The sequence below is a fragment of the Helianthus annuus genome, chromosome 17, assembly GCF_002127325.2.
Source record: "Helianthus annuus cultivar XRQ/B chromosome 17, HanXRQr2.0-SUNRISE, whole genome shotgun sequence".
Lineage (NCBI taxonomy): Eukaryota > Viridiplantae > Streptophyta > Magnoliopsida > Asterales > Asteraceae > Helianthus > Helianthus annuus.
In genome coordinates, this window is record NC_035449.2 from 1,358,722 (window position 1) to 1,502,900 (window position 144,179).

Here is a 144,179-nt window from a genome sequence, read left to right on the forward strand (position 1 = left end):
GATTGATGTTTCAAAACCAACATCGTTTAAGTAGCAGAAGCATAGTAATGTATCTCAAAATAATTATAAGTTCAGATAACGTTCATGATCCGTATCCCACAACGACCTGCTCCTCCCTGTGCAAGCTCCATATGTACCTAAGGTCCTGCAAGGCATGCAGCAAATAATCAACAAACTAGTTGAGCGAGTTCACAGAAAGTAAGTTCATGCATAGGTATAGCTAGTGGGGGCTTCCCATACTAGTGTGTACTAAAGGTGGGGGCTTCCCATGTTTATCCTGGCTAATGAGGGCTTCTCATTAACGGTACTTACTAGACTAACTTCCGACCATGTGTTCTTCTTTACCGAGAACAGGAAAAACGTACAGGATCACGTAGGCTTTACGTGACGTGCCCTTCCCCGAGGACAGTGGTACGCGTGGGGGCTACGTAGGCTTTACGCAGCGTGGCCTTCCGACCTGGAAGCCAGTGGATGGTATTGGGTTACGTAGGCTTTACGTAACGTGTCCTCCCGACCCGGGAGACATATGGCGAATATACTGGGTTACGTAGGCTTTACGTAACGTGTCCTGACTAACCTGAGGACGATGGTCTATAGTCTGGTATATGCGTAAGTACGAGTATCTCCTTTTACAATAACATATCCAACCCAATTCCCAACCCGGGAATCCCATGCCTTGGCTGTGTGAACTCACCTTGGTTTGCTCGGCAGATACACAAAGAATATAGTTAAGCTAGGAATGGTCAACCACGTCCTATCATGGTTATTATACAAGTCAGGTTCGTTTATATAGCACGTATATTGTATCACGTATAATCATGGCAAACACGTACATGTATTATCAATCCGATAAACAATCTAAGTGTTCGATCCAATCATTACCCGGCCCAATGACAATAAGCAGCCCAATCTCATAACAGTTAAACAAATAGCCAAGTGTCCGGCCCAATCAGTTGGGCCTGTAATAGTAAAAGTCCAATAGCAACAGTCCACAATTCAAATCATTGGGCCCGTGACAGTGAAGGCCCAAACAGTGTGCGTGTAAATGGTGGTCTCGAGTCGCAACCGGCGATCTCGAGTCGCAACCGAGGATTACGAGTCATATCAGGAGATTACGAGTCGCAACAGTAGGTTGCGAGTCGCAATGGCTGGTCTCGGTTCATCATGGTCCGGTTACGAGTCGCAACGGGACTCGCAACCGTGGTTACGGTTCATGCTGTTGTGGTCTCGAGTCGAGACGGTGAGGTTTCGACTCGCAATCTGAGTCGCAACCGTGTGTGTAACTGGTTTCCCTGAATTCATGCATAATAATAACATCTAATCCGTGATTACAGCAAACACTTTAGGCAGTTTCACAATTCGGATCAATCAACAGTTTTTAACAATTTCATAACATCTTCAAGCATGTTCATATCATCAGTTCATATATCCAACCTCAGTTCACAATAATTACATAAACATAACCCGTAATCTAATTATATAACCGAATTCTAGATCAACCATGCCTTGCCCTAAACATGTTTGCACATTAGAATCATCACAGCCGATTACAAGCACAAGTATAAAAACCGATCCAGGGTTTCAACAAGAACAATTAGAAACATACCATTCGGTTATCATGCATTCATACAACATATAACCAAATACAAAATATCATCAATCGATCCAACTAGCATGTGATCCAGTTACTAACAAAATCATATAAACACGTCATCATGAACATCATACTAACCGAGATGGGAAGAGAGGGATTCGGATTCAAAAGCTTCGAAGGGTGTTCGGCAGTCTTCGGTTCCGAGCCGAGAGAGAGAGCTTGGTGTTTGTGTGTGTTCTTGGTTGCCAAGATTGTGAAAACAAAAACCCTAATGAGATACATGTATGTATGGAAAGGAAGTGGGCCGAAACCCCACTTGGGCTATCTCATGGTCTCGAGTCCAATTGTATGGACCGAGTGGGTTGATGTGATTGAAATACTATTCGGTTCGATAACTTCAACACTTAATCACATAATTCACGTAACACGTATCATTCAATCAATCAATATAATCACATAATCACACTAGTTCAATGGTTACACGTAATGTACGAGACGGTAAAGTACGAGTTGTCACATGTAACATGTTATCAAGGCCAAGAAAGTGGATTAAACATGATTTAAAGTATGGACATTATGAGAAGTAAATATGTTTTAGTGTAAAAGAAACATGTGACAAGTAACAACAAGTATGTGTAACGTATAAGGACGTGTCAAACAAGTGTAAGTCTCGTAATCGAATAATCAAATGCTTTGCGTGTATGAAACGTTTAAGAATTACGAATACACGATCAATGTTTATGAGTTAAACTTATGTTTATGATAATTATGAACCATGTATCAAACTAACGTATGTATCAATGTGTAATCATGTATAAACGATGTAAATTTCATATAAAAGATTCATTTCATTACGATCAAAGTCTCGGATTTACAATAGCTTGAAACGAAATATGATTACAAAGGAAACGAGCTTCAAAAAATGGAAATACAAGACATGCTTTCTAAATAGGGAAAGTTACGAAAAACCAGGGCGTTACAATTATTTCCAAGGTTGATGGTACCGATGTTTAGATCACACCAGAATCACTATCCACCACCTTCAATCTAAACGACTTGACAGGTATGGAAACTTTGTACAAAAATGATCTTCAAAGCGAGTTCATAGAAAGGGAATATGATGCTCAACTAGTAGGAGCTACACTTTTTAAGCCACACTTCTCTCCAGATATGTAATTCTTTTTTCATACACTCTTAGTGTGCTTATTTGCAAAAAATCACCGCTTTTAAAGAAATTCCCTTAAAAACTCTGTATTTGGGATATGCTATTCTCATGAATACAAATTATAATCTATCCCAAACACTGTTTGTAGACATGGTGGTTAACATAAAAGCAATAAAAAGGATATTGTCAAGGCATTTCTTTTGTACCCAAGGCTATTAAGTTTTTACCTTCAAAAGGTATTAACAAAAGAAAATTTTTAACAGGGTTGTTAGATCATTTGAGACTATTGGTATTTGAGAAACATAGCTTAGGACATTTTGTACTAACTTTAATACTGAAGAAACTGAGATTTCTGAGATATACTAATACACGTTACAAAAACGTTAAAGCTTTTAGTATTTGCGACATTTTCGTGTTGTTTTTGTTTTTGTTTCAAACTTACGTTATGTTTTTTTTACCTATTGGCGAACACATTTTTTTATCACATCAAAGAAGCGTAATGCTCTAATATGATGTGAATGAGCCTTTTCTTCGTTAAAAAAATTAAGTAGCCTTACTATGTTCTAGCGTTTAATAAAAAAATCAATAACATCTAACTTATACATTAACTTATAGGTAAATAATGACTACCTGGAACGAAGAAGCTCATTTCTTTGAACAACCTGGAAAATGAGAAGTTCATCATCTATATATCATCATATTTCATCATATGATTCAAGATTCAAGTTCAAGTACTTGAGGGAGCACATGAACCTTTGGTTATCAACAATTAGTGGTTATAAGAACTTGAACTCATCACCATCTTCTCCACACTTCAACTCTTCTTCCCCTCTCTCCCATCTTCGGCCGAGCATAGTCCCCCCCCCCCCACGACCACCATTTTCGATCATCAATCATCCACTCCAAGGTTATCTCATGGTGCACAAGGGTGATTAAGAAGGTGTGGAACTCTTGGATCATCAAGGACCTCCTTTTCGTGTTGTTTTTGTTTTTGTTTCAAACTTACATTATGTTTTTTTTTACCTATTGGCGAACACATTTTTTTATCACATCAAAGAAGCGTAATGCTCTAATATGATGTGAATCAGCCTTTTCTTCGTTAAAAAAAATTAAGTAGCCTTACTATGTTCTAGCGTTTAATAAAAAAATCAATAACATCTAACTTATACATTAACTTATAGGTAAATAATGACTACCTGGAACGAAGAAGCTCATTTCTTTGAACAACTTGGAAAATGAGAAGTTCGATGAACTAACCGAGCGTACATCTAACATAAGGGAGAAAAAAACTAAATTATAGCTTGAAATAAACGCACTTCATACGCGTTATTGGACCCCACAAAATGTAAAAAACTAATATGCTTATTTATATTAGTCTTTGTTATTGTTGATTGTCAATTTTGTTATTATTCAGATTAACAATCAATGATATAATATGATACTTACGTTTATCTTTACTTATGAAGTGTACAATGTTTATCCATCTAACAAGTGAAACGCAGTTGGGGTATGTTTGTTACGTATAATAATTATACATTTGATCAATAAATACTTTTTTTTGTTACGTCTTATTGTGTAAGTCCCTGGCCGCGTCGGGGCAGGACTTCCATCTAGTTAGAGTTATTTTACAAAAATCAACGGTCCAGATCATAAATTTTTTGTATGTTTGGTGCATTTCTTGGTAGATTACACTACGCACCTGAGTGTTACATTTAGCGGCACGGATTAATCTACACCTTAAATTGTCTTTATCTTCTAGAAAAGAGGCAATGTATATAAAAAGAGGGTCATCGACATCAAGAGGTAATCTAAAAAAAAACTCTATACGTATACACTTTTATTTAGTCTCTTCGTTCATGGTTGAATTTAGAGTCAAAAGTGGTTTCCAAGGGCAAAGCATGTAAGCCCTTTAACGTGTTTGATACACATTCTAAGAGAGAAGATTAACTTGTTTGATCTAACATGAATACAATTTATTCTTTGCACTTCTTGCATTTGTACGTTAAAAAAAGTTTAAAAAAGTGTTGATGACAATTTCAAATATTAACCACATATGAGTCATATGACCATTATGATACATCTAAACGCGTTTAATACACATTCTAAGGGAAAAGTATTTTGTAAAGCACCATCGATAACTTTTTAAAGCAAAAGGATTCATGTTTTTGAGGATTTATTTTAAATGGAATCATGAAATTGGTTTTTGTTTAAGTGGTTATTAATATGATATAAATATAAGACCCAGTCTACACCTATAAATACGTTCAAATAGTTAAACAAATGTTACATCGGATTTTTATAAATGCACTAACATATTTTCTTCCCAACCTTACAAACAACATTTACTAATGCATACATTTCCACATCGTCATCATATTTTATATTCATATTTAATAATCATATAATTTCTATGATTAATTATTTTTTATTTTGGTATTCTTGAAACTAATAGAATGTATTTAAAATAAGAGTTATTGGATTTTAATAATCCTAAGTTTCACCTATTGGCCGATAATAATCACAGCTTTAAAAATTTCCTACAACGATCCCAACTTGCGAGAATTTGGCCTCCATTGATCCTTTCTAACATAGGTGCACTTAAATCAATTAAGGAGTCTACAAGTGCACTTGAATCTATTGAGAAGACCAAATTTTTATATGTTTGAAAAGGATCAATGGGGGCCAAACTTTTACAAGTTGAGATCGTTGGAGGGAATTTTTAAGTTAGGGTTATTATCAGCCAACATGTGAAACTTAGTATTATTAAAATTCAATAACCCTTAAAATAATAACTATTATTTTATAAAATAAAGAATTGTAAATATTAGACATTATAATGATTCAAAATATAAAACTAAACAAGATATACATTTTGTTAAAGCACCGTAAAAATTACATATATAAGACATTGAGACTATCACCAGTGTAAGATGCTAAATACATCTATAAATGCGTCCAAACAACTAAACAACTCTCACATCAGATTTTCATAAATACACTAAAAACACATTTTCTTTCTAACCTTACAAACAAATTTACTAATTCTTACATTTCTATATAGCCATCACATTTTACATTCATATTTAAGAACCAAATTTTCTATGATTACTTTTTCTTAATCTCGCTCTCTTAAAATTAATATAATATACTTAAAACAATAAAATTAACTTTATAAAATAAAGAAATGTAAATATTAAACAATATAACTGTAACACCCCAAAAACGGGTTTGAAAATCAAACCACGTTAATAAAGAAAATGAGTAAAATACCGTTAGTGGTAAAAATTAACCCGGTAAAATTAGGGTTTAAATAAATAAACTTGAAATTAATTAAAAGGAGGAAAAATACTTTGAGAAAAACAAAGTATGTAAAAGGCCCGAGTTAACGGGACTTAAAATAAAACGGGTTATGCCTTCTCGAACCCACTAAGTTAACTAGGAATAATTAACCTAGTTGGTAGCATGAGATCAAATGACTAATGGTGAGTTATGGCTTCAATTGGTCAAAATAAAACATGAGGGACCAATATTGCCAAGTGGGAAACTTGGTTTATTAAAAAAAATAAAACACAACACACACTTGGTGTGTGTGTGCGTGCGTGAAATCGTCCAGGAGAAGGAGCAAGAGCTCCAAACCCTAGCTCATCCAAGTTCATCAAATTGGAGGGCCAAACGACGCTTAAATTCACAACCGAACGCGGATTAACGATCACCAAGTCAAGGGGATCGTAAGGTATGTTGAATTTCTAACATTCGTGAAGTTGTAAAAATTTGATAATCATTCTAATCGCGAATTAGGCATGAATTAGAGAAGCTACGGCTAGATTTGTGATGTATACTTGCTTAGGAACGAAACCCTAAGTGAAAATCATACATAACATGCTATGAATTGAACGATTGAATGAATCCCCACACTAGGCTAAGTGGGTATTAGTCATAAGATGGAATTGATGATATGATTATGATTAGAATCATCATGCATGTTAAGTAATCGCGAAATACTTAAACAATTTGCAAGGTTGAGTATTTGATCATAAGTGATAGTGGTGAATTTTGATGTTAATCTTGGTAAAAATAACTAGTTATGAACTAGTTGTAAATGTGTAAAAATGTATGCACACTAGGTGTTTGTTAAAATGCCTAAATGAAAACTAAAGTGTTGAAATTAGAGTGAAAATGTGTATTTGAATAATATGGCAAGCTATATGAAATATGAAACAAGAAGAGTTCTAATCGTCATGTTGATTTGAACTAATGTTGTAAATCATGTGATCGAAAGTAGTTAACTTTAATAAGCTAAGTTAACTAATCATGAAGTCGAATAGTAGTTTCGACTTATGAAATAAGTGAGATGAAATTGTCGTGAATAATTATGACTAATCTAACCATCTTACAATTTACAATGATAGTTTGACGATTAGCAAGCTAGGTGAAAGCTTGGGAACGAAGCGGGTCAAACGAAGCAAGAATGACGGAAAAGCATAATTTGGAAGTAAGGTAAGTATGGCTTACACTAGTCTTATATTTTAGAATATTCTCTTATCGTATTAGTTACGAATAAGAAAAATACATAGTTGAGGTATGATGTTCCGGCGTGCAGACGTACGGAACAAGATAGTCGAGCATGACAAGAAACCATGTTGATGGTTTAAAAGGAGTTAAATCGGTAATTCGATCATTTTATGACAAATGGAAAATGAACTTTTAAATGGTTACCTTATAGGGTAAACCAAAACAAACAATGAGGGTAAAACGGTAAATTGGTCACTCGTTGACCATAACTATTGGTTTTAAAAGACACTTATGAAGTAAGCCTTAATAGGCCGAAAGTGTTAAGAAATGTGTGACACCCCAGGAAAACCAGTAAACAACACAACTAGCTTCCCCAGTAACCGCGTGCTAAATTTCGGGACGAAATTTCTTTCAAGTTGGGGATAATGTGACAACTCGAGTTTCTGAGATTCCATCTTCGTATTATTGCGCATTAATTGTTTAGATTGTTTGTTTACACGACTTGATTGTTTCACAACTGTACACGTTGTAATACGTTAAATTGTACTGTGATTGATATGTTATATCCTTAGTGTGTATTGTAAGTGTGTATATGATAAGAGGTTTGATTAATTGTTAATAAAATATGGAGCTCATGCCAAACACCCCCATTCGAAATCACCTCCCTCACGAAAACACCCAACTGTTTTCGTCCACTAAATGGGCTTTAGGCCCAGTAGTTAATCACGTATATGTATATTCGGATCACAACTTTTACGGGAAGTTTTATTCGACAAACCCTAGAGCATCTCTGTGTACGACGGCAACTCTCTTTCCATCCAACTCTCTCTACATCCGAAGCCAGATTCCTCGTGTTTTACCATACCTAGTTCGGTCGTGATTGATTATTTGTGAGCAAGTAATTTTGGCATAACCGAGCAAACCAAGGTGAGTTCACACAGCCAAGGCATGGGGTTCCCAGGGTGGGAATAGGATTAAATGATTTATTCGTTCATACTTAGTTAATCGAACATAATGATATGGTCCTCGGGAGAGGAAGAGTAAAGATAAGATACGGCTAGACTTGTATACCCATTTGAACTGATCTTCGCACACACGCCAGGGGTTGGCTGCGATATTATGACTAATCATTCGCACACATGCCTTGGGAAGGCCGCGAACTAAAGATACTAAAACTTCGCAAGTAATGCCAGGGTGGCCGCGATACAAATATACATAGTCTAGGATATTTGGGAGTATTTCCCCAAATCTTCGCATACATGCCGAGAGGCCCGCGATGGAAACTAATACGATACACGACTTAACGAACGAACATAATACTACTTATACTGTTACAATTACTGAACTGTACACTGTGAACTCGCTCAACTAGTTGTTGACTCTCTGCTGCATGCCTTGCAGGACCTTGGGTACATATGGAGCTTGCACAAGGAGGAGCAGGTCGTTGTGGGCATGGATCGTGAATGCTTATTAAACGTTTATGACATTACACACTAAATACTTGTGTTTGGGTTTTTACATTTATGCTTCCGCTACACTTGATTATGTTGGTTTTGAAAACACCTTTCGTATTGTTGAATAGCGATTACTACTTATTTACATGTTCAATATGATTGGTGGCTTGATCCTGGTTATGTCACGCCTCCAAGCGGTGGTACATCCGCGGGTGGATTTTTGGGGGTGTGACAAAATGAATTATAAGTAAAACGACCGCACGATATAAATCGGAGCGAGACATATAGTCAAGATGAAAATACATGTCATCTCGCTAATATAATCGGTCATTTAGACCAAACGGGTCAAAGGGTGAAGATACCACCTTTTGATAATAGCGACTAATGATTCTTGTCGAGTTATATGATTTCAGGAATAAACGTAGAAATGATATTTGCATCGCTATTATTTAGTGATTATTATAGCAAGGCATTAAAACTTGTCAATACATTGATCCGAGCCAGGTATGTGTAATAGAGTAATTATTCATTTAGAACGTAAGGTTCAATGAGCATTAAATGAAGTCTTAGATAGACAATGGGTCACTTAAATGGGTAAACCGAATGTTTTAAAAGAGGGTCGTGGCGTTTCGAAAAGCATAATGACTTTTCGAACAAGATCATAACTCAAAAGAAGAATTATGGGTCAAACATGCTCTCAAAAGACCTTGTCGTAATTGAAAGACTAAAAAGGACCAAAACGCCCTTGTTAGCTAATTCGAACAAACAACCTTTAAAGGTTGTTTGGAAACGAGATTTATGATTAGGTAAATACTTAGAATAAGTATAGAAGCTGAAAGAGGTATTATATTAGTTAAATGGCACTATTTGAGTTTTACCGTAAAATAACGATTCGAGAGGTAAAATTTGGTTTATATAGATCACCACATCAAACCCACCATAAATACAGTTGTGGTGGGAGATTATAGGATAAGAAATACGGTGATGGAATGCTAGAAGCAATCGAAAGCGATTTTAGGCTCGAAAGTACTTAAATACCCTTAACGGGTCAAAATAAGCATATGAGCGAAAACGGGTTTAAATTGTGTAATAAACCTGTGATTAGAACCTAAAATGGTAGATAACATTAATTTGAAGAAGTGTATGTGATATAGGGATCAAACAAATACGTTTGTTTGATAAAATGCATAAACGGGTTAAAATTTGGTAAAAAGGTAACGAGTCGAAGGCTTAGAAGTCTCAAAATTTATTATGTTGGATGTTGGATTTTAACTCCATATGATGGAGAATTAAATTACGGACGCGTAGGAAAAAGAATCGGGTAAAACGGACCAATAACGAAGAAGTTATGGCCGTTTCCGTGAAATCGGGTTGAGCTGGGTATGTACAGCAACTGATTAAGCATCAGTCTGTGAAAAAGGGGGCCTAGCGTCACGCGACGCCCCTTGGCGTCACGCGACGCCCCCTGTTTCGAAAATAAAATTGTTTTGTTGTTGTTTGACCCGTGTAACTTGTTTATACTTATTATTTAACTATCAAAACTAACTTTTAAGTTGGTTTTGATCATAGGTGATTGCCAAAAGTGCCCGGATGAAGATCAAGCTCAATGAGGAACCGAACACGATAACACACAAGCTTCCGCGCGACGTTTCGTCGTATCTTTAAACGATGAATTCAATTATATTAAGTCGTATAGTTTTGAAATGTTGTAAACATGTTGGAATGTTAGTATGAAAAGTTTTTGTAAAGTCACATTTAGCATTAAAATGTGTATTTATTTAATAAAATCTTGATATATAAGACGGGCGTTACAATAACGATATAAAATCTGAAATAAACATGATATGCATGTTAAAAGCATACATAGTAGGGATGAACATTTGATACTGGGTACCCGTACCGAATTTCTTCGGTACCGATACCCACTTTTTGGCATTTTCGGTACCGATACTTTCGGTACGCTATCGGTAAAATACCGAATTTTACCTTTAAATACCTGTACCATACCGGTCCCGTATCGAAAATTTCAGTACTGATACCGGTACCCGATTTTGATGAATTTCGGTACCGTTACCGGTTCGGCATGGTACCGGTTTCACACTCATCCCTAATACCTAGAATTCATTATTGCATTTGAAACAACCACGAAGAAAAAACACAACTTTAAACCTACATGGGCCCACCACATCGCCAAAAACATTGCACCTCCAAACTTGCGCTACGTCAAGACTGGCCGATGTGGTGGCTTGGGAGCCTTAACCACGCCGAGCACATCACCCCATATAGAGGCGTGGGGGTGGCGTAGGGCGGGGAATTCTTCACTGGCTTGGGGATTCTTTTGGGAGGCGATATGGCGCGCAATGAGTGGGGGGTTGTGTTTGGAGATTGTTTATTGGTGGATTATTTATTTTTTATTTTATTTTTTTAAAGAATACAACAAACAGTTGGGGCCTTTCTACGCCCCCTCTCACACCGCGTTTTTTGGGGTTTGACGATGTGGTTGTCACGTATCACTCCACGCCCTCCCTTAAACCCTTCCACACCGTGTAGTCTAAGAGCTTGGTTGCTCTAGTACGAAATCGCTATGATTTCAATCGTTTTTCTTCCCTCTTAAAAAAAGAAGATAAAATCGGTGCGTTTATACTTTTGAGATCCATATAGGTTTTTGTTACAACATTCCTAATATAAAAAAGGAACTGATACTATCAATTATCATGATAGTTAAACATACTACGTTTAAAGAAAAGTAAAGGGACAAAAACTAAAAGTATCGTAGCTTACACGCATTTAAAGCCACATATGTTGTTATATAGCCTTCGATGTTGGGCTAAAGGCTCGACAGTTATGCCGGACACAACAAACGTCAAGCTATCATTTTTGTTTCGAGGGCTGCATAAGTGACGACCGATTGATAAAATAAATTGATGAAGAGAACCAGTTTCAATAGTTATGTCTACAATAATAATTACCCTATATATTAATAATTAGAAGGAATGAATATTATTTTTAAAATATTTAATATATAATAAATCATTAGATACAGTTTTATTATAGTTTTATTATTTTTATATTATAAAATTGTTATTTTCTTTACTTTTTAAGTTTGATAAGTTTGGTGTCAACCAGTACTCGTATCGAAAATACCGTTTCGTTATCGGTACATGAAGGTAAAAACCAGCACCAGCCTGGTACATAAAACGCCAAAAGTCGGTACCGGATTGAGTTTGATAGTCTTTTAGTTCGAGAAGTTTGGTACTGCTACCCAGTACCATTTGTTCATCCCTGATCACAGGTACCGTACGAACAACAACGGTATCGTACAATTTTTTTTTAGTTTCAGGGGTAGGGATGAGCTCAGTGCCAACTGATACCCCGGTTACGGTATCGGTATATGAAGGTAAAAATCGGTAGCGAACCGGTACCAGGAACGCCAAAAGTCAGTACCGAACTGGTACTTAGGATCTTTCGGTTCAGGAAATTCGGTACCGGTATCCATTACTATTTGCTCATCTCTGACTACGGATTTCTACCGAACATCATACCATACAATTTTTTTAGTTGATTTTCTTTCGGTTATTTTTTAGTGTTTTTTTCTACATTTTCTTTTTATTCTTGTCAGGGATTCCGCGTGCAACGCGCTTGTAGTGATTTCAAACACATATAAACACAAACTAAATAACAAAAGAAGTTCGACGCAACGTGACAACAGTTTAAAAACTAGTTCTCTTTTAAATTGACAGTAGAAAAAATATCATATTTACACAATATAATACCATCATCACTATTTCTTTACTAGACCAGTAGCCATCAATAAAACTAAAATATAAAATAACTGTAACAAAATACTTTAATCCCACTCTACTCCACTAATCTCCGATGACTCGCCGTAATAATTGCCGATACCAGACGCCGCCCACAACCTTTCATTAAACGAATCCTGCAAATCCTCAGGTACAAACGTTGTCCGACAAAGTGGACAAGTCTTCTGACTATGATCCATCCACCGGTCCAAACAACACCGGTGAAATATATGCCGGCAATTCATCAACTGCCGGACCTCATCACCGGAATCAAACTCATACAAACACACAGCACAACTCTCCGGCGGATCTTCCACCTCTGAATACTTCACAACCGGAAGAAGCTCACGGATGAGTAAAGTAGACACTGTTTGGAAATTGTTAAACACTTCCGGTCGGGTCGGGTCGGGTGACAAATCGGGTTCTGTAAAATATCCTACACCCATGAACCGGAAAATGGACGAAATGAGTTTGCGAATGAAACCCAAAACTGTTAGAATATGAATCAGAAGTTTTGGGAGAAAAACCTCTGTGTACCCAATTGGAAACCCCATATTTTTTAATGTTCGATCGAATTGTTGGAGATGAAATGATGAATTTACAATCGAATTTATAGGAAATTGAAGAAAGAGGTGGAAGTGAGGAAAGGTAAAGTGGAAGGGGTTTAGTGAAAATATGGAGGATGTTGTGTACTATGATTGGTCAATTGCCACGTTGTTTGAAAGGATTGATTACACGTTGTGGTTAAGAAAAATAATGCTTTTATCATAGGGCATTATTCGACACGTGTCATCCTAGTCAGTATGGGGCGTTATTGTAAAAGTGGTGTAGTGGGAATAATGTTTCTTCCAATCATTAAACACAAAAAAAACAAAGATAGTGCTCATTGGTTAGTCAAACAGTTGACCACTCCTCATTGGCCACCCTTTATCTCTTAAGCGTTATAATTAAAACGCTTGTATGCAAATTTTCAAAAAGTAACGCCCCAAAACGCCTAGTGTAGTGGGGGAGGGGGCGTTTTAGGGCTTTTTTTATCATTTTTTTTAAAAATAACGTCCCACTACGGGTGGTCTTATAATATAGGAAAAATCAGTTTAATTTGTCTCATGTCTTCGTGTGACATAAGTTGATTTTCAATCATCGCCAAAGTTAAAATAGAGACCGAGAGAGTAAAACGTAGACAATATTACCTTTATATCGTAGGAATAGAGATTTTGCTTACAATGAAACACACAGCTTGATAGTAGTTTTATATCAAGTCTTGGACCTAAGACACATAACACTTAATAATCAAGACAAAGGCTGATTAACCGTCCACCGTTTTTAACATTATTTTCACGAAATTAGTAAAATAACGTTAAAACTAATACAATTTCATGTAAGATGCGTATCTCATGTAATTTCCAAATTTTTGTGTAGCGGGTTGTTGTACATCATGCCTTTTAAAGTTCTACACGTATGTAATTTCCATATCAAAACATATATAAAGCTTACTTGTCTCTAAATATTGGATAAATGATGGTAGAAACCTATAGAAAATATATAAAAAAAACTATATAATCAGGTACGAAAAGCGATGCGCTTGGCTCTTTGTGCCTCGGTTTTAGAGGCAAGGTTTTAGATTTTGTCGCTTTTGTGCACTTCTCGGTCTTTTAAAACCAAGGTTCCATCATTCGCTTATCCATAAGATATATTGCCATTAGCGATGTGCAGGTAATATCCGTCAGTTAAATAACTGTCAGTAATATGTCCATTGGTAATTATAATGTTACCCACGCTTGATTTCCTCATAAAATTTCACCGATAAATTACTGACGAATCCTACTTCGGCCAGGAATTCTTCCGTTGAGGATTTGAAGAAGGTTTTGTGATTTTTAGTGAATTGAAAGGCAAACATAAATAGTTAGCAAAAATAAGGATATCACATGGATTCATTGCACCTAGAGAATATAGTACCGTCACACTGTGAGTTGCATAGTTACAAAAAAAAAAAAAAAAAGTCCTTTTTTGATCAAATCCAAAACTGGCTGTGACTCGACATCATGCTACCTGCAGTAAACTTTTACTATTTGTACCCCATGCAATTATTAATGTACATACTTTTTTTCTAAACCGTGAAATTAATGTATATGTTACTACACTCTCTCCAATTCGGAGAGCCTCATATTGCCCCACTCCGGCCAGAGTATGTTGTCTTAACCGAGCCCACGTTAGCTTCAGAGTTTGGTTTTTTTTGGGCGTTTCATTGAGAAACCATACCGCCGGCTGCCACTTGACTGTCGTTGTGCCACCACGAGAGCAGAACACTCTGTCATAACACACGGTGGGACGAAAGCCCGGCTGGACTCTAGAATCGAACTCACAACCTGGCACAAAGCCTAGTTCAAATCCTTCATTGCCTATACCCACCCCAAAATGACACAAGTGAGAATTGAATTTGAGTCTCTATTAGAAAACCCAAACCTCCTATCACTAGGCCATAAGTGGGGGATATTCATGTACATCCATGCCATTAAATGCATTTGCATTCCATCTTCTGTCTTCGGGTTCTACCAGCCCCAAACCAAACCTGACGGCCACTACCCATGGGACCGGTGGAGGCGTACTCGCTAGGGTAGTAGCACCTACCCAAGGCCAAATCGGGTGGTGGACCGGTTGTCATAATTTACTTATTCACACGTTGATGAGTCAATTGTTGCACAATAAATGCAATTGGTCTCAGTAACAGTACAAAATTTCACATGGTGGACAGGTGACAATATGTACGGTTTGGATAACTGCACAAAACGTACCAGACTTTTTAGTTGATATATTTTTAAAATTTTGTTAAAAAGAAAAACAATAGTTGTTGGGCCAAAGCAAAAGCAAAAAAGAAAAAAAGAGAAAGGGTTATCCGGTGGCCTAAGAGAGGGCCATGGTGGTGACAATTTGCAACCTAAAGTGGTGGTTCTTCTTTTGGGATTTCCATGTATTACATTAATATTATTATCTTCTATTTATCTACGAGTAAACTATAATTTGTGTCCCTGAAGAATGTTGACGGTGTCAGGTCGAGTCTCCAGAACGATTTTTTGTTGTCTGGATCCTCAGGCATGCAAAAACGCTTCATATTGAGTCCCCATTACAAACTTAGTTGTATGATTAGAAAAATCAAATCAAATGTGATAATACTTACTTCTCAAAAATCAATTACGTAATGTTTGTTATGTTTCGTCACGTTTAAAACATGTGTTTCTAAACGGTTTCGATTAGTATGGTGAAGTATACAACATGACAATGAAGTTTGTTCCTGCTTTAAGAGCACTCGACAAAGCAACTAACATTCAAAAGTATTTCATATCTTTTTTCCTTATAAGAAAACAAAATTCTAAATGTGATATTAAAAGTAAAAATAATATTGACTACACATCATAACCGCGTTTCCCATGTAAAGCTAAAGCCCCACCGTTTGGACATGCATAAATATCCGCATGATTGGGTGAGAGATGTGTTATGTGATGTTCTTAAGTGGGGCGGGATCTTTGCCAAAAAGGAGGCTCCAGTAAATTTCCTGACTGACCCCTTAGAGGGGAGGTCCACTTTACGCCCGGCGGACATCCTTGTGTTTGGATGGGAAGGGGGGAAACACGCTTGTGTAGATCTAACTGGAGTCTCCGCCCTTGTCGGGCTCAAGGACAAGGGCTTTGTCGTAGGGCAAGCGGTGCTCAAGGCAGAGGCGAGCAAAGTGGCAAAACATGAGAAAGTCTGCCTGGAGAATCAACATGTGTTTGTCCCGTTTGCGTTTGATACCTTTGGTGGTCTCGCTCCTGACGCTGTGCGACTTTTGAATCGGGTTCAAAAAGTCGTTAATAGTAATTCTTCGTCGCTAAAGGTTTCAAACTTTGTATTTAGTAGAATTGGTTTTTCTATTCAAAAGGGGGTGGCGGCGCAACTTGTTGCCCGACTACCTGCCATTGCTTTGTAATTGCCCTTTTTCGTGTGGAATGATAACGGTATTGTTCTAAAAAAAATTATCAGTTATTTTAGATTATTTAGTTATGTAATTATGTTTTATGTATATGTATAATTATTTTGTATATATTTGGTGCTATAATATGTAAAATAATTTAGATTATTTAGTTATTTTATAGTTATAAACAATAATATTTAGTATGTTATTTTATTATATAAGGGATATTGTATTTATATAAGCTTGCGAGCATAGCCAAGACTCGAATATTAATGAGCTCTAATTTAAATTTGAGTATGACTTAAACTAGTTAAAAATCGATTCAATTCGAACTTTTAATGAGTTGAACTCAAATAGAGCACCAACAATGTAGCTTGTTTACATGTTTGTTACCGTTTCCTTTAAATTAAAACCATTTAGGTCTCTTTCATGTAAATTTGACATCAAGTTACAAGTCTTATTTTGCATACATGCGTAAACCGTGATTTTTTTTTATTTAGTTAATATAGTTATATTGGTATTGACGAGAGAAGGTCTGCTTTTTTAGAACGACTATCTCGCAGACCATCAACGTCTACATCAACCATCTGATGGATAGCACGTTTCCAAAGTAACATTAAACTCAACCTCTTTGGTGAGAGAGGTAAAATAGCACACCTTGACATAAAGGAGTGTGTTGTAATTTGCTCTTATAAAAACGAGAACTATAAACCAAGTTAACTACTTCAATAAATAGAAGTAAATTATTTTAAGAAAATATTAACGACTTTAAACTGTTGTTTTTATTGTTTCACTTAATCAGGACGATGCGACGTTCTTAACGGTATGCCTTCTTGTGATGTGATTTTCCTTGATTGCAACAAATTCCTGCTTTCTTCTAAAGCAACTTCCAATAGCTAACTTGTAAAAAGTTAAAGACATCTTTCAAGTTAGATATTTTAAACGGTTACAAATGTGTCACCTTAGTTTAACTATTAAAATAGTATTTTATATAACCGAATTGCTCTTCTAGTTAACAGAATTAAATATAAAATGACCAAATTGTCATTCTCGTTAACAGAAAAAATGGATAAAGTTAACCCAGTGGACTAAAATGGCAACGGTGAAACCTTTTTGGACCCATATGCGAAAAATGAAACCTTTGGACTAAACTGACAAAATGGTCCAAACCACAGGAACTAAAATGACATTTAACTTTAAAATAAATTATATATAAGAATTATTTTCTATTTTAGTCCCTAAGGGCATTATGGTCAATTAACCCAAACTTAAAAGAAAAAAAACAAACCAAGTTAGCTAGTTGGATGAAAAGCGTTAAAAAATGCAAATCTCAAGGCTAGATTTGTTATAAATTAGATTTTAGAATATACTAGTTAAAAAGGATAAACCTCAGGGACGTAAACGAAGATTTACTCTTTAACTTATGAAAGTTAGAGCTCGAGCTCGGCTCCGTTCAAGTTTTGTTCCTAAAACTCGAGCTTAGCTCGTAGGTAGTTTTCAAGCTCTTATTATCCATTAATTAAGTTAAATTAACTATAATTGTTATTTCATATAATTTAATACTTTTCCAAAATTTGATATATAGTAATTATTAACTCAATACTTAAATATATATTTAATATATTAATTAAAAATTATACAATTAACGGGCTCATTTAGGCTTGCGAGCCGGTTTGAGCTCCATAAGTGAATCTCGAACTCGGTTACTAAACAAGCTTAACTTTAGGCTCCGGCTTGAGCTTGTTTAAACTTGACTCGTTTGCACCCCTAAAGAGAGGTGTGTGAGGGGGTGAATTTTGGGCGTTTGTTATGTTTGAATATCTGGACGCATCCCATTCAGATAGACCGCAATTGAGGAGTGCGCGCAACGCCACGTCTTGGATTGCAAATGTCTAGCTCACTAGCTCAGCTCTTTGAATTTTCAGACGAACATTAAAGGTGCTTTTAAAAGAGAAAATAAGTACAAAGGAAAAATTAGAATACAACTCACATTAAGAATATGAATATAATTCTTTTATTCTTTAAATTTCAAATAAAGAAATTTGACATTTTTCTGATCATGAGTGATTTTAAGCAATTTATGTATGGTATCTATAATATATTTTCTTTATTTAATACGTATAATATATATCTATAACCTATTATATTATATATGAGCTTAATGGGCTTGATTTATGAGATTATTGAAGTGATTGGGCTTATTGGAAAAGCCTTTTTTTAATGTGTATTACAAAGCTTTGAATCAACCTTATTTCGCCTTAAAAGCCCAGAAAAGTTTAAAGTGAACAAACATGAAACTACATTCAAGAAATTAGAATACATATATTTTTAATTTAAATTTAAGGTAGTAAAAGAGCATGTTTTGCCTTTCCTTTTTCAACAAGACGATTACGAATTTATTAATTTATATATTATTTACTTTAATTTATCTATTAATATTAATATTAGCTGTTGAGAATTCTTTTTTTTAATAACTAGTAGAGTTTTCTTGTATTACACACGTCTTTTTCGATAAAAAGAAATTCACACGCACTTGCAAATAGATATGTGCGTGTATCCCATACCATTTTCATTGTATACTTTAACTATTTGGGTATATTGTTCCAAACTTTTTTTTTAAACCAAAACCGAATTCATATCACACAGTAAGTCTCACTTTTGTAGAAAATATATAATAACATATCACACAAATTTGAAGGGTGAAAAAAGGGCAAACGCCTATGGAAAATTATTTGTGTTAAACATAAAGTAAGAGATTGTTTGTTTAACTCTTAATGGTTCAGACCTCTTACTGGTTCAGCATTTAATGGTTTAGACTGTTTGTTTCGAGAGCAGATGTCTGAATGGTTCAGACATTTGCCTCTAAATGGTTAAGCATTATACAAAGTCTAAATGGTTAAGACCTCTACTCTGAATTGGTCAGACATTTGCATCTGAATTGTTAAGCTTTATACGGGCTCTTAATGGTTCAGACCTCTTACTGGTTCAACACTTAATAATTCAGACCTCTTACTGATTCAGCACTTAACCATTCAGAAATTGTCAAACAGCCAAAAACATTATGGAAGCAGAAAGTATTTCTTTTTTAATGCTTTAAGAATCAATCCTTCAAATTTATTAATTTATCTAAAACATATCCATAAACATTCAATGATGTTTAATACTACCTACTTTTAAATTTATTCCTTCATCGTTTTCTATGGCTACGAAGGAGAGAAGAGAGACATGTGGGGAAGTTTAAATAAAAAATTAAAAAGGAGTTAAGAGTGAAAATAGTAAACAGAAAGTGACGTGTGTATGTGTGAATGAAGGTAAGATTCTTGAAAAAAAAAAAGTTTAATGTCATGAGAACGACTCAACGATAAGTTGGAAACTAGGTTTTAAATAGAAACTACTATAAATATGTATCGCTTAAATAACCGAGTTTTTTCTAAGAAATAATGGTTTTGAATGCGTTAAAATAGTCGAGTTATTTTTTAAATAATGGTACTGTAAAGGCACCTTGGTTAACCGAATTCCTATCAACCAATTGTTTTTTATCGATTTAAATCACTTGGTTTTTTTTTGTCAAATAACACTTTTATTTTTTTCCTTTCAGTTAAAATAGAGTGTTTCTTTGGTATCGTTAGCTATACGGGTGTCGAAATTATGGCGGTACCCAAGCCAATCGAATCGAATCGATTCGTACCGAACAATTGTTTTCAATTGATGTAAATCGTGTGTTTGTATTTGTTTTGGTTATATCATGATGTTATCTATCTATTTTTCTCTTTCTATTGTTATACATGTGACTATAACCTAGTTTAATGTATATGAAGAAACAAATATCGGAATAGGTTTTGAATGAGTGTTTGGCTTCAAAGAAATCTCCTCTAATTATCGTTGACTTCAAACACATTGAGAAACATGGATCAACGACCTTTGCAAAACAGACATCGTCAGCCTCGTCACAGGAAAAGGGTTCTGCCTGTGACTATCATCCAATGTGAAAATATGTACCGACTCCAGGAAAAGGGTTCTGCCTGTGACTATCATCCGATGTGAAAATATGTACCGACTCCTTAAGAGTGAATAAAGATGTAAAGACCGTAATTGTAAGTTTAGGGTATGTGAGAGTGCATGAGAATGCGTTCACCTTACCAGATGTTACTTATGGAGAAAGAGAATTAGGGTTTCCATCTTCCTCACCTCCACGAGATAGCGACGTCTCCTTTTCAAAATGGTTAGAGATACCTTTCATTTTTTTTCGTCAAGACACGTTAGCATAACTAACTTTTTAATCAAATACGACTCGGGTTAACCAGATCAGATAGAGAATTAAAGTTATTCTAGAATTAATCGAAGTCATACCTCGTAATTTAAAATTGTATTCGATTTGTGGATAAGTTTAAAAATAAATATGTGCTTGAAAAAAAATATAAATATAGTAGAGTAGCATAAAACACACCCATCACAATAATTTCTACTATAGTTTTGTAACATACAACTTCTCAATCCAAACACAGTGTTTGTTTTGCCCATTGAAGTTAATTTCACTTAAGCAAGTTTAAGTGTTTAACAATAAAGTTCTCTCGTTTTTCTTAATGGCGGTATATCTAGACTTAGTAGCATGCCTTTTCATAGCTCACGTATATACCTATACCTCAGACAAAATTACAAGCATCTATTATTAGTTTGACCCTTGAGGATGGTGCCAAAGCGTTCCAGGAAGAAACTGACTGGCTCGTAAAACCCCCTGACTTGCTTTTCACGAGGAATTCGCTGACAATAAGATTTAAATCTGGATCTCCCTCTTTGGGAGAGACACGAAGTGCCGTTGAACGAGAAGAACTTTAGTATAAGACCGGCCAATATCAAATTGACTATGATGTTAGATATTTTTTTTCAAAACCATGTCCTTAAGTTAAAACAAATACAATTTGTTAATTTCATAATATAAAATGGGAGTTAATTTCTTTATAAAATAAGCCACAATCAAATCATTGAATGGAAGTGTCATAAATAAACTATTTGGCAGAGTGAGTCAGCCACAAGATTTAATAAAAAGAAACTAGATCAAAAGTATTATTGATAGCCCTACATGAGATTTGGAACCATAATTAAACAATTAAAGGGGCTAATATATTAGTCCTTCCAAAATCTATACTAAATTATAATACATGAGGGGAGGATTCTCAAAAGTTAAGAACTTCTTCCCCCATTATTTATAAATAAACCCTTAGAATGAGGGTAAAGTGGTCTTTTAAACCATAATTATTTTTTAGTCCCTTAATCTATTACATTTAAATCCTTGACATTTAACATAATTATGGGTAATTAGTTACACTCTCCCCCCCTCTTTAATTCTTTAATGTATTCCTGTGATATCTTACAACCCGTAATGTTTTAAAAAAATCCGAAGGTACCATGACGATCGGCACATTTTTTAGACGTTTCGATAGTTGTCTTTTTTTAGTTTCGCTGTGCGTTCATAAAGTACAAATAGCCGATGCGTAAATGTACAATTGATTAAAGCCAACATTTGTTTTTTACCCAAGCCAGCTTTGACCATTACCTAGCTACCGTGCATTAACATTTGTTTTTTACCCAAGTTTTTTATTTTGAACGACATTAATAAACTAAAATATTCCCTAATTTTACTTGTACAGAGTCAGTTTGTTGTGGCATGTTTAATATAGTAAGTATAGATAAAACTCACAACAAACTTCCTATTAAACATGCCACAACAAACTAAACAGGATATGTGCATCTTATTTTAAAAACTTAAAACTCACAACAAAATTCCTAAATAAATGGATGATCAATCTAAAACTAAACCCTAATGGACTACTATAAATACATAGCAAACACTCACAATTCTACATTTCTGTTGCTAAACAGATTTAAAATATGGAGCCAGTTCTGAATTCACTTGATGCGAAAAAACAAGCATGCGATATTGAAAAATCTAAGGTCGGTTCTATGATAAGTTTTGTTATATCGCAATAATGAATAATTGTTTTCTTTTATTTACTTTTATGTGAATACTAACTTATTTGATTTTTCAAATTCAACACACCAATTTAAACACCCCAGTTGTCGAACAAGCTTTTGTTAGTTTTTAAGTAATATTTTCGCTTATAATCTTTTATAATAACAAGTTCGTTATGTTATTGTTTGGTGTTTTATTGTAGGATAATGGTGATAATAGTGTTGAAATGATTTCTTATGGTGCAATGTTCAGTCCATCCAAGTCTAAGCTTCAACGTCAATTTAGTGAAGAGGTAATTTTAAAATTTATTTAATCTTTTTTAAATTTATTTAATCATTTTTTAACCTTTTTATTAAATTTTTGTTTTTTAAGGATCGAAAGTATGAGAATCAAAAGAAAAGATCTAAGAGACTCTCTGAATGGAAATGGGTCGAGGTTATAAATTTAGATGACTTTGAGGACGATGAGAAAGAAGATGAATTAGATGATACTGCTGATTCGAGCACAAACAAGAAAAACGGATAAAAAAAGAGATTTTAGATGAAATATATCAAGTGTTTTTATGTTTTTTTCATTTTCAGTTGTTTTTGTTTGATATAGACTATCTCATGAATAATAAAGTTTATTTTATATTTGAAGTTCATGTTTTGTGTTATTTTATTGCACTTATAATTTACATCTCGATTGAACTAATATACTTTAGTACTTAATCATGTTCGTGTTATATAATTTACATGTTCGTACTTGATCATTTCCAAAGAGATAAATTCGATTACCAAGAATGGCCAAAACATGAAAACTACCTCTTGGTTTGGAGTAAATTCAAGATTGTATTTACAAAGCACACTAAAGTTATTCAATTTAACAGTCATGTTCCACGAGGATTTCGTATATATCCATTAGTGCCTTCTATAAAAAAAACTGTTGGACGACACGACATATGAAAAAATAATTATATAATATTATAGATTTTTCGAATAATTTTTATTTCTTATATAAAAAGATAAAGTTAATAAAGATATAAACTTTTACATCCTATTTTTTTATAAAAATATGATTTTTTTTAAATATTTATAAAAATGAAATTTAACATTAGCTAAAGGTGTTTAAAACGTACCTACAAGTCACCTACTATTTTTTACTTTTTACTTTTTCAAAAACGAAAATTTTAAAATTAAAGTTTATTGGATGAGTATGATGTGGATATTTAAAAATGTTATGGACTTTAAACAATAAAATTATAGACTTTATCATTTCACCAACAAAATAAACTTACTTTATAACGATAGCAATTTATTTTTTATTTTTGTCATTTGTTTAGTATTTTTTATTAACAAACGAATCTTTACATGTTTAAAACAGTTTTTCTATACTTTATTTATTATTAATTTTTATAACAAAACAAAACTTTGATATTTAGTAGATAGAAGATAAACTATGTTCCAAAATTTTAGGAATTATTTAATACTAATTTACGGATTAGTAGATAGATAGTAAACTATATCCCAAAATTTTAAGAATTATTTAATACTAATTTACAATATTTAGTAGATAAATATTAAACTATGTCCCAAAATTTTAGGAATTATAAGTCAACTAATAAAAAATAATTATTTCAGTTATTCTTGGATATTAATATAATAATTTGCATTTTTTAATTAAAAAGTAATAAATTAATAAACTTTAAAGCTAAACTAAAAAACTGAACTTACTATGATATAAAGTTAATAAAAAAATAATTATTTTATAAACATTTTTATAACAAGTAATATAAATAAAATACTCCAGAAATTTACAATCTTTACTAGATAAATTCTAAACTGGGTTCCAAATTTTTAGGAATTATAAGTTCAACTATATTGTTATAGATAATATTAGTCAGTTCTAAAATAATTATTTACCAACTTGACTAGATACATAGTAGTAGATTGTGTTGCATATTTTTAGGGATTATTAGTTAAAAGTAGACTCATATAGATAAGATTAGTTAGGAACTAAAAATTTGAACTTAGTATGATAAAAAGTTAATAAAGATATAAACTCTTATCATCCTATTTTTTATAAAAACAGTTTATGAAATCTTATAAAAATATAAATTTTTTATATTTGTAAAAACCCGAAATTTAACAATTTAAGTTAAAGCTCTAAAACGTACTTACGAGTCAAATACTATTTTTTGTTTTTATAAAAACGAAAATTTTAAACTTAAAGTGTATTGGATGAGTACTATGTGGATATTTATAAAAAGTTATGAACTTTAAAGAATAAAATTATATTTTATAGTTTAACCAATAAAATAAACAAACTTTACAATTATAACAACTTATCTTTTATTTTTTGTCTTTTGATTATTAATTTTTATACAAAAAAAAAATATTTTTTGTCTTTTGGTTATTATTTTTTATAAAAGAACAAAACTTTTACATATGTGTAAACTTATGACATATATCCACCACAATAATGTTATCATAAATATTATACGAATAAGAAAACTAACAGAAACGAGTGTTGCAATGTAAAGTGTCGCCACCGCCGCATCGCGCGGGCACCCTACTAGTATAAAAAAATAAATACATGATACATCACATGTCCACCATGACATGAAAGACATGTTGGCATGATTCATGGCCTTTTACTCCTGTATTCATTTATTATTCACTACATGTAATGTAACCATCATAAAGTAATTGGTTTTGAATTAGATGATGGTAGTGTTTTTCTAAATGTATTAGTACTTTACCAAGGTTTATTTGAACTTGGTTTTCGACTTTATTATATAAACTATATATGATATGATTTTAGTGGCATGTTATTAAAATACACCAGATTGATCAAAAATAATATTACTAATATTGAAAGTTGTCAAAAATATGTCAAGTGCAAGTGCTTACAAATATATTACCAAGTATAATAGTGTTCTTTTGTGGACCAACCATCATCAAGTATTTCTATGTAGACTAGTTTTAAATCAAAACTCATTGTCAAGATGATCTATATAATAATTTCTAAGAGCACAAATAAATATTTTTGGTGGAGTCGTAGGAATACTGGAAAATAGACAGAAGAAGTTTTGTTGATCTAACCTTGTACCCTAGAATAAGATGAAAATCATAATGGATTTATCTTGTATTGTCCTTAGTATTACTAACTTAATTATAAAATAGGTGAGATCCTAAAGAGTTTACATTTAAACGCAGTTTGGTGACTTTGGGATAATGTGACGTTTGGATGACACACTTTTTACTACACACTTGCAACGCCATGACTGACTTTGTACTTTTGACTTGGTGCCTAAGGTTAATTCGGTATGGACTTGGATGGTGCCAAATAAAATCGTCATTACAAATGCACTTGTTACTGAAGTGAACTATGTCGGTGCTGAACATAATTGGCTCAACTCATCAATTGGTACTAAAAGCGAGTTTGGTATGAACCTTGTTGACGGCAACGATTCTGTTTATTCCAAATGATTGGGCGATGGCTAGGGGTGTTCAAAAAACTCGTGGCTCGCAGCTCGCTCGAAACTCGCTCGAAAAAAGCTCGAAGAAAGCTCGGCTCGAAATTGGCTCGGTTTTTAACGAGCCAGCTCGGCTCGGCTCGGTTTGTAAACGAGCCGAGCTCGAGTTTGGTCTGGCTCGGCTCGTGAGCTCGCGAGCTGGCTCGATAAGGTTTACATCCTTCATTTTTTGTCCCACATCGCTTGGAAAACAAGAACTAAGGGAGTATTTCCCCTATAAAAGAAGGTAAACACAATGTATAAAGTGAATTAACTATTTAAACTTGCATATTTAGCCATATGGTTAAATTAAATGGCAATTATGGCCCTTAGTCTATGAAGAAATTCATTTTTAAGGGCTTTTTAAGTAGAAATTTGTGCGGTTTTTTGTTAGTTCGAGCTAGATCGAGCCGAGCCGAGCTAGCTCGAATTCTTATCGAGTCGAGCTCGAGCCTCAAATCTCAGCTCGATTTGAAATTCGAGCTCGAGCCGAGCCAGCTCGAATCGAGTTCGAGCCGAGCTCGAGCTGGGTCTAGCTCGGCTCGACTCGGCTCGTTTACAGCCCTAGCGATGGCTATGGAGAAGAGTCGCGACTATTACATTATAGATGGTTCAAACTTCAAAGGTTGTGTTGGCTCGATTCATGAAAGTTAGTTACGGTGGTTTAAAAAAGAACTTTTGTGATGGTTCGGCTCATGTGCCTTTGATGGGTTGTGACTAGGGATGAGTTTGGTATCGACACCTGTACAAAAAATAGCGATCCTAAAAATTGACAAAGCTGGGTACCGGTATCAAAAATGCTCGGTATAGTATTTGAAGAAAAAAACTGATAAAATACTGGTACCATATCAAATCAAAAGTACCGATCCTGAAAACATAAAAAAACTGACTACCGAATTGGAACCAAATTTTTTTAGTACGGTAACATTAGATACTAGTACCGAAATGCTCATCTTTTGTTGTGAGTCTGTTGGAACCATTACCAAATTCCATATACATCGAATCATATATTTATAAAACACTTCAAAACCAAGAATCTTTTCTCATTTCTGTACAGACTGTAAATAAATATTTGTAATTATTAAGTAACAACTAAGCAAGTTTTAACTTTGCATTGTTTCATAGAAAGGTAGTTGGTATCATTATTCCTAAGAACATGCAAGGTCTTACCTTTATGCCAATTATGTCCTTCACTATTTTGAAACGGTGCTTTTTGTTTTACCTATGTGCCATATTTTTTATTTTTCTTATCCGGGTTTAGTATTATGTTAATTTTATTAAGTTTTATTCTGATAAAATATTGAGTGAAGTATTAAGTATATTTTTGATCCAAGTAATAACTGATATAAATTATAAAAAGATGTGTTCCAAACATGGTTTGTTTAATAACAACATTTAATATATAGTCAAATAAAAATATAAATTATGATATATTTAAAGATATAATAAGGATGTGATTTAATCATTGGGGGTTTAGTGTCGGTTTGGGATCCGGATGAAATTGGTTAACTTTGTTACCATAGGGCTGATGTAATTGTCTTTGTGTTTCTGTCGTTTTTTGTTTTTCCTATTTTGTTTACTAGTTTCTAGCTGGCTCTTTATATATATATATATATAGGCTAGGAGTTGGCTAGAAAGTCCAAATTTCCTAAAAAGTGTAGAAAGTCATAAAACACCAAATTGTCAACCATAAAACACACCAAAAACCCACAAATAACAAAATGAAGACTAATAAAACATCATATATGTGGGTTGTGTTTTGTGTTTTGGATGATAATGCTCTGATTATCGAATAACAAATATTATTGTGTTTTATGTTGATTAGCATGTTGTGTTTTATATTCATAGTTCTACGATTGTGTGTTTTAAGTTTTTATGAACTATTATGGTTTGAATATGGTGTTTTAGTAATTTTCACTCTGTTATTTGTGGGTTTTAGGTGTGTTTTATGGCTGAAATTAGAGTGTTTTATAACTTTTTACACTTTTTAGGAAATTTGGACTTTCTAGCCGAACCCCACCCTATATATATATAGGATCCTATAAAAAAGGCATAAAGTGTGAGAAGGGTAAGAAAGAATCTCAGCCATTAGATCTTTTGATCTAATGGTTGAGATCAATATGGACCAAATTGTAAAGTATTTTCATTAATTTGGACTGATTTGAAATATCTAGGGATAATATAGTCTTTTAAACCCACTAGAAATTAGGTAATGCACATGTAACTTCCCCCCGTCTTTTTTTAAACGTCAATAACTTTTTATACGTAACTTTTAAAAAAAATTACACAATAATAACGAGCGTTTTTTTATCTTTAATATGAGTACCATATTGCTATACTTATATAGAGAAAAAAATATGTTTCGATCAGATGTTTAATCAATGAATGGTGTTATATACTTGCTGAATGGTGTTATATACTTGTTGAATGGTTTATATATACTTACTGAATGGTGTTATATGCTTGTTGAATGGTGTTATATACTTGCTGAATGGTGTTATATACTTACTGAATGGTGTTATATACTTGCTGAATGCTGAATGGTGTTATATATTTGCTGAATGGTGTTATATACTTACTGAATGGTGTTATATACTTGCTGAATGGTGTTATATAATTCCTATAATTAAGGTGGCGGTTATGGGAAGTTTTTAATTAATTGAATTAATGATAAAATTACTTGTTTACCCTTTTCAATTAATTTAGATCTAACGACTGAGATTATTTCTTACATTTCTCACACTTTTGGTCTTTTTTACAATAATCTTACCCTATATATATATATATATAAAGTGATTTGCCGTTCAAAAAAAAATCATAACCTATCACTAGTATGAGTTGAAATTTTGTTTCATTATGTTATTATTAATAATTGGGTAAATTGCATTTGACGTTCTTTAAGTTTAAGCAAAATTTTAGGTGTGTTATTCTTTAACAAACGAAATTACAACGTATGTTTTTTATTTTATTTTTTACAAGAGATCTCCCTTATATTCTAATTTCTTTACAGCGGATGTCCTTTATTTTTGTAACCTTTTTAGGGACAAAAGACATCGTCTGTAAAGAAATCATAACATAAAGGACATCCGTTGTAATTTCGTTAGGTAAATGACAATTTTAAATTTTGCTAAAATCAAAGGACGTAAAATGCTATTTACCCTTAATAATTTAAGTTAAACATTTTCTTTTTCATGTTAAGTTATGTTATGTATACCTTAAATTGATTAACTAAACAAAAGAAAGGGAAAACTACCAAGAAACAACATTGCTCTTATAAGAACGCCCGTTATGGGCTAACGCCGATGTCCAGGTGGACTCTGGCGGGCGTGGTGGGGAGCCAAACACCGGCGGAGGAGGCGGGGAAAGAAGTATGGGAGGGGGAGGCGAGGTTGGGCTCATGGCGTGAAGGAGAAGGGATTGGTGGGGGCCATGCCCATCAAGCAATCAGGGTTTTTTTTATAGGTCTTTTTATAGCAATAACGCGTAGTGACAGTTACTTTATAATGTAGCAATAACGTGTAGTGAACGAGCGCGAAACCACAACTGATCGTCTAAGTTTATACATTATTTAGTAATCTTTTATCATAATTTATATATACAAAACAAACTTTTTAAAATAAAATATTTAGGCCCAAGGGCGATCACCCACCCTGCTCCTTCTCCCAGCTAATCCATTTAATGTGTTTAAACAATTATATAAGTCGAGCACTGCAACTGAAGTTTGGGCATGTGATCCTTTATTAAAGGAGCTACAATAGATGTTCGACCTCGATTAAGCTTGACTTTGTTCAAGTAATTTGCGGGCCGATCCTGAGTAGCTAATGAGCGGCTCGACTCGTTTACACCCTTGCTTTTTTTAATACTATTCATTTTGTTCATTGTTTCTTATAAACCGGTACCTAAATTTTTGTTTTATAAAATTAACCACGAAGGTCATCTAACGAGGGAGAGAGAGTAGTGGGGTGCGGATGTGGTAGCGAGAAAGAAAGAGTGTATTAGCTAAGACTAGCCACTATGGTGACCAAATTGCACAACCGGTTGCCATGTAGAGAGTAGGACAAAATTGAAGGAAATTATTTTAATCAAATAATTGAAATAAGTGGACGATTAGGTTGGTGTGGCAACCAATGGTTGCAACCAACAACCAACATAATATTTAATTCTTTATTTTTTTATTATTTAACTTCTGTTTCTTTATAATATTTAATTCTTTTTCCTTTTTTTATTATTTAACTTCTATTTCTTTATATAATAAAATATCAGTTTAGGTTGGGTCGGGTTGGGTTGTGAATGTGGGTGAAAAATTGGATTGGGTTGGGTTGTGTAGGTGGAAGAGAAAGAAATTAGTATTTTAATAAAAGATTGGGTTGGGTTGGGTTATGATAGTGGATAGTCTAAGAGAGATGCAGTAGCAGAATCAAGATCAAGTATCATGTCAGAATGACTAGAATCAAAGAAAAATGAGGTGCAGAAGCATGGCGTGGGGAGCGGGAACATGAGTACATCACGCCTCACCTGCGTGACAAGCGGGGTGCAAAAGACATATAACCTATTGCCTTAGCGAAAGTCTTCTAGTGTTTTGTAGAACTATCACAACCAAAATATACAAAGTTGAAGTTTTAACCACCGCTACTAATTTAGATGCCGGTAAAATTGAAAAGGGTTGTTAGAGCATTCACATCCAAATAACCAAATTATGTGTGTAGTGTTTTTAAAATATAAAGAGTATGAAAAGTGGTTGTGAGTGGAGGGGAGAGAAAATGTTACTGTTCATCTGTATATTTGGGGGGACACTATTCACCTCCTATAATTTTTTAATATATTTTGAAAGTGGTTGTGAGTGGAAGAGAGAGAAAAGATAATGATAAAGGTATAAAAAATATTATTTAATTGAAAAGAAGAGAGAAAAGTTGTGTTTTTTAGTGTAATTTAGGGTAAAAATATGGTGGATTGAATGTGAATGCTCTTAGAAATTTGAAAACAATGAGATACCTTTTTGGCTTTTTGTCACTTAAAGTCATTGATTGATTTTACCATATTCAAACGAAATAAAAACAAATTCGTACACTGCTCTTTTGCCCCCCTTCCCTTGCTCTTCTCACGACCCCTACCCTATGACCTTGCATCACTAACCACTGAACCATTCAAACCACAATAGTAGTAAACTAGTAACCGTTATAAAAGAGTCAAACAAAGTTTTGAATCTCATAAAAAGGTTAGTTCATATCAAATTCGATCTAGCCGGTATTATTGTTGTTGTCTTGATGACAACATGTATGTTAACTATGACCTGTCAGTCTCACACACACAATAACACCACCACAACACACAGTTTCTTGTATCAACCGCCATTAACAAACAAGATTTCTTTATGTGACGAATCTGTACAACTTTGATACCAAATTAACCTAAAAGACAACAAAAAAGAACCACCCACCCCCTCTTTTCATTCATATGGCAGCTACTGCCTCAACTCACCACCCCAAAAAGAAACCCTCCTCAACCATCCGCTTCCGTCGCCGCCGTATCAAAGAAACCACCATCTCCTCCTCCGCCACCACCACCACCACCCCTCACCACCACAACCCTTCTGCCGTTTCACCGGAAAACACCTCCTGGTGCTGCCCTCCCGCCGTCTCTTCCTACAAACCCTCAATCCCACCACCACCGTCATCTCCGTCGCCGGAATCTTTTTCCGCCGAAAAGCACCCACCTTTACACTTACCGGAGAATCTTAAACAACCCCAGATAACACCCACAACCACAATGTCTACCACCACCTTCCACGGCGGCGCTGGTACCTATCAAGAACCGTTGAACACATCTTCTTTTACCCAATTTAACTCCGCCCTCAACGCCGGTCTGTTGAACTTGAACCCGATTTCGTCACCACCCCCGACCCGATCCAGCCCTACCCTTTTCGAAATGATGGCTAACGAACCCGATTCCAAGATCCCCAACACTGTTACAATTCCAACCCCTAAAAGAAATAGTAACAGTAATAACGGTCATTTGATCCCACCTGTTGATAAGCAGTCTTTGATGCAACAAAGATTGTTGGATATTTTGTCGTGTGGGAGCCCCGGGAGCTTGTTTAATGACCCGAATTCGAGTGATGTGAAGCTCACTTTGAGCTCTAAAGATGGGTTGAGTGTTTGTATGAATGTTCATAGGCAGATCTTGGTGGCTCATAGTCGTTTTTTCGCGGATAAGTTGGTCGATATCCGACGGAAAGTGGGGCAGCAAGGGCAGCAGTTGAGAGGTTTGATTGATAATAGTAATCCCTACATTGTTGAGATTGCTGACTGTGATGACATTGAGGTTTATATCGAGTCGATTCGGTTGATGTATTGTAAAGATTTGAGGAGGAAGCTCATGAAGGATGATGTTCCTAGGGTTCTTGGTATCCTAAAGGTAATCAGTTTTACTAAAATTGAATTATGTGATTAGCGCATTTAATCGAATTTGTTTATTACATATTTATCTGTTTATTTGGCCAAATATTCAGCTTGTTGCATATAAAATAGAGCTAAATTATTTATGTACCTTTAACCTTAGTATAATTAGTGTTGAATCATCGTAAAACATCGTTATTATAAGGAAAATTGGTTTTTAATAAACCAGCCTTTGTCCCGTTGGTAAATAATAATCTTACCTACGTAATTGGTATACAATAATCCTACCTATCAACATGTTGGTACTCAATGAACTTCCGTTAATTTTTTTTAACTGAAGTTAATTTTTAAGTTTTATTTATTACACAAAAAGTCCCTGTAGTTGTAATTTACTAGTTTTAACTATTTTATAAAACAAAAAAACCTCAAGGGACTGTAATTTACTAGTTTTAAAATAGTTAAAACTAGTAAATTACAACTACAGGGACTGTTTGTGTAATAAATAAAACTTAAAAACTAACTTCAGTTAAAAAAAATTAACGGAAGTTCATTGAGTACCAACATGTTGATAAGTAGGATTATTGTATACCAATTACGTAAGTAAGATTATTATTTACCAACGGGACAAAGGTTGGCTTATTAAAAACCAATTTTCCTTAACCTTATTATAATTAGTGTTGAATCATCGTAAAACATCGTTATTATAATTAGTATTGAATTATCGTTATTATAATTAGTGTTGAATTATCGTAAAACATCGTTATTATAATTAGTGTTGAATTATCGTAAAATATTGTTATTATAATTAGCGTTGAATTATTGTAAAACATCGAATGGGTCATTAATCTGTATTGTAACATAGGTGTCAGCCGCAATCGGGTTTGATGCGGGGGTTTTATCGTGTTTGGAGTACTTAGAAGCTGCTCCATGGGCAGAGGATGATGAAGAAAAGGTTTCATCTTTATTATCTGAGCTACAACTAGAAGGGGTGAGTGTGGGTGAAGTTTTGAAACGGGTTTCAGTTGATGTTACACGCGAGAGTGAAGATGAGAATAGTAATAATAACAATCAAGAAATACTTCTTAAGCTTTTACATGTAGTTCTCGAAGGAAAAGATGAAAAGGCAAGACGGGATATGAAAGTTTTGGTCTCGAAAATGCTTCACGAGAATGCATCAAGAAACGATTTAAAAAAAGAATCTTTGTATTCGGCCTGTGACAAATGTTTGCATTTGTTACAACGCCATTTCTTGAAAGCTTCTAAAGGAGACTTGCAGGATGTGGATCAAATCACACGACAATCCGGTAACTTACATTGGCTTCTTGATATTTTAATCGATAGACAAATTTCCGAGGATTTCTTGAAATTATGGGCGTCACAAACCGAGTTGTCTGAGGTGCATTCTAAAGTGCCTGCGATTCATCGATACGAAATTAGTAGAGTTACAGCAAGATTATTTGTTGGTATTGGAAAAGGTCAACTATTGGCTTCAAAAGAGTCAAGATGCTTGCTTTTACAAACATGGTTGGTCCCTTTTTATGATGATTTCACTTGGATGAGAAGAGGGTCAAGGGGGTTAGACCGTAATTTAATCGAAGAAGGGTTGAGTAATACTATTTTGACTTTGCCTCTCGCTTGGCAACAAGAAATCTTGATGTCTTGGTTTGACCGGTTTTTGAACTCGGGTGATGATTGCCCGAATATACAAAAAGGGTTTGAAATTTGGTGGAAACGCGCGTTTTGGAGAAATCCCGAAGTGCAAAGAGAGTTTCGTGTTACAAATGCAAATGGCGGAAACTCATGAGATTCGGGTATGCTAGCTTGCCTCTGTTTCTTGATCACAGTTGGTTTGTTTTTGTTTTTTTTTTTTTTCATATAGTTTAGGTAAAATGAAACTTGCATTTGCTCGCTCAAGTTTATATTGGAGACATGATTTCATGAATAAAAGAAGTCATTTGGTCAAAGTCAAACCTGTTTTACAGGCATGCTCACTCACTTAGCATTTTCTTTTCTTTTTTTGTAGTTCCTGATAGTTTTTTACTTTTTTTTTTCTTCATGATATGTGGACTAGAATTGTTTGGGTTCATAGTAGTAAATCACACTTTATTTGAGGGTAAAAATGGCGTTTGATAATTGATATGCATATTAATAAGTTAAAAACATCATGTGGGTTTTTATTCTATTTGGAAAAAGTTACATTTGGAATTTTGGATTGTTTCATTTTGTCTCAAAATATTATGTGGGATAATGTATCTAAATTCATTTGTTTGTATCCTACCTTAAAAAAATGTACATATACACACCATATGTGATTTTTTTTAAACCTTGATGGCCTAACTTATTGAATGTGTCCTTTGCTTTAAAAGGTGTGAGCCGTTTCGGAAAGCTTAAATGTGAGGATAGAGTGCTTCACGGTTTTTCTACTTATCGTATTTTAACTTTTTAAATTTTTAAACACTAACAAGATTAAAATATTTAACTAAAAATATACAAAAAAACTTGAGTTAAATGCCATTTTAGTCCCTATGATTTGGTCCATTTTGACAGTTTAGTCCAAAGGTTTTATTATTCGCTTGTGGGTCCAAAAAGGTTTCCCTCTTGCCATTTTAGTCCACTGGATTAACTTCATCCATTATTTCTGTTAACGAGAAGGGCAATTCGGTCATTTTATATGGCTGAATCGCCCTTCTAGTTAACAAAATTACATTTAAAATGACCGAATTCCCTTCTTGTTAACAGAAAAAATGGATGAAGTTAACCCAGTGGACTAAAATGGCAATGGTGAAATCTTTTTGGACTCACAGACGAAAAATGAAACCTTTGGACTAAACTGGCAAAATGACCCAAACCACAGGGACTAAAATGACATTTAACTAAAAAAAACTTTATGTAAAACCAAAAAAGGTATATGTAAAATCAAAAGAAACCTAAGTCTCAAGTATTACCCATGTATAAGCAGCTATGCATAAAATACAAGTAATCTGTACATATTAACAAAATTGGTTTGGGTCATTTTAGAATCCAAAGTGGCAATTTTTACATATCATAAGAATTAATCGTTTTGTGCCGTATTCTTTCTTAACAAGTCATGTGGGAAAAAATGACGCTTAAATGAAACGGGTTGAAATTCATCTAAAATATAATTTTAAAGGCATACAAACTCTTAAATAGCTTCTTTAATCCTACGATACAAAATGGTTATAGAACATTTGATGGGTTAACTATGGTTAACAAGAGTCGTTTTGACATTGAAGTCTAATGGGTCAACATTAAAATAAAAATATACAAGCAGGTATTAGTGACTCAGTAATATGACATGTAACTTGAAACAGATACGAAAGTCATATAACAGAACCAAATATAACATGTCATATATACCTTTATTAATGATTAAAATATCAAATTTATTCATTTTAATTAACTTTATTAAAAACAATCCAAAATATACCATTGATCAAACCACTGTACATGTACTTATCTAGCTGAGGTAAATGAGCGAACATAAGTTGTGCATACTCTAGTTCGCGCGATTTTGACATGTCACTGAAGGGAAACAATTTGCTAAACGTAAATGTTTATAGAAGATGGCTAACGTTTATAGAATTATGGGTGACCTCATGCAATTCTAAGAAACCATTGATCCATGACCTTTTGGGTTTTGCTCGGTTTATTTATTATTAACTTTGATAGGTAAAGTCGTAAAGATGGTCATGTTAAGATGTCTTCTATTGTTAAATGCTGATATTCGAAACAATGCAATGACATTCATAAAAATAGTGAAGTTGTCATAAACTAAAAGATCTTTTGCAAAATGAACAGTATGAAATTTTAATTTTTGTAAAAATGTATATCATATCTCATAAATTTCTATATAAAAAAATATGTTACTCTTACTTTTGGATGATGAATAGCAAAAGTTGGACACATGCAAGAATATCATTTACATTTTGTTTGCTGAGATTATTATTTTTAATTGACCTTACAATTAAGTGATTCTTAATATCAGTTTTGACCAATTAGTAGGCCTTAAAAAGAGCAAGACGAACTTGAATATGAACGCACATGAAAAATTAAACGAATGTACTTACATGTTCGTCTTTATTCATTAAAAAATGGACATGTTCATGTTTGTTTAATATATTGTAAACAAACACAAATGAAAAATCACAAAGAAACGGGTTGTGACTTATGGGCTGTTAAGTGAAAAATCATTTTTATTAAACTAGGCTTACTGGCTTAGCTTGGGCTAAAGTGCTAAACAAAGGTTCTAAAATATGAAAAGTAAATATGTTCTAAAGTAATATTAGTAATAAATATATTTAAGTGATTTTTATAATCATATGTATTGAAAACTCATAATATATCATAATAAATCAATACGAAAAAACATAAATGTTACATCTTTGCATATCATTTAACCACGAGTGAATCCAAAGGCAAAGGGCACCCATTTGAGTGTGATTCCGACAAATTGAAATTGGTGGGCCCGTTTATGTTAATTTTGTAGACCATTCTCACTTTTAAAATTTTATAATGAATAAACTATTTTTTTAGAATGCTATCCTTTTCTCAATCATTTAAAAGAAATATTTTGCAAAATAACGTGACGTTCACAATTTGCAGCGAATTATATAGGTTTTTAAAAAGGGGTTCTAGAGAAATTATTAAGAATGAGAATACGTATTCTTATGATTTTCAAACTTTGTAAATGTTTGATAGAAATAAGATGCAAAAGAACTCATATCTAATGAAAAAAATTGAGAAAACAAACATCTTGAAAAAGTAATCTAATAATAATGGGTATTCGGGTGCCAGCGTTTTAATTATTCTTTTCTAGAGTTTACCATTGAAACAGAAAAACATTCCTGACAAGTAACATTTCGGAAGGACACGATAGCAGATGATATCAAATCAATACATTGAAACTGGATTTCTTAATATACTATAATAAAGTTTCTAAAGCTTCAAATTAAAAAACGTTGTTGATGAAACACTGGTTAACACTAGGTTATCCCAGCTGGTTGTATCGTGATGTATTCTCTACTCGTCGTTAAGCTGGATCTCCTGCAAAACAGAACACCAGTGAAAATCCTATGGGTTTCTATTTTTTGAAATCGAACCAATCAATGCATATAACCCATGAAAACGCTTATCGGCTTTTTTTTTTTTTTTAATTGAACGATCTACTGCTTTGTTGAAGGAAAGATAAAACCAAATCAAAATCAAATGTGAAATATGTGATACAAAAGTGTTAAGTGTTCATTTTGTTTCTTGAACTTAGCCAACACATAACTTAAAAAATGTAGCAAATGTAAAATAACAACTTAATAAGTGGTATTTATATTAATATAAAGTAAAAACGAAAATCAAAACTCTAAGTCTGATCAATTTAACTGATATATAATAAATAAAATAATAACTCTAAGAAATACACATTAAACAACTTATCACTCAATTTACTTTATTGTTAGATGTGAAAAAAGCATTTGTACAGGAACTCCGACATCATAGGCAGACACACAGTACGTAGCCTACTAGGGTTGGGTATTGGGCTGTGATACTTAACCCATATTACTTTTGTTTAAATACTTCTCATCTTCTTTCTTCTCTTTTGTCGGAGAGAGTTTAGACAACCATGTCTGACTGCCGGAAAATTGCCTTTTTTTTTCTTTCTTAACATCTTCTTCATCTTAAGAATCAAAGTTAAAGGGGTGTGACTACAAAATTTTAAGGAGCGCGAAAGAGATTTTTGTCTAAAAATTACATTTAATTTTTTTTTCAAGGGGAGCGCCCGCCACCCTAGCTCATAGTCTAGGTCCGCCCCTGAGGTTGAGCCAAATTTGTGTGTGTGGTCACAAGGAGAATCCCCCCCACCTATTCCTCTCCTTGTGGCGAGTCATCAGTGTTTTGTTTTGTAGGAGATCCAGTTTTACGGCGAGTGGAGAAAAAGATTGAAACATACATCACGATACAACCAGCTGAATTAACCTAATGTTAACCAATGTTTCATCAGATGTAGTTTAGTGTATTTATGTGGTTAAGAACACTCATCCAATGAGCAATTTGTAACTGTAAATGATATACATGATGGTTCCAAATATACTCACTAACCTTATATATATCGAATAACTTTATCTTTTTTAACAACAATCTAGTCATATCTCTAATTTTACATCATTGTTCATTACTTAACTTGAACCCCTGATCTCATAATTAAAAGAGTATTTTATATATTTTATACGGTCAGACCAATATTTTTTTTAATGAACATATATTTGGGAAATAAAAAAAATAAAATCAATAAATGCACTTTAGTTTCTTGGGTTCATCATTTATGTTGTTTAAGTTTGACTAGTAAAAATACGGAAAGTCAAAGTATTGGTAGTTGCAAGGGCAAGTAAGTTAATTTCCAAAAGAACCAAGGCCAAAATCGTCAAACAAAGAAATAATGACGTGGTGATTGGCGAATACAACCTATACATAGGGGGTGTTTGGGTTAGCTTATTTTGGAGCAACTTATGACTTATTAACTTATAAAAGTTAATAAGTTGTTTTTTGAGTGTTTGGGTTAGCTTATTTTAAAGGATTTTGTGTGTGTAAGAAGTCATTTTTGAGAAGCCAGAAATTCTGACTTCTCACTTATGACTTATATAAGTTAATAAGTCATTTTGAGAAGGAATGCCAAACACCCACATACACACATCCAGAATACTCTATATATATGTAGCTGAGCGAGATAAGCCTAATTTTGTTCCCACCTCATCAGCCGTTCGATTATTCGATCCTTTACCTCTATTGTGCGCCACTTATCATCACTTTTGCTTTTTCAAAGCTGTCGTAGCTCTTCAAACTCATTTGATCGGTGCAATTTGATTTTCCCTCAGGTATCCGAAACCCTACTTTCTATATGTATATGTATATGTGTGTATATATATTTGTGTTTATGTTCTGTGGTTGAAATTCGAATTGATTTGGTGTTAGATCTGTTTAATTAATAGATCTGTTATGGAAGTTATTTGCTTCAAATAACTGATATTAGTGTTCAATAATTGTGGAATTTAATCTCAGTAGGTGTTATTAAAAAGATATTGTTAACCTAAGTTGAAGATACAACTACCTGTTACTATTTGAAGCTTACTTTTTCTAGTGGTCTGGTCAACAGTGTTTTGGAACCTGTTTTGACTTGTAGGCAAGTTTCAAAGGGTTATAGAAGTTGATAAAGGGCCAAAGGGGGATTTGGATATCGGATTTGAAACGGTTACTTGCTATGGATTCAAACGGGTTGAAACCGCCTGTTTCGGAATCTGATAAGGTGAAGAACTTCACCTTGTTTTGATAAGGCTTGTTTATGTTGATAGTTTTGGCTTGAAAAGTTTAATTATGATTCGGTTTTGGTTTCTGTGAACTGCAGATGGAAGCCTCGGCCAAACATTTACCTATCAAGAAAAGGAGGATCGTATTCATGGATTCGTCGCCATCGCTTAACAACGCTTCGTCCTCACAAGGGACTGAAAGCGTTGCTGCGCAAGATGCTAATGCGAAAGCAGACGTGAATTGCCTGCCTGCTGCATCGTTGACGGTTGCTGACTTGCATCAAAGTGAGAGTAATGATAGTAAACTGGATGTACACAAGTGTGTGACGTATAGTAGGAAACGTAATGAGCGTGAAGATATAAGTGGCACGTCTGTAGCTCTTGGTGCTTTAGAGGTTAAAGCAAATAGTGTGAAGTTGGAGAATAAGTCTGCTAATGAAACTGCTATCAACATGTTAACAGCCGCTTCTCGAGATGTTGCCTCCTCTACGGTGGTTAATTCCACCCCGGATGAATCCACGTTGGATGATTCATGCCCACATGCCTCTTCTGAATCAGAATGTACCGAGAGGTCTCTAGTAACAAGTAATACACAAAAGTCTGCTGCTTTGGATGAAAGATTAAATTGGGATTTGAACACTGTAATGGCATGGGATGAACAACTAGAATGTGACCACAACATGAGCGGTTGTAAGCAAGGAACAGAAAGTGGAAGCGTTTCTCAAAACATAGGAAATGAAACTTTACCTGTTGAGTTGAAGGGTTTAATTATTAAAACTGAGGGATCAGAGCTGGAAGAGTGTAAACCGGTCTTTAATGATGTCGGAAAGTTGTCGTCTTCTGTTATTAATAGTGCTCCTTTTATTGCCGTCTCTAAAGTAAGTTCCTTACGCAATCAGCATGCTGATAGTTCTACTCCTGATGCTGTTCCTAGTGCGCTCACATTGGAGTACCCAATGTCCGAAATTTCTGCAAAGCATGTGGATGGTATGGCCACGGGTACTGATTTTACATTTATGCCCTCAGGTTTTGGTCATGGTATAGACATACGTGATAATGTTGTTTTATCTAAAAATGCGAGTTCTGGGGATAATGTTAATCATACTATCGTTGGTGTACGCACAACTGAGAATGATAAACTTAATCTATCACTTGTTACTACTCCCTCTCTTGAAAATAGAGTTCATCAGATGGGAAGTATGGTTAATGAAGATGATAAGGCTAATGTCAAAAGGTTAATTACTAGCAATAGGATTGCCATGGAGAATTTGAGTAGCAAGGGGACTGAAAGTTCATATAATGTACTTGTTTCATCTAAAAGTGTTGATTCTGTGAGTTGTGGTAATAGTACTATGACAGCTACACAAACGACCGAGATTGAGAAACTTAATTTATCACTTGTCACTGCAGCCACTACAGAAATTGTAGCTCATCAAAGAAGTGGTACTATCTTTGATGATGAAGATGATAAAACTAAGGTCAAAAGAGTAATTACTAGCAAAGGGATCATTACGGAGAACCCACCTGCTGCAGTTTCTTCAATGCATGATGTTGTTTGTTCTGATGCTGAAGTTCCACCTCAATCTGGAAAATCACACACCAACTTTACCAATGATATTATAAGTAATAACAAAGAGCTTCGTAATGACGAGAGTTTACCAAGTGACATTCAAGCAGGAAGTGAGGTTGATAATACGGATGAAGTCTCGTATGGTTATGAGGAGTCTCAATTTGAAGATGGAGAATTGTTGGAATCAAGCATACAAACACGGGAAGGGAATGGTGGGGAGAATAGAGAAATTAAACATGGTACCGATCACAAGGGTGCTTTTAGTACCCCTGAAAATGGTTCCTTAAAGTCCACTGATGTCGGGTCCCAAAAGGGAACAGATGAAATTTCTAGTGTATTGTGGCCTGAAAAACTTGACGGCAGTGACCAAATATCTGGTTCTGAACCAAGTGTGATAGAAAAGTATACGACAGAAGTTAACATGAAGGATGATAGCCAATCAGATCAATGGAAAATGAATGTATCAGGATCAGATCTCTTGCCCGAGAATCAGAGCTTCTCTAGTAATATTACTAAAATAAATGATTTCAGCAGTATAAAATCTTCCTCGGGGATAACTGAAGATTTTGAAACAAAGGTTGAACTACCAAAATTCTATAGAAGAGAACCACCAACACGGGATGCATTTCTTAGTAGGAGTAGATTTCGTATGCAAGGGAGGTAATGCAACTTGCTATAAATTAATATTTATCATGTTTAAGGCAGTTTATGGTTTAATAGTTTATCATTAATATCAAAGTAACGATTGTTGTGTGTGCAGTTCCAGCAACGCTGATGAATCAGCTTCCAGGTCTGTTAGGGACTCGGGTGTCATAAGGTCTCTTGGACGTGGTAAATACACACGTGGAGGTGGAACGTGGGATAGATCCCCACCTTTTCGTGGTCCTTCCTTTCGTCGTTCTTTACCTGAAGATGATATTTTGACAGACAAATCCGGTGTCGATCCAAATGTTACACGCGGATCTTTCAGAAGGCGATTAATAGTAAACTCTGAAGAAGATGAGTTCCGTGCACGTTTGGGGCTGAGACCAACTGGTGACACTGGTCATAATCGATTTGTGAATGTGGGAAGGGGAAGATCGTTGAGATATGGTTCAAGACTTAACGATGTGGGACCCAGGGAACGATACTATGGACATCCTACAAATGATGAACCGTCAATGGACTATTCACATTCTTTTGCCGCTAGACAGCGGTGCTTTTCTCCCACACGTCACCATTCTGGGTCAACGTCTCCTCCAAGAGCCCGAACTCGTTCTCCAATTGGTGATGGTTTTAGAGGCCGTAGTAGATCTCCTATTTTGAGAGCTGATACTAGAATGCGAAGGGAACCCATATATCGACATGGTTTTGAATCAGATCATGTTGGTGGATATAATCTGGAACAATCTGTAAACAATAACCCTCCTCCTGGTTCAAGATTTGTAAAGTACAAACAACGACCTTCTGTTTTTGACAGGAGATCACCACCACCAGCAACTGGAGAAAGACTTGGTTTCTATGAATCTTCAAGAAAAACAAAACAGAACGAAAACTACAGCTCCTCGCGATTTACCGAGCTTCATGCAGGTGGGAGAGATGACGATGTAATGGATCATGGGTATAGGCGTGGCGGGTTTGTTAGGCCTTATGACATGGGTAGGCCCATTAAACATATACAGTATAACGAGGAAGAAGGTTACGGTCCTCCTCCGGTCTATGATTCCCGTGATAAGGAAGCTTTGGAATTCCATGGCCGAGGGAACCCGAAACTGTACCGTGATCTTCCAAGGAGGGCTAGAGAAGATAGAGACAAGTGGTGACCAATTACTTACCAAGATGGCTTACAAAAGGTAAGGCTGGTGTATTAATGAAAGGAAGATAATATCTTGCAGTTGTGAGGTTTTATCTCTTGCACATATATCTCTATGCTATTAGTTCCCTTCAAATTACCGAGGTTGGAAACCGGGTGATGACTTGACACTCGGCTTGTTTCCCGACAACCATCGCTAATCAAGTTATATGTTGTCGACGACTCTCATGTCAGGACGAATGAAGAAATGAAACAGTCCATATTCATGTTCATTTTCAAGGTTTGATTTTGAGGACGGTCAATGACGATGCATCTTTTAAAAAAGACCAGTTTAGTAGTTATTCACTTATTCGGATGGTCCATGAAACAGAAGTGGCAATAGTGCCAATACACATTGTGGCCCAAATCTTGAAAGGGGTGGGTTTGTCTCATTTTAGTTTGGCTTGTGCTTTAGTTTCCTTTTAGTTTGTTTCATTGTATCTTGCTTATAATATAAAGCTACTAGTGGGTCAAGAATAATGGTAGCATTTCGAACAAGATGCACATACCACCAACGAAACCATGGACCAGTCTATAACAAGTGATGTCAACTCTTTTTAACAAATGGAAATGTACCATCAACACATGGCCCTAGTGAATGTGTTTACTTTTCGTAATTATCCTAAAATACAACTTGAAATGATTAAAATTAATATATGAATAAGTTATGAGAGAGAAAAATAGTGAATTGGCATATACATCCACTTTATTTATCCCATTTAAAACTATAGGTGTATGTCGCATTATGTTTATATCTACATATGGAATAACGTTAAATACATAACTTTTTTAAGTAGAGAAATACGATGATCGTAATCGTACATAGTGATTGATAGATATACTGAGTTATTATGAGAGTGAGGTAATAAGTTAACCATCTTATGCATCATAGAAAAAAAAAAAAAGAGATACAAGTGTTTATACGGTTCTATGTGTGTGTAGAGAGAGATAAAGCACCCACGTGTGTGTAATATATATTTATATATACACACGTGAATTATAGGGAGAAATTCCTTGTGAGTTGCAGAAACTATGAAAACCTAATGGATGGACATAATGTTGCCACGTGTTACACTTTTTTCGCTACAACATTTTTATTGACGTCTGCAACATTTTTGACACACTTTTCGTAACAGTGGAGAGAGGAGAGAGAATATGTTACATTTTTCAGCGGTTCACATTTTTTTGTAACTCATCTGTAACATATTTTTATTATGTTTTGACAGCTGTTTTTTAAATAATATAAAGTGTGAATTTTAGAAATTATAATTTACGAAGTTATTATTTTGTAATGTGCGTAAAAGTATGTTACATTTTTTACAGCGAGATTTTTATGTAACAATTCAGTTGTCACATTTTTTTGTGTCAGATGTGAGAGGAGAGAGAAAGGCGTAACACTTTACACTTTTGTCAGACTATAACATTTGTCAAAAAAGTATGAAAAAGTAACATTTTTGTACCTTTCTAATATCCACCATTGATCAAATGAGATGGATGGTGGAGATGAAGTTTTCTGGTTTCTTTAACAAATGTGAGTTTTTGATTTATCCTTTTCTTATATATATATATATATAGAGAGAGAGAGAAAGAGGGTCCTTTAATACATAGCTAATTTTGAGTTAAGAATTGTGAGAATGAGATAGTCACGAATACCAAATATTTTAATGTGATACACAAAACAATTTTTTAACTACCACTCTTTTTTCTCCCCTACTACTTGTGATTGATTCTCTTATATGCTTACGTACAAGTGTTTATGTGATCAAAGTTTTTAATGACTTAAAACTGATTTTATATATGTGTGTACGTGTCGCACGCGTGTGAGAAAGATTCATGTAAATATAGCGTTAAAGATGATAAAAACTATAAATCACAAAAGTAATAGCTTGTAAAAAGAGTGCATAAGTTACAATGTGATAGCTTATAAAAAGAGTAAACTGCTCGAATACTCTTTGTGTTTGTCCTAAATTTCACTTTTAGTCTCCCTTGTTCTAAAATTACATGTTTGTTCCACCTGGTTTACAAGCAGGTAACGCTAGTGATCCTTGGAACAGATAGATGTTAGTTTTTCGAGATAAATAGGGTATTACTTTAATGTGTAGAGTATTTGTTGGAATGTTTTTTTGGCGGAAAAATCTACGGGCGTGTCGCAGAAGGAATAAAAGAGCAAGGAGCTTAGGGAGCGACCATGGGACGAATCAACCGGTGGGTTGTTGTCTTTGTTGGTGGTTGATATTAGCGGGGGCATATCAAGGAGGAGTGTGACATGGTGGTAAAACAACGATCAAAGGGGGGTTTAATCCGTTTTAGTATTAAGATGGTGCAGATGTGAAGAAACAAGTCCAGATTAGGATTAAGGGGATATCAAAGGGTTAATTCTAATCGTAGTTGAAGTGGGTTCAAGGTAATTCTAAAGGGTTGAAGATAATATATGGTTTATTTATTGGGTCTAGATATATATTAGTATATTATTTAACTGAATATATTTATCTAGTTAAGGTTTAATAATTATTTAATCCGTGTTTGAGTCATAGTAGGTTTGGGTTTAGCTTACTATAAATGGATGGTTAAGGTTATTGTAATTGGCGTGTTTTGGTTTAATAATAGAAAGAGTCGACCAGGTTGTTCAATCTCGTGTTTGTGTATTTGATCAAGGGCTAGATTTTCAAACAAACTAGGTAAATTGGTATATATTCTAAGAGTATGTGATGTGGTTTATGTGAAAGGGGCATGGAAACATGCCACGTTGGATAGCTAGGGCATAAACACCGTTACGACCCTTGGGTGAAAGGGGCAATGCCCTTTTTGCGGTGGTCGAAGCCACAACATTGCCTAACACTAACATGACCTGTTTAGAAGCATGTTAACACGAAAAGAATTGTTAACAAACATGTTTAGGGACATGATAAAAATCACATATAAATTGTCAAAAGTTCATAAAAGTCTTAACTAGTACATAATCCTTGACATATTATTTGTCAGCAAATTTAAATAAAAATCCATAAAAGTCAAATCATAACATCCATTACAAATATAAACACGTCACTAACATGTGTGTTTGTTTAGATACGAAATATACCGTCTCATAAACCCGCTTAAAACACGAAACCTCCTAAGTCCAAAACTTATCCTAGTTGGCCCCACGCGGGTGAAAGTGGGCCGGGTTGTAGATCGAGAGGTTATGTGTTCGACCCTGTGAGCGGATACCATTATTACGATCTCATCAATCAATCAAGTTCCAAGTGTAACTAACAGGTGCGTTTTAAATTATCGCTAATTAGGGCTTTTGATTAGTGATTTGTTTGCATCCAATCTCTCTCTCTCTCTCTCACGTAGGTTTTCAGTCTTATTGCATTGCTAATTTCGTGATCTGAATATTCGATTTATGATATGTTGAATACTTCTTTTAATACGGTTTTTTTTCACTTATTTTTAATTAATCAGTGATGAAAAAGATGGATTTGGTGTCTGGTTACAAGGTAATTATGTAGCTTCTTCAGTGTATTTATGAAATTACAGCTTCCAATGAGCTTACTTATTATACTTGATGTGCAGGGAATGGTTGGCCTTGTATTTGGAAACGAGAATAATTCAACTTCAAATGAAGATAGGTTTCTTGCTTTCTTCCTTTCTTTTTTCACTTGTTACTTTAACAAGTTTTTTTTTTTTTTTTTTTTTTTTTTTTTTTTTTTTTTTTTTTTTTTTTTTAATTAAGGAAGATATTTCATTCCAATCATTAGGGCAAATTACATAAGGATAGTAGGTAGACGAGCAACAAACTGTGCCGCCATCCCCTTCTGAATAGAAATAACATAATTATGCATTGCAAATACTATTGTGCACTTTAGATCGTTTCGCATTGCAGACTTAGGTTTGGATGTCTTTAGGATAATTATGTATTTACGTGAACAATCCTAGTTATAGTCTAACACGTTAGGTTAGCTATATATACCGCGTATTGGGTAGGGATTTGTAATCAAGTTTTTGAGTAGTTTTCTTGATCTAATAATCATAGTTATTAAAGCCGCTAAGCGCACTTAAGGCGCATAGGCCTCGCCTGAGGCCTAGGCGCAAAGCGCAAAAAAAGCGAGGGCCTGAGAAAAATTAAGCGCATGATGAAAAAAAGTTAAACGATATTATGTATTAGAAAAAGAATACTATTCTTCAAATAAAATAAACAAAATCTATTATATAAAACGATATATCATCTATTTAGAACCAAAAGTTCTAAAAATATTAGTGTATTAGTGTAGAAGAGTAGTTTTCCTTGGATAAAAGTAGAAATTTGGCTAGAATCTTGTCGGAATTTAGAGAATTTGGCCGGAAACTCTCCGGAATCTAGGAAACTCTCCGGAATCTAGGAATCTCGCCGGAATCTACGCCTGAACCATCACCTAGAAAATTAAAGCGCAGTTTCCTCGACCTAAAGCGCAACTACCTCGCCTCGCCTGAAAAATGGGCCTAGGCGCAAGAGGCGATGGCTTTTAACAACTATGCTAATAATATTGTGGGAATTAGCCATAATTTTATGTTCGTTTGAGTATCGATTGGGACTTGACATTATCTGCTTTTTCTAGCGTATCAGATACTTGGAACCCCTGTTCTTCCAGTCTGAACAAATTAAGTTATATGCAATAGTGTATATATTGAATATTTGAATGCACTAAATACATGAATTTCTTGACAACACAGATGACAGATCTGTTATGTTATAGACTATAGTACAGCTGATTTAATTACTATTTAGTTAAGTATTTATCTTCCATGGCTAATGTACTTTTATGTATGTCAATGGTAGTTATGTTGAACGCCTGCTTGATTGTATAAGTAACGGTAAGCTGCCTGAAGATAGAAGAAATGCTATGGCTGAGCTCCAGTCCGTTGTTGCAGAAAGTCATGCTGCTCAGCTGGCTTTTGGAGAAATGGGTGTGTACAGGTTCGTCGTATAGTCAAACATCAGCCTTTTATTTGTCCATAACACAGTTTTTCTCCTCTATTGCAGGTTTTCCTGTACTATTGGGCGTTCTAAGGGAACGTGACGACGATGTTGAAATGGTTTGAATGCTTCTGTTAACAGCTTTTGTGTTTTTGGTGGTTATCTATCTAGCTGTTTATCCGAACCCCTAGCCCAGTTGGTCCCATGTGGTGGGGTTGGGCCGGTTCCTCCTTGGAGGTCACCGGTTCGATCCACGGCTGCGGCGTTATGGGGGGAGGACGTCCCAATGATGGATCGTTCCTACCGAGGCATGGTGCGGTCCTGAGGGCAACCCGGTTTTCATCCAGCTATCACCCCAGCGAGTCTCTCGTGTGGGGGCAGTATGGTTTCCGGGCGAAGGTCAGTCAGAGCGGCAGCCGGGGCCCGATAGAACATCGCGTCTGCGAAAGCTGGGCTGACGGGTAACCATCCTAGACGGGGACCCGGTGACCAATGGTCCATGTACATATTGAAAGTCACCCTTCAAAAAAAAATCTATCTAGCTGTTTTTATGCCACATTTCCAGTTAATAATGCTATATGTTCATTGATGATTGTCGAAGGTTCGAGGGGCTCTAGAGACTCTTGTGAGTGCGTTAACACCAATTGCTCATCCAAAATTGCATGCAAATGAGGTTCAACCAGCTCTGATGAACGCTGATCTTCTATCAAGAGAAGGGCAAAGCATTTCTCTTCTTTTAGGTCTGCTGGTACGACTTCTGTATCTCGATCCTGTTATACCTTAAACAATAAGATCTCAAGTTTGTTACCCTATAATTATATTATGAGTTAATTACTGTTTTCGCCCCTGTGGTTTGTTAAAAATCACTATTTCAGTCCATTAGTTTAAAAATTGCGATTTCAGTCTCCGTGGTTTCACTTTCGTAACCATTTCAGTCCCTGTGGTTTCACTTTCGTAACCATTTCAATCCATGTATTCTGTTAGTACAGGGACTGAAATGGTTACGAGATGGACTGAAATGGTTACGAAAGTGAAACCACAGGGACTGAAATTGCAATTTTTAAACTAATGGTCTGAAATAGTGATTTTTGACAAACCACAGGGATGAAAACAGTAATTAACTCTTATATTATTGATAGTTGAATATTCTTACAGGAAGAGGACGACTTCTACATAAGATATTACACGCTTCAACTTTTAACTGCCCTTTTAACGAACTCTCCAAATAGGTAGGTGTCTGTTATCTAATAATTTTTTTTTCATTGCTACTGTTTGGTTCGAAGTATATCTTGACGTCTTCTAAAGGTTACAGGAAGCCATTCTTGCCATCCCGCGTGGCATAACGCGGCTTATGGATATGCTGATGGATCGGGAGGTATGAAACCGGTATACTCATTGAAATAATTAAATTTGTGTAATGTGTGATGTTTCTTCGCTCTTATTAACAGTGTTGATTTTCATGTAGGTTATAAGGAATGAAGCCTTGTTACTTCTAACCTACTTGACCCGTGAAGCAGAGGTGATTTTACATTTTTACCCTATTTAAAAAAAGTAGGGCTGCAAACGAACCAAACGATCGGCAAACAGTTCATGAACCGTTTGGCGGGAAGTTCGTTTGTGTTCGTTTGTTTACTAAACAAACGAACACGAACAAGAAATTTCATTCGTTTAGTTAAATGAACAAACATGAACAGAGGCCATGTTCGTTCGTTTATGTTCGTGAACGTTCGGTAACGTGTTCGTTTGTGTTCAATACTTCATTAGTGTTTCTAGTTTTTATATTTATTTAAATACTTCAAAATTCCGACAAATTAAATATCTAAAAAGTGTCGGTGTATTATATATTTTGTTCATGAACAATTGTTTGTGTTCGTTTGTTTCCATTTGTGTTCATGAACATTAGTTTGTGCTTATTTGTGTTCGTCAATGTTCGTTGCCTAAAATTAACAAACAAACACAAACGAACACAAACAAGTTCATTTCCTTAACAAACGAACACGAACATAAAATCTTGTTCGATAAGTGTTCGTGAACGGTTCGCAAACACATATATTTCTTAACAAACGAACACGAACACGGTCTTGTTCGTGTTCGTTTGGTTCGTTTGCAGCCCTACTATTTACTATCATAAAGTTAATTTCTTCTGTTTTCCGCCATAATTTTCTATGTTTCCTTCTCAGGAAATCCAAAAAATCTTGGTTTTCGAGGGTGCGTTTGAGAAGATTTTCAGTATCATTAAAGAGGAAGGAGGTTCAGAAGGTGGCGTTGTTGTGCAGGTGATTTTATACAGTTGTTTTCGGTCAACGTGTCACTGTAAAAATTCTGAAATGTTTCGATATTTTTGACCTCACAGGACTGTCTTGAATTGTTAAATAATCTCCTCCGTAATAATTCATCCAACCAGGTTTACGTTTCTCCCTTTTGATCATTTATTATAGTGAAGCTTTACTTTCATTCTGTTGCTTTTTACCACTTTATAGATATTGTATAGGTGTTATTGAGAGAGACTATAGGCTTTGACTCGTTGATATCGATTTTGAAGCTTCGAGGAACAACATACAGCTTTACTCAACAAAAGGTTAATAACTAAGGCAAAAGATCAAATACAAATAATCTTAACATACTAAATATACAAATTGAAGGAAAACTCAAAAAGACAAGGTGGCATTTTTGTAATTACCACCAACTATCAAAGTTACTATACAAATGTGAACTCAACCAAAAATACCTAAAAAAACACGATTTTTTTTATATTTTTTATAAAAAAATCGCTACATTTTGTTAGCAAAAAAGAATTTTTTTTTTTTTTTTTTTTGCTGCTACTAAAAGTAGCGATTTTCTAATAAAAAATGTTAAAAAAATAAAATTAAATAATTTTGTGTGTGTGTGTGTTTTTTTTTTTAGGTTTTTCGGGGGTTTAGTTTTTAGCATTTAGCTTTTTGGGGGGGGGGGGGGGGGGTAGGTTTTTTAGGTATATTTGTAGAGTAACTTTGATAGTTATTGATAATTACAAAAATGCCACCTTGTCTTTTTGAGTTTTCCTTCAATTTGTATGTTTAGTATGTTAAGATTATTATTTATTTGTACAAGAACTTTCCCCTAATAACTAATTATCTACTTTTTACCTCTATAATCATTCTTTCACAGTATCTAACCGCTTTCTTTATCTTTGTATCAAACTGATGCATGTAGACAATTAATCTACTAAGCGTCTTGGAAACAATTCGTTTGCTTCTGAATGGAGATAGCAACACTAATATATTGACAAACAAAACAATTCTTGTTCAGGTTAGTTTCTGTACGTAAATGATCGTTATGCTTCATCTTCACTGACATTTTCTCTATAATTGTAGAGAAAAGTTTTGGACTATCTACTAATGCTAGGAGTTGAAAGTCAATGGGCCCCTGTTTCCGTACGTTGTTTGGTAAGTTACGACTTACGTTCACATTTATTACAATTAATTAACAATTATTAAGAAAAGTATAACAATTTCTAACGAGAATTTATTACTCGTATAACATGATCAGGTCTTTCATTGCATAGGTGATTTGATTTCTGGGCATCGTCAAAGTCTTGACGCACTTGCGAGTAAATCTCTCGGTGACGGGTCAGAGGTTGAGCCTGCGCTTAATTCAATATTAAGAATTATTCTAAGGACTTCAAGCATGCAAGAGTTTATTGCAGCTGACTATGTTTTTAAAAGCTTTTGTGAGGTTAGTGTTGTATACGTTTTCTCATTTAGGAGTTTTTCATTGTTTTTATGTCGTAACCGAAGCTCACTTGCTATAATTTGCTTCACCAGCATAATAGTGACGGTCAAAAGATGTTAGCGTCTACTTTAATCCCTCATCCTATGTCAATTACCAATGCTCGTTTCGAGGAAGACGTGAACATGTCGTTTGGAAGGTATATCTTTTTCCATTGCACGGAAGAACACATGCTCCCCCCCCCCCCCCACGCACACACACACACACACACTAAATCTTTCTTAAACTTGTTATGTTGCAGCATGCTATTGCATGGGCTTGCCATGAGCGAACATGACGGCGACCTTGAGGTAATGTCACTATTTTAATTTACATTTTCTTAAGTTGTATATTATGTTACAGAGCACAAGTATTATACGGTTTGTGTTATGCAGATTAGTAGCAGGGCTGCTAGTATTCTTTCTCATGTAATGAAGGATAATATTCAGTGCAAAGAAAAGGTATATGAGTTCATGCTTTATATTTAGCATTCCTTTCCTTCTCTTTACATTATTCATAGGAGTAAAATGCCGTTTTCGTCCCTAAGGTTTGGCCAGTTTTGCGACTTTCGTCCAAAAGTTTGTTTTTCCGCATCTGGATCCAAAAGGTTTGAAATCTTGCCATTTTCATCCAGCCCGTTAAATCCATCCATTTTTCTCTATTAAGTCAGGGATATTTCCGGTTTTTTTTTTTGTTGTTAACTTAAAGGGCAATTCGAGCCTTTTCACTTTATGTACAAGCATGTAGCATAATGTACAAGTATTCAAAATACCCTTACTAAACAAAAACAAATAGGTAAAAAGACAAAAATACCCCTGACTTAACGAAGCAAACTGGATGGAGTTAATAAGCCCGATGAAAATGGCAAGATTTCAAAACTTTTGGATCCAGATGCGTAAAAACAAACCTTTGGACGGAAGTCACAAAATTGACCAAACCTCAGGGATGAAAATGGCATTTTACTCCATAATATTTACTTTGGTTTCTCACTTTTATGCAGGTTTTACAAATCAAACTTGAGTCATCAATGCCATCATTAGAATCCGCAGAACCGTTATTACACCGTATGGTAAAATACTTGGCTCTTGCGTCTTCCAGAAAAGGTAAAGAAGAAAAATCAACTACTCCAAGAAGCTCGTATTTTCAACCGATAATCTTGAAACTGCTCGTCACATGGCTCTATGATTGCCCAAAAGCAGTACAATCTTTCCTCGATTCACGCCCTCATTTAACCTATTTAATTGAGTTGGTATCAGACAATGAGTCAACCGTGTGTGCAAGGGGTTTAGCAGCGGTTGTGTTAGGGGAATGCGTTATTTATAATAAAATCGTTGAGTCGGGAAAAGATGCTTTTGCAATAGTCGATACCATAAGTCAAAAAGTCGGGCTTACGTCTTATTTTTTGAGGCTTGATGAGATGCAAAAAAGCTTTTTGTTTTCATCTGAAAAGTCAACGCAGCCTCAACCACGTAAACCGTTGACCAGATCAAATGCTAATAGTATGGCGGAGATGGAAGATATTGATGATAATGAATTAACTGATAATCGTAACGATGACCATCCAATGCTTGCTTCGATGTTTGACTCCCAATTTGTCAACTTTATAAAGAGTCTGGAAGGTGGTATTAGAGATAGTATTGTGCAAATATATAGTCATCCGAAGAGCAATGTCTCGGTTGTGCCTGCAGAATTGGAACAGAAAAAAGATGAAAATGATCGCGATTATATTAAGCGACTCAAATTATTTGTTGAGAAGCAGTGCTCTGAGATACAGGTAAATTTAGGCCCGTAAACGAACCGAAAGTTCATGAACTGTTCATGAACTTGTTCGACGGGAAGTTCGTTTATGTTCGTTTATTTAATAAACGAACGAACACGAACAAAAATTTGTTCGTTTAATTAAATGAACTAACATGAACACACCTTGTGTTCGTTCATTTATGTTCGTGAACATTCTTTTATGTTCGTTCATTTATGTTCGTGAACGTTCGTTTATTTACGTTCGTTTATGTTCGTAAATTTTATTAGATACATAAATAGTTATATTTATATAAATATTAGGTTTTCTAACTAGTTATATAAAATTAACTAATTAGTATATCTATGAACCCTTATTTACATGTGTTTTCGGATGAAATGTAATATATTAGACTTGTTTCTTCAATCAAGTTAATTTATGTTTATTCAAATATGTTCAGTAAATTTTTTTTTTTGTGTTCGTTTATGTCCGTGAAATGTTCGTTTAGGCTTTAAACGAACGAACATAAACGAACACGAACATGCCCGATTTCTTAATGAACGAACACGAACAAAAAAATGTGTTCGATTATATGTTCGTGTTCGGTTAAAATTAAATGAACGAACACGAACATGCCTATATTCGTGTTCGTTCGGTTCGTTTACAGGCCTAGGTAAATTGCATATTTATTTGTTGCCTCTTAGATTAAAGTTAATCGCTTTTTTTACGACAGGACCTTCTTAATAGAAACGCAACATTAGCCGAGGACCTAGCGAATACAGGTGGGGGTGGTTCAGCCGAAACTAAACCTAGATCGAACAATGGGTCAGAGAGGGTGCAAATAGAGACACTAAGAAGAGATCTTCAAGAAGTCTCTCAACGGTTAGAAATGTTTAAAACCGAGAATTCAAATATTCAAAACGAGGCGTTATCTTACAAAAACTTGGCTGAAAAAATGGAAACGGATCTGAAAAGTCTCTCGGATGCGTACAATAGCCTAGAACAAGCGAATTATAGTTTAGAAATGGAAGTAAGAGCGTTGAAGAGTGGTGGGGCCACCTTGGGTCCGGATATTGAGAAAATAAAAGCGGAAGCAAGAGAGGAAGCACAGAAAGAGAGTGAAGGAGAGCTCGGTGATTTGCTTGTTTGTCTTGGTCAAGAACAGAGTAAAGTAGAGAAGCTGAGTGCACGATTAGTGGAGTTGGGTGAAGATGTTGATGTTTTGCTTGAAGGTATCGGAGAAGATGAAACGGGATTACTGGATGACGACGATGATGAAGACTGATTGTTTCGTTATTTTAATTGAATTGTCATTTTTTTGTAACTTTGAATATACAGCGTTCGGATTACTTTTTGTACATTCTTTTATGTGAACGTGTATAGATTGTCGTTATGTAGACGCTTGAAAGATTTTGCCATCTTGTTTTACTGAAAAAACTGGGCTGAACTTTGCAAACGACGTCATAGTATTCTTAAGTTTCAGATTTTCCGGCAAAACAAACAAGTCGGACCATGTTCCTATGATGTTATTTAGAGAACTCTGATTCAGATGTTATATTTGCTTTTATGACAGCAACGGCTGCAAATGCGATCTCACCAAAACGGGTCGCACCAAAATAGGTTTACCAGTTACAATAGCTTTTATGACGGTTAGTGGCAACCAATCGCCAGTGGAGATAGCGCCTGTGATCATGGTGTCAGCGGTGGCAGGTGTAATTTCAAAAATATCGATGTAGAAGATTTATACACTACAACTTATTTAAACACAAACGCAAAACTGAAGTCGTGTTTGCTCGTACGCAGCATTTGGTTGGTGCAAATTCCAATATCAGTACCCCAAATAAAAAGGATTTGACCAAGCAAAAGGACACTCATATCAGTATGAACAAGCAACAAAACTGTCCAGTCAAAAGAGTACTAAGTTTTAAACATGAGCAATCATAATACTACGAGACCATCTTCATGATTGAACCATAGGCTCGGGTCCTGATGACTCTGGCTGAGATTTATGCGATGGACGAACTGAATTAAAGAGTATGTCCTTGATAACCTAATAAATTTTATCAGCCATGTGTTAGATCAATAATAATATTCAGAAAACATAGTTAAAAAGCGTAATAACGTGAACCCACCTGTGACATTAAACCATGAACCTGCTCAACAGTGATCTTTGCACTATCCCGTGTAATTTTAGCAAGTTGTGATTCTTCCTGCAATGAATGAAAAATGACACAAAGCTCTTGTTGTTAATAAGTTTAAGGTAAATCTTATTAAACTTCTAGAAGATCGTAATTATGTTGCCACTAACCTCTTTCTTTCTTTGGGTAGGTGCTATGAGAGGTCCGAACCGTGAATGGGACAACTGACCTTCAGCTTGTTCCAGTTTTTCAGCTACATGACAAAACAAAAAAAAAAAAAAAAAAAACATATTATAGTTTCAAAATACATCTACTCATGTCAAATGTAATCAGAATACATCCATGGTTTTAAAAAACGGTTGAGGCGTGCGCCTCGAGGCGCGCCTCAAGGCGAAACGGCCAAAAAACGATTCTGAGGCGCGCCTCAGGGGGTTTCTACTGTTTGTGCGCCTCAGAGGGGCTGAGGCACTAAAAAGGCTGCGCCTCAGGTGCGCCTCAGGGGTTTTAGATATTTGTTTTTGAGGTTTTTGCGTTTGTGTTAATTTCAAGCAATTTATGTCTTTTTTATGTGTGTTTTTTATTATTTTGATGAATTTGATGATGAATTTAGTTAGTATTACTATTTTTATAAGATATATAATATTTATATTTATTTTTTAAATCCGCCTCGGGCTTACGCCTCGGTTCGCCTCAAGGCTTACGCCTCGAAACTCGTTTCCGTTTTTTTAAACCTTGAATACATCTAATAAGTAATTGCAATAAATCGATATACCAAGATCTGATATTTGTCCTGCAACATAGTCACCATTCCCAAGCAAAGGAGAAGACGAAAGGGTATTAACCCAATACTTATTCCACAGAAGATCCAACAAGTGACAATCAAGAGATGACTTGAAATAAGTAACATCCAACGAGTAATACTGTTCACCAAAAATGCAAAGAATTTAATAAACTAGTCAACACTAGAGGAGGATCAAAACATAAGGAACTGTTACACTTTACAGTTGCAAAACATTCTCAGCAAAAGGGTATAAGTAGTTAAGTACTGACCTGTTTGCAATGAACACCGAAGTCTTCAATCTTGTTCAGAGGAATAGTTTGATACTCCGACACAGGCTCATCCGACGGCTTATATCCTTCAGGGTACGTCCTAAACGCGCCGATCTCAACTTTTCCAGCGGAAACTGTTCTTGTTGGGTCTATAACAACAGCCAGGAAAGGCTCCTGGTACTGCTGGTTCAGCATTTGAGTAGAAACATCAATGCCAGACAACCAGCATCCGTAACCAGGATGCGAATGGTACCACCCAACAACGTTTTCCAATCTCCCTGCCTATATCACAGTATCACAACAAGATTAACAGCATAGAACCGTAAGAGTGTCTTACATGTTAACAGCATAGAACCATAAGAGTGTCCAACATTGTGTAATCGAACTAGTTTTCCGCGACTTAAATACACATAATCATATAATCAACTTCAAATCACAACGCCAAAAGATCACTCTATGTCTAGACTATAGAACTATGCAGTTAACGCGGAAAAATATCGGTTATCGGTCAAGGACTGATATCTGAGATATCGTTTATCGCGGTGAGATATCGGTAATTTATAATATCATGCATAAAAATATATATATTCATATCTAGAAGTCTAGAACCTATATAATATTAATAGCAAAATAAAGAAGTGTTCATCAAGATCAACCAAGGCACCCGATTCTTCATTTGTTCATCATAATTTAAAACACTAAAATCCGATTGAAGCACATGAGCTTGGGAGGGACGATTAGGGTTCAGCAGACATCATCAGTTGTCGTGTTAAGTGTTCGAAGTGTGATAAAGGTTTATAATATGGGCCAAAAAAAGCATAAAAGAACTGGGAAAGAACTGGGCTTTGTATTTTGTTGGCAGCCCATAAAGAAAAACATAAAAATCTGGCCTACCAATTTTCTCACCGATATGACCGAGATGAGAATATCAAAATATCGGTGATATCTCGGTAAATATCGCCGATATTCTCGCTACCGAGATTTCTACCGATATTCTGAACCGATATTATGTGCCAAGACCGATAACCGATGTAGCACCGCTATATCACCGAGAGAGCATCGATATTAACTGCCCAGGTCTAGAAACACACATGTATCAAAACTAATGAGAGGAAAATAATCTAAAATATAAGAAACACCAATTACATTTACAACATCCAATTCATAAGTCTCAGTTGCAAAACACTAAAAACTATATCTATAATCTTTCAGTATTAGACAACAACTCATCAAAGCAATCTATTGAAGATCAGATCCATCAAAACAAGATCAGGTGAGTTGCATTGATACATTCAAACTCACCATTACAAATGTCACACACTCACAATATTTTAGGCATTTAGGGTTAGGGTTAGGGTTTCTAATTTCTAAAAATTAACAAAAAGAATACCAAAATTGAACAAGAAATCAACCTGTTTATTAGTCTGAGAATACTCAACCATATACTCATACGCATCCGCCTGAGCATTAACCCTAGTTTCGGTACCTTCAACCGGAAGGGCAAAAGCGTCCATAACAATAATCGCATCTCCGTCAGTCTTCCCCTGCATAAGGCCCATGACTTCGATGGTTCCACCGGAGCGAGCATGAACCACCATCTTGAGTAAAGCTAGGGCTGAGATTTTGACCCGTTTGAAGTAGTGAGGGTTGTTGAGCCATGGTTTCTCTTGCTGGAACTTGGCCTGAGCGGCCTCGTCGTAGTAGAAGATGGCGTCTGATTCGGAAGACTGAGGAGCCTCCATTGTTACGATGTTGTTTTCAAGCTCCCATGTCTGTTGCGCCATGGCCGCCGATGAGGAGAACGAGTAGGGATCCATTGTTGGTGAAGAAACGTTTGCAACCCTTTGTTGTTTTTGTGTTTTATTATAGTGTGTTTTGTTAACTAGTGGGCTTCATCTTTGCGGCGGAATTTTGGTTGATATCGTTTCGGTTTATTAGTAATACCATGATACTGGCACTAGGCATAACAATTGACATTTGTTTTACATCGAATAAAAACCCTAAAAACAAATGTATGTACCAATATTGTTGTTGTTCGTTGATATTGGTTTGGTTCCTTACGCTATCGACATGGTATTTGCACTGGATATAGTTTACAATACCAAAAAATAAATTGTTGCGGATATGACTTCGTGTTCAACAAATTTTATACTAGCACATCGAGAAAAAAATAGCTTACAATACTAGCTTACAATACCAAAAATAAATTGTTGCGAATACGACTTCGTGTTCAACGAATTTTATACTGGTACGTTGAGAAAAAAACAACAAAAACGATGTCCAACGAGTTTTGTACCAATGTTGAACCCCCGTGTTGCAGATGTCGGACCGTAAAACCGTGTTAAGTAGTAAGCAAACGACGACCAAAACTGTAACACCTCGAAAATTTACGTCCAATAATGTATTGACACGTGTCATAGACTTTGCATATGCGAAAACATACTTTAGAGGGACTAAAGTTGACAAACAGTGAAAACTATGGAACGTAAGGGTCCAAAGTGTCAACAATGGATAAATAGACTCCATAATAACCCTACATAATGTTTATAACCCTAAACGGATGGATCATGGATCATACGAAGCGGAAAATGCACGAAAGTGAGGAATTACAAACTATAGGGGCTAAAAGTGTCAACATGTTGAATTTATACCTCTCAGTGAACTTTTGGCAGACCCGAAGCTTTGTAATGCTAAAATATACTCACTAGAATATGTGGTAAAAATTTCATGAAGTTTCGTTATCGTATGAGAAAGTTATGGCCAAAACCGTACTTGAGGGGTTAAAAGCGTCAACGTCGAATTTCATGACTTTTCGGGTGAGCGCAAAGTTAACCGAGGACATTACCATGTTGGTAAATGTCCCAAGGTTCCTAAAAACCAAGTTTGAGGGTTTACGAGTCAAGATAAATAGCCAAAATCTCGTTCGCGAAGGATAGGGACCAAAACTGCAACATTTGAAGAATGTTGGACCTGCAGACCCCTAGGCGGCCCGCCTGGGCTGCCTTAAGCGGGCCGCATGGCCTGCCCAGTATCAGAAAATCGCGAATTTTGCATTTTGGGTCAGTTTTGTGAGTTGAGAACAGCTGGTTTCACCTCCCAAATGCACCAATTGGATTACATGCAAGGTAGGACACCTGGGGCTCTCTCATAACCTCTGAAACACCCTTAAATTCAGATCAAAAGCTTCACAATTGAGTTCTTGAGTAGAAAACAAGAACACTTGAAACTTCAAAAATTCACAAGAGGTAATCTGGAGCTTTCTGGGCAGCAAGGCACCTTCATAGTGATAACTAAGCTTCATTAGGACTCTTGTAAGCATCCATAACTTCCTCTAATTCGTTCTAGCTTTGATCATTAGCCAAAAGTCAATCCGTTGTTCATATAGTTTGACTTTCCGATTAAACGAGTTGGGCTCTGTCATTTCTCAAATTGAAACCACTTATAAGTTGGTATTTATGTGGGAAACAAACCCTCAAAAGGGTATTCTCTGATTCCCACTCTAAGCATGCTATTTGTCGAGTCAAAGATGTTCTTAAAAAGTCAACAGGAAGTGTTTTTGCAAATATAGCATAAATGGTAATGTAGATGACATGCAATCAGTTTGATCATCAAAAAAATAAATTATAATGAATATAAGAATGTGTTTTATCATAATCAACTCGACAATCTTTAGTATAAACTCGGATCGGAACCGAAAGTCTTATAAAACGACTTTTTCGTTGATTCTCGATTCGGATCCGTGCATGCATGTTTGAGATCTGTATTAGAGTATATTTTTGACCAATTTTATTTAAGTTTAACTCTCTGGAATTTTTACAACTTGAGTCTATGCTTAACCGATTCATATGCATGTTTCCGATTATGCTTAAAAGTTGACTATTTTGCCCTTTTTGATATAAAACGTGATTTTGGGAAAAGTGAAAGAGTAGAAATCTTTACTAATGATTTATAAACTTGCACCGAAAATTTGAGACCAGTTGGAGGTCCAGATTTTGAGTTATGGCCAATATCGTAAAACTATATCTTTATGTTACATAAACGGCGCATGTCGCGTATAACCTATTTGAGGCCACTTTTTGATATAAAACTTTTTACCCACTGATGTTATATAATATTTTGGGATTTTTGAAGATTTTTATTTAATTTTTGGCTGATCGTATCATAGGTCTATACGTTGATTCGGTTAGTGCCGGTTTTGACCGTTTAAGCCATAAAATGAGTTTTATAAATCCTTTTGACCCCAAACCTTTTTCTACTGATGTATTTAGTATATTTTCATATAATAACAGTAAGTATAAGATTTTGATCTCAGATTTCCAGTTTTGACATCTTTAGCCCTTGTGAAATTACTAAAATACCCCTACGGTGCATAGTTTGACTTTAAATGATAAGTTTTGTATACGGGTCATACTCTACTGTTATAATATATCAAATGAAGTATAATTACTGTATAAATCAGACCCATAACGCAGATTTCCAATTTAACTCTTTTATAATCTTTTAAATGACCAAAATGCCCTTATAAGGCATAAATTGAGTTTAAATCTATTCGGGGCATAATAGAACATAACTTACTGATATTATATCATAATTAAAGCATATTATCTCAGGAAACTTGCATATGACTCTTTTGGTTACCCGTAACGCTCTTTTAGCATTCGGTTCGGTTTATGTAACTAGTTTGCATACATTGACCGAAACGGGTCAAACGTTATCATTTTTGTCTCAAAATCCAGAATGTGTTTAGTATACCCATATTATACAAGTATTCAAACTTGTCGGGTCTAAATCACATTCTATCCGGTCTTTCGCTTAATCGTGCGCTTGTACCGTATCGTCCTTAAAACTAACCGGTCTAAGTTTAGGCTTAATTAAAGACCCGTTAGTATTCTAATTGGTTATTTATACCATCGTTCCAGACTAGAGCCTTCCGGTAAATTGTACCTACGCTTACTTAAGTGAATACGGCTGAGTTATTATAATTCTTGCTATTTAAGACAGGAGCCAGCTCAGGTAAATACTCTTAACTTATTTTCCCTATTACGGGCTTGGGATACGGTAATATAAATACCGCATGGTCAGGTATGGGATTCGAAGACCAATGAGTCAGGAAATCCAAATAACCTGTTTTAATTCGTATTGCTTGACTGAAACATTGGGGGTTAATGCGACCGTGTCCTGGATATCCTTGACTCATTAAATGCAATGGCCACGACCTAAGCACGGGGTGTAGGCATACACCTGACAGATGCTTTATGCTTATTAATCAATTATACCCAATAAGGGATTCCCAATAAGGGAATAGTGGTGTGTCGGTTAATCTTAAACCGGCATAGGACCGGGCCCCGTATGTAGAGCAAGTTATGTAAAACTGATAACATGAGATATAGTTTGTCCCAAGTATAAATGATTAATCTTGCCTTGTGCATTTAATCAAGTGTCAAAATAGTTTTGTGCCTTGTGCGCCTAAACCAATTTTCATAAACTCTTTTCAAATGAGTCAGTTGAGTGTATTTACCAGTGAAAACTGACGTATTTTCCAAAGTCTAAGTGACAGGTACAAGTACGTAATAGGCTGGAAGCTGCTCAGGGCGTTAATAAGGAATCTTGCAAGTTCTAGGCGCCTAAAGTCTGTTGAACAACATTTAAGTTTTAAGATCCGCCTGTGGATCCTCTACTTTCCGTTGTAATACTTGATATTACTTTATATTCGGATTGTAATATATTTATCTTTTGCTTCCGCTGTGCATTATTATATTGTGTTGTTTGTCTATGACGATGCCAACTACGTCACCATACCCCCACCGGGCCCACCGGTGCCACGTGGAAATTCGGGGTGTGACAGGTTGGTATCAGAGCCAACATTGAGTGAATTAAATACTATCCTAATGTGTTTAATCTCAGTGACACAATTGCACATACTTGAGTCTAGACTTAACATAGGAATACCCTCATCTCTATTCGGAGAATTTTTGTTTTCAATTCTATATATTCTTGATGTGTCGTCAAGCAAAGAAGCTATAATGGAAATTCTCCCCATTAGAAGCCTAAGGAAGGCTGAGCTTCGTACCGCGACCAGGATTAACGTACGACCAAGGAGGGGACATTCAGAACAAAAATGAAGAAGAGACTCCTTTTACTGAAGATCGTTTTCTTAAAAGTCTTTATAACGATAATTATCTTCTGGTCCCTTTGAGGACAACATCATTTCTTTTAAGTTCGTTTTTGGGCAATTCTATATCTCTTTTGAAACCATTGGGATGTTTTATCTAAATTTCATTTATTCAACATATAAGAATATACTATATGAAATAAATTAAAGTAACATTCCTTTTTGCAAGATCTACCATTATTATAAAATGGCAAAATCTAAACAGGGACAAGACCTAGCTCAGGTGTCATTTAAGACAGAGCCAAGATGGTATCTCCATAATTAGATTCAGATCCATAAGTAACGTCTCAACTTAGGATTGATCTGCGTTATGTTAAAAAGAGAATCTTAGGGGTGAAACCTAGCCACGTATCGTCGCAGACATGGCCAAGATGGTAGAACCTGTCAAAAAGATTCCAAATTTATGTTAACATCTGAAAGTGTGTTAACATGCTGGGCAAATTGTGATGCAGTATAAATCACACAGGCCATCTTTGAAAAATTGGGATTTATTTAAAACTCCCTGTAAGTAAAACAGCCATCCATTAAGGATGAAGTGCCTACAGGTAGTAAATTTGAAAATTGGGATTTATTTAAAATTCCCTGTAAGTAAAATAGTCATCCCTTAAGGATGAAGTACCGCGGGCTATAATACATTGTCCGATTGCGACATCGACAGTTGTGATCTTTTGAGATCCCCCGCCCTAAGGGGGTGAGCTATGCTCAAAAGCCCTCTAGACGATAATCTGGTCGTCATGTCATTATTATGACCGCTGAATGACAATTGATTTAAATTAAAGTACTAATCATGTCGTTATGTCATTATTATGACCGCTGAATGACAGTTGATTAAGTGCTAATCCTGCCGTCATGTCATTGTTATGACCACTGAACGACAGTTGATTAAATTAATGGCACTGATCATGGCGTCATGTCATTACTGTGACCGTTGAACGTATCATCAGTGCAATGACTACATGTCTTAACATCTTACGAAATGTTAATTGATAGGCCCACGGGCCAGAAATTTTAATAAAGACAGTCGTAACCTACGACTCCCTGTCAGAAAAAGGTAATGAACTAAGTTCAAACCTCAAGGCTTTGATTCTCTGAAATCCTAGCTTATAATTTATAAATGTCCTTGTGACTAGGCCTTGGTGCCACCTTAATATCCGTAATGTTTTATAACTAGGATAAATTGTAATGCCTCGATTCTCAGAAATCATGAATTATAAATTAAACTTGTCTACTCGACTAGGCCATTTGTGCTATTACTAACTTATAAATTAGGATTCATGATAAAAATCCTGAATAAAATAAATATTATTCCTTTTCTGTTAAGTGTATGTATTAAAGGAGAATCTTAAAAGGTTTGACCTAGCTTGAATGTCATTGAAGACCTTGCTAAGATGGTAAACCTGTGTAGAAGAGATTCAGATCCTAATTAACACTTGAAAACGTGTTAACACTCCCGACAACAGTGATGCGATAAAATCACGCTTGTCATCTCTATATTAGGAACTTCCAAACCCCCTTAATTAGCCTATATGATCGATAGGAATCATGGCTAATAAACATCGAACATGATGTACGCATCTAAACATCCACCTGGGATGTATACCTACGGGCGAAGGCGCATACATGAACAAAATAGTTTTTATTTCATAACTTCTTGTCAAAACAACGAGTTATGAAATTCGCCAATCCAAAGGAATCATTGATTATGTTTTAAAACTTCCCTAGTGACAAGGCGTCTGTGCCATCAAAAAGTCCTTTGGAACAAGCCTTTATGCTTTATAAAGTGTCGGTACGACATTGACAGTCGTGATGTATGTCCCCTGTCTAATAAATATGAAGGATTATATTCCGTTCAAACTCCAAAGATGGTTTATCTAAAAACCTAGGCCAAGCATAACCAAATAAATTTAATACTATCTATTGGTCCATATGGTTGAGTTACACCATGACTATTTAATCGCCACGTTCGACAATTAGCTGTATAATTAATCAATTATTATTACATGGATAGTTAGCCTTCAAAGCTTTACCACGGCTGACTCTTCTGGGGCTCACAATCGTCTAGTTAGTCAGAATGACGTACATTGACTAGCCTTTGTGGCAAAATAAATTATCTTCCAAAGGATGACGGTTGTAGTCTTTGACTCTCTGTCCAAAGGTGAAGAACTATGTTCGAACCTTAAACTCTCTGATCCAATAAGATTGCAGCTTATATATTAATGCCTTAAGTGCCATGTTTTGTATGTCCTTTGTGACGAGGCCTTCGGGCCTATGATTATTAATGTCCGTCATGACAAGCCTTCCAACTATCTAAAGATTTTCGTTATGACAAGGATAGTTGTGACATTGTGATCCCCAGTTAAAAGGTAATGGACTCGGTCCAAACCATAAACACAATTGATGGTCCTTTTTGACCTAGGCTAAATATAATTGACATACTTTCTAGTAGCATACTATAAGGAAGTTATAAACCTAACAGCCATTATGGTTTGGTAATACCATGACTTTGTAAATCATCCATTACGATGATTCCATAATAACTTGCGACTAAGCATATGTTATTTTTGGTGTTAGTACCAAAGCTCCAGAATGGAGGTTTCCGACGAAGCACACAGCAGTACAGCGGCTAAAAACAAGGATGCAAATATAAATATAAATGTTAATGGCACTACTCTTCGGGCCTTGATTAGCGCAGCAATTAGTGAAGTTGTGGATAAGGTCCTTGAGAACAAAAAGGAACCGAGTGTCACTCACTCAAAGATCTATACGGAAACGCATACATCAGCTCGTAAGGAGAGCTCCGTTCACTCTTCAGATAAAAAGAGCGAACCTCAGGAGTTAGTACTCTATGATAAGCCTCGTTCAACTGAGGGCGGGTGCACCTACAAATATTTTGTCTCATGCAAACCCAGAGATTTCAATGGCGAAAAAGGAGCAATTGATGCTATGGAATGGCTTGAGGAAATGGAAACGGTTGTGGACATCAGCGATTGTGCTGACAAGGACGTAGTAAAATTTGTTTCACAATCTTTTAAGGGAGAGGCTCTTGTATGGTGGAGGGCCATGATGCAGTCCACGGGGAAAATTCCCCTATACCTTATGGGATGGTCCAAGTTTGTGGACCTTATCAAAGTGAACTACTGTCCACAACACGAAGTGGAAAAGGTGGAGACAGATTTTCTGAATCTCACAATGAAAAACCTAAATTGTCAGCAATATGTTACCGACTTCAACTCCCTATCTAGACTGGTACCCTACTTAATTACCCCGGAACCAAAACGCATTGCGCGTTTCATCGGTGGTTTGGCACCAGAAATAAAAGGGGATGTTAAGGCTTCAAGGCCAATCAACTACAGATCAGCTGTAGATCTATCCTTGTCTCTCACTCTAGATATAGTGAGACAAAAGTCGTTCATGAATGAAACTAATGACAAAAGACAAAGGGAGGAGGATAACTCTCAGAATCCTAAGAAGAGCAAATCCAAGCTCAACAATAACCAACAGGATTCCAACAAAAAGCCTACATGCAAAACCTGCAAAAGAAGACATTGGGGGCCGTGTCGATTAAACCAAAAGATAAAGCAATGTGGCATCTGTAAAAGAGCTGGCCACCAGTCCCACGAATGTAGGGACATGAAGGATGCAAACTGTTTCAGCTGTGGTGAAAAGGGGCACATCAGTACTAATTGCCCTAAGGCTGCCAAGAAAGGAGCAGCTAGGTCTGGAAAGGATAAGAAAGGAACCGCCTGGACTACCGGTTGAATACCTGAGACAGTGCACATCGATAATAGCATTAGGTACGTCCTTTACCATTTAGCATTGATAGTGACTGCCAAGTATTTTTACATTAATGCAAGGGATAATAAACCTTTAGCAAACCATAAGCTTAGCAAACTATGGATTACACTCATAAGGACTCCGTATATTAAATATGAGGTATAATTTACCAATGGAATCTTTAATGACCTCTCTTCCATCCTCAGAGATAATCCTTTCATAAGAATCTGGAGTACTCTTCCCCAGAAAGAGTACGACAATATATATTATTTATTTTATTTTATTATTTTTCTCATTGTTTTCTATCGTCTGCGAATGCCAAACTATGTTTGATAAGAGTACCATATGAGGATTTGCGTATCCTAGTGTGTCCCATAGATTGCTTCCATGCCTGATCAGTATGGAGGTTTAATGCATGGGATCCCCGAAGATATCCCAATGATCATATTGTACTAAAGTCGACTAGTAGTATTCAAAGAAGATATCCAATATAAAAATGTCCTTATAAGTATCGCTACTTAAGACATCCTTGCAATGGTAAAGGGAATGTGTCATTTATCTGACACCGGCAGCGATAGATGAGCCAAAGCCTGAGAATACGGAGATCTCTGACATCTCTATGTGTCATAATTAGCTTTTTATAAGAATTACCATGTTTACCTTCTGAGAGGCAAGAGGATGTTAGGACAAACATCCCGCTTAGGGCTGCAGTTATTGTAAGAATCTTATATCTGTTATTACCGGCGAAATAGGAAGAACTAAGAGCCAAATCAATAAGTTTTGGATAAGGTTTCGTAAAGCCAAAATTCAAAGTTCTAAGAACTCCGATTTCTAGTAAATAAGGAAGACGGTTCATCTTGCTTATGCATTGATTACCGCAACCCTATTTAGGCAATATCTAGGAATCCCCAATTGCCGCCCAGGATCGTCGATTTATTCGACTGACTTAAAGGATTAGCTACCCCTTAAGGTTAGTTTTAAGCAGTGATTGGAATAACCATCTCACCTTAAGATTAGCTTGTCTATAATAGTTGTTATATAAGTATCAAGGCTGCTCCTTTGGGAGACCTTGTATAGATAAGATGTTAAACATCTATTGCTAGGCAGAGAATTGGTAGGTCCAATTATCAGGATCTAAAAGTTGCCTTGGAAACAACGAATAAGATCGAGAAATCCATAACCATCTATAAGTTGCCAGTAGTCGGCAGAGAATCAAGGATTCATGGAAATAGCAAACCTCCTAAGTTCTCGTTAAGAAATAAGGTTCAACAAAAGATATCACCCTGGAAAGGTGTGCCAATCTGTTAATTGTCAGGCTAGTAAGCTCTGAATATATGAAATCATTCGAAGTAATCGAATATATCAAGATCAAATAACTTATGAGCTAAAACCTATTTAAGGAGCTTGGTGGAGCTCGCAATGTATTACACCCTAAGGATTAAAGGATATGTTTCGCCAATAAGTCAAGAAGCACTATCACATAACGGTTGGCAGACAGACGGACAGAGTGAGCGTACCATCCAAACATTGGAAGACATGCTTCGAGCATGTGTGATTGATTTAGGTGGCAGTTGGGATAACCACCTACCCTTGATAGAGTTCTCCTATAAAAATAGCTACCATACTAGTATTAGGGCTGCGCCTTTTGAGGCCTTATACGGTAGGAAGTGTAGATCGCCTATATGTTGGGCGGAAGTTGGAGACGTCCAACTATCAGGACCAGAAATTGTTTTCGAGACGACGGTCAAGATCGTTCAGATTCGCGATCATTTGAAAGCTACCAGGGATGGGCAGAAAAGTTATGCGGATCCAAAGCGCAAAGATTTTCACTTCGATGTAGGTAATAAAGTGTTACTTAAGGTATCGCCCTGGGAGGGAGTGATGCGATTTGGTAAGAAAGGCAAGCTAAGCCCGAGGTACATAGGACCCTTCGAGACTGTTGAGCGTATCGGGTCAGTTGCTTATAAGTTAAACTTGCCTGAAGAACTTAGCGCTATACATAATGTGTTCCGCATCTGTAATCTGAAGAAGTGTTTCGCTGACGAATCACTGGTTATACCGCATACAGATATACACATAGATGAAAGTTTGAAGTCCGTGGAAAAACCATTGTCGATTGAGGATCGACAGGTGAAGAAGCTTCGAAGGAAGCATGTGCCTATAGCTAAGGTCAAATGGGATGCCGTAGAGGTCCCGAATATACGTGGGAAGTGGAATCCACGATGAAAAAAAATATCCTCATTTATTTCAGTAAATCTCGAGGTCGAGATTTCTTTTAAGGGGGTGAGGATGTAAATCCTCGAAAATTTACGTCCAATAATGTATTGACACGTGTCATAGACTTTGCATATGCGAAAACATACTTTAGAGGGACTAAAGTTGACAAACAGTGAAAACTATGGAACGTAAGGGTCCAAAGTGTCAACAATGGATAAATAGACTCCATAATAACCCTACATAATGTTTATAACCCTAAACGGATGGATCATGGATCATACGAAGCGGAAAATGCACGAAAGTGAGGAATTACAAACTATAGGGGCTAAAAGTGTCAACATGTTGAATTTATACCTCTGAGTGAACTTTTGGCAGACCCGAAGCTTTGTAATGCTAAAATATACTCACTAGAATATGTGGTAAAAATTTCATGAAGTTTCGTTATCGTATGAGAAAGTTATGGTCAAAACCGTACTTGAGGGGTTAAAAGCGTCAACGTCGAATTTCATGACTTTTCGGGTGAGCGCAAAGTTAACCGATGACATTACCATGTTGGTAAATGTCCCAAGGTTCCTAAAAACCAAGTTTGAGGGTTTACGAGTCAAGATAAATAGCCAAAATCTCGTTCGCGAAGGACAGGGACCAAAACTGCAACATTTGAAGAATGTTGGACCTGCAGACCCCCAGGCGGCCCGCCTGGGCTGCCTTAAGCGGGCCGCATGGCCTGCCCAGTATCAGAAAATCGCGAATTTTGCATTTTGGGTCAGTTTTGTGAGTTGAGAACAGCTGGTTTCACCTCCCAAATGCACCAATTGGATTACATGCAAGGTAGGACACCTGGGGCTCTCTCATAACCTCTGAAACACCCTTAAATTCAGATCAAAAGCTTCACAATTGAGTTCTTGAGTAGAAAACAAGAACACTTGAAACTTCAAAAATTCACAAGAGGTAATCTGGAGCTTTCTGGGCAGCAAGGCACCTTTATAGTGATAACTAAGCTTCATTAGGACTCTTGTAAGCATCCATAACTTCCTCTAATTCGTTCTAGCTTTGATCATTAGCCAAAAGTCAATCCGTTGTTCATATAGTTTGACTTTCCGATTAAACGAGTTGGGCTCTGTCATTTCTCAAATTGAAACCACTTATAAGTTGGTATTTATGTGGGAAACAAACCCTCAAAAGGGTATTCTCTGATTCCCACTCTAAGCATGCTATTTGTCGAGTCAAAGATGTTCTTAAAAAGTCAACAGGAAGTGTTTTTGCAAATATAGCATAAATGGTAATGTAGATGACATGCAATCAGTTTGATCATCAAAAAAATAAATTATAATGAATATAAGAATGTGTTTTATCATAATCAACTCGACAATCTTTAGTATAAACTCGGATCGGAACCGAAAGTCTTATAAAACGACTTTTTCGTTGATTCTCGATTCGGATCCGTGCATGCATGTTTGAGATCTGTATTAGAGTATATTTTTGACCAATTTTATTTAAGTTTAACTCTCTGGAGTTTTTACAACTTGAGTCTATGCTTAACCGATTCATATGCATGTTTCCGATTATGCTTAAAAGTTGACTATTTTGCCCTTTTTGATATAAAACGTGATTTTGGGAAAAGTGAAAGAGTAAAAATCTTTACTAATGATTTATAAACTTGCACCGAAAATTTGAGACCAGTTGGAGGTCCAGATTTTGAGTTATGGCCAATATCGTAAAACTATATCTTTATGTTACATAAACGGCGCATTTCGCGTATAACCTATTTGAGGCCACTTTTTGATATAAAACTTTTTACCCACTGATGTTATATAATATTTTGGGATTTTTGAAGATTTTTATTTAATTTTTGGCTGATCGTATCATAGGTCTATACGTTGATTCGGTTAGTGCCGGTTTTGACCGTTTAAGCCATAAAATGAGTTTTATAAATCCTTTTGACCCCAAACCTTTTTCTACTGATGTATTTAGTATATTTTCATATAATAACAGTAAGTATAAGATTTTGATCTCAGATTTCCAGTTTTGACATCTTTAGCCCTTGTGAAATTACTAAAATACCCCTACGGTGCATAGTTTGACTTTAAATGATAAGTTTTGTATACGGGTCATACTCTACTGTTATAATATATCAAATGAAGTATAATTACTGTATAAATCAGACCCGTAACGCAGATTTCCAATTTAACTCTTTTATAATCTTTTAAATGACCAAAATGCCCTTATAAGGCATAAATTGAGTTTAAATCTATTCGGGGCATAATAGAACATAACTTACTGATATTATATCATAATTAAAGCATATTATCTCAGGAAACTTGCATATGACTCTTTTGGTTACCCGTAACGCTCTTTTAGCGTTCGGTTCGGTTTATGTAACTAGTTTGCATAAATTGACCGAAACGGGTCAAACGTTATCATTTTTGTCTCAAAATCCAGAATGTGTTTAGTATACCCATATTATACAAGTATTCAAACTTGTCGGGTCTAAATCACATTCTATCTGGTCTTTCGCTTAATCGTGCGCTTGTACCGTATCGTCCTTAAAACTAACCGGTCTAAGTTTAGGCTTAATTAAAGACCCGTTAGTATTCTAATTGGTTATTGACTAGAGCCTTCCGGTAAATTGTACCTACGCTTACTTAAGTGAATACGGCTGAGTTATTATAATTCTTGCTATTTAAGACAGGAGCTAGCTCAGGTAAATACTCTTAACTTATTTTCCCTATTACGGGCTTGGGATACGGTAATATAAATACCGCATGGTCAGGTATGGGATTCGAAGACCAATGAGTCGGGAAATCCAAATAACCTGTTTTAATTCGTATTGCTTGACTGAAACATTGGGGGTTAATGCGACCGTGTCCTGGATATCCTTGACTCATTAAATGCAATGGCCACGACCTAAGCACGGGGTGTAGGCATACACCTGACAGATGCTTTATGCTTATTAATCAATTATACCCAATAAGGGATTCCCAATAAGGGAATAGTGGTGTGTCGGTTAATCTTGAACCGGCATAGGACCGGGCCCCGTATGTAGAGCAAGTTATGTAAAACTGATAACATGAGATATAGTTTGTCCCAAGTTTAAATGATTAATCTTGCCTTGTGCATTTAATCAAGTGTCAAAATAGTTTTGTGCCTTGTGCGCCTAAACCAATTTTCATAAACTCTTTTCAAATGAGTCAGTTGAGTGTATTTACCAGTGAAAACTGACGTATTTTCCAAAGTCTAAGTGACAGGTACAAGTACGTAATAGGCTGGAAGCTGCTCAGGGCGTTAATAAGGAATCTTGCAAGTTCTAGGCGCCTAAAGTCTGTTGAACAACATTTAAGTTTTAAGATCCGCATGTGGATCCTCTACTTTCCGTTGTAATACTTGATATTACTTTATATTCGGATTGTAATATATTTATCTTTTGCTTCCGCTGTGCATTATTATATTGTGTTGTTTGTCTATGACGATGCCAACTACGTCACCATACCCCCACCGGGCCCACCGGTGCCACGTGGAAATTCAGGGTGTGACAAAAACCGAAAAAATCGTAAAATAAAAATGTGAAATTATACCGTCATTTGATTTGTAAAAAACATAGGCAAAAGCAAACGCAAACTTATGTCGCAAATTGATGTAAAACACAGACAAACTCAGTACAAGGCAAAAGGATGAAAGACAAAAAAGAAAAAGAAAAAAAAAACACTACAAGACAAGAATCATAAAAGACAAAAATAAACCACTATTCATAAGGCTTCATCATTTGTTATTATATAAAACTAGAAGGGATCCTGCCGCGATGTGGCGGAGGCTTGAAGATGTGTTGCAAAATTTTGGTTCTTTTTTTTCCCACTCAATGTAACACGGTGGTAAAATATATATTAATGGATCCTTCTTTTTCCGACAATTTAGATTAAGGTAATTTATAAAGTATATTTACTGGCTGTCTACATCTTACCCTCCTCAGACCCTACCTTAGCTTTGCTATTGGTGGGATATAGTGAGTATGATGATGATGATGATGAATCATTAAGATAGTAAATCCGTTTTGGGTACAGATTATTGCACCATAAACCATTGTTGTCCATTTACGCTTGACGATACCCATGAGTTCCAGAATCAAGGTTTGTATGTGTTTTGTTAATAAACATGTGTATGTGGTTGTCAGCTCCCATGCAACTTCAAAGATTTTAAATATATGTAACCATTGTTAAATGTTTTTTCGATGGTAGACCACAAACACCAAAAACATCACAACAATAGCCACCACAACTGCTAACACCACAACCGTAAAAAACAAAACCACCACCATCTTCAAACAACACGGCCAACACCATCAACACAACCACCAAATTAAAGTCAGAAAAAGACGAAAAAAAGCTTAGATTCAAACGTCCTCATCGCCATAATCAACGAAGCTCGGTTCAGTACCGCTACGACTGCAAACGGAGTTGCCATGCCAAGTAGCGGCCATCAACATCACCGGCTAAAACACTCGCATGCAACAACATTCCAAAACACTTAGTCAACACAAAGACTAACAAACCGACAAATGGTAGTGCTGACAAGGCGCCGCCACAAAACATCGTGGCTCCGTCATAATTCCGCCTACGCTCCGTTACAGGAGATGGTGGCTAGGTGGGATGCCTTATTTTATATATGCAAATCAGCTTTAAAGCCAACAACAAACCCACAAAAGCAAAAAATATATAAATAAAACAACCATATCTAACACACACACATACAATAAAAGGTTTCAGAAATCACAGACCTGCCATAGCTAGACCACCGTAGGTGGTGGCCAACCGCCATGCAAATCGGTCCATCACACTCTCTATCTCCGTCTCATAATTTACACACACCTATGTGTATGTTTATTTGGGGTTAACATCAAACATTAAAAAGAGAGAGAGAGATAAGAGATATGAACTTAGAAAGAGAGTGAAGATCTGCATCTTAAAACCAAAGAGAGCCACAAATGTCAAGAACACACAATGTTCCACAAATCCGTCGTGGCTCCGCCACAGAGCCATCGTGGCTCCGTCATAGAGTCGCCATGGCTCCGACATAGTACGTGGTGTCCGACCACCATGCCAATCGGTCTACCACACTTTCTCGCTCTCTCTATCTCTCTCTCATCATCTCTATTCACACACACATATGTGTATGTGTGTGTTTGGGGTTTATTTTAGACGCAGAGAGATATGAAGTTAGAGAGAGAAAGAGATATTAGCAGTTTTGACACACAATCCAACTTAAAACTAAACACCACAACCGCCATGCGTGCTTAATTTGTAAGCATCAATGTTGATCGGGATGAGTTGTAGTAAGTTGATCCATTTGGAGGTTAGATATGGTCTAAAGGCAATGGATGTTAAAATTTTCTATTAGATTTTTAGAAATTATCAAAATACCTTAATGTTTGAATAAAGCAAAAAACAGATATAATAAACAAATGTTGGGCGACATGAAAGACCAAACTCAAACCATCCTCTCATCTTCTTCTTCTTCGCTAGTCTCCACCTATAGTAGGCCATCGACCATCTTCGGTAAGTTTGTTTTTTTTTCTGGAGTTTTTTTTACTGAAGTAGTGCCCTTTTCAAAAGTTTAATCAAAAGTAGTGCTCCTTTGGAAAACATTTCACAATTGATGCAAAAGCCAATATAAAAGGCGGTTTTTTTTTAAAGTTGTAGGCTTTGCAGGCTTTTGCAGGTTATACCAGGCTTTTTGCAGGACCAAGTGCAGACCAATCATTGGGCCAGGAACCATCAGCTGTTAAATCATTGACTTCCTGCAACAATTGCCATTACAAATGGCGATATTTTGAATGGGCCTGCACAATTGCCATTACAAATGGCGAAAACTTTAATCTCCCTGCACATAGCCATTTTGAATGGCGAAAACTTTTATATCTCTGCAACAATTTCCATCGTTCACCAAACATCATCATCATCATCATCGTCGTCGTCGTCTACCAGCTTCTCCGACGATCATCAAACGAACATCGATCACCACTTTCCGTCGTTCATCTTCCCCGTTGACCTCCGTTCATCATTCCGAACACCATCGTTCAGCTACCACCATTCTCACAACATCGTGTCTCCTCCATCTACGAACTCCGACAACACGCACCACCGAACACCACAACTCAAGGGCTACTACACATCGTCAGTTTATCACCATCACCGTACTTCGTTGAACCGAACAACATCACTCATCTCCAACCATCGGTAATCATCATCATCATCACTCTGACCATCATCATCTCACCGGACCTCCATAACCACCACACTTTACGACACCATCATCATCGATCGATACTCCATCACCATCGTTATTTTGCATCATCTCCTGGTTCACCTTTTCATTTGTCATCTTCTTTATCCGAAAAAGTTTTATCTTAAACCTTCAACTTTATCCGAAGTAGTTTTCGATCTCGAGTTTTATCCAAAACAATTTTCAAAGCAATCCGAAAAGGTTTTCGACATCTTCAATTTTCCATTAGTCACCATCTGCCATCATCTCCATTCACATTGTCACGATCACCACCTCCACTGCCTCCGTCATCTTCATCTGCGACTGCTTCCATCCACCATCGTCTAACCTGCAACATCATACTATCGTTATCTCCGTTGTTCACCATCACCACAACCTTTATTCTTCACCAAAATCCACCAAAGCAACCATTTGTAATGGCGAATTATTTGCATTAAAATTCGCCATTTGTAATGGCAATTGTGAAGAAATTCAAAAAATCGCCATTTGTAATGGTAATTGCTGCAGATTAACGGCTGATGGTTCTTGGCCCAATGATTGGTCTGCACTTGGTCCTGCAAAAAGCCTGGTATAACCTGCAAAAGCCTCCACAACCTATAACTTTCAAAAAAATCGCCATTTATATTGGCTTTTGTATCGATTGTGAAATGTTTTCCAAGGGAGCACTACTTTTGATTAAACTTTTGAAAAGGGCGCTACTTCAGTTAAAAACTCGTTTTTTCTGCTATATCCTGCTACAAAATTTGTTTTTCCGGCCATCTTTGGTAGGGATGAGCAAATAGTACCCGGTACCGGTACCCACTTTTGGGGATTTTCGGTTCCGGTACTTCCGGTACCGGTCGGTACCGAGCTCATCCCTAATCTTTGGTGTGCTTGATGAGGATGCCAAACGTTTAGGTATAAACACCTTCAATACGTTGTTTCAAATGGTTTTAGGAGAGATGCTCAATTTTTATGGAAGAACACCTTCAAACAATTCATGCGAGTGAATGAGTAAATGGGGAGAGGGGGGGGGGAGAGTGTGTGTGAGGGGCTGTTTGGCAACATCTGAATGGTTAAGTGCTAAACCAGTAAGAGGTTTGAACCATTAAGTGCTGAACCAGTAAGAGGTCTGAACCATTAAGAGCCTGTATAATGCTTAACCGTTCAGAGGCAAATGTCTGACCAATTCAGATTAGAGGTCTTAACCATTCAGACTCTATATAAATCTTAACCATTCAGAGGCAAATGTCTGAACCATTCAGACATCTGCTCGTGAAACAAACAGTCTGAATCATTAAGTGCTGAATCAGTAAGAAGTCTGAACCATTAAGAGCCTCATTAAGAGGTAAACAAACAACCCCTGAGTTTGGGATAGTTTTGGGTTTGTAAGAAGCGCATGTTATCATGATTTGGACATCTGTCTACATTGACTCGTTTTTTAGTCCCCCAATTAGAAAAGCTCCATAAGAGTTCGTAATTGTTTAAGTTGATTTTGAGGTTAGAAGTGTGAAGACCAATGTCTTTCGTCATTGTTTAAGTTGATTTTGAGGTTATTTGGCAATCCATACTTTTGGCTTGGGTTGTTGCACGATGGTATCATGATCAAATTACGAAGGTAGACAAATATCAAAACATCAAGATAAATTGTCCTTTCTTCTCAAAATTATAAAATATAATAAACCTTTTTTCTTTGATTGTTACCAATTATGGATCCAAACATATTTCATAGTATCAAAGTCAGTCAAAGCATTCTAGATACATTCAAGATCTAAGAATGATAAATAGAACTCCTAAAAATACATAAAATACGTGTACAACTTATGACAAATTTTCATAAGAGGCGGCGAAGACGAATGTAGGTAAGTTTATGTATTGATGGACTCTAAAATATCCAATATTTTACACTAAAAAATTAAATATTTTCATTAAAATTAACACTATGAAGCCATGGCCCTAAGGAAGATCGGCCAGTGTTTATGGTCCAATTTAATGTAAACTATCTATATATATTCTAAAGTTTAGTTATATGTTCTATTTTAAAACCAAAATTTATGGTTGTTTTAAATGCATCATCCTATAAAAATCCTATTAATTGCATTTAATTTATATTAAATAAATAAGAGATAAGATAAAAAATAAAATAAAATAATTATATATCAGTAATCATTAAAATTAATATCATCAATAACACATTATACTAAATAATATATTATAGATAAATGTAGATTAGTTTAAAGTTAACTTTGATCTTAATTTGTTTTAATCATTGGTTTAAAGATAATTATTCCAAACTTATGATTATTCTATAAAATGATCTTTGACAAGGTAACCATAAATTTAAATTTCGAAGTAACTAATATATTAAAAGTAGCTCAAATATAATTCGTAATAAAAACACATCAATATATTTTCAAAGAAAACATATAATAAAAAAAATAGGTAAAGGGATCCAAATGATATCAAATATTAAGAACTTATCCATGATATTAGTATCTTAATTTAATAGATTAAGATATAATTTAAACCGAAAGATCATAAGTATCATAAAAATATCATTAAATTAAAGTTAAAAAGTAAAGAAAAGAATTATTATTATAATATTAAAATAATAAAAATATATAAAAAACTATATATATTATTATACATATGAATTTGAAGGCTTCATGAACAGTAACAAAAATGTTGAATTTTTCTATTGTTATTATCGGAGGAAGCAATATTTGCAAAGAACAAAAAGATGGAAAGCGCCTTTAAAAGGCAGTTGGGGAAAGTGGGGCATCCCCACCCACACACAAACTATATGTGGGTTTTGCTCTAAGTAATATTAGTACATAATATGATTAATAATTAATTAGGTAATACTAATACATTGTGTTTTTTCGGAAATACTAATACATAATGTGATTTTAGTTTCCAATTATAACGAATCATCAAAAGATTATATACATCCTCATTATCTAATTAGGTACTTAACTAACATATATATACCAATAATGAAGGGACGGTATGGTAGGGATAGGGTGTCATCTTATTGAAAGAAAAAAAATAATAAAAATAAAAATAAATACCGGTACCCAAACTGATTTTGTTCGGTCGGGTTTGGTTTGATTCACTACGGTAGCAGCACAGTATCCATTATCAAATTTGAAACCATAAAAATGAATACAGGTAGTGATATCTAGCGATATCGGTTTTTTTTTGGTTCGGTACGGTATGTTAGCGGTACAATGTCAGTTTATTTTATTGAAAGCAAGAACAATAACAATAAAAATAAATATCAGTACCGATATAGATTGTTGTTTAGTCGGTTACAATTCGATTTGGTAAGATAGCAACATAGTATTTGTTTTCAATAAAATTTACATCGCCATGTTCAATAAAATAAACAAAGAACGCAAACGAACTGAACCAATATCAATCGAACAACACTGGTATCAATAACAATATTCATTTTCATTATTTTCGATTGATGTAAGATTTTCTTTTTGATTATTATAGTGAGTTCCTATACCACATTGAACCGAACTAATACCGATCAAATCCCGCCGCGATGCGCGGGGAAAATTCACTAGTTAAAATATTAAAATTACTATTTGTACCGATACCAAACAAGACCGTACCGGTATTTTCGATACCAGTACCGGTTGACACCAAGCTTATCCCACCCCGTGATACTAAAAAATCATTAAATTAAAGTTAAACAGTAAAAAAAGGAATTATTATTATAATATTAAAATAATAAAAGTATTAAAATAACTATATATATATATATATAATCTAATATATTATTAACAAGATTTTGGCTAAATTAATTAAATTATTATAAATAATAATAATAATAATTTACAAATAAAACAACACAATTTGCAACAAAGCAATGCATGAAACACCATATTAACATATAGTACAGTACATTAATGCTAGAACCTAATCTATACTATATTATAAAGCATTTCATAAGGATACCAACCAAATTTAAGTAATTACAATCTTTTATACTTATGGTACAACAACTTAATGATGTTAGTAAGGGGTGAAATGGTCTTTTTACATTAATATTAAAAAATAAAAAAAATAATTATCTATATCTATATCTATCTATCTATACTATATTATAAAGCATTTCATAAGGATACCAACCAAATTTAAGTAATTACAATCTTTTATACTTATGGTACAACAACTTAATGATGTTAGTAAGGGGTGAAATGGTCTTTCTACATTAATATTAAAAAATAAAAAAATAATTAATTGAGAATATAATCACAATTAATTATAATAATACAATAATAAGTTCGGTTCTTAAATGCAATTAATAAACGAAACCTATTGGGATAAACCGCAAAAGCACTCCAAAGGTCCAATTTCAATCAATATGTAATAAATTTGACCGATTAAGGAATCTCCTATCATTGCTATAAATTCACCATTTCACTCAACATTAACTCCTTTGTCTACTATTGTGCGAGTTAGAGTCGAAAAGAAAGAGATAAAAAAGAGATAAGTTGATATGAAATTTATTTATCTTGGTGGAAAGGTGTGTTCTTTTATACCCATTTCAACATTTATTCGAAAAAACTTTGGTTTGTTTCTTAAAATATTCAAATGGGATAACAGTTTTCTTTTACATAATCTATGAGTTTATATTGATGTTTTATTATGTTTTTGGTGATTTAGTGGTTTTTTTTTTTCAAATTATGATTTTATATTACATATAAAGTATACACACATGTTATTGGATACAAAAAGACAGACACTTCATACTTCATCAAGGTACCCTTGCATGACTATAGTATCTGGAACCATTTACCAATGTATTGTTTAATTGTTCATAAATTTATAGTCTTTTTCCTTTTTGCAGCTTCATGTATATGGAGGTGTAAAAGGGTGGGTACGAGAAAAGTTATTCATTTGGAGATAGACATTTATTTGGCCTATTGGTATTTCCTTTTTTAATTTCTACTTTACTATTTTTTTTAAACATATGATGCTTTTGTGTGATTTAATTGATACTATATATAGGCAATATAGATGCAGAGGAAATATTTGAGGAGGTATTGTTTGACAGGATTGGGCAGCAAACTTTAAGGGCTCGGATGTTTTCAACCCGCGCAGAAGATTTAAATTGATTGCGTTTATCTATACTATCGTATAAGCATTTCACAAGGGTTCCAACCAAATTTAAATAATTGCAACATATTATGCTTATAGTACAACAACTCAATGAAGTTAGTAAAGGGAATTAGTCTTTCTACATGAGTATAAATTGATAAATACAATTAAATTGATAACTTTATAAATTAAAGTATTGTTAAGTACTTGATAAAGAATTAAATCATTTGACTTAGTTGAACATCATCACCTTCCTCATATTTACATTGCTTTTCCATTTCAAGTTCTCCGTAACCGATTACTTGATTGAATTTTATAATTAAGTCATTATTATTTGGTTTAGTAATTGCTAAACATCATACAAATAAGGTTACAACCTTTTTTGCAATTTTATCAGATAGTTGATGAACATCATATGAAATAAAAATAAAAATAAATAATAATAATAATAATAATAATTAAATATAAAAAAACCTAATCAACGTTATTATGAATTTAATTATAACTATAAATGGTTTTATAACTTAAAAGATGCTAACCAATTAGAAACGAAAATTACTAAAATGTAATTTCATGGGGTATTATTATCTATAATACCTAATAATTGCAACAATAATGATTAAATAATGAACTTAATTACAGATGGTTTAAAACTCAAAGAATGCTCTTTGCATCTTACCTCAAGTCTCATGGAATAAGGTTCAAATGATAACCATTGCATAATTAGGAACCACTTTTTAGCCCTTGGATCGTATTTTGATGGTTGAGACCTTTAAGTGCAATATCTATATCTCTAAGATGAAGATAATGTATGGTAATGAAGATTTGGAGCAGCAAGAGGTAAAAACAGCCCGAATTTTTCCTTTTATAAATTCGATTCGATTCGTGAGTGTTAGTGTGTGTGTTTATATTGATTAGGGTTTCATCAAATGCAATGTGAGGGTTTCCAATCGGTGTTTATACAAATAATATAGAACCCAATTTTTATGTATGTGTATGTAGTGTGTAGTATGGGGTCTTGCTTACCTCATTCAAGGAATAACAATGAAAGACAGGGGTCATTGATTTCGAAAAACTCCGCCCCTGTGTTCGCCTTCTTCCTGATTTTAAGTTACGGTGAGTCAATTTCCCTTTTTCTGATTCTAATCGATTAAGAACTATACGTGATTAACCAACGAATTGTGGTAGATTTTATGTTTCTATTGCAGTATTTGGATTGAATTGACTGTTGCAATTTAATAATCATCAGTTATAGTTCGTTTTTTGAATATAGAGAAACACTGACTTATTTAAGGTGCTTGATTTGGGTGAATAGTAGCAATATAAACTGCATTTGTAATTTGGTGTGATATTCAATTCAATATTAGCAACCTAATCAAATTGTTCCCTAAACATAGAGTAAATGTGTTCACCAGCAAGGTAATAATATGTACTAATTTTCAATTATAAGAGACTTCTAATAAAGAAATATAGCTATTAGGTTATGTCAAGATAAGCATAGTTTATAAAGAATATGTTGCAGAATAAAGTTAATACAACATTTTAGTAATAAATAATAAACTGCTTTCTTATCTATAAAAGGGAACAAAACCTGCAATTTGACTTTTAGATGTCAAAACTGAATTTATATGTATATATGTATGTAGTATAATATATATATATTTAACATCTATTTTACACCATCTAAAACAATGAAAAAGAAAAAATAAAAATAAAAAAATTTGAAAACTGTGACGTCTTTTGAAGAGGGTTGAGAAACCACACGTCCATAGAATTGAAGTTTTGTGAGACCACATGTGGTGGGGCGCAAACCTCTCTCAAAGCGTCTTAAAAACGCGGGGGAACACTGTACCCTCGGGCGTTTTGGGCCTTTTTTGACTGGTAGTGCTACCACAAAGCGCCGAACGAGGAGTGGACTTTGGTCAAAATAACCATGGTCAAACGGCTAACTTTAAAAAAAAACCGGTTTTTGTTTTAAAAATCTATACTATATTCGCACTTTCGTACCGTGTCACGCACTATCTATATCAGTCGTCGTTCCAGGAAAAAACAATAACTATTATGCATGTCGTGTATCGCACGGATTCCCCTAGTTCTTTTTATAGTTTTGTAACATTGGAAAATATTAATTGCATAACAGTTTGATTCGTAGTCCAAATCTATATATAGTAGTTCCTTAAAATAGCAAACATATTGATACTATGAGAGGTGTAGGGTGGTTATCACTTGTAAAAATTCCATCACTCACAACATCCAATCAAGTTTCGCTATGTTATCAACCATTATTTCATCACTCACAACATTTTTTAGTGGAAATGATCATCACTTGTGATGGAATTCCATCACTCACAACTTTTTTATTTTTTATTTTTTTTAAATTATAAATTAACAATAAAACACTAAAATTATAAATTATAAATTACATTTAAATTAAAACATACTAGTTCAATATTTTAGACTACAATTAAAAAAAAACATACATAAAGAAACTCTACTCCTCTTCCGAATTAGGAAATTCCCAACCTAAAGAACCTACTAGTTCGATTAAATCGTACCTCAACCGAAAGTGAGTTTCTTCATCACGCAACTGTTGTTGGATATTTTCGGGAACGTGAACTTGTGTAGGAGGACCCGACACCCAATCTGGAGACGATTGGCTATCGCTATTGCTGTCCATCGGAAACGTCGAATCCGTAGGAAAATCCATTTGTGAAATGCTATAAAAATTGTAGAATGTGTGATATGTGTTTGTGTTTTGATGTGGGTGAAATGGTTAAAATTGTAAAGTATTTATAGATTGTTTATAGGGCTTTTTTTTAATAAAATAACATTCAAAAAAAGGGGTGCAACAGTCAAAAGAGGGATGAACGGTTGGATTTTTATTCTTTAACGCGTCAAATTTATGACGCAATAAAGGTTTCACTCGTGAAACATTTTTATAACGTGCAAACTTTGAGCCACCCCAGGTGGCCTGAGTCGTCCCCTCTTGACCATTATTTTGATTTTAACAATCAATGGTAACATTTAAAATTATTGTTTTACAGTATTCACTTGACTATTTTGTATATAACGTCTATACACATTGTCTTTATGCAATCAAGGTAACTGAAAACAATGAAGCTTCTACTTCTAATTCTCACCTCCTTCATTTTCTGCTTCTTCTTTCTCCTCCATGGCCTCAACCTTTACCGAACAAGAAGACTCCCTCCAGGGCCCCTCGGCTTCCCCATTATCGGAAGCCTCCTCGAACTTGGACCAAAACCACATGAATCCCTAGCCAAGCTCGCACACAAACATGGTCCATTCATGACCATCAAATTAGGAACCATCACGAGTGTGATAGCATCCACACCCGATGCCGCTAAAGATGTCCTCCAACGCAATGATGGCGCCTGCTCTGGTAGGACTATGCCAGATGTTGCCACCGCGTTGGATCACCCTGAAGCGGGTATCTTATGGATGCCACCAGACGAAACATGGCGGGCAATTAGAAAAGCACTCAACATTTATCTTACCAACCCAAAGAAACTTCATTCGAATATGGCCATTCGCCATAACGTGGTCCAAGGGGCGTTAGATTTCCTTCGGGAGTCCGCGCGAAAAAGGTCGGTAGTGGACGTTGGAAAGCTAGTATTTTCCGTCTCACTCAACCAAATGTCCAACACATTTATTTCACAAAATGTGATCAACTATAATGACTCAAATAGTGTTGAGAGATTTAAGATGGCCATGGATACGGTGAAAAAGACACACGGGAAGTTCAACATAACTGACATGTTTCCTTTGTTGAAACCGTTTGATCCACAGAACCTACGACGTCAAATGAAGATGGCTCACCACTTGTTTGACGACGTTGTAGAAGTTGCCTTACGCGAGAGACGAAAACATCGAGAGTTGAAGATGCAGAGGTATGGCGATATGTTAGATTCATTGCTCGACTACAGTCAAGAAAACAAAGACAAGTTTAGTCTCATACACGTCAAGTCTTTAATTGTGGTACATCCTGTTATGTTTTCTTTTGTTTTTTTTTTTTTTGATATATATTTGTTCATTCATACCACTAAATCTAACATATCTAAATTAAGGGAAATTGGCCAATAATAATCTCACCTAGAACTTGTTGGCCATTAATAATCCCACCTCAGAATATTGAATATTCCGCCCACCAGTCCCACCTTTCACCTATTTTTCCTACAATGGTCCCCCGTTAAAAAAACTTAAGGGAGTTAAGCTTTTTCCAAATTACAAACATAATATTTTAGGGCTTTTGATTAGAACGACGATACGAGTCTATTGATGTAAAACTTTCCTCGAAACGTTGCTCAAAACGATGAAAACGACGCTTCAATTCGGGTGTTTAAATTTCCAATTAACAATCAAGTCACTTGGAGCACCATTTCGAAGTACGTTTTACATCAATGGACTCGTATCATCGTTCTGATCAAAAGCCCTAAAAAATATGTTTGTAATTTGAAAAAAAGCTTAACTCCGTCAAGTTTTTTTAAGGGGGGACCATTGTAGGAAAAATATGTGAAAGGTGGGAATGGTGGGGGGAATATTCTGAGGTGGGATTATTAATGGCCAATTAGGTCAAAGTGGGATTATTACAGGCCAATTCCCCCTAAATTAAAGGATTCTTTCCTTGCGGGAGCAGACACGTCCCCAAGAACGACATCATGGGCAATGACTGAAATGTTGTTTAACCCTGATGTGTACTCTAGAGTTCGCAAAGAAGTTAGTGAAGTTGTTGGAGAAGATGGAAAAGTCCATGAAGCCAAAATCCTTGATCTACCGTATTTACATGCTGTAATCAAGGAAACAATGAGGCTTCACCCACCGATTCCCTTATTGGCACCTCACAAGACTATGAAAGAAGTAAAACTCGGCGACTTTATTATACCAACAAACACACAAATTCTTGTGAATGCATGGGCCGTTGCACGAGATCCAAATTACTGGGAAAATCCATCAGTGTTTATGCCAGGAAGGTTTTTGGGAAATAAGGTTGATTATAAGGGTCAACACTTTCAGTTTATACCATTTGGATCAGGTAGAAGGATGTGTCCAGGAACACCTTTGGCTCACAGGATGGTAAGTTTAATGGTGGCATCATTTGTGTATCATTTTGATTGGAATCTTCATCATAAAGTCGACATGGATGGCAATTTGGACCTTTCAACCCAATTTATCGCTACCCCTATTCATTGTTTAAATAGTTGTAGATGATTTTGTTTTGCTTTATGATAAACAAGACTCGCGAGTACTTATTCAAAATATATGTGTTTTGTTGAATGTCTAGTGATTGTTTTATGTAGTTTTATCTAATAACTATGTTGTTAGTTGTTACTTGTAGATATGTCATGATGTCTTGGATACCCTATGAATTGATAAATTAGCTATATCATCTACACAGTTCTTGAAATGTCATGCACATTGATTGTGTATGTGGAGCAGTCACCTAGATCTAATAATAGATATATTGAGTGCAACATATTTTGGACATGAAACAATATTATTTAATATGCTGTAACTAATAAATTCAGAAAAAAAAAAATAGAAACTTAAGACGTCGTAGCTTAGATTGATCAGTAAACTAGAATGCAATGTTAGAAAAATGGAGCATCTTTAAAGGGCAAGGGTTTAAGGAAGAGTATCTCTAAGATTGAGTATCTCTACTGTGATTGCAATGGTGTAGGCGACGTTAAGAATCAAGTGGTTCCGTAAGCAACAGAGGGATGGAGAGATAGATAGTGACGTATCCCATCCGATCCAAGTTGGTTGATAAGTTTCAAGTTGTTATTATGTTACGTGTAAAAATGGTGATCAAGCGTGTGAGCGAGAGATAAAAGAGAAAGAATCGAAAGAGGAAGAAAGTCTCAAAATCATTCGCTAACCATTATGTTCAAAGATACGTGTATATGTACATTTGGATTATTCACTAGAACCCCTATACTAATCATCATTTACAAGTAGCCCCCTCTACTTATTTGACACGTAACAATACTCCCCCATAAAGAGTTCTTGACCTCAAGAACTACAAAACGATCACCACTAGCCAGCCACGTATCCATATGAGAACCATTTCTCTTGCAGACCAGAAAGGAAAATAATAGATTTTGCAAATGTTCATGGTTGTTCTTTGAAGCTCTTTTGCAATCTTCATGATGTACTATACTCATATAAAAATCTCCTGACCAATTTAATCATTCTTAAACCCAAGTTCCTTTTAGTAATACCCACCAGCACCATAAAATCTAAAAACATCAGCCCATGTAAAACTAAGTACATGATCTTAGTAGCAACCAAGGCCACATTTTCTATTGTTGAACTACTGATACTTCGCCTAATTGCTCATTTGACCACTTTTAGGCAGTACACATGCTACAACCAAGACAATATCTAACCCCAAATAAGATACAGCCATGACATGCCTTTTGTTGAGTAAAGAATTGGGCATCAGCTCGTATATGACAAAACCCATAAAAAGTGGCAGCATTTAAGATCTAGCGAGAACACAAACCAAAGCATATCAGCAAGAAGAATGTTACCAAAGTGCATCAACAAAGAACATGCTGAGTAATCTCAGTTTAGCCTTCCATTTGTGCCACATATACCTCCTAGCCTTTCTTTTTGAACAACACCCACCCATGATCTTAATGAAAAACCATGATCTGGATTTCCATTTGTGCCACAAGTGCTTCAATGCTGACCCTTTATGTTTCCAACTGAGCCACACATATACCTTCCTTTTTAAACAATCAAGATTCAACAACCTAATGAAAATTAATTGTTTGGATTTCCATTTATGCCATGTATACATTTTTGCTAGCCATCTTTCTTGATCAAAAACCTCCCTGTTTATTTCACTGTTATCCATCTTAGGCACTTCAAAAATCTGATTATTATCCACTACTGACACAATTTCTTGCAGAACATCCAAACACTTCAATTTCACATCCTTATTTTCATATTTGCGTGAATCAATACTATCACACAATTTTTGAATACTCAAATCTTCATTTAAAAAGACCCTTTCATTTTCAAATTTCTCATTATCATTCTCAGATTCATCATGGATTTGAACCTTAATTTCTCCGGTAAACCTTTCAAGCTTTTCGTCAAACATCTTGTAGGCGGACTCATCAAACACCCTATCTTCATTACTAATTTCTTGAATCTTACCATCCTTAAAGGATTCATTACCTTTCATTATTTCATCAAGAAAATTCCTAGAATCAAAAACTAATTCCTTTATGTAGAATGAAGATTTAGGATCAAACGGAGAAAATGAATCTTGCAATTTATTAGCATCTATTTTCAAGGCTAAGAAAATAAAGTCTTTCACCTTATGATAACTATATTGATGCCATGTGATGAACACTTCTCTAATTCTTGGTTCTAGACCATCAATGAAAAGGTATATAGCATATACCTCACTCATATCTTCACAATTCTTAACCCTTTCAAACAAAGATTGAAATACACGACAGTAATCGAAAACAGTACCTTCTTGCCTTATTGACAAGATCTTTTCCAAAGCCATTTCCATGTTGATCCAATAATTTCTTGATTTCTGAACAGTATTGCGCATCACCAGAATTGATGGTTAAACCGTTTCTTTCCCTAATTTAATTGTTGCTGAAAAATTCCCAGTTTATTGCCTAATATTGATTGTTGCTGTAGAAATTTGTTGTTGCCCTAATTTCAAGAAATGAACCACTTGTTGAATCGATTGTTGCTTGCTGAAATATGCTATTATTGTTAAATGTCGATGCCCTAATTTTGATGTTGAAAGCGTGTCTGTTGGTTGTTGTTGCTGCCAAAATTGCCACTTCCTTGTTCAATTTGTTGCTAGCGATTGAAATTTTTTTGTTGCCCTAACCCCAGGTTAAGAGGAAAGATAGCTCTGATACCATTGTTACGTGTAAAAATGGTGATCAAGCGTGTGAGCGAGAGATAAAAGAGAAAGAATCGAAAGAGGAAGAAAGTCTCAAAATCATTCGCTAACCATTATGTTCAAAGATACGTGTATATGTACATTTGGATTATTCACTAGAACCCCTATACTAATCATCATTTACAAGTAGCCCCCTCTACTTATTTGACACGTAACATATTATATATAATTAGTGGGACTACCCGCGCTCCGCAGCAGGCAGTCAGTAAGTTTCGTAAGAATCAATCAATAAAAACTAAATAGGTTAAAAGTGTATATTATACAATGTTTAGGGGACGAAATCGAAAAAAATATTATTACCTTTTGCAGCTTGTGTAGCAGTTCAATAAAAAAACATATGGCAAAAATGTAAATAACGCTCAACTTTAGTCTAACTGTTAAACTAAACTTTGATAATAACTCATTACCTATACATAGGCATAATGTGAGACACTAATATAATATTCACGGTTTCCTTTTTGCATAATCCCTATTACAATTTTTAAATTTTAAAGAATGTGGTGTGTCGTTATCAGAATCACTCTTCCATATTAATTTTTTACATTAATTTTAATCTAAATATTAATTTTTAACTCCTACCATATATGACTATACATGTTAAAATTTTTATAATCTCGATTTGTATCTCTGTATCTATCTCTATTTCTTACCTAATAAATAAAAATCTTAGGGGACACATGTCACAATTCTATGCAACCTTAATTTTTGTTTTTTCTCTTTAACCGTATACTCATTTAACTTACTCGTGCATCCTTATCCGTTTCAAATTTACCCAATACCCTTTTCAATATGACATTCAATACATTCCTTATTTCGTTTTCATCAAATTCTATTTTTTATCACACATATTATGAGATTCTGATATAGTCGTGTAACAAAATACAATATCATGTGTTATGGGCTAGAGTGGGATTTTGGGCCTGGTTCATTGGTATGGGCTAGAAAGAAGAAGCCCGTTCATATTCACACTTGAAATTGAATAACATCGCCTCACTGAAACTAGGGTTTCTTTCACCATCTCCACCTTCACGACGATTGGCGAGAGAGAACTCTTCACAGGTTCGTTCCTAACTGAGATTGTTTGCTGTTTTGTTATGATTATGAGGTGCTCATGAATTTACTTGTTTTAGTTTTTTGATTCTGTCAGCCCTGTTTGATCAACAAGCTTTCAGCTTCACTTGATAGAATTCTGAATCGTTATCATCAACGCCAATCATGGTTAGTTTCGCTACAATTCGTCATCACAAATTTTAATTTCTTTTTTACACTTTTGAGATGCACATCACTGTGTTCATACTTTTAATTGAGTACAAAACTATGCTTTGAGTCTATGAATGCAGACATGGACTTAGTAATATTGCAAAGGGGCTATGCAGTTAATGCGGTAAAATATCGGATATCGGTCGAGGACCGATATTTGAGATATTGGTTATCTCGGTGAGATATTGGTGGGATATCGGTGATTTTAATACAATGTAGAATTTATATATATAGCAATTTAATACTAATAATTCAGTGATATATCGATTATATCGGTCAAATATCGGTGATATATCGGTTATATCGGTCAAATGTCGGTGATATATCGGTTATATCGGTCAAATATCGGTACCGATATTTTGACCGATATTTGAGACCAATATTTTACTAGGGTACCGATATGACCGATATAACCGATATATCACCGAGATTAACTGCATAGCAAAGGGGATTACAACCCAGAGAATTATAGCAGTTATTTTATAAGTTATGCAGTGACTTTATTTGGTCCTCATTTTTTTTTACTATTTGCTGTTAAAAGCCTCAAGGAGATTACATAGACCTTCATAGGAAGAGAAATGGATATCGCCCTGATCATTTCGAGAGGAAGCGGAAGAAGGAAGCTCGTGAAGTTCACAAGCGTTCTAAAGTTGCCCAAACGGTTGTCCCTTTTTCCATTACTCGAGCTTTTTTTTCGTTCATTTTTATGTGTTTCATGTGGTATTTTGTGTTTCGATTTGTGACCAAACATTTTTGTAGTTTAAGTTATGATTTTATTTGCTCCAGATCCACTTGTAAATTGTGGAACACTAAACAATTGATATATTTACGGTTCTTACAGGCTTTAGGAATCAAGGGTAAGATGTTTGCTAAGAAACGATATGCAGAGAAAGCTCAAATGAAGAAGACGTTAGTACCATGCTCAACTTTACCTATCTTTGTCCTTTTTTGTTCTTATTTTTCCAAACGATATTGAAGTTGCCAGTTTTCTTTTGCCAGAATGTTGTCGCTAGGGGTGCAAACGAGCCGAGCCGAGCCGAGCTCGAGCTCGAGCTCGATTAACTTATGAGAGCTCGGGCTCGAGCTCGGCTCGATTCGAGCTTTATTTTCAAAGCTCGAGCTCGGCTCGGGCTCGGCTCGTTTATTATCTATTAATTAGTATATTAAATAAAAATGATATAAATAATACACTTTTTAGGCTTGCGAGCTCGATAAGTAAAGCTCGGGCTCGGGCTCGTTTACTAAATATGCTTATTTTTAGGTTTGAGGTCGGCTTGTAAACAAGTTTAAATAAGCTTGGCTTGACTCGGCTCGTTTAGACTAAGGCTCGATAAGGCTCGACGAGCCTAACGAGCTTCACATGTGAGGCTCGAGCTCGGGCTCAATAAACAAACGAGCTTTGTTTTGAGGCTCAAGCTCGGCTCGGGCTTGATAAGGCTCGGCTCATTTTGAGCTTTTTTACGAGCCGATCTCGAGTAGCTCGCGAGCCGCTCGGCTCGTTTACACCCCTAGTTGTCGCTTTTAGTATGCCGCTTTTCATACTTTATTGAGTTAATTTATGGTCATGTATTTATGTTTGCATATTTTATAGTTGATATAGAGACTTATGTTTGTCACACGTGTGATTTAAATAGATTGGCTATGCATGAAGAATCGTCAAGCAGACGCAAGGTGGATGATGATGTTAATGACGGTGCTGTGCCTGCCTATCTTCTTGACCGTGATGCCACAACGCGCGCAAAGGTTTGTTGTTTTGATATTATGAACAAGAAGACTTGCTAGCGTAGAGGTTATCAAATCTGATTACGAACATATTTGTATGATTCTGTATGTATGAAGGTTCTTAGCAACACAGTAAAACAAAAAAGGAAGGAGAAAGCAGGGAAGTGGGATGTGCCTTTACCCAAGGTAAGCATATTACTCTTTAGTTAATATTTACATGACTGTTGCCTGTTACTAGTAGGGGTGCAAACGAGCCGAGCCGAGCCCGAGCTCGGCCAGGCTCGAGCTCGATTAACTTGTGAGAGCTCGGCTCAATTCGAGCTTTGTTTTCAAAGCTCGAGCTCGGCTCGTTTGTATTTTATCAAGCTCGAGCTCGGCTCGGGCTCGGCTCGTTTATTATCTATTAATTAGTATATTAAATAAAAATAATATAAATAATAGACTTTTTAGGCTTGCAAGCTCGATAAGTAAAGCTCGGGCTCGGGTTCGTTTACTAAATAAGCTTATTTATAGGTTCGAGGTCGGCTTGTAAACAAGTTTAAATAAGCTCGGCTCAACTCGGCTCGTTTACACTAAGGCTCGATAAGGCTCGACGAGCCTTACGAGCTTCACGAGCTTCACATGTGAGGCTCGAGCTCGGGCTCGATAAACAAACGAGCTTTGTTTTGAGGCTCAAGCTCGGTTCGGGCTCGATAAGGCTCGGCTCGTTTCGAGCTTTTTCTCGAGCCGATCTCGAGTAGCTCGCGAGCCGCTCGGCTAGTTTGCACCCCTACCTGTTAGCTGAATTTTGATTGATGCTCATGATTTAGGTTAGACCAGTGGCTGAAGATGAGATGTTTAAAGTAATCAGAACCGGTAAAAGGAAAAGTGAGTATCCCGCACGCTCATACACACTCTTTTTTTTGTTGCTATGATGTAAACTTAAAAACATGCGTTGATATTATTTGCAGCCAAACAGTGGAAGAGGATGATTACCAAAGTTACATTTGTAGGACAAGGTTTCACCAGGAAACCTCCAAAGTATGAGCGTTTTATTCGTCCAAGTGGTTTGCGGTTTACCAAAGCCCATGTGACACACCCTGAACTTAAATGCACTTTCAATCTCGAGATAATCGGCGTGAAGAAAAACCCTAACGGTACAATGTATACCTCTCTTGGCGTTATTACCAAGGGAACCATCATTGAGGTATGTGTATATATACGTTTCTTTCACATAACGTTTTGGGCTTTTTAATTGATTATGAAATTTTTAGGTGAATGTGAGTGAACTAGGACTTGTGACACCAGCTGGGAAAGTAGTATGGGGTAAGATCAGTATAAGTTTTTTTAATTATAATTAACCATGATTGTTTTGGATGCTTATTTGTATGGACGGACTTGGTTGGATGCAGGGAAATATGCTCAAGTGACGAATAATCCCGAGAATGATGGGTGCATCAATGCAGTTTTGCTTGTGTAGTACAATGCTTGGTTTACAGTATTTTCAAAAAGCTGTTTTAAATTTAATGTACTGTATGGAATTTTGTTGGTGATGGTAATGCTATGATTATTTACTCGTCTCGACTCTTGAAACAGTTTTGTGAATGCATTTTCTGTCAAATATCATATTTATACCACGGTGCCTCTCAGTGTGCCAAAATCTGAGATGTGAGGTTCCAACTCCTCATCCAAAAGAATATTCTGTCGGTGAACTATATATAGGTGCGTCGCAGTCAAAATGAAGATGCTAAACTGTGGAGCTACGTTGCAACGAATGCTTCAATCCAACAATGGAGGGGTGCAGAATATCATGAAGACTAGCGTTATGCATATATCTGTATGTAATCTTTTTTCATCCAGAAGTCCTCCACTCTTACAAGACCTTCCCAACCGTCGCAATCGCTTGCCAATGAAGCCTTATACACAATTCCGTGTGAAGAGATTGTATGGGGTTTCGAGTTTGGTTCACACACACATGAATCTCTGAGAGTGATGCTAAAGTGTCTGTTAGATGGTTGTGAGAAACATCCAACTGCTGTAGCATCACCAGTTAGACCGTTGTTATTCAACGTGACAAGCGTCTTGAGCTCTATTAGTGAGGAAGGTAGCCTTCCACCTCACCGAGTCGAAGATCAATGAGAGCTTGGAATTCAATATGTAAAGACGGAATGCCTCCTGGCTCAAATAACCCGGACATGTTCCGCAAAGCAGTTGTAAGACGGAAGATCAACTTTTTAAACTTAGTTGGGTTAAAAGGACAAGACGTGCAAGAATTTTAAACATAAATTTTAAAACATGTCAAAATTCGTTGCAAAGGACACTGCCTGATATATAGTATTAAGATAAAGGACCAAACTTGTAATTTTTCATATTATAAAACTTAACATATTTCTTATGTCTATTAGCATCAAGCAAGGTTTTAAAAACCGGTTTATATCGGCCGGTTGAACCGAATGCCGGAAGCTTGGCCAACACGAATCATACCAGTAAACTGAGGGAACGACAAAGAAGTTGTACTCCCGGTAAATTGGGTTTATATCGGTTTAAACCGGTATACATATAATACACTATCTTTTTTATTTGTATAAAAATTAAAAGAAATGATAAATGGTACGTAACAACAGGTATAACATAAGTTGACTCAAATGATGGGACGGGATGAAGATGTGACATTGAGGTGGTAAATTAGCAATGAGAGATGAGGGAAAAGGCCACAGGGTGTGGCTTAACGCCACCCCGCCACCTCAACATTTATGACGCCCCGGGACGCCAACCACCATCCCGTCGTTGTTAAGAGGGGGGAGCTATAGGCCTTCCACCATGGTGCTATAACGCCGGTTAAAGGGGAAAGAAGGTGGGGCCCACTCTTTTCAATCAATCAAATCTCCTTTTTTTTATTTTGTTTAATAGGGGCTTTAAACCATTGTATGCAAGTTAAATGGAGAGGCTTTAAAACCCCCCTATGTGAGGTGGCGTTGAGTGGCGCTGAGGTGGCGTGATAAAGCCCCTAGGGACTTTATACCACACCCTGTAGCCTAAGGGGCTGTTTGGTAACATATGAATGGTTAAGTGCTGAACCAATAAGAGGTCTGAACCATTAAGAGCCTGTATAATACTTAACCGATCAGAGACAAATGTCTGATCAATTCAGATTAGAGGTCTTAACCATTCAGACTCTGTGTAAATCTTAACCATTCAGAGGCAAATGTCTGAACCATTAAGACATCTGCTCATGAAACAAACAGTCTGAACCATTAAGTGCTGGAGCAGTAAAATGTCTGAACCATTAAAAGTCTCATTAAAAGGTAAACAAAACACCCCCTAACTATATTAGATAATGTGAAGTGTGAACACGAAACCAAGAGTATTTGAAAAGTCAATTTGAATTTTTAAAAGAGTATTTGAAAAGTCAATTTGAATTTTACAAGCTTTAGGGTCTGTTTGGTATGGGGTAATAGAATAGATGAGAGAATGGAATGGACGAGGTAATGGAATGGACAACGGAATGAAATGGATCATTCCATTCCATTGTGATGTTTGGTTACTCATATATGAATAGAATGAATCATTACTTTGTACAATTTGATAAACAAAAAAAAGATGAAGTAAACACAACTGTATTAAAGCGATAAAAATATAATTGACTCAATAATAATAATAATAATAATAATAATAATAATAATAATAATAATAATAATAATAATAATATATTAATGATAAAAAATTAATAATAGATTTTTCATATATATTAATATTAGTATGAATATTAATAAATATAAATATAAATACAAATAAAAGTATAATAATAATAATAATAATAATAATAATAATAATAATAATAACTTATTTCTTTCCATTCCTTGAAGGAATGGAAAAAAAACACCTACATACCAAGGAATGGAAATTGTTATATTTGGAAGGAGTTACATTCCCTTGGAATGCTCCATTCCATTACCAATGATAAGCAAACATGTTTATTTTCATTCCATCAGAATGATCCATTCCATTCCACCTTCCATTCCTTCATACCAAACGCTACCTTAAAGAGAATTAAAAAAAGTCTAAATTATCAATTTGAATTTTACAAGCTTTAAAGAGAATTAAAAAAGTCTAAATTAAATTGGGTCCACTACAAGCTACATGCCAAAAATACAGTCTTGTTGTAAAATTCTTTACGATCAACTTTGGAAAGAATAACTTTGATAAATACTCGGAAATAGTGTTGTGAACTTGTGATCAGTTTTGTCACACTTGGTTGACTTTTTAATACAAAGTACCGGAACTAAGAGCATTCACATTTAAAGAATCAAATTCTGTGTGGGGTGTTTTTAAAATATAAAAAGTATAAAAAGTGGTTGTGAGTGGAGGAGAGAGAAAATGTTGCTGTTCATCTGTATATTTGAGGGGACACTGTTCACCCCCTATAATTTTTTAATATATTTTGAAAGTGGTTGTGAGTGGAGGAGAGAGAAAACGTAATGATAAAGGTATAAAAAATATTATTTAATTGAAAGAGAGAGAGAAAATGTAGTGTTTTTTAGTGTAATTTAGGGTAAAAATATAGTGGAATGGATGTGAATGCTCTAATGAGAGAGTTACTCCATGCACCCGTATTAAATTAAGAGTTACTACATATGACTAAAATGAGGCTTGTTCTCGTTGACCCATAAATAGATATTTGTTTATAAACGTAATTACACCGGTGAGAATTCATAACACGAAATTCGTTGGGTTTGGGTTTAATCTAAAAGAGTTCATCACTTATGCCTATTAGAATTTCCGATACATGAGGTACAAGATGATCCGATTTTCCAATATATTCCTGGGGATGATGTTTTCTATCTTACTTTTTGCACTTGGTTGAGCCTCATTTGCGTATGCACATTTAATGTATATAAGGTGGGCTCTCCGGGAGCAAAAGTGAAAGTTCACTAATTTTAACGTTATTTTACTAATTTCATGAAAATAACGTTAAAAGCGGGGGATGGTTAATCATGTATCATGTGTGGCGTTGATAGCTGAAAAACAAGGGGGTACATGCACTAATCAGCCTTTGTCCCAATTGCAGAGTGTTATGTGCCTTATGTCCAAGGCTTGATGCAGAACTACTATCGAGTTGAGCGTATCATTGTAAGCAGCCTCTCTATTCTTACGCGGTGAGATAAGTCTGTTTACATCTTACCTTCTCAGACTCTACCTTAGCTTTACTATTCGTTTGATTTAGTGAGTATGATGATGATGATTTCTGCATTTAGTGTTTAAAAGAATTGTAAGAATTAGACAACTGGTACACGTTTTATTATTTGGAACTAAAGTTGTTAGATAATATGCAAATAAATTATCTATATATAACAATTTCAGTAGCTTCTTAGCTACAGTATATGTAGTACCCTCATTTTTAAATTTAATTACAAAACTACCATTCCCTTGCTTTCCATTTGTGTGGTGGTTTACTGATGTTGCGTGCTATTATTTTTAGAGAGAAGGGGATGGTGGGTGATGACTTATCATAGTATTTATAAAACTAAATATTTAATATCAAATAACTTTTAATTTTTTTAAAAGATCATATTGTTAATCAAATTAGTGGTATTTATCTCTTTTAAACTGTATCTATGACTTACGTATGTAAAGTTGAGTTTGTCTACGTTTTATACTAGGTCGTGATATAAGTTTGTATTAGTCTTTACATTCGTTTCATGTCACGTGATGCTATGAATTCACGTTTTTCTTTATGATTTTTCCCGATTTTGATCGTCGTTTGCTTTGCTTACTACTTATCATGTTTTACGACCCCGCAACGCGGGGTTTAAAGACTAGTTTATTATACAAAAATCAACAAGTTGTGTGGTTTGACCAACTGTTGATCATATATGGTCAAAGTCAGCATTATATATGGACCCATAACAACATTAACTGTTTACAATTAAATCATATTTTTGGGCTAAATAACATGATTCAAGAATTAGTCAATATTAGGCAGAGGGTATGTCACAGACTCACAGTGACAGTGCACTATTTCATGCTCACTCACTTGTAACATGCACAACTTTTATGGCACGTGAAACTAAAAAGCTTTTCTTACATGATCAGTAGCATATTGACATTCAACAACAGAGGAAAAAAACTCTACCTAGAAACTTTAAGTACTACATTCCATCAAACTATTTTTTATACACACTCCGTAATATTACACCATTTAAGTGCGCAATATGAGGGTTGAACCGTCATATACCAATACCATTTTCTGCCGATCATGATCTCTAAGTCTTAGGTATGACTTGCCACGGGAAAAGTGGTGGTGGTGTGTGGCAGCTTTAAGAACACGGAAGCCACAGAGTGATAAGCCGTGGCTACTATCCTCACCATGATCTGCCCTCTCTTCGGTATCAGCCTTCGACTTGTTAGACTTGCTCCGAGCTTGGTTCGCATGTTTAACAATCTTCAAATTAAATTCTTGAATCTAATGGATATGAATTTGATGTTGAGGTGGGTTTTATAGGCCAATATTTTGTGTTACACCGTACAAGAAGATCTTCAACATTTTTTATAATTTTATTGGTGGTTTGATAGGTGGGTGGGTAGCAATGCCAGCAATTTTTTTGAGCATAGTACAATTGTCTAAGCCAGGAGTACAACTATGTTATGCTGTGGTTTTTAATTCAGGTTTTGGTTACATGGTTTTGCATGGTTTTATTTTATGACAACTAATTTATTGTGTTGAATTCAAATCGGAATCAGGGACAAGTGGTCATGTAGACCATTTTTTTAATTAAAATGGAAGGATAAATTCATGGTTACGGTAGCACAACCAATGAACGAGGGGGCATGTTACTACTTGCTATATAACTAAACCCAGTGGTCTTTTATTTTTTACATGGTTGGAAATTGGAATTACAGTTTTATACATTATCTTTTATTACTTTTCTTAGTTGTAAATGTTATATAGCATAGCCACTACTAAAGAATAGTATGATATTGACACTAGTAGAAATTTATTATTCTTTTTTAAACGCAAACTTCATGAAATACCAACCCGAAAACCGGGTGGCCGAACCAACAAAAAGGAAGACAATTACATAATTACAAATTTACATCAGTTTTTCATGTCAGAGTTTTTAACTTCGATCTATTTCTTAACCATAAGAAACCAATAGACTTTATCTCGCTTATATTGTTCTCAATCCTAGCCGGTTTGTTTGAGAATCTCTGTTCGTTTCTGCATCTCCACAAACTCCAACAGCTAATCATAATGATGCCATGAAACACGTCTTTTTCCAAGAACTTATTTTTATGGGCAGGGGAAAGAGGATTTTTAAACCGCGCTAATAAATGTCGTTGCAACATATATTTTTGTTCAAGATTGCTACAAACTCCAACAGTTGATCATAATGATGCCATGAAATACGTCTTTTCTAGAAACTTATTTTTATGGGCAGTGAAAAAGAGTATTTTTTAACCGCGCTAGTCGCAATATATATTTTTGTTCATGATTGTTTACAGCACTAATGTGGGGGGTTGAGATCCTGTACAAACAGTGCTAATTATAAGAACCGTAAGAACAGATCTGAACCATTGTTAATTTAAATCAAGGGTTGATATTGATTATAAATAAAACTCTTATAATTAAAAATTACTACTAACAAATTAGGGGTAATTTTGTAAAATTGCTAGTCATTTGACCATTTTCTATTAAATACAAATTCCACCAAGGTTTTTTAAACTAAAATAACTTTTATATACTTCATTATTTTTTTTTAAAAATATATACCATAAAATCAAGTATTTTTTTATCTTTAATATGAGTACCATATTGCTATACCTTTTTGTATTTATAAAAGTGTTTTTTAAAAAAAGTTAACAAAAGGTGTTTTATATTTGTGCTAATAAGGTGCTGATTATGTGTTAATTACAAAATAATACAAACAAACACCAAAAGTAGATATAATCAGCACATCTGGTGTGCTGATAATGGAGAACGATTGAAGATGTTGTGCTAATGTCGTTTATGTTGATAATGGATAACGATTCGAGGACGATGTGCTGATAATGAAGAACGATTAATGATGTTGTGCTAATTATATAGTGTTGTGCTGATTATATTTTTTGTAATTATTTTTAATTAGTTATAAATAAATATGGTCAAAAAGTCTAAATTACCCCTAAACTAATTTTTTATTGATGGACACTTGTCAATTATGTATTGGTTCTTATGATTCTTACAAACTTAAGTGTTTGTATTTGATCCCATTCCCTAATGTGGGTGCTCTTCGCAACATTATCGTGCCTATTGTTAACAAACATTTTCTTTATTTTAAATACACTAACAAAGTTTGAATTTTTTTTTTTTCACGTCAAATGCTACTCATCACACCAATAATTCTTAAATACTCCTCGGTTTGAAAAACATTCAAACAAAATAATCTTGAACTTTGCATCTTTCATTTGTGCTAAAAATAGAAACCAACTCGAAACAAATGCATCATATCAATTACCAACCATTCAAACCAAACTAAATCCACCCTTAACAACCCCTCTCCAAAAATCTATTTTCCATCAACAATGCCACCAACGGACAACCAAGGATCCTTCCTCAACCGGATCAGCATCCGGCGAAACCAAGTCGCATACGAGCACGAAATCGAAGACGTCGAACAATTCCAAAAACACGTCACCGACCGCCTCTCCGAACTCTTCCACCCCCAAGAAGACACCACCACCAGCGACCCACCCGAAACAATATTATCCATCGCATGGTTTCGCAAACTCCTCGACGCATTCCTCTGCTGCGAAGCCGAATTCAAAGCGGTTGTAATCATGGGCCGTGACGCCAACAACTTCTCCAAATCCCCACTCGACCGCCTCATCCCCGAGCACCTTGATCGCTCCGTAAAAGCTCTCGACATATGCAACGCGATTATTCACGGAATCGATCTGCTACAACACTGGCGAAAACTCGCGCAAATCGCGGTCGACTCGCTTAACCAAAAACCAATCACGGAGGGACACGTCAGGAGGGCAAAAAAGGCATTAACCACATTGTTATCATCCATTTCAATAGACGACAAAGAAATCCACCATCACACAAACAAATCCACCTCATCATCAAATAATAACAACACAACACTAGGCAACATAAAATCTTTATCGTACCCTTTTGCAAGGACATGGTCAGCAGCTAAACAAATTCAGGCAATGTCAGCCAATCTCACATCGCCACGTGGCGGGGAACCCACCGGGTTAGTTGTACCGTTATATTTAATGAGCTCGGTATTAGTTTTTGTAATGTGGGCGATGGTGGCCGCGATACCATGCCAAGAACGGGCGGGTTTGGGGGCGCATTTGCAGCTATCGAAGCAGTTTACGTGGGCGCAACCGATGATCGGGTTGCAGGAGAAGATAGGGGAGCAGTGGAAGAAGAAGGAGAAGAAGGGGAGGAGTGGGTTGTTGTTGGAGACACAGAGGATGGAGAAGTTGGGGTTGAGTATGGTGGAGTTTGCGGAGCGGTTTGTGTTTCCGGTGGAGGGGGAGAAGGCGGAGGAGGTGGCGGCGATGGTGGCGGAGATGGAGGAGGTGTGTGGGAGAATGGAGGAGGGGCTGGTGGCGTTGGATATGCAGGTCAGAGAGGTGTTTAATCGGATCGTGAGGAGTAGAGCCGAGACACTTGACGTTCTTGACCAACTTAATAAAATGACCACACCGGTTCCGTATTGATTTATTTGTCTGTGTTCTCGGACATTTGATAAAATTGGAATGATACAGTGAAGATTAAAGATTAGTATAGCTTCTACGCAAGACGTGACATTTTTTTTTTTTTTTTTCTGTTGTTGATAATAATTGGTTGTTTAAGGTTTAATGACATGTACTAATCATGTGCTAAATCAAATAAAAAAAATTAATCAGATTAAGTGGAGCTGATTCATTGTATTTGAAATTGAATTCAAGTTTTTCACTTTTACTATTGGCCCATCTGATTCTTTTTTCTGGCCCAACAAATGTCAACCATTATTAGCGGGGTTTGAGGTTTGACTATGTCACTATGTTATTATAATCTTTAAGATGTGAGTTTTATGTGTTCTAATCTATGGAAAGAGAGAAAGATGTGACAAAAAGTGTTTGTTTAAAATATTGTAAACTGCTGTAAAACTAAAATTATAAAATATACATTTACAAATGATTTTTCAACTTCCTAAGACCATCAAACTTTCATTTTTTATTCAAAATTCACCCAACCATTTTACTCCTTCCAAATTTGAACTTCTGGTTGAACTCAACAGTGACTCCTTTTTTCTTTTTCTCTTGATGACAATTAAAATTAGTTTATTATTATAATTATTTTGAAATGTTTGATATTATAACATAAGATACTTTTAAAGTTTAACTATATTATTGCAACATGTTTAGTTTTATCTGTGTCGATACTATCGCATCATTCTTATTTTTATCTACGTCTTGGCATTAATTTTATTTTAAACCGAGCATTACAGATTTCGCGTCACATGAACACCCCTCCACAACACGCGGTGTTTCTTTTGTTTTCTCAAATTTCAAATATACCTTTGCAATGTGTTTTTATCTACGTTTTCGTATTCAAAAGCAACACAAATTTCGAATATACTTATGCGGCGTATATTTTATCTACTTTTTCAATTTTTCATATTCAAAACCAGATCATATTCGGAAAGGTACACGTATAACATCCCCACCGCAGCGAGTACGTAAACTCGGTAGCTTCTTATACGAATTGCCGTATATCCACATTCTTGTCTGCGATTACTTCGTGAACCGTCCAATTACGTCATTCATTGATGGTTACAACAAGGTTTAAAGGGATTCGTGATTGTTAACGATGGAGCCAGTTACAGCCGTGGAAACCCTCTCTATGGAGGGGAGGTGGGGTAGAGGTAGGCCCGGATTGACTTGGATGAGTGTATTAAGCAGGATTTATTAGGGTTGCACCTCTCTAAGGACATGATCCAGTATAAAAGTTCGTAGAGACGTAGGATTAATGTTCAATACTTTTAGGACACAATACATATGTGGTTTAGGTGTGTTGTAAGAACTTATATTCGCCACAGTTTAGGTAGAATGTACATGCAATTGTTTTTGTGTATCCAATTTTTATCATTTACTCTCTCACAACTTCTTTTGATATTGGTAGCTTTCTTTATATCTCACTTTCTTTTATTTGCATGTTGTGTGTTTTAGAGTGAGAGTCTTTCTAAAAGTAGTCTTTCTATCACTCAGAGGTAAGGTTTCCTTATATCCACACTCCTTAGACACTGTCAATAACTACACTTTTGTAGAATTTACTAGATATGATTGTTGTTGTTTATGATTGTTAACGATAAAGTTCACACCGACCTACATTTTAACCATAACTTAAAATTAAAAACAATAAATTAACTCAGGTATTTATAAAACACAATACCAAAATTACACTTATCAAATTTTTCAATTTATTCTGAATATTATCTAAAATTAAATAATACATGTTCAATCACTTATTTCAACTTTAATTTAATACAACAAATCGGTCATGTAATGTCATGCATCAAATATTTAAGTCATAGGACTACTACTCCTAACCCTCTATTTAGGTCAAAAAAACCCTCTATATGGTGTAGACTTTGCCATACACCAACCGTATACCGATATTGTACGCCTAATGTTGTGCCCGAACAAGGGGCGAGGCAAGAGGAGAATGAGGTGACATTCGGTGAGGAGTCAAGATGTCGTAATGAGGTGACATGCGGTGAGGAGTCAAGATGTCGTCTAGCCTTCTTGATGATGATCTTAGAGGTAGGTTGTTTAGCCAAAATTGTTTTCTGGTCTTGATCTCGAGGTTTCTGTTCTTTCGCACGAATTGTTTAATCCTCCATAGCGCGATTATCGTGGTCTCATCATCCATATTTGCAAAACAAACACGAAACCATCCTGGCTCAGAGCAATGAAAAGATTGACCTGGTGAGACGTTAAGCTTAATATCATTAATTATAGTTCGCCAGAACGTCATTTCTGCTTCAAAAGTAGGTTCTTTTAAAAATCGGCGCAAGTCCATCCAGAGAAACAAGCCCGCCTTGCTTTCCAAACTCCCGATCCCAACTTGGGCTAGTCCACGGTTAAACATATCATGCCTGTGGGCCAATCTGACTCTACTCTCAGAAATAAAGTTCTCAACAAACTCATTGTCCGAAAGCATAGAGGCGAGCATGTGTTGGGTTTGAGTCGAAACAAGCCCAAAGCTCGACATTTTACGAGCGATGCTCACAACATTATCATTGTACGAGTACACGATCCCAACTCTAAACCCGGGGAACCCCATGTCCTTGGAAAGACTATAAACCAAATGAATCAAGTCGCGGTTGCATTCAGGCTCTTCCTCTATCACCTCCGCAATGCTAACAAACTCGTCACCATCGGTTACCGTGCCAGCATAGATCTCGTCACACACGAGGTGGATGCTTTTATCATTAATGAATCTCACAACATCTTTTAACGTCTCCCGGTCTAGAAAAGTACCTAGCGGGTTCGATGGGTTCGTTACAAGCAAACCCTTGACCTTAATGTTGTCTAACTTCGCATTCGTGTACGCGCTTTCTAGAGCTTCTCTAGTGATCTTGAAGTTATTCGAGCTTTCGCAAACGACCGGCACTAGGTTGACTCCCGTTCGCCATCTCAAATCTCGGTCAAATCTGCAAAAGATAACAAAAATATAAATTAGACCCAAATAAAAAATAACAATCATTTTTTTTCAACTACTTTTTATTTTATTTTTTTTTACACGTAAATACCACCTAATCTTGTACTTAAAAAACGTAAAATGTTATATAAACACTTACGCTGGATAATAAGGGGTGGGAACTAAGAATGCTTCTCCAGGATTAGCCAAGCAGAAAGCCAAAGTTTCATGAGCACCGGTGGCGCCACCGCTCATAACAATCCGGTCGGGATCAAACTTGACACGGTTTCCACGAACCCGGTTCATGAAGTTAGCAACCGCGGTCCTGAAAGCGGGCAACCCATGATAGTCTTGAAAAATGGCAGTGTGTTTAAAACCGGATACACCTTGTGGTGTACAAATTGAGGCGCTCGGGTTCGCTTCTATCCATTCTTTGATCAAATCGAAGGAAAGCTGATTTTCGGCAAGACCCATTTGAATAACACCCTCGGGGTTGCGCTGAGGGTGGAAAGGATTGGCGTCGTAGGCCTTCCAACCGTCGAAATACGGAGAGTTTTCGCCGTGTCCGTTGTTGGTTGCTATCTTTGATAACATGTTGTTTGAGACTTCCATTGGTTATTGTTTTGGGTTGGTGAATGCTGCTGAATTGAGCAAGGAAGGAGATGAAGAAATGAATTGAGTTGAGTTGAGTTGAGAGTAGATGAAGTAGATGAGGGGTATATATAATGAGAGGTGAAGAAGAGAGGAAGGTTCGGTCTTGGTGACTAGTGGCTGCAGAAACTTTTGTTTTTGTTCTTGATTTTACTTCCACCTTTACGTAGTATACTATATTGTTTGAAAGTTTGACTCCATATTTCTGTCTTTGTATATATGGGGTATCTATGAAAATATGAATTTAGTGAAAACACATAAAACTAAATATATCATTATTTTATAAGTTTAAAAGCTTTAAAATAAAAATGATAAAATACCATGTTTAATTATCCCAGTTGTGTATTTCATATGATCTACAATATACACATATATACGTAAAGGATTCGGTTCAATTAAGATTCACGACGAGTTGTGAGAACTTCTACGTTTTGCGTGAGTTTGGTCACCATTTTCTTACACAAACGTAGATGAAAGCATTACAAAGATATATGAAAAAAAAAGAAAAAAATTGTTGAGCAAGTGATTATTCCTGGTGTAAATTTTTTTACGGAAGGATGACATCACCAATAAACTGTTTTTACATTAATGTAAATTTTTGCAGGCGACATTTTGAGATTTTTTTTTTTTGAAAAAACTTTTAGTAAAGCCTGGTTCCTCACACCTCAAGGTGGTTTTCATTTTACCTTTTCCCTATAGGTAAATAAATATAACTTAAATAAACATATGAAAATTTTAGTTTGATGGTTTTTTATATGTAAATATCATATGCATTAGTATGTGAAAAAAATATAAAATTATAAAAATGATATGAACCAATAGTAACAAAAAGAAAAAAAATAGAGAATTAAGGTTTAATTTGTATTCTCACGATAACTTAGAGTTATGATATAGATATGGCTTTTGATTTATAGTAAAGGAGTGTTAAAAATACATGCTTCTTGATAATTGATTGTGAACGATCTTAGTCGTAAAAGAAGCCACATGAGTTAAAATAAAAATAATGCATGACTTTTAAAGACATGCTTGATAATATGACTTTTTACTATTCTCCATTTTTAACATTAAAAATCAGTCTTGTATTTATGGTTATATAGTTATGTTAATTGAAATGATTTTATATACTTTAGTTTTATCATTGAAATACTCAGATATGTTCATCCCATGCGCGTAACATTTTTTTTAACTAATCACATATTTAGTCTCTATCCTTATACCCGTCTCGTTACTTGTCCAGAATGTTTCATGCTTCGATTTTACCCGTCAAGTTTGAGTTTTTTTGCCGCCCCTATGAAAACACACTCTCCTTCACATGAAAATGATACCATTCGTGTTCGAACAATCACTAACTCTTAATGTCATTTACTTCAAACAAGATTGAAAAATTATAATTGTATCATTAACGATATAAATCAGACATAAAACGTGGAAAATGGATATTCCAGTGTACTAGCAATATATAATATCATGTTTTTATTTTAAGTACAACGTTTTTTCGTAGGTTAAAATAATGTTGATATAAATTATGTTTCACATAAAAACAGATTTAATTTAGTTACATTTTTTATTAAAACTTTATGGCATGTCATGAAAATATGAATATGAATATTAACTTTTGTACGGTTAGGATGCGTGCTGTTTGTCATAAGGCGTGTTTGGACTCTTTTGGGGAGCATGCGGTTCATTGTAGAGAGCTCCCAGGGGTTAAATACCGACATGATCTGGTTAGTGATGTTCTTTTTAACATATTCAGACGCTTTGTGATTTCTGCTAAGACAGAAGCGCCTGTGAATTTCTTAACTGACCCATTAGAAGGAAGATCTACTCTTAAACTAGCCTACATTTTGATCTTCGGATGGATAGGAGGAAAACATGCGTGTGTGGATCTAACATGGGTTTCCCTTCTAGTGGACTTAGGGTGTAGTGTTTTCACGGTGGGTCATACTACTTTAAAGGCTGCTTCGGGCAAAGTGACCAAACACGAGAAAGCGTGCCTTGACAAACATCACGTGTTTATCCTATTTGCTTTTGATACTTTTGGTTTCCTTGCACCAGAGGCCGTGGACCTACTTAGTCGAGTTCAAAGGGTCATACATGGTAATGTTATGACCCCGCGATCTTTGTATGTAGTTTTTAAAAAACTTTGTTTTGCTATTTAAAAAAAAGATAGCAACATAACTTGTTGGCTGTTTACCTTCTATCTCGATGTAATTCCCTGTTGGAGTTATATTCAAAAAGTAGAAAAAAAAAAAGATCAATCAAATTCAACGGATATCTACTCAAATGTCTAGGTGTAATCCAACTTTCCATATATAAAACAAAAATAGTACTGCAATTCCATAACATTAAAATATTAAAAAATAATATGCTTTTCGTTGTAATAACCATACAAAGCAATATTAGTTTGAAGAACTTAACCATCAAAACTTAGATTTCGAAACACGTATTAGATGCGAGAAATACGTAGATAAGATACATTAACGTTTGCACATGGAACATTGAATTACATGTCAATTTCTTAACCATAACCTCTAGCAATCAATGACCTAGACACGTATCTACTAATTTAGCCAAAAACTAAAAAGAAAACACGTATATACCATTTTAAACATTAAAGCCAAAAGCTAAAAAGAAAACACGTATATACCATTTAAAACATTAAAAAAAACTTGCATGCCTATCATATTTTCGACCAATCTGATTCGGTGTATTATGTATCATTTAAAATTGTAAACATAATATATATTTTGTACCTAACCGTCTACTTTTAACAAATGTAAAACAAATAACTTATAATTAAGCTAAGCTCTCACTATTTTTACACCTTTAAAATCTTCTTTTCACACCCTACATCTATACAACTCATATAAGGTTATACGGGTCATATAGGAGAATGTTGCACAAAAACAATTGTCACATAATATTTTTTTATCTCCATGTGATGTACTGCAAAGTACATATGTTTATAGTGTATATTTTGGTCAGTTTTTAGTCGTTTAGAGTCTAGTTTAGGTTAGAATTTCGATACTGCTGACGTTAAGCTTTGATTTCAGGTCCCGTAGCTTAAAGTGATGAAAAACGAGTAAAACCGAGCAGTTTGGAAGAAAACCGGGATTCGTACGCGCGTCGGAGAAGCTGTAACTCGAATTGGAATAAAAAAATAATAAAAATCAAACAAGGAGGCGCCGCGTGACGCGACACCCCCTTGGCGTCACGCGAGGGCCTGGTCTCCGGGAAAAGTGTTGTTCAAGCTAGGGTTTTGAAGATTGATTTCCAAGAAACTTAACACAACTCTAATTACGAATCAAGAAACCCTAGGACGAATTTTGAAGGTGATTTTGAGTATTCTGGAGTGCTTTAGCTTGCGGGAATCAATCGGTTGAAGCTTGCATCGTGAAAGTGAAGATTGTTTGGGTTTTATCTCCCGATGTTCTTTAATTTCGTGTTTTCGATACTTTCCGATGAATTCTTGTTTTGAACTTATTTTGTCTATTTTGAACATCATGTTTCTTGGCTAAACCCTAGATACTACCTAGATTTGATGATGGTTTAATTTATGTTTGGATCTTTTAACGGTTTTTATTGATTGATTATGGATTGATTTCTGAAAGTAAAGTGTTCTAGATTTTCTGATTTGGTGCGTGTGCGTATTTACTTTTGATTGTGGATTGTTTACTGTTTCACATAGATTTTGGTGGATGTCTTTCACATAATAGATCTGTGTTGATTATTTGCATCCTTGCGGGTTCGGGTGATCTTTGGGTAAATCGGCCGATAGCCTTAGAAACAGTAACTAAAATACAATTAGAATTAAATATTCTGCTTAACTTGTCGCTGAGAGGCTCGAGTTAGTTATTAGGTCTCGGTGCAGTATATAACTAAATTAGATTTTGAGAGAAGTCGACGTTAGTTCCCTAATTGCATTTGTGTCTAGTAAACCAAATTAGAACCTAGAATTGCCTTAGATTGTCGCGCTGAGAGGTAGATAGTCGTATTAGGGCACTTTTAGAGTCGTTAGAGGACTGAGAGGAAGTCTAACAGTCGGTAGTCACAACAGCCTTCTAGGGTTTCCTAGGTTTCTTCCTGAGAAGGGTCGGGAAGTCTTAGCAACCTTAAGGTTTAGTATTTTACGATCCCGGCTCCATACAACAATAAAACCGTAGAAGTCCATTCATAGTTAAACTGGATTCAAGTCTAGGTAGTCCTTAATATCATCTGAATTAAAACCCTAGTCTTCGTTCGTGTCTTAGTTTAATTTCATTTTAATTACAATTTTAGGATTTTAGTAAAACTCCCCCTTAAAACACAACAATTGTTTAGTCATGTCAGTGTGTAGTCTAAATAGAGTCGTTAACGTAATTCATTAGAGTCCTTGTGGGTTCGACATCCGGACTTACTTTTCTGTGCTAGAGTCGACCGGTACACTTGCCGGTGAGTAGTTTAGTCAGGTTAAAGAGTCTAGATTTTTATTACTTGAGTCTTAATTTAGGGCAATTTTAGTTTATTTAGTTGAACTACTTTTTCCACATCAAGTTTTTGGCGCCGCTGCCGGGGACTCTTGGCAATTGCGTTAACTACTTTGTTTGGATTTCAACTGATATCATTACGTGCTTTTTGTGTGTTTGTGAGTCGTAGGAGTCCAAGTAATTTTAGTGTCTTTTTCGTATTTCTTTGAGTCTTTTGTTGGAGTTGACTTACTTGTATATTCTTGGTTTTGCAGTTCATGCCCCACACGCATTCGCAGGGACCAGTGAAGCCGCCAATTGACAAGTCTTCCTTCTCTACACCAAATCCTCAGGTTCGAAAACCCCCAACTTCATCTTCAGCCCTTTTTGACTCTACACTACACTCTAAACCACCGAACTACGACTTCACCCCGAAGTCATCTCCCCACAATTCCCCACCACCCTCCCGTCACCCTAGTCCGCCACCAGTTCACCAAATGGCCGATAACCAAACTGTCCACCAGCGTTCCACCGCGGGTTTTACCGCAAACTCACCCATCACCCTTCCCGAAATTGCCAATGATAAGTCTTGGCAAATTCCTTCATACATCATGACTGCCATTAACAACTCTTGTCAGTTTCATGGTCGTGATGATGAGGATGCGCCAGCACATATCAATCGCCTCACCCCCCTGTGTAGCACCTTCGGCATCGAAGGTGTTAATCTTGATGCCCGCTTTCTCAAAGTCTTTCCCTTTTCACTTGCTGGCCGCGCAGCCACATGGCTCGATTCGCAGCCACCAGGTACTTACACCACTTGGGCTGGACTTAGAGATGCCTTCCTTGCTAAGTATTCCCCACCTGCGAATGCCTCTCGCCTTCGAGATCAGATCCATTCCTTCATAATGGAGCCTGACGAACCTTATCACTTAGCTTGGGAGAGGTTTCAAACTTTACTCTCGCGTTGTTCCCAACATGGACTGTCGGATTGGGCCTTAGTAGAAAAATTTTATAATGGTCTTACCCCTGAGTGCAAAGCCCGATTCGACACATCCGCAGGAGGCCACCTTATGGGAAAGAAAACTATGGCTGACTGCAATGACCTCTTTGAGAGCTTCGCTCATGCTGATATAGATCATAGTGCTACCGACAGGAATTCCAATCCTGTGATCACTCCCTCATCTTCTTGAGGAGTGAACCAAGTCGTTTCAGACTCAAAGGTAGTATCTCAGCTTGAATATATCACCAAAGAGTTGCTAGAAATTAAGAAGAAGGTAGATAGATGCGAGGTTTGTAGAGGTGGACATGACACCATAGATTGCCCAACCCTTACCCTAGAGCAGGTCGAGTATATAGCAGGTCAAAATAGGGGTCCAACTAACCCGTTCAACAATAGTAACTCTAATTGGCGTGCTAACAATTATCGCTCCTCAGGTAACCCCCCTGGTTTTCCATCAGGTCAATATCAAAGCAGGGGGCCAGGTTTTTATTCTAGTGGGGGGTCGGGTCAACCAGGTCCATTTTCTAGTTCAGGTTCAGGGGGGCAGTTCAGAGGTGAAGGGTCAAACCAAGAGGTTCAACCTAAGAGTGAGGGGTCAGGTGGTAGTTTGTCTAGGATAGAGGACCTTCTTTCCAAATTATTGGTTAAGGATCAGGCTACCCAACGTACCTTAGAGGACCAAGCTACGCTTTTAAAGAATAATCATTCAAGTTTCTTAGACATTCAAAGGCAAGTTGGGGATATTGCACGCCAGTTGCAAGAACGACCTCCTGGTCAATTTTCGGGTAACACAAGGCCCAACCCATCTGGCTCTTTGAAGGCAATTTCGACCCGTAGTGGTAGGACCTTAGGAGAGATAGTGAGACCCGAGAGTGTTGAGATAGAAGATGAGGACCCCGTAGATGAGGAGATTGAAATGGAGGCGCCCGGTAAAGTGCAACCTAGGTTAATCCCAGAAAGTACCGCACACACCGGGGGTACTTCAAGTGAGAAGAGTTTAGGAAAGAGACCCGTTCAAGTTGTCCCCTCACCCAATGTTGATATTTCCCGTGCTCCGTTTCCTTCCCGACTTAAAAATCAAACTTATTCCAAAGAGTACGGGAAATTTTTAGAAATCTTTAAGCAGCTTAGAATCAACCTTCCTTTTATAGAAGCCCTTCAATCAATGCCGAAATATGCAAAATTTTTAAAAGATCTTCTAAAACGAAAGGATAGGTTAGGAGAGGTTTCTAAAATTCCCCTTAGTGGGGGATGTTCCGCCGTAGTGTTGAACAAGGTACCGGAAAAATTGACGGATCCGAGCCTTTTTACTATCCCGTGCTTGTTTGGGAGTGATACCGAGTGTAGGGCTCTAGCCGATCTAGGAGCGAGTATAAACTTAATGCCATATTCCTTGTATGAGAGGTTAGGTCTAGGAGAGTTGTCCCCTACACGTATGTCCTTGTCTCTAGCCGATAGATCCGTTAAGTATCCACGTGGCATTATCGAAAACCTTCTAGTCAAAGTGGATAAATTCGTCTTTCCCGTAGACTTTGTCGTTCTTGATATGGAAGCCGACGAAAAGGTTCCTATTATTCTAGGACGCCCCTTCTTGTGTACCGCCAAGGCCATCATTGATGTCTTTGACGGGAAAATCACACTTCAAGTCGGTGAGGAGAGAGTCACTTTCGAGATAGCACGCTCCATGGAACACCCTAGTGGTTCCGATGATCTTAGTAGTCCTTGTCATTCGGTCTATTTCATAGAATCATTTTTATCTTGTGTCGACCATTGTTTTGACTATATTAGTGGACCCGACCTAGTTGAGAGTAGGATAGATGAGGTAGTTGAGAAGGTAGAGGAGGTTGTTAGTGAGAGTGAGGAGGTAGAAGAGAGCGAGTGGGTCCCCGAAGCGCTAGGGTGTGTGAAATAGACTGTGCAAAAAGAAAAAAAAGTACCGAAACTTAAGTAATCTGTGGTTGGGGATAGCGACTCTACAGCCGGATTGCCTCTTGGTTAGGGAAAGCATCGTCTAGACTCGCTTATGAAAAAAAAGAGAAAAAAGTTGGAAAAAGAAAAAAATTTTGATTATAAACTCTCTTGGTTTTGATATAAGACGGTTGGGAATTGGTCAGATGATCGTTCTCTTAGTCCTATTAGCTTGAGGCGGGAGTAGGTAGACTGTAGGTTCTAGCGTGAGACCCTAGGTAGACTGACCGCACTTAAATTTAATTTACATGATAAGGGTTTAGGATTGGATTCGGGTTTAAAGTGGACAAATATATTCGCAATCGCAGCTAACGCAAGCTTTGGTTTTAATTAAGTATATCTATGTTTTTGGTCCGAGTGATTATTTGCCTATGATTCCGTTGCATAATTCTTTTTCGAGGACGAAAAAAGAGTAAGTGTGGGGATGTTTGATGTACTGCAAAGTACATATGTTTATTGTAACACCTCGAAAAAAATTCGTCCAATAATGTATTGACACGTGTCATAAGGTTCCGGTATGTGAAAACAAACTTTAGAGGGACTAAAGTTAACAAACGGTGAAAACTATGGAACGTAAGGGTCCAAAGTGTCAACAATGGATAAATAGACTCTATGATAGCCCTACATAATGTTTATAACCTTAAACGGATGGATCATGGATCATACGAAGCGGAAAGTGCACAAAAGTGAGGAATTACAAACTATAGGGGCCAAAAGTGTCAACATGTTGAATTTATACCTCTGAGTGAACTTTTGGCAGACCCGAAGCCTTGTAATGCTAAAATATACTCACTAGAATATGTGGTAAAAAATTTCGTGAAGTTTCGATAACGTATGAGAAAGTTATGGCCAAAACCGTACTTGAGGGGTTAAAAGCGTCAACGTCGAATTTCATGGCTTTTCGGTTGAGCGCAAAGTTATCCGAGGACATTACCATGTTGGTAAATGTCCCAAGGTTCTTAGAAACCAAGTTTGGGGGTTTACGAGTCAAAATAACTAGCCAAAACATCGCGTGCAAGGACAGGGACCAAAGCTGCCAAGTATGGAAATTGTTTGGCTGATCAGCAGTCCAGGCGACCCGCCTGGACAGGCCCAAGCGGGCCGCGAACCCCTATCAGATGCAGAATTCGCGAAAATGACCATTTTGGGTCCGAATTTGAAGTGCAATACAGCTGCTAACACCTCCCTTTTGCTCCAATAAGAGTGCTTGCATGCCTAGGCTACTGTGAGCTCTCTATATCCTCTGAATTCACCTTAAATTAGATCAAAAGCTCTCATTTTTGGGGCACTTGCATTGTGATCAAGAACACCAAACTTGCAAAACTCTCAAGGCAACTTCTGGAGCATTTCTGAACGACAAGGCAGCCTCTAAGTGTTAACTAAGCTTCATTAGGACCTTTGTAAGCTTTCATATCAGTTTATAATTCGTTCTTGCTTCGATTATTAGTTAAAAGTCAAACCGTTGTTCATATAGTTTGACTTTTCGATTAAACGAGTTTGGCTCTGTCATTTCTCAAATTGAAACCACTGGTATGTTGGTATTTATGTGGGAAACAAACCCTCAAAAGGGTATTCTCTGATTCCCACTCTAAGCATGCTATTTGTCGAGTCAAAGTTGTTTCTAAAAAGTCAACAGGAATCGTTTTTGCGAAATATGGCATAAGTGGTAATGTAGATGACATGCAATCAGTTTGATCATCATAAATAACTTATAATGAATATAAGAATGTGTTTTATCCTAATCGACTCGACAATCTTTAGTATAAATACGAATCGGAACCGAAAGTCTTGTAAAACGACTTTTTCGTAGACTATCGATTCGGATCCGTACATGCATGTTTGAGATCTGTATTGGAGCTTATTTTTGACCATTTTTATTTTAGTATAACTTTCTGGAATTTTTGATACTTGAGTCTATGCTTAGCCGATTCATTTGCATGTTTCCGAGTTATGCTTAAAGTTGACTATTTTGCCCTTTTTGATATAAAACGTGATTTTTAGAAAAGTGAAAGAGTAGAAATCTTTATTACTAATTTATAAACTTGCACCGAAAATTTGAGACCAGTTGGTGGTCCAGATTTTGAGTTATGGCCAATAGCGTAAAACTATATCTTAAAGTTACATAAACGGCGCATTTCGCGTATAACCTATTTCAGGCCACGTTTTGATACAAAACTTTTTACCCACTGATGTTATATAATATTTTGGGATTTTTGATGATTTTTATTTGATTTTTGGCTGAACGGATCATACGTCTCTAAGTCGATTCGGTTAATGCCGGTTTTGACCGTTTAAGCCATAAAATGAGTTTTATACATTCTTTTAACCCCAAACCTTTTTCTACTGATTTTATATGTTAAATAAATTATTTTGAGCATTCTGGAAATATAAAAATCTCAGCTTTCTTTTGAAAACCCGGAAACGGCTCTAGATCGCATTTTTAGCATTTTTAACGCACAGTAAGCGTTATACTCATTTTAAACATATAAGACTCATACCTACTGATGTATTTAGTATATTTTCATATAATAACAGTAAGTATAAGTATATGAACTCAGATTTCCAGTTTTAGCATTTTTAGCCCTTGTGAAATTACTAAAATACCCCTACGGTGCATAGTTTGATTTTAAATGTTAAGTTTGGTATATGGGTCATACCCTACTGTTATAACATGACAAATTAAGTATATTTACTGTATAAATCAGACCCGAGACTCAGATTTCCAAATTAACTCTTTTATAATCTTTTAAAAGACCAAAATGCCCTTCTAAGGCATAAATTGAGTTTAAAATTATTCGGGGCATAATAGAACATAACTTACTGATATTATATCATATTTAAAGCATATTATCTCAGGGAACTTGCATACGACCCATTTGGCTACCCGTAACGCCCTTTTTGCATTCGGTTCGGTTTACGTAACTAGTTTGCGTAAATTGACCGAAACGGGTCAAACATTATCATTTTTGTCTCAAAATCCAGAATGTATTTAGTATACCCATATTATACAAGTATACAAACTTGTCGGGTCTAAATCACATTCTATCCGGTCTTTCGCTTAATCGTGCGCTTGTACCGAATCGTCCTTAAAACTAACCGGTCTAAGCTAAAGCTTAAATAAAAGACCCGTTAGGAATCTAATAGGTTATTATAAACCTTTGTTCCAGATTAGGAGGCCCAGTAAAAGCTACCTACACTTACCAATTGTGATTCATACTTACTCAGGTAAATACATTTTGACTTATTTTCCCTATACGGGCTTGGGGTACGGTATTTAAAATACCGCTTGATCGAGCGCACAAATCCTGCACCCTTGGGTGTCCAGTATTGAATAGTTTGTGCGACTCGTTTAAACAGTCTTGTTTTACTTTAAGGGTTTGGGGGGTTATTGACCGTGTCCCGGATATCCTTGGCATTATCTTACGAGATGGCCACGACCAGAGCATGGGGTGTAGGCGTACACCCGACGTGTATAACTCTTTAATGTGGTGTGTCATTTAATCTTTAGCCCGAACAGCAGATCCCGGGCCACCAAATGTACGAGTAGCATGTAATTCGTTCACAAGTTTATATTGCATAATTATCCCAAGTTAATAAAAATATTTATGCCTTGTGCATTTAAATCAATTTTCAATCATTTTCAAAATGAGTCCGTTGATTTGTATTTACCAGTGTAAACTGACGTATTTTTCCAAAAGGTTAAGTGCAGGTACTATACGAACTAGGCTGGCTGTTTCCTAAGAGCGTCCACTATAGTCTCGCAAGCTCGGACGACAAATAAACTGTTGAACAATATATCTCATTTTTTTTATTGATCCGCCTGTGGATCCGTTTCAACTACTTGTGATATTTATTATTACATTTTAATTAAAGTTGAAATGAATCTATTTCTGCTTCCGCTGTGCATTATTATATTGTGTTGTTTGTCTATGACGATGCCAACCACGTCACTGTACCCCACACCGGGCCCACCGGTGACACGTGGAGATCGGGGTGTGACAGGTTGGTATCAGAGCCAACGCTGAGTGAATTAAACACTAGTCTTTTGTGTTTAATCTCAGTTACACAATTGCACATTCCTCGATTTTCGAGTCTAGACAAAGAACTTAGGAAATGTTCAAAATTTCGTTTATTTTTATTTTCATTTTCTAACTTCGTCTCATATATACATTTTTGTTGTGCAACTTGTTTGATTTTTGACAGGTTCAACATGCGCCACGAGTTCGAGGAAGGGGACGAGGAGGATTCGCCACCTCACATGACCACGAGGCAGGGCCTTCGCATAGGCGGACCCCATCGGCATCCCACAACACTGCTGCCCACGATCTTTGGAGATCATTTGCTGAACCAGCCAGGCACTCGGTATCACTGAGTACCTCACCATCCCTACCTCACTCCTTTGGGCCACATTCTGAAAATGGGCCCCATGACTCCCATGGATCTTTCATACCCCTACACCAGTCACCTCACCACTACCCAGCACCAGTTTATCAGGGCCTGTATAACCCTGATGCCTACTTGGATGAACCAGTAGGTCATAACCCACTAGGACCTGAAGACCACTTCTCTGGTGGCAACGAGATGGAGGTCGACGAGGACACCGATCCCTCCATGCCACCGTCCGGCACTCCCAACCATCCCATTGAGATATCGGATGGGTCACCATACAGGGGATCACCTTTCAATGGTGTTGACAGCTACGAGGAGAGGTTTAAGCAGCACGACTGGGTCTATACCCCCAGCTACCATAACTCCCCCATGCACCAGTCTTACCACGGTTCTCCCGTGCACTCTCAGCACCACTCCCAGCAGCAGCAGCCTCAGCAGCAGGACCCATCTGAGGCCTTCTAGCGCGACGTGGTCACTCCGTCGCCGCCACCACCACCGGTTTTGCCTCCTCCGCCTCAGAGGCCAAGGAGGAACGCGCGTATGTCTACGCGAGGAGGGATTCGCATTGGCACCCCTCGACATTCAGGTAGCGGCCGCTACTCGCTGCTCCACGAGGAGTCAGAGATGGGAGAATCTCAGCATCCCGTCTCAGAGGTTTCTTCTGAGCCTATTGCGCCACCGCCACCACAGAACTTTGGAGAGCCAATCCCTGCGTATGCTAGCGCAGCACAGTTCAACCCTTTCGAGCCGACTTTTCCCCCAGGTTATGACTATACAGGAGATCCCTACTGGTTAGCTTCAGGCTACAACCCTCTCAACCAGGAGAGTGCTTTTGGAGGTCCCTGGGCTACGGGACAATCAGCTTTTGGGTACTTACCGCAAGGGTACCAGCAGCCGCAGCCTCCACAGCCACCGCAGTATCAGCCACCGCCGCCGGCGCCGATGATGTCGCCACCGCAAGTCCAAGAAATCCTGCAAGGGATACACGACGTGCGACGGGAATTGCAACATGATCGCCGACACAACCGCGGTATGTTCAAGAAGATGGTTGACTTGATTAAGGGTAAGAGTAAGAAGGATTATTAAATCCTTTGGTTGTTAGCTCATTTACTCATGTCCCTGCGAGGACATTCATTCCTGTATTCTACCCCTGCGTGGGTATATTTCTCTTGTTCTACCCCTGCGTGGGTATGTTGTTTCTGTTAACCCCTGCGTGGGTTTTGTCTGTTTGTTTGTTTTGTTTGTTGTTATTTGGTTTAGCCCCTGCGTGGGCATGCTATTTAAGTTGAAAAGTCCCGTTTAGGGCAAAAGTTGTACTAGTTTACTTTAATTAAAATGGTTAATTTAAAATTTTTCTTCATTTTATTTATGTGCATGAATATAATATTCAAATAAATGGAAAATATCAATTTTTATTTGATTTGCCATTTAATAAGGATCTTAGTAAGGTAAAACCTAGCTTGAATGTCTTATTAACAGGCCTGGCCAATATGGTAAAACCTGGTTGAAAAGATTTAAAATCTCTGTTAACATCTGTAAACATGTTAACATTCTTGGTTAGCGTGATCTGTAAAATCACACATGCCACCCTTTTAATAAATTATCTAAGATTATATCTGTATACAAGTCTGATTGTGACTTGATACCTACGGGATTGTGACTATGTCATATAAAGCAAAAAGGCAGTTGTGGCTTATAACTCCCTGCCAAGTAAAGGATTATTTGTTTAACTATACAATTTTTAATCCTATAAAAATCTAAATTCATAATTTAGAAGTTGTCCGAAGTGACTAGGCCTATTGTGCCAATATATATATTTCATTCCATAATATAGTTGCTAATAAAAGCCCTGAATGAAATTAAATAAATTAACTATTATGGTTATTAATACCATGGTTAATAAATCGTCTAGAACGATAATACTGTTAGGTTTCTAAATACACCTTGTCCTTACTTTTATGTAGCTTAAAGCTACATGGCCAAATCGGAAGAAACCAACAGTCATTCTGGGGAGCACCCAGATAATACAAGGATTCACGTCACTGGTGCGGAACTGCAAGCACTGGTAGAAAACGCTGTTGCCAAGGCTATGGATAGGCAATTCAGAGAATCTAGCGGGACTCGGAGTAGGACCCGAACCGTATCGCATGTCAAGCCCAAGACTCATTCAGAGGCTCATAGTAAGCCGCCTTCTAAAAAGAATGAGCCGAAGAAGGATGAGGAGGATAATCACTCCTCCAACCACAGCAACATCCCAAAGTAAGAAGTCAAGCTGAAGCATGATACGCACAGCAAGTCCTGTACGTACAAATATTTCGTATCTTGCAAACCCAGAGATTTTACGGGGGAAAAAGGAGCAGTTGACTGCATGACATGGATTGATGAGATGGACACTGTGGTTGATATCAGCGGGTGTGCTGATAGGGACGTCGTGAAGTACGTGTCCCAGTCGTTCAAAGGAGATGCGTTAGCATGGTGGAAGTCACTCCTACAAGCTGCCGGTAAGGCCACTCTGTACAGCATGTCATGGGAACAGTTTGTGGCCCTGGTCAAAGAGAATTTCTGCCCGCAGAATGAGGTCGAAAGGATTGAGTCGGATTTCGTATCCCTTGTGATGAAGAACCTCGATTGTCAGGCATATCTCACTACATTCAACACCTTATCTCGATTAGTGCCGTATTTGGTGACCCCGGAGCCGCGAAGGATCGCCCGTTTTATTGGGGGCTTGGCACCGGAGATAAAGGCGAGCGTTAAGGCATCAAGGCATACGACATTCAGATCAGTAGCCGATCTATCCCTCTCCCTCACTCAAGATGTGGTCAGATTGAGAGCTATGAAGAGCTCAGAGGAAAACAAAAGGAAACGTGAGGATGACACCTCACGAAGATCTGAGAAACGACACCGAGGGAACAACGACCATAGGAAAGGGTCGGGATTCAAGAAAGGAGATCATCGGTCGGGCGAGAAACCTAGATGCAAGACCTGCAAGAGACACCATTTTGGGAAGTGTCGTTTGGAAGCAAAATCCCAGTCTCACGAAAAACGATGTGGAATCTTGTCACACCCCGATTTCCACGTGTATCACCAGTGGGCCCGGTGGGGGATTACCGTGACGATGTTGGCAACAATATAGTCAAACCACACAATTATATAAATGCACAGCGGAAGCTTTAAAGATAAATATATACTTCAACCTCTGGTGGTAATATCAAATGTATTACAGAAGTCGAATGTATCCACAGCGGATCAAAATAATAATAAAATATTGTTCATTCAGATACGGCATCGAGTTTGCGAGACTATTCGTGATGCTTAGGAAGCTAATACCAGCCCATTTCGTATAGTACCTGCACTTAATCTTCTTGGGGAAAATACGTCAGTTTACACTGGTAAATACATTCAACTGACACATTTGAAAATGTTTATTTAAAATTGATTTGAATGCACAAGGCACAAACTCTTTTATAACTTGGGAAAATTATTAAAATCTTGTGAACGTTTTACATGTTCTTTTATGCGTTCAGTAGCCCGGGTCGTGCCGGGTTAAAGATTTATAGACACACCACATTGCGTAAAACCGTAGTATAAAAACCAACGGCTACGTCTTTTAATTTAATGTCGACAATATATACCGGGTGTACACCTACACCGGGATGTCAATGGTCGTGGCCATTTCGTAAAATGATGCCAAGGATATCCGGGACAACGGTCATTAAACCCCCCAAAGGCTTTTAAGAAACAAAACTGTTTAAATGAGCCGATCATATTATTTAATTAACCACCTAAGCGATGGAAAATATAATGCTCAATCAAGCGGTATTAACATACCGTAACCCAAGCCCGTATAGGGGAAATAAGTTAAAGTATTTACCTTTGCAAGTATATATCCTTAGTTCGATTAAATCGCCGATAGCTTTTACCGGGGCTCCTAATCTGGAACGAAGGTTTTAATTAACCTCTTAGAATCCTAACGGGTCCTTATATTAGCCGTAGCCTAGACCGGTTGGTTCCAATATGTGAATACGGTTTAATCGCGCGAAAAGGCGAAAACCGAGAATGGAGTGTGATTCTGACCCAACAAGTTCAGAGACTTGTTTTATATGGGTTTATGGTTCACACTCTGGATTTTGGGGTTCAAATAATATAATTTGACCCGTATCGGCTAAATTATGAAAACTAGTTTCATAAGCCGAACCGTGCGCGCAATAGGCGAAACGGTTAACCATGAGAGTCTTACGCTTATTTCCTAAGTCAATATGCCTTAAAGAGGTTGTGGTATCAGTAGGATACCTCCCGTGATGCCCGTAACGAGTTTAAGTTAATATTACGCCCCGTAGGGGCTTTTCGGTCATTTTAAAGACTTTAAAAGGGCTTTTCGAGTTCTACAGGAAATCTGAGTTTCCCGATCAGTTTGAAAAGTCTAAAATACTTTATTTATTATTTAAAATCAGTAGCAACTGGAATCGGGTCAAAAGACCTTGTAGAACTCATGTTTTGGCCGAAAAGGGCATATTCGGTATTTACCGAACCATAGCCATAACCGCAGGTTATGAGCAAGGTAAAATTTATTAAAAATCTTTAAAATTCCCAAAATATTATTTTAATACAGTGGGTAAAAGTTTTGGTGACGAAATCTTGGTTTAGATGGTCGTTATGCTAATTGCGCCGTTAATTACTAAAGCTTACTTTAATTGCGCTTTTTAGCATAACTCTCATTCTAGACCTCGGATTGACGTGAAACTTTAAGGACATGCTTATAATTTAATAAGCAAGGTTCTGGTCCGTTCACGTGTCCGAAATACTCGTTTTATTTTCAAAATGGCGTTACGGTCAACTTCTAGGCGATTAACGGAAATGCGCAAAAGACTCGGATAACTCATGAACCGATCACAGAGGTTTATACCATCATGTAACCTGGTCCTAAGAGAGTCCTAAGGTATATCTATACCTCACAAAAACGGGTCAGAACTGAAGTCAATGCAAAAGTCAAACTTTTGCGACATTCGGCTCCGAACCGGGTCAATATAGCAAATGGTCGATTCAAACGAGCGCAAACAAGTTTATATGCTTAATATCATGTTTTATGAACATCAAAACAGGTTTCATAACGTATACATTATAGATTATGTAGAAAACGGCAAAATGACTTTCTGTTGACTTTTTAAGTGCGCGTTTGACTCGATATTTGACATAGTTAGAGTGGTGATCAGAGGGAACCCTTTTAGGGGTTTATTACCCATATAAATACCAACTCATAACCACTTTTGATTCGTCATAAGACTGAACCATCACTGATTTATTTTAAAGTCAAACCGTATTTACGACGGTTTGGTTTTTAGCTATTTACTAAGGAAATGTGAAACCACAAAGGGTTAGATCACTTACAGAAGCTTGAGGGCTGATTATAGAGCAGAGAAGAAGATTTGGAAGCTCTTGAAATGATCAGATAGAAGTGTTTTGAGTTGTGATGAACTTATGGACATAACCTTGCTATTTATAGCCAATGTCAAGGTCCAAGATCATCACACAAGGGTCTACAAGTGCCCTTGGATGAATGGCAGGTGCCCCTAAGTGATATGGGTCGAGCATAGGGTGCCCATGCCTCATTTATTGGTTGTTGGTCGTTCAAAGGCTCCAAAAGGCATGTAGTTACAACTTTCTGCATCTGGACGTCCCACGCGGCCCGCATGGGAGTTCCATGCACTTTTAATGCGGGTCGCCTGAGTTTCAAATATCAGGCGCGTAAAAGAGGAGGCTCGCGGCCCGCCTCAACTTAGGCCAAAACATCACGCGGGTCGCGAGGGGCCTGTTTTTCATATTTTTAAAATCTTTTGTAATGATTATCAGAATCCGGTAATTAATAACGAAATCTTTCGTAATGATTTACCTGACCTTTCGGGTTTGAAGGGGTAACTTTGCGGTTTGGCCCTCGATTAATTACAACTAGGGACATCATGTTATTTACCCGCGTTGTTAAGTCCCCGGTTAGTTTATTAATTATTCAGAAAGCCTTAACTTTCATTATTGACGCTTTTAACCCTTCTCCTACGAATTCGATCGTAACTTTCTTGTTTCATAACGAAACTTCGCGAAATTTATATATTATATTTTAGTGAGTGTATAATACCGTTACAAGCCTTGGGAACGTCAAAGGGTCACTCAGAGGTATAATTAAACATGTTGACACGGTTAACCCCTGTAGCTTGTAATCTCTCACTTTCTTTCGCGTTTCGCTTCTGTACGATCTATGATTTATTCGTTTGAAGGTTCAAGCATTATTTAGGGTTACTATACAGTATATTTACCCTTGTTGACATTTATAACCCTCGAATTTATATACTTTCAAGGTTTGTCAAAATTAGTCCTTTATTTAATATCAATGCCACGTGTAAACAAATGACACGTGTTAACACATTATTGGACACAAAAATTCGAGGTGTTACATCCTCACCCCCTTAAAATAAATCTCGACCCGAGATTTACTCAAATAAATAGGGGTATTTTTCTTTCATTGTGTCTTCGACTTCCCACGTATATTCGGGACCTCTACGAGCATCCCATTTGACCTTTACAATCGGTACGTGCTTTCTTCGAAGCTTTTTCACATGTCGATCTTCAATCGACAAAGGTTTTTCTATAAACTTTAAGCTCTCATCTATATGCACATCTGTGTGTGGAATCACCAATGATTCATCGGCGAAGCACTTTTTGAGATTGCAGATGTGGAACACATTGTGAATTCCATTGAGCTCTTCAGGCAAGTTCAACTTATAGGCGACTGATCCGACACGTTCAATGACCTCAAAAGGTCCTATGTACCTCGGACTCAGTTTGCCCTTTTTGCCGAAACGCATCACCCCTTTCCAGGGCGATACTTTAAGCAACACCTTTTCACCCACTTCGAAGTGAAAATCCTTACGCTTTGGATCAGCGTAACTCTTCTGCCTATCGCGGGCAGCCTTGAGACGTTCCCGGATCTGGACAATCTTGTCCGTTGTCTGGAAAACTATCTCTGGTCCCGATAATTGGACCTCTCCTACTTCCGCCCAACAAACAGGCGATCTACATTTCCTACCGTATAATGCCTCGAAAGTCGCAGCCTTTATGCTGGTGTGGTAGCTATTATTGTAGGAGAATTCGATCAGGGGTAGGTTCTTATCCCAGTTACCGCCTAAATCGATTGCACATGCACGAAGCATGTCTTCTAGCGTTTGAATGGTGCGCTCACTTTGACCGTCTGTCTGTGGATGGTAAGCCGTACTGAAGTTCAAACGCGTGCCCAAAGATTGTTGGAAACTCTTCCAGAAGTGAGACGTGTACCTGGTATCCCTGTCGGAGATAATAGTCACAGGTATGCCGTGTAAAGCTACAATCTTATCAACATACAGTTGGGCTAACATATCGGAGCTATATGTCTCCTTGATGGGTAGAAAATGAGCTGATTTAGTCAGCCTATCGACTATGACCCATATTGTATCGTTTCCGTTCCTGGTTTTGGGTAACTTGGTTATGAAGTCCATAGTTACGCATTCCCACTTCCACTCGGGAAGTTCAGGCTGTTGTAGCAAGCCAGACGGCTTTTGGTGTTCGGCTTTGACTTGAGCACAAGTCAAGCACTTTGCTACGTGGGCGGCCACAGACTTTTTCAAGCCTATCCACCAATAGTTTGCCTTTAAATCTTGATACATCTTGTCTGCTCCAGGATGGACTAAGTATTTGAAACTATGGGCTTCCTGGAGGATAACTTCTCGTAGTCCTCCATAAATTGGAACCCATATACGTCCGTTCAATCTAAGGATTCCATCCTTGATAAGAGTCAACTGCTCCTCAGTTACTCCTAACTTTTCATTAGGATAATTAGCTTCCAACACAGCCTCTCGCTGTGCAGCTAAAATCCTTTCAATTAAATTGTTCTTGACCTCAATGCTCTTGGCATTGATTCGAATAGGTTTTACCCTTTCTTTCCTGCTTAAGGCATCAGCGACCACATTCGCTTTGCCGGGATGGTACCTGATCTCGCAATCATAGTCATTCAAGGTTTCCATCCAACGGCGCTGCCTCATGTTCAACTCCTTCTGGTTGAACAGGTGCTGGAGGCTTTTGTGATCAGAATAAATCACAAATTTAATACCATAAAGGTAATGCCTCCACAATTTTAGTGCAAATACAACGGCACCCAACTCCAAATCATGGGTGGTGTAATTCTTTTCGTGCACCTTTAATTGTCTTGAAGCATAGGCAATCACTTTGCCCTTCTGCATAAGCACACACCCCATGCCTGTGTGTGATGCATCGCAGTAAACTACGAATTCTTCTGTACCCTCAGGTAAGGTCAACACAGGTGCGTTGCTTAGCTTCCGCTTCAGAACTTCGAAGGACTCTTGCTGCTTTGGGCCCCAAATAAATTTTTCTTTCTTCTTGGTTAGAGAAGTCAAGGGCGCAGCAATCCTCGAAAAATTTTCAATAAACCTCCGGTAGTATCCTGCTAACCCCAGGAAGCTACGGATTTCGGTAGGCGTCTTTGGCTCTTGCCAGTTCATGACTGCCTCTACCTTAGCGGGATCCACTTGGATACTACGCTCACTCACAACGTGACCTAAAAACTGAACCTCTCGTAGCCAGAATTCACATTTCGAGAATTTGGCGTAGAGTTTCTCACGCTGTAGTAATTCGAGAATGCAACGGAGGTGCTTCTCGTGGTCAGCTTGGTTCTTGGAATATATAAGGATATCGTCGATGAAGACTATGACAAATTTGTCCAAATACGGCTTGCAGACGCGATTCATGAGATCCATGAACGCAGCCGGTGCATTTGTGAGCCCAAAAGGCATCACTAGGAACTCGTAATGACCATAGCGAGTCCTAAATGCTGTCTTATGTACATCCTCATCTCTGACCCTTAGCTGATGATAGCCCGACCTCAAGTCGATCTTCGAGAAATAGCTTGCTCCTTGCAGCTGATCGAATAGATCATCGATCCTCGGCAAAGGATATCTATTCTTTATGGTAACTTTATTTAGCTCTCGATAGTCGATGCACAACCGCATCGATCCGTCCTTCTTCTTTACAAATAGGACTGGTGCTCCCCAGGGAGATGAACTAGGTCTGATAAAACCTTTCGCCAGCAGTTCATCCAACTGGGTCCTCAGTTCTTTCATTTCCGTTGGAGCTAGCCTGTAAGGCGCTCTTGCTATCGGAGCCGCTCCAGGAATGATGTCTATTCTGAACTCCACTTGTCTATCTGGTGGCAAACCAGGTAGTTCTTCAGGAAAAACCTCGGGGTATTCAGAAATGATAGGAAGATCCTCGATCTTCGGCTTAGGTTCTTCTATTATCACCTGAGCCATGTAAATTACGCAACCTCTGTTCAAACACCTTGAAGCTTTGAGCATAGACACGTCCTCGGGTAATCCGTACTGCGTGTCTCCTCGAATGGTAAGCGACTCACCACCCGGAGTCTTTAATACTATATGCCTTTTGCCGCAAATGATTTGGGCCTGATTACGGGATAACCAGTCCATGCCTAGGACTATGTCGAAACCCGCTAGTTTGAAGGAAAGTAGGGATAAAGGAAAAGAATGGTTCCTAATGGATATTTCACATCCCTCTAAGACAGTGGAGACGGTTTCTATCGTGCCGTCTGCTAACTCTACTTCGTATTTCACATCAAGGGTTTTGATAGGCATATTTAGTAGTTGGCAAAATTTCTGGTCTACAAAGGATTTATCAGCGCCAGAATCTAATAGTACTCTTGCAAATATATTATTTACGAGAAAAGTACCTGTAAGCACGTTGTCGTTCTGGACCGCTTCCTTTGCATCCATGCGAAAAATTCTCGCATTTGACTTCTTGGTCTCTTCCGCCTTCTTGGCATACTTAGGGCAGTTACTCTTGATATGCCCCTTTTCATTGCAACCGAAGCAGGTTGCGTCCTTGATTTTCTTGCAATCCACAGTCTTATGATCCTTGGACTTGCATAGTCCACAGGAAAAAGTCTTTGATTGCGACTGTGAGTTTGATGCAAATCTGCACTTCCCAGAGTGGGGTTTCTTGCAGATTTTGCAGTTGGGCCTTTCGCCAGCTTGCCCATCTTTCTTTGCCTCCGACCCTCTTTTGCCTTCACCGTTTCCACGGTGCTTCTTCCCTGATCTTCGTGAGGTATCATCCTCACGTTTTCTCTTCTCAGCCTCCTTGCTCCTTAGTGTCCTCAGACAGACAGCGTCTAAGGTGAGAGACAAGGAGAGGTCAGTAACTGACCTGAAGGTCGTCGGCCGGGAGGCCTTTACGCTAGCCTTTATTGCAGGCTCCAAGCCCCCAATGAAACGGGCGATTCTTCTAGACTCTGGTGTCACAAGGTACGGAACCAGGCGAGACATCGTATTGAAGCTCGTCAAATAAGCCTGGCAGTCCAGGTTCGTCATTACCAGTGACACAAAGTCAGCCTCGATCTTCTCAACCTCATGCTGAGGGCATTAGTTTTCTTTAATGAGAGCAATAATTTCCTCCCATGTCATCTTGTACAAAGCAGACTTACCTGATGCCTACACCAACGCTCTCCACCATGCCAGGGCCTCGCCCTTAAATGACTGGGACACATACTTCACCACATCCCTCTCTGCACACCCGCTTATGTCCACAATAGTGTCCATCTCATCTAGCCAGGTGATACAATCAACAGCACCTTTCTCCCCTGTAAATTCCTGGGGCTTACAAGATACAAAGTATTTGTAGGTGCAACCCTTAGCATTTGATGCATCAGTATATTCCCTATCGCGATGAACGCTGTTCTCAGTGGACGAGTGTTTGTCGTCATCTTTCTTGGGTTGAGAGGGTGGTTTGGAGTGTGTCTTTGGTTTAGAGGGTGGTTTTGATACGGTTCTACCTTGGGACTCAGTATATTGACGATCAAGAGCTGCCTGAACAGCATTGTCAATCAGAGCCTTTAGCTGTGCGCCTGTCAGATGCACTGGCGCATTGTCGTAGTCATCTTCATTTGTGTGGCTGTTCTCTCCATTGGGATCTGCCAATGTAACTTGAATCTGCTACAGAAGATAACAAAATTTTTATTTAGGTGATTATTATATAATTGTCTTTTATGACAATTTGTCAACCATGGTAACAGAGACCATATTTGGTTAACTTATTACTCATTAATTATTAGGATTTGAATATATCCTATTTCAGCTATATAAATAACATTGGCGGCATAAAGCCTAATTACGAGGATGTTTTATATTATTAGCCGAGATTTCAGAGAATCAAAGGCATAGAGATTTGAACCGTAGTTCTTTTATCTCTTTCTGACAGAGAGTCATAGACCACCACTGCCTTTTGTCCTTATAAGACAATTGTTATGGCCCATAGGCACTACACCTCTAATGGATGTTTCAATATGGTTGGCCCGTAGGCACTACATCACTAATGGATGTTTTAATAAGATTGGCCCGTAGGCACTACATCACTAATGGATGTTTTAATACGATTGATCACTTGCATAGGTGATTTAACCCATGATTTATAAATCATTTAGTTGGGCTTCGAAATCCTTAAAGGATTATTGTATAAGAATGACGCGCGTGATTTTAACGAATCACATCTGCCATGGTTGTTAACATGCTTGCAGCGGTTAACAAGGAATCTGAATCTTTTAATTAAGTCCTACCATCTTGACCGGATCTTAAAAGACACCAGGCTAGGTTTCACTCTTTAAGATTCTTTATTTAGGCAGATCAATTTAAAAGGATTGGTTTTGATTTATTTCATACATATTAAAACAAAACTCATAACATACATTCCATAATCTTAAATACAATTACATATGGCCCTAAACGGGTCTTTCAAATAGTACATACCTCCATAGAGGTCTAAAAATAAGTGACAAGTCCACGCAGGGACTGATATAAGATAGGTGTCCATGTAAGGACTAAGAGATAAGTCCACGTAGGGACTGAAATACGATAAGTGTCCACGCAGGGACTTCTTTCAAAATAGAAATTACATTAGTACAACTATTAAGGGCTAATGGTCACGTTTCTTCTTTTTGCCCTTTAGTAGGTTCGCCAAGCCTTTGAGAAATCCTCGGTGGCTTTTCTTCTCTTCCTCGAACTCTCTCTCCACACGATCTAGTCGATGGAGTATTTCTTCCTGTTCAGGAGGAGAAAATCGTGGTTGCGGCGCGTGTTGCGGAGCTGGAGGTCTGGGAGGTATTGGATACCCATGAGCTGAGTAGTCCGGTGGTCCCATGTTCCCATGAGCTCCGTCAGGGTAGCGCGCATTATATCTAGCCGACACCACATATGGGTCGCGCTCATAATTATAGTTGTATTGTGCTTGTGATGGTTCGAACGGGTTGTATGCCGTTGGACCCGTGTAAGCAGGTATGGGTTGGTCATACCCAAATGGTGGCGAATTTGCTGCAGCTGGTGCGGAGTTCGCCTCCTGTATAGGACTTGAAGGTCCTTCCTCTTGTAGTGGCGGATAGTGGCTACTACTAGAGTGTCGAGGGGTGCTGAAGTGGATACCCCCTCCTCCTCGTGTGGACATACGAGCATTTGTCCTCCTACGCCTTGGCGGATCAGGCATTACTGGTTGCGCCGGTGGCGGAGGTGGTGGCGTAACTGCCTCAAAGCGTGAATCCTCAGAGGGATCCTGTGGATGTCGCGGTTGTTGTGATGTCTGTTGAGGTGGCGTGTAGTACCACTCGTGTCGGTCGAACAACGCTTGGAAACTGTCTGGTCCCTGATAGGGTGTGCCATGGAAGGATGACCCATCAGAGACTTCTATCGGATGCGTGGGCGTACCACGAGCAGGTTCAGTTGGATCAGTATCTTCATCCATATGGTCTTCGGAGAAGTGATCTTGTGGCCCTAGTGGAACAAAGCCTGAAGGTTCCTGTATGTAGTCAGCTGGATTAAACTGACCTATGAAGTATGGAGTAGGGTCGTCATAATTCCGGTGCGATACCGAACGTTGTAGAGGTATGAAGGAAGGTTGTGGGTTGTTGGGATCATTCTCTGAGTTTGGCCCAAAGGAGTGCCGATAGGATGGCGTCGAGCTGTGCGAGGTGGAATGCCTCGCGGGTTCGTAAAGATCTCTTCGTCGTTGTGGTTCTTCGCTCCTTGTCATTGAAGGATGTCTTGTACCTGATGGTCCAGCTTCGTTATTGTGATGTGTCACGACATCTCCTCTGCCTCTTCTTCCCCTTCCTCTTCATCGGAATATAACAGGTGGCATTTTCCTGCTTTATAAAACTTTAAATTCCAGTAATAAAAGAAAAAGACAAAATTGGAATAACAATTCGAATTTGTCCTAAGTTCTTGTCTAGACTCAAGTATGTGCAATTGTGTCATTGAGATTAAACACATTAGGATAGTGTTTAATTCACTCAATGTTGGCTCTGATACCAACCTGTCACACCCCGATTTCCACGTGTATCACCGGTGGGCCCGGTGGGGGATTACCGTGACGATGTTGGCAACAATATAGTCAAACCACACAATTATATAAATGCACAGCGGAAGCTTTAAAGATAAATATATACTTCAACCTCTGGTGGTAATATCAAATGTATTACAGAAGTCGAATGTATCCACAGCGGATCAAAATAATAATAAAATATTGTTCATTCAGATACGGCATCGAGTTTGCGAGACTATTCGTGATGCTTAGGAAGCTAATACCAGCCCATTTCGTATAGTACCTGCACTTAATCTTCTTGGGGAAAATACGTCAGTTTACACTGGTAAATACATTCAACTGGCACATTTGAAAATGTTTATTTAAAATTGATTTGAATGCACAAGGCACAAACTCTTTTATAACTTGGGAAAATTATTAAAATCTTGTGAACGTTTTACATGTTCTTTTATGCGTTCAGTAGCCCGGGTCGTGCCGGGTTAAAGATTTATAGACACACCACATTGCGTAAAACCGTAGTATAAAAACCAACGGCTACGTCTTTTAATTTAATGTCGACAATATATACCGGGTGTACGCCTACACCGGGATGTCGATGGTCGTGGCCATTTCGTAAAATGATGCCAAGGATATCCGGGACAACGTTCATTAAACCCCCCAAAGGCTTTTAAGAAACAAAACTGTTTAAATGAGCCGATCATATTATTTAATTAACCACCTAAGCGATGGAAAATATAATGCTCAATCAAGCGGTATTAACATACCGTAACCCAAGCCCGTATAGGGGAAATAAGTTAAAGTATTTACCTTTGCAAGTATATATCCTTAGTTCGATTAAATCGCCGATAGCTTTTACCGGGGCTCCTAATCTGGAACGAAGGTTTTAATTAACCTCTTAGAATCCTAACGGGTCCTTATATTAGCCGTAGCCTAGACCGGTTGGTTCCAATATGTGAATACGGTTTAATCGCGCGAAAAGGCGAAAACCGAGAATGGAGTGTGATTCTGACCCAACAAGTTCAGAGACTTGTTTTATATGGGTTTATGGTTCACACTCTGGATTTTGGGGTTCAAATAATATAATTTGACCCGTATCGGCTAAATTATGAAAACTAGTTTCATAAGCCGAACCGTGCGCGCAATAGGCGAAACGGTTAACCATGAGAGTCTTACGCTTATTTCCTAAGTCAATATGCCTTAAAGAGGTTGTGGTATCAGTAGGATACCTCCCGTGATGCCCGTAACGAGTTTAAGTTAATATTACGCCCCGTAGGGGCTTTTCGGTCATTTTAAAGACTTTAAAAGGGGTTTTCGAGTTCTACAGGAAATCTGAGTTTCCCAATCAGTTTGTAAAGTCTAAAATACTTTATTTATTATTTAAAATCAGTAGCAACTGGAATCGGGTCAAAAGACCTTGTAGAACTCATGTTTTGGCCGAAAAGGGCATATTCGGTATTTACCGAACCATAGCCATAACCGCAGGTTATGAGCAAGGTAAAATTTATTAAAAATCTTTAAAATTCCCAAAATATTATTTTAATACAGTGGGTAAAAGTTTTGGTGACGAAATCTTGGTTTAGATGGTCGTTATGCTAATTGCGCCGTTAATTACTAAAGCTTACTTTAATTGCGCTTTTTAGCATAACTCTCATTCTAGACCTCGGATTGACGTGAAACTTTAAGGACATGCTTATAATTTAATAAGCAAGGTTCTGGTCCGTTCACGTGTCCGAAATACTCGTTTTATTTTCAAAATGGCGTTACGGTCAACTTCTAGGCGATTAACGGAAATGCGCAAAAGACTCGGATAACTCATGAACCGATCACAGAGGTTTATACCATCATGTAACCTGGTCCTAAGAGAGTCCTAAGGTATATCTATACCTCACAAAAACGGGTCAGAACTGAAGTCAATGCAAAAGTCAAACTTTTGCGACATTCGGCTCCGAACCGGGTCAATATAGCAAATGGTCGATTCAAACGAACGCAAACAAGTTTATATGCTTAATATCATGTTTTATGAACATCAAAACAGGTTTCATAACGTATACATTATAGATTATGTAGAAAACGGCAAAATGACTTTCTGTTGACTTTTTAAGTGCGCGTTTGACTCGATATTTGACATAGTTAGAGTGGTGATCAGAGGGAACCCTTTTAGGGGTTTATTACCCATATAAATACCAACTCATAACCACTTTTGATTCGTCATAAGACTGAACCATCACTGATTTATTTTAAAGTCAAACCGTATTTACGACGGTTTGGTTTTTAGCTATTTACTAAGGAAATGTGAAACCACAAAGGGTTAGATCACTTACAGAAGCTTGAGGGCTGATTATAGAGCAGAGAAGAAGATTTGGAAGCTCTTGAAATGATCAGATAGAAGTGTTTTGAGTTGTGATGAACTTATGGACATAACCTTGCTATTTATAGCCAATGTCAAGGTCCAAGATCATCACACAAGGGTCTACAAGTGCCCTTGGATGAATGGCAGGTGCCCCTAAGTGATTTGGGTCGAGCATAGGGTGCCCATGCCTCATTTATTGGTTATTGGTCGTTCAAAGGCTCCAAAAGGCATGTAGTTACAACTTTCTGCATCTGGGCGTCCCACGCGGCCCGCATGGGAGTTCCATGCACTTTTAATGCGGGTCGCCTGAGTTTCAAATATCAGGCGCGTAAAAGAGGAGGCTCGCGGCCCACCTCAACTTAGGCCAAAACATCACGCGGGTCGCGAGGGGCCTGTTTTTCAGATTTTTAAAATCTTTTGTAATGATTATCAGAATCCGATAATTAATAACGAAATCTTTCGTAATGATTTACCTGACCTTTCGGGTTTGAAGGGGTAACTTTGCGGTTTGGCCCTCGATTAATTACAACTAGGGACCTCGTGTTATTTACCCGCGTTGTTAAGTCCCCGGTTAGTTTATTAATTATTCAGAAAGCCTTAACTTTCATTATTGACGCTTTTAACCCTTCTCCTACGAATTCGATCGTAACTTTCTTGTTTCATAACGAAACTTCGCGAAATTTATATATTATATTTTAGTGAGTGTATAATACCGTTACAAGCCTTGGGAACGTCAAAGGGTCACTCAAAGGTATAATTAAACATGTTGACACGGTTAACCCCTGTAGCTTGTAATCTCTCATTTTCTTTCGCGTTTCGCTTCTGTACGATCTATGATTTATTCGTTTGAAGGTTCAAGCATTATTTAGGGTTACTATACAGTATATTTACCGTTGTTGACATTTATAACCCTCGAATTTATATACTTTCAAGGTTTGTCAAAATTAGTCCTTTATTTAATATCAATGCCACGTGTAAACAAATGACACGTGTTAACACATTATTGGACACAAAAATTCGAGGTGTTACAAATCTGTAAGTCCACAGACCATAAAGCCTTAGATTGCAAGAAGATTAAGGATGCAACTTGTTTTGGTTGCAACGAGAAAGGGCACATCCGACCTAATTGCCCAAAGAATGCTAAGAAAGCTGATGAGGGAAAGAAGACCAATGCAAGAGTCTTCAAAATGGACGCGAAGGAATCAGTTCAGGACGACAACGTCATTACAGGTACTTTTCTTGTAAATGATGTTTTTGCTAGAGTCCTATTTGATTCAGGAGCTGATAAGTCCTTTGTAGATGATAAGTTCTGTAAATTGTTAAACCTACCTGTTAAAACCTTAAGTGTGAAGTATGAGGTGGAATTAGCCGATGGAACTATAGAAACCGCCTCGACTGTTCTAGATGGATGTGTTATATCCATTAGGAATCATTCTTTCCCATTATCCTTGCTTCCCTTTAAGCTAGCTGGATTCGATATAGTGATAGGCATGGATTGGTTATCGAGTAACCAAGCCCAGATTCTGTGCAACAGAAAGCAAGTAGTAGTGAAGACTCCGTCTGGTGAGTCACTCACTATTCAAGGAGATACCCAGCATGGATTGCCTGAGCAAGTGTCCATGCTCAAGGCATCCAGATGCATGCAGAAGGGATGTGTCATTTATATGGCACAAGTTACCATTGATGAGCCGAAGCCGAAGATTGAAGATATCCCTGTTATCTCAGAATACCCTAAAGTATTCCCTGAAGAACTACCCGGTTTGCCACCGGATAGGCAAGTGGAGTTTCGGATAGACATCATTCCAGGCGCTGCGCCTGTAGCAAGAGCACCATATAGATTGGCACCAACGGAGATGAAGGAGTTGAGGACGCAGTTGGATGATTTGTTAGCTAAAGGTTTTATTAGACCTAGCTCGTTTCCTTGGGGAGCGCCAATCTTGTTCGTTAAAAAGAAGGATGGATCAATGCGTCTGTGCATCGATTACCGTGAGCTTAACAAGGTCACTATCAAGAATTGGTACCCGTTACCCAGGATCGACGATCTGTTCGATCAGTTGCAAGGAGCAAGCTATTTCTCCAAGATCGACCTGAGGTCAGGTTATCATCAGCTGAAGGTCAAAGACGAAGATGTGCACAAGACAGCGTTTAGGACTCGTTATGGACATTACGAGTTCCTAGTGATGCCGTTTGGGCTCACCAACGCACCAGCCGCATTCATGGATCTCATGAATCGTGTCTGCAAGCCCTATCTAGATAAATTCGTTATCGTCTTTATTGACGACATCCTTATCTACTCGAAGAGCCAAGCTGACCATGAGAAACACCTTCGTTGTATTCTCAAACTTCTGCATCAAGAGAAGCTTTATGCCAAATTTTCGAAGTGTGAATTTTGGCTTCGAGAAGTCCAATTCCTTGGACATGTAGTAAGCGAGCGTGGTATCCAAGTAGATCCCGCTAAAGTAGAAGTAGTCATGAACTGGCAGGAGCCGAAGACTCCTACCGAGATTCGCAGTTTCCTCGGATTGGCAGGATATTATAGGCGATTTATCGAGAACTTTTCAAGAATTGCTGCGCCCCTAACTTCGTTGACTCGTAAGAAGATTAAGTTCGATTGGGGCCCTAAGCAGCAGGAATCCTTCGATATTTTGAAGAAGAAGTTGAGCAATGCTCCAGTGTTGACATTGCCCGATGGCGTAGAAGAATTTGTGGTGTACTGTGATGCGTCACACACTGGAATGGGCTGTGTACTCATGCAGAAAGGCAAAGTCATTGCCTACGCTTCTCGACAACTAAAGGTGCACGAGAAGAACTACACCACCCACGACTTGGAATTGGGTGCAGTTGTATTTGCTTTGAAGCTATGGAGACATTACTTGTATGGAACCAAGTGTATAATATATTCAGATCACAAGAGTCTTCAGCATCTGTTCAATCAGAAGGAATTGAACATGCGTCAAAGGAGATGGATGGAAACTTTAAATAATTACGACTGTGAAATAAGATACCATCCAGGCAAGGCAAATGTAGTTGTCGACGCCTTAAGCAGAAAGGAAAGGGTGAAACCAATCAGAATCAATGCCAAGCGCATTGAAATAAGAAATAATTTGAATGAAAGGGTGTTAGCTGCACAGAAGGAAGCTGTGTTGGAAGCTAACTATCCTGCAGAGAAGTTAGGAGTAACTGAGGAGCAGTTATCCTACGACAAAGATGGAATGCTACGACTAAACGGACGAATATGGGTTCCAGTTTATGGAGGACTTCGGGATGTTATCCTCCGGGAAGCCCACAGCTCTAAATATTCCGTTCATCCTGGAGCTGATAAGATGTACCAGGATCTGAAAGCAAACTACTGGTGGATTGGTTTGAAAAAGTCAGTAGCTGAGCATGTAGCTAAATGTTTGACTTGTGCGCAAGTCAAGGCTGAGCATCAGAAGCCGTCAGGTTTGCTTCAGCAACCTGAAATTCCCAAGTGGAAATGGGAAATGGTGACAATGGATTTCATCACCAAGTTGCCAAAGACGAAGAAGGGAAATGATACCATATGGGTCATAGTAGATAGACTGACTAAGTCAGCTCATTTTCTACCCATCAAGGAGACGTATAGCTCCGATATGTTAGCTCAATTATACGTCGATAAGATTGTAGCATTGCATGGTATACCTGTATCTATTATCTCCGATAGAGATACTAGATATACGTCGCATTTTTGGAAGAGTTTCCAGCAATCGTTGGGCACTCGTTTGAATTTTAGTACGGCCTATCATCCTCAGACTGATGGTCAGAGTGAGCGTACTATTCAAACCTTGGAAGACATGCTTCGTGCATGTGCGATCGATTTGGGTGGTAGTTGGGATAAGAACCTACCACTGATTGAATTCTCCTACAACAATAGCTACCATTCCAGCATAAAGGCTGCGCCTTTTGAGGCCCTATACGGTAGAAAGTGTAGATCGCCCATTTGTTGGGCAGAAGTTGGAGATGTCCAGTTGTCAGGACCAGATATCGTTTTTGAGACGACGGACAAGATCGTGCAGATACGCGATCGTTTGAAAGCTGCCAGGGATAGGCAGAAAAGTTATGCGGATCCTAAGCGCAAAGACTTTCACTTCGATGTAGGTGATAAAGTGTTGCTTAAGGTATCGCCCTGGAAAGGGGTGAAGCGATTTGGTAAGAAAGGCAAGCTAAGCCCGAGATACATAGGACCTTTCGAGATCATCGAACGTGTCGGGTCAGTTGCGTATAAGTTAAACTTGCCTGAAGAACTTAGCGCTATACATAATATGTTCCACATCTGTAATCTGAAGAAGTGTTTCGCTGACGAATCACTGGTTATACCGCATACGGATATACACATAGATGAGAGTTTGAAGTTCGTGGAAAAACCATTGTCGATCGAGGATCGGCAGGTGAAGAAGCTTCGAAGGAAGTATATACCCATTGTTAAGGTCAAATGGGATGCCCGTAGAGGTCCCGAATACACGTGGGAAGTGGAATCCACGATGAAAGAGAAATATCCTCATTTGTTTCAGTAAATCTCGAGGGCGAGATTTCTTTTAAGGGGGTGAGGATGTAACACCTCGAAAAAAATTCGTCCAATAATGTATTGACACGTGTCATAAGGTTCCGGTATGTGAAAACAAACTTTAGAGGGACTAAAGTTGACAAACGGTGAAAACTATGGAACGTAAGGGTCCAAAGTGTCAACAATGGATAAATAGACTCTATGATAGCCCTACATAATGTTTATAACCTTAAACGGATGGATCATGGATCATACGAAGCGGAAAATGCACAAAAGTGAGGAATTACAAACTATAGGGGACAAAAGTGTCAACATGTTGAATTTATACCTCTGAGTGAACTTTTGGCAGACCCGAAGCCTTGTAATGCTAAAATATACTCACTAGAATATGTGGTAAAAAATTTCGTGAAGTTTCGATAACGTATGAGAAAGTTATGGCCAAAACCGTACTTGAGGGGTTAAAAGCGTCAACGTCGAATTTCATGGCTTTTCGGTTGAGCGCAAAGTTATCCGAGGACATTACCATGTTGGTAAATGTCCCAAGGTTCTTAGAAACCAAGTTTCGGGGTTTACGAGTCAAAATAACTAGCCAAAACATCGCGTGCAAGGACAGGGACCAAAGCTGCCAAGTATGGAAATTGTTTGGCTGATCAGCAGTCCAGGCGACCCGCCTGGACAGGCCCAAGCGGGCCGCGAACCCCTATCAGATGCAGAATTCGCGAAAATGACCATTTTGGGTCCGAATTTGAAGTGCAATACAGCTGCTAACACCTCCCTTTTGCTCCAATAAGAGTGCTTGCATGCCTAGGCTACTGTGAGCTCTCTATATCCTCTGAATTCACCTTAAATTAGATCAAAAGCTCTCATTTTTGGGGCACTTGCATTGTGATCAAGAACACCAAACTTGCAAAACTCTCAAGGCAACTTCTGGAGCATTTCTGAACGACAAGGCAGCCTCTAAGTGTTAACTAAGCTTCATTAGGACCTTTGTAAGCTTTCATATCAGTTTATAATTCGTTCTTGCTTCGATTATTAGTTAAAAGTCAAACCGTTGTTCATATAGTTTGACTTTTCGATTAAACGAGTTTGGCTCTGTCATTTCTCAAATTGAAACCACTGATATGTTGGTATTTATGTGGGAAACAAACCCTCAAAAGGGTATTCTCTGATTCCCACTCTAAGCATGCTATTTGTCGAGTCAAAGTTGTTTCTAAAAAGTCAACAGGAATCGTTTTTGCGAAATATGGCATAAGTGGTAATGTAGATGACATGCAATCAGTTTGATCATCATAAATAACTTATAATGAATATAAGAATGTGTTTTATCCTAATCGACTCGACAATCTTTAGTATAAATACGAATCGGAACCGAAAGTCTTGTAAAACGACTTTTTCGTAGACTATCGATTCGGATCCGTACATGCATGTTTGAGATCTGTATTGGAGCTTATTTTTGACCATTTTTATTTTAGTATAACTTTCTAGAATTTTTGATACTTGAGTCTATGCTTAGCCGATTCATTTGCATGTTTCCGAGTTATGCTTAAAGTTGACTATTTTGCCCTTTTTGATATAAAACGTGCTTTTTAGAAAAGTGAAAGAGTAGAAATCTTTATTACTAATTTATAAACTTGCACCGAAAATTTGAGACCAGTTGGTGGTCCAGATTTTGAGTTATGGCCAATAGCGTAAAACTATATCTTAAAGTTACATAAACGGCGCATTTCGCGTATAACCTATTTCAGGCCACGTTTTGATACAAAACTTTTTACCCACTGATGTTATATAATATTTTGGGATTTTTGATGATTTTTATTTGATTTTTGGCTGAACGGATCATACGTCGCTAAGTCGATTCGGTTAATGCCGGTTTTGACCGTTTAAGCCATAAAATGAGTTTTATACATTCTTTTAACCCCAAACCTTTTTCTACTGATTTTATATGTTAAATAAATTATTTTGAGCATTCTGGAAATATAAAAATCTCAGCTTTCTTTTGAAAACCCGGAAACGGCTCTAGATCGCATTTTTAGCATTTTTAACGCATAGTAAGCGTTATACTCATTTTAAACATATAAGACTCATACCTACTGATGTATTTAGTATATTTTCATATAATAACAGTAAGTATAAGTATATGAACTCAGATTTCCAGTTTTAGCATTTTTAGCCCTTGTGAAATTACTAAAATACCCCTACGGTGCATAGTTTGATTTTAAATGTTAAGTTTGGTATATGGGTCATACCCTACTGTTATAACATGACAAATTAAGTATATTTACTGTATAAATCAGACCCGAGACTCAGATTTCCAAATTAACTCTTTTATAATCTTTTAAAAGACCAAAATGCCCTTCTAAGGCATAAATTGAGTTTAAAATTATTCGGGGCATAATAGAACATAACTTACTGATATTATATCATATTTAAAGCATATTATCTCAGGGAACTTGCATACGACCCATTTGGCTACCCGTAACGCCCTTTTTGCATTCGGTTCGGTTTACGTAACTAGTTTGCGTAAATTGACCGAAGCGGGTCAAACATTATCATTTTTGTCTCAAAATCCAGAATGTATTTAGTATACCCATATTATACAAGTATACAAACTTGTCGGGTCTAAATCACATTCTATCCGGTCTTTCGCTTAATCGTGCGCTTGTACCGTATCGTCCTTAAAACTAACCGGTCTAAGCTAAAGCTTAAATAAAAGACCCGTTAGGAATCTAATAGGTTATTATAAACCTTTGTTCCAGATTAGGAGGCCCAGTAAAAGCTACCTACACTTACCAATTGTGATTCATACTTACTCAGGTAAATACATTTTGACTTATTTTCCCTATACGGGCTTGGGGTACGGTATTTAAAATACCGCTTGATCGAGCGCACAAATCCTGCACCCTTGGGTGTCCAGTCTTGAATAGTTTGTGCGACTCGTTTAAACAGTCTTGTTTTACTTTAAGGGTTTGGGGGGTTATTGACCGTGTCCCGGATATCCTTGGCATTATCTTACGAGATGGCCACGACCAGAGCACGGGGTGTAGGCGTACACCCGACGTGTATAACTCTTTAATGTGGTGTGTCATTTAATCTTTAGCCCGGACAGCAGATCCCGGGCCACCAAATGTACGAGTAGCATGTAATTCGTTCACAAGTTTATATTGCATAATTATCCCAAGTTAATAAAAATATTTATGCCTTGTGCATTTAAATCAATTTTCAATCATTTTCAAAATGAGTCGGTTGATTTGTATTTACCAGTGTAAACTGACGTATTTTCCCAAAAGGTTAAGTGCAGGTACTATACGAACTAGGCTGGCTGTTTCCTAAGAGCGTCCACTATAGTCTCGCAAGCTCGGACGACAAATAAACTGTTGAACAATATATCTCATTCTTTTTATTGATCCGCCTGTGGATCCGTTTCAACTACTTGTGATATTTATTATTACATTTTAATTAAAGTTGAAATGAATCTATTTCTGCTTCCGCTGTGCATTATTATATTGTGTTGTTTGTCTATGACGATGCCAACCACGTCACTGTACCCCACACCGGGCCCACCGGTGACACGTGGAGATCGGGGTGTGACATTTATAGTGTATATTTTGGTCAGTTTTCAGTCGTTTATAGTCTAGTTTAGGTTAGGTTAGAATTTCGATACTGCTAACGTTAAGCTTTGATTTCAGGTCCCGTAGCTTAAAGTGATGAAAAACGAGTAAAACCGAGCAGTTTGGAAGAAAACCGGGATTCGTACGCGCGTCGGAGAAGCTGGAACTCGAATTGGAATAAAAAATAATAAAAATCAAACAACGAGGCGCCGCGTGACGCGACCCCCCCTTGGCGTCACGCGAGGGCTTGGTCTCCGGGAAAAGTGTTGTTCAAGCTAGGGTTTTGAAGATTGATTTCCAAGAAACTTAACACAACTCTAATTACGAATCAAGAAACCCTAGGACAAATTTTGAAGGTGATTTTGAGTATTCTGGAGTGCTTTAGCTTGCGGGAATCAATCGGTTGAAGCTTGGATCGTGAAAGTGAAGATTGTTCGGGTTTTATCTCCCGGTGTTCTTTAATTTCGTGTTTTCGATACTTTCCGATGAATTCTTGTTTTGAACTTGTTTTGTCTATTTTGAACATCATGTTTCTTGGCTAAACCCTAGATACTACCTAGATTTGATGATGGTTTAATTTATGTTTGGATCTTTTAACGGTTTTTATTGATTGATTATGGATTGAGTTCTGAAAGTAAAGTGTTCTAGATTTTCTGATTTGGTGCGTGTGCGTATTTACTTTTGATTGTGGATTGTTTACTGTTTCACATAGATTTTGGTGGATGTCTTTCACATAATAGATCTGTGTTGATTATTTGCATCCTTGCGGGTTCGAGTGATCTTTGGGTAAATCGGCCGATAGCCTTACAAACAGTAATTAAAATACAATTAGAATTAAATATTCTGCTTAACTTGTCGCTGAGAGGCTCGAGTTAGTTATTAGGTCTCGGTGCAGTATATAACTAAATTAGATTTTGAGAGAAGTCTACGTTAGTTCCCTAATTGCATTTGTGTCTGGTAAACCAAATTAGAACCTAGAATTGCCTTAGATTGTCGCGCTGAGAGGTAGATAGTCGTATTAGGGCACTTTTAGAGTCGTTAGAGGACTGAGAGGAAGTCTAATAGTCGGTAGTCACAACAGCCTTGTAGGGTTTCCTAGGTTTCTTCCTGAGAAGGGTCGGGAAGTCTTAGCATTGAAATACCTTAAGGTTTAGTATTTTACGATCCCGGCTCCATACAACTGATGTATTGCAAAATACATCATTTATTCGTGTACAGTTTGTATAGTTTTAGTTATATTTAGTTTTGTTTTTCGTTAGAATATGCATACTATTGATCAAATCGTGTTTCGCAGGTCTTGATGTTCAAATATGCGAGAAAGCGAGTAAAACGAGTAAAAATATTGAAGTGTCAAGTCTTGAAGCATGTTGGAAAGGTCGAGGAGTTGAAATAAAGTTAAAGAGCTGAAAAATCACTCTCTGGCACCCCATCACCCACTAAGCAAGTCTGTGGCACCAGGCGAGAGACTGAAGTTAGTACATGAGCTGAAAAACAAGGTGGCACCCCACCACCCAGTCCCTGATTTTGTGGCGCCCAGCCAGAAGCTTCTGGCTGGCAATTATTACGAATTTAATAAGGGTTTTTTATGGGAAGTCAAAAATAATCATCCAGGACGTGAAAAAAAACCCTAGTTTCGATTTGAGGACATCTTGGGCGACTTATTGAGCAATCTTGGAGCGTTTTTGGAGATTTTGAAGCCTAGGAATCATCGGTACGAGTTCGGGGAAGAAGACTTGAAGATCTAATCGGGTTTTCTAGTTCTTTGTTCTTGATTTTTCTTACGAAACTTGTTACAATGAATTCTTTGTTGAACATCTTTGAATTGTTTTCGTTTATGAACATGCTCGGCTAGATTTATTAACCACCTAGACTTGATGAATGGATTAATTTAAAGTTTTTACCGTTTTCGTTATTTGCATGATTGTTATGGATTAATTGTGTTTTGTAAGAAGTTTGATTTAATGATTTGATGTATATGCACGCTTTGAGTTGGTTTATTGTTAGTATTTGCTTCGTATGATTTTTAATGACGGTCTATACCACAACATAGAGTCATATTAGGGTTTAGGATTTCGGTGAGTGTCTATATCACATAAGAAAACCTTAGCTCTTTAGGGAGAATCGGCCGATAACCCCTAGAAGTAATTGGTAATAATTTACTAAGTCTTAGTGTTCTACTAGTCCTAATACCTGGAAAGTGAGGGGCTATTGGTAGGTCTTACCCGACGAATTGCTTTAGATAGTCCTTGGAAAAGGTCATGTCTTGGTTTACCTGTCGGTCTTATTAGTCTATCAAGTCAAATTAATTACTTCAAACTACCCTAGATCTAGGATTGGAAAAGGATAGGTCAACATTAGGGTACTTACACAATAATTAGACAACTGGAAAGGCGTCTAATAACCGGTAGGATTAACGGCCTAGGTAGTTCCACAGGTTTCTCCTTGAGAAGGGTCGAGGGGCCTCGATGGTTCTTAATAGGTTTAGTACTTTAAGATCCCGGTTCCATAACTCGTGCACTTAATTTAATCGGTAATCTCTTAAAAACAATCCAGGATTCTTGTCTAGGTGGTCTCGTTCTCGCATAAAGAAAGTCCTCAATCCTATTTCGTATTAGTTTAATTCTAGTTTAATTTAGTAGTTTAATATAGATTTCCTAGATTTTCCGTAACCCCCCCCCAAACAAATAAACAAGTTAAGTCGTGTCTGTCAGTGTCTATTAGAGTCTAGTTTACGTGATTTATAGAGTCTCGTGGTTCGATATCCGGACTTCCTAGGTTATACTACATTGATCGGTACACTTGCCGATTGTGTGGTTTTAGGTCGAGTCTAGAATTAAAGCTTTTTAGTGTCTAGCTTAGAGAGTCTAATTTAGTTAATTTTTATAGTCTGTTTAGCACACATCAAGTTTTTAGCGCCGTTGTCGGGGACTCTTGGCAATCGCGTTCATTAGCTTTGATAGATTTCAGTGACAAATACGTGCTACGTGTTTTATTTTGTTTTGTGTCTTTTATTTTCATCTTGAGTCGTAGTAACTTCTGTTTGCTTTTCTTGTGTTCAGGTTTCTGCTTGTAGTGGATGCCACGTGTGCGCTCGCACGGACCACCACCACCAGTCAAGCAGTCTTCATCTCAATTGGGCCAAGGCCCTCAGGTTGCTTCTTCATCCTCTACATGGTTCCCCAATTTCGATTCCACCCCGTTACCCACCCCACCTCCTACACCACCACCATCGCCAAACCGTTCACCTAAAACTTCACCCAAGGTTTCCCCACCCAATAGTCCTACTTCTAGTACCTCTAGTAATCCAGAAAACTTAGAACCAATGGCCAACCCTAGGCAAACCGTCCATCAGCAAGCCACCCAAAATTTTACCGGCCTCGCTTCACCCATCACCGTCCCACCCATAGTCAACGACAACTCATGGCAGATTCCATCTTATGCAATGCAAGCCATCACCAATACCATCCAATTCCATGGCCGAGACGATGAGGACGCCCCGACCCACATCAACCGTTTCTCTCGTATGCTAGCTACCTTTAGCCTTCACGGTGCACCCAACGATGCCACCTACCTACAGCTTTTCCCATTCTCATTAGCCGGCCGTGCGGCTACTTGGTTGGACTCTCAACCAACCGGTACCTTTACCACATGGGCGGGGCTTCGTCAAGCCTTTTTGAATAAGTATTTCCCGCCCGCTAAAGCCTCACGCCTTAGAGACCAAATCCACTCCTTTCGCATGGAGCCCGACGAGCCCTACTACCTTGCTTGGGAGCGTTTCCAAAACCTGTGTGCTAGTTGCTCCCAGCATGGTCTTTCCGACTGGGCTTTATGTGAGAAATTTTATAACGGTCTCACCCAAGAGACTCGTGATAGGTTCGACACTAATGCGGGGGGGGGGGGGGGGGCATATGATGGGTATTCTTACAGTTGCTGAGTGTCTAGAGCGTTTTGAGGCATTTGCTCAGTCTCAATCCCAATCACGATCCGATCAGAGGTATCAAAGTGGTAATTCCAACACCACTACTAGTGCACCCGCCCGAG

The 144,179-nt window shown here is 37.0% G+C and overlaps 9 protein-coding genes, 1 long non-coding RNA gene and 1 pseudogene across 18 annotated transcripts; 8 read left to right on the plus strand and 3 right to left on the minus strand.

Annotated features, from left to right (window-relative positions):
* Window positions 1-12,434: 12,434 nt before the first annotated feature.
* Window positions 12,435-13,131, minus strand: LOC110921056 (E3 ubiquitin-protein ligase RHA1B). The gene has a single exon (XM_022165321.2). The coding sequence runs from the start codon at window positions 13,077-13,079 to the stop codon at window positions 12,573-12,575; it is 507 nt and encodes a 168-aa protein (XP_022021013.1). The 5' UTR covers window positions 13,080-13,131; the 3' UTR covers window positions 12,435-12,572.
* A 17,964-nt stretch (window positions 13,132-31,095) lies between these two features.
* On the plus strand, window positions 31,096-34,306 carry LOC110921638 (BTB/POZ domain-containing protein At1g63850). The gene is made up of 2 exons (XM_022165985.2): window positions 31,096-32,355; window positions 33,199-34,306. The coding sequence occupies exons 1-2, from the start codon at window positions 31,396-31,398 to the stop codon at window positions 34,138-34,140; spliced, it is 1,902 nt and encodes a 633-aa protein (XP_022021677.1). The 5' UTR covers window positions 31,096-31,395; the 3' UTR covers window positions 34,141-34,306.
* A 4,759-nt stretch (window positions 34,307-39,065) lies between these two features.
* LOC110923107 lies at window positions 39,066-43,641 on the plus strand. Of its 3 annotated transcripts, none has more exons than XM_022167277.2 (4): window positions 39,066-39,220; window positions 39,499-39,648; window positions 39,748-41,879; window positions 41,980-43,641. In XM_022167277.2, the coding sequence occupies exons 2-4, from the start codon at window positions 39,604-39,606 to the stop codon at window positions 43,019-43,021; spliced, it is 3,219 nt and encodes a 1,072-aa protein (XP_022022969.1). In that variant the 5' UTR covers window positions 39,066-39,220; window positions 39,499-39,603; the 3' UTR covers window positions 43,022-43,641. The 3 variants fall into 3 exon arrangements, with proteins under 3 accessions (XP_022022969.1, XP_022022970.1, XP_022022971.1); XM_022167278.2 differs by having other exon boundaries at window positions 39,526-39,648; XM_022167279.2 differs by lacking the exon at window positions 39,499-39,648.
* Window positions 43,642-46,120: 2,479 nt separating this feature from the next.
* On the plus strand, window positions 46,121-54,930 carry LOC110926413 (golgin candidate 6). 6 transcript variants are annotated; one of them, XM_022170172.2, is made up of 20 exons: window positions 46,121-46,305; window positions 46,495-46,529; window positions 46,606-46,661; window positions 47,849-47,986; window positions 48,053-48,105; window positions 48,588-48,734; window positions 49,142-49,215; window positions 49,292-49,361; window positions 49,452-49,505; window positions 50,167-50,262; window positions 50,340-50,390; window positions 50,478-50,564; window positions 51,179-51,274; window positions 51,340-51,411; window positions 51,515-51,700; window positions 51,790-51,893; window positions 51,996-52,044; window positions 52,129-52,194; window positions 52,734-53,507; window positions 54,205-54,930. In XM_022170172.2, the coding sequence occupies exons 4-20, from the start codon at window positions 47,908-47,910 to the stop codon at window positions 54,754-54,756; spliced, it is 2,610 nt and encodes an 869-aa protein (XP_022025864.1). In that variant the 5' UTR covers window positions 46,121-46,305; window positions 46,495-46,529; window positions 46,606-46,661; window positions 47,849-47,907; the 3' UTR covers window positions 54,757-54,930. The 6 variants fall into 6 exon arrangements, with proteins under 6 accessions (XP_022025864.1, XP_035842489.1, XP_022025862.1 ...); XM_035986596.1 differs by having other exon boundaries at window positions 47,849-47,976; window positions 49,126-49,215; XM_022170170.2 differs by having other exon boundaries at window positions 47,849-47,976.
* Window positions 54,931-55,244: 314 nt separating this feature from the next.
* Window positions 55,245-58,559, minus strand: LOC110926493 (COP9 signalosome complex subunit 5a). Its single transcript, XM_022170258.2, has 6 exons — window positions 58,072-58,559; window positions 56,660-56,941; window positions 56,382-56,529; window positions 55,780-55,862; window positions 55,604-55,681; window positions 55,245-55,521 (listed from the first exon to the last, which is right to left on the minus strand). Exons 1-6 carry the CDS (start codon window positions 58,474-58,476, stop codon window positions 55,432-55,434), a joined length of 1,086 nt encoding a protein of 361 aa, XP_022025950.1. The 5' UTR covers window positions 58,477-58,559; the 3' UTR covers window positions 55,245-55,431.
* A 21,379-nt stretch (window positions 58,560-79,938) lies between these two features.
* Window positions 79,939-80,333, plus strand: LOC118489060. The gene is made up of 2 exons (XR_004886046.1): window positions 79,939-80,017; window positions 80,100-80,333. It is a non-coding gene; the product is annotated as an uncharacterized LOC118489060 (long non-coding RNA).
* Window positions 80,334-83,301: 2,968 nt separating this feature from the next.
* Window positions 83,302-85,415, plus strand: LOC110921168 (cytochrome P450 76T24). The gene is made up of 2 exons (XM_035986916.1): window positions 83,302-84,185; window positions 84,822-85,415. The coding sequence occupies exons 1-2, from the start codon at window positions 83,304-83,306 to the stop codon at window positions 85,413-85,415; spliced, it is 1,476 nt and encodes a 491-aa protein (XP_035842809.1). The 5' UTR covers window positions 83,302-83,303.
* A 3,661-nt stretch (window positions 85,416-89,076) lies between these two features.
* LOC110921394 (ribosome biogenesis protein NSA2 homolog) lies at window positions 89,077-92,692 on the plus strand. Of its 2 annotated transcripts, none has more exons than XM_022165712.2 (10): window positions 89,077-89,205; window positions 89,294-89,364; window positions 89,948-90,067; window positions 90,248-90,315; window positions 91,041-91,149; window positions 91,246-91,314; window positions 91,938-91,995; window positions 92,079-92,314; window positions 92,382-92,433; window positions 92,520-92,692. In XM_022165712.2, exons 2-10 carry the CDS (start codon window positions 89,362-89,364, stop codon window positions 92,585-92,587), a joined length of 783 nt encoding a protein of 260 aa, XP_022021404.1. In that variant the 5' UTR covers window positions 89,077-89,205; window positions 89,294-89,361; the 3' UTR covers window positions 92,588-92,692. The 2 variants fall into 2 exon arrangements, with proteins under 2 accessions (XP_022021404.1, XP_022021406.1); XM_022165714.2 differs by having other exon boundaries at window positions 89,135-89,205; window positions 89,277-89,364.
* Window positions 92,693-99,515: 6,823 nt separating this feature from the next.
* On the plus strand, window positions 99,516-101,009 carry LOC118489061. The gene has a single exon (XM_035986597.1). It carries the CDS (start codon window positions 99,670-99,672, stop codon window positions 100,819-100,821), a length of 1,152 nt encoding a protein of 383 aa, XP_035842490.1. The 5' UTR covers window positions 99,516-99,669; the 3' UTR covers window positions 100,822-101,009.
* On the plus strand, window positions 100,829-100,925 carry LOC118489591 (annotated as a pseudogene).
* Window positions 101,010-102,549: 1,540 nt separating the features above from the next.
* Window positions 102,550-104,493, minus strand: LOC118489062 (1-aminocyclopropane-1-carboxylate synthase-like). Its single transcript, XM_035986598.1, has 2 exons — window positions 103,950-104,493; window positions 102,550-103,802 (listed from the first exon to the last, which is right to left on the minus strand). Exons 1-2 carry the CDS (start codon window positions 104,399-104,401, stop codon window positions 102,773-102,775), a joined length of 1,482 nt encoding a protein of 493 aa, XP_035842491.1. The 5' UTR covers window positions 104,402-104,493; the 3' UTR covers window positions 102,550-102,772.
* Between the last annotated feature and the right edge of the window lie 39,686 nt (window positions 104,494-144,179).

Coding starts and splice junctions, on each gene's coding strand:
- LOC110926493 (XM_022170258.2), bottom strand. CDS start 58,476: ATGGATCCCTACTCGTTCTCCTCATCGGCGGCCATGGCGCAACAGACA. Junction 55,863..56,381: donor AGGACAAATATCAGATCTTG/GTATATCGATTT, acceptor TTTGTCATGTAG/CTGAAAAACTGGAACAAGCT. Junction 55,522..55,603: donor TTCATGGTTTAATGTCACAG/GTGGGTTCACGT, acceptor AAAATTTATTAG/GTTATCAAGGACATACTCTT.
- LOC110921056 (XM_022165321.2), bottom strand. CDS start 13,079: ATGGGGTTTCCAATTGGGTACACAGAGGTTTTTCTCCCAAAACTTCTG.
- LOC110921394 (XM_022165712.2), top strand. Junction 90,316..91,040: donor AAAGCTCAAATGAAGAAGAC/GTTAGTACCATG, acceptor TGATTTAAATAG/ATTGGCTATGCATGAAGAAT. Junction 91,315..91,937: donor GGGATGTGCCTTTACCCAAG/GTAAGCATATTA, acceptor CTCATGATTTAG/GTTAGACCAGTGGCTGAAGA.
- LOC110923107 (XM_022167277.2), top strand. CDS start 39,604: ATGGATTCAAACGGGTTGAAACCGCCTGTTTCGGAATCTGATAAG. Junction 39,649..39,747: donor CTGTTTCGGAATCTGATAAG/GTGAAGAACTTC, acceptor TGTGAACTGCAG/ATGGAAGCCTCGGCCAAACA. Junction 41,880..41,979: donor AGATTTCGTATGCAAGGGAG/GTAATGCAACTT, acceptor TTGTGTGTGCAG/TTCCAGCAACGCTGATGAAT.
- LOC118489061 (XM_035986597.1), top strand. CDS start 99,670: ATGCCACCAACGGACAACCAAGGATCCTTCCTCAACCGGATCAGCATC.
- LOC118489062 (XM_035986598.1), bottom strand. CDS start 104,401: ATGGAAGTCTCAAACAACATGTTATCAAAGATAGCAACCAACAACGGA. Junction 103,803..103,949: donor CCCACCCCTTATTATCCAGC/GTAAGTGTTTAT, acceptor TATCTTTTGCAG/ATTTGACCGAGATTTGAGAT.
- LOC110921638 (XM_022165985.2), top strand. CDS start 31,396: ATGGCAGCTACTGCCTCAACTCACCACCCCAAAAAGAAACCCTCCTCA. Junction 32,356..33,198: donor GGGTTCTTGGTATCCTAAAG/GTAATCAGTTTT, acceptor ATTGTAACATAG/GTGTCAGCCGCAATCGGGTT.
- LOC110921168 (XM_035986916.1), top strand. CDS start 83,304: ATGAAGCTTCTACTTCTAATTCTCACCTCCTTCATTTTCTGCTTCTTC. Junction 84,186..84,821: donor ACGTCAAGTCTTTAATTGTG/GTACATCCTGTT, acceptor CCTAAATTAAAG/GATTCTTTCCTTGCGGGAGC.
- LOC110926413 (XM_022170170.2), top strand. CDS start 46,497: ATGAAAAAGATGGATTTGGTGTCTGGTTACAAG. Junction 48,735..49,141: donor CTCTTCTTTTAGGTCTGCTG/GTACGACTTCTG, acceptor ATATTCTTACAG/GAAGAGGACGACTTCTACAT. Junction 49,362..49,451: donor ATATGCTGATGGATCGGGAG/GTATGAAACCGG, acceptor ATTTTCATGTAG/GTTATAAGGAATGAAGCCTT.